Below are 144,179 nucleotides of genomic sequence, written 5' to 3'. Positions count from 1 at the left end.
GTCTGGAAGAATTCCAACTGGTCCACAACTCCAACTTTTTGTCGAATCAAGTTACATAGGCAATGCTCAACTCTGTGGACCTCCCCTTATTGAGTGTCCAGTTGTTGATTCGACTGAAGGTGGTAAAGCTACTAGTAGCAATGAAGAAGGAGGAGATGACATGGGTTGGTTCTATGCAGGCATTGGCCCCGGATTTGCAATAGGGTGCTCAGGAATCTTATTGATTTTGATATTCAAAAAGTCATGGAGAATTGTTCTTTTTCGATTTGCAGATGGTCTCTCATCCTAAAAGTAGCAGGTAAATGAAGAATAAGTTGTAGACTCTGGCTGTATTTATTATTCTTAGTATATTGAAAGAAGGTATGTTTATTTTACAAAGATGACAAATGAAAATAAATTGTAAATCCAACATCTTCTCTAAATTCTTTTCTTCTTATAAATTCGAGTGGAAGTCCGAATGGGACTCTTACATGGGAACCCTTCACGGACTTGGTGGAGAGGAATCCCACCTTCCTTGTGAAAAATCAAAGAAATAATAAAAGAAAGAGACAAAGAGAGGAGTTTCAGAGGGATCTGTGCAGGACGCGGGCGAACAGAAGGCTGCTCTCAACAAATTTCATGGGTAAGTCTCACGTAAAACCCTTCCCAATGTAACAGGAATGTAGGTAATTCAGCCCAAAATCTCTGTGGAATTTTTAGGCTCCGAACTTGGGCACCTTGGCGGCGGAGACCTTAGCAAGGAAGTGCTCCGCCACAATCAGTCGGTGATGAAGACTCGCTTGGGGACTTTGAAGGAAGCCAGATTCTTCTTGCAGTACCTCAGCACCTCGGCTTCGTCAAACATTTTAATTACCACGGCTCCACAGCTCCATGCTGTCTGTTAGCACATCATTCTTCACGACAGAATCAGCCCATTTCGGTATTATATTTAAAGAATGCATTATAATTTTTCTGGTGAAGAACAAGTGAAAGAGGTGATTTTTTTATTTCTTTTTTTCCTGTGACTAGGAAATTCATACTTTTCTCTGCTTTCAGTCTTTTACTCTTTTCAATTTCTTAAAATTTTCCGATTTCTCACCTCTTCGCCGTGTTTATTGTCGGGACCACAGAACGTGACAGCTTGAGTCACATCTGGGTGCGACAAAAGAACGGCGCCCACTTCAATGGGGTATATCTTCTCGCCTGGTGATATTCTAGAACAACCCATATGAGAAACCCTTCACAGTTTACAGCTCAGCTTAGCCGGGAAGAAAAAAGAGGGTTCTGTTAGTAAAGAACATACATACCTCCGCGGTTGATGAGCTCCTTGATGCACCCCACCAAATGAAGATAGCCCTCATTGTCCCCGTGGGAGAGTGTTGGAAGATGGGCCCAAGCCCACATAACCAAGAACGGCCCACACGTCCATGAGAGGTGGAAGATGGGCTCAAGTCCATAGACCAAGGAAAAGGCCCACAAGTGGTGGTATGATGGTAAATAAAGAGTCATCTCATAAATATGACATTGATGTAATTAGTTTAAGTTTTAGGGCATAATTGTAATATTATAGTTTTATTAATCTTTAAATTGAACTTCAGGGGGAAGCTTAGGAAACAAGTCATTAACCTCTTTCTTCCTCCTACTTTCTCCCAATATGCCATCTCCCTTTTTCTCCATGAGTTAAATCCATGGAGTTCTGAAAATTAACAACCGTAAATACCTACTGACTTCCCACTACTTTCCTTTATGGTGGAAGGGAAACCAACTTCCAAGTCCGATTTTTATACAAGGTTACAATCTCTTCTTCCTTAGTTGATTTATAACCTAGATGTGTGATGGCCTCTTAATATGATTGTGGAAAAGACATAGAAGAAATGGCTGAACAACTATGCGACAATTGATTAGAGGACGTCAAATTAGATATGGGAGGAGCAGTAGAGGGTTTTTGAGTGCAGGTTTGAGGTTCTTTACGGATGCCTATGGGTCTAGTAACGAAATATAATTGGGGGAGGTTCATGAAAAAGGAGTACTAACGTCATAGCGATCTATACAAGCCTAAGAGGGTGAGCAGCTAGTGGTGCAAGAGTCTCAAGTGCTACATGTTGTGGCAACAATAGTATATCTTCTAAAGGATTTTCTAGTGGGACCATAGGTTTGGGCGTACTTGTAGAGGGAAACAAAACTAGGAAGATCTCTATTTATACGATAAAAGGGTTGGTCTTAAATAAAAGTTACATTAGCTGACACAAAAGGGTTTTTGTAGAGGACTATAACATACATAACCTTTTTGAGTTCAAGAGTGTTACAAGGTGGGACCAAACCCACCATGATCACATGAGGTGGCATGATGAGCCACCACGTGATGTGGCATGATGAGTCATCACATGAGGTGGAATCCTTATCACATTAGTTGGAAGATTTGGCAATCTTCCTTGATTTATGTAGATTTGGATAATCATAATTGATGTAATTGGGATATTAGGGATCCTAACTTATCTATGAAGTTTTCCTAAATATGTAACGGAAATAGTATAAATAGGGGTCTTGGTTGAAAGGTTCAATCAAGCTCTCCACTTCTCAACTCATGGAAGAATCTCTCTTCAGCCTAAAATCTTTTTCCCTCTTTTCTCTTCTCTCCTCTCTCTCTCTCTCTCTCTCTCTCTCTCTCTCTCTCTCTCTCTCTCTCTCTCTCTCTCTCGTTCTCTTTTTTTCTTCTCCCCCTCTCATCTTGCTCGAGGTTTCAATCATGGGATTTTAAATTCAACATCATATCAGAGCATCAAATTTAGAATCCCTATGTCAAAAGAATGCTCTAAGAAGTTATGATCAAAGCTACTCATAGAAGGCTCTTTGTGAAGCAAGATTGAAGCTTGCGAGATAAGTTTTTCATTCTTGTTATTATTACTTTATGCTCTTGGCTTTTGGGTCTGTAGAAGATGGTTCAGAGATGATTTTATTTTTTTCTTCATCTTATGAAATTATTGAGATTTATGTATCTCGGATTAGAAGAAGTTTACCAAGGTAGTTTTATCGGTTTGGAAATTCTAGGCTAAAAATCTGTTCATGTTGAGATTTTATGCATTTAAGTTATAATATTTTGGGAACAAGATTTTCCTGATGGTTAAAAATGTTCTTGAGCCTATTATGAGTGGTTTTTTATCCATCAGATTTCATAAATCTAATTACTTAGCTTCTATGCTAAGCTTCTCCATTAACCGAATTATTTGAAGAACTCTACTCAGTTTTGTGCTTTTTTGTAGAATTTTTTAAGAGCCATGAGTTGGCTGATTGTTCTTGGAAAATCAAGAATAAAATATTGTGTTTTCGTGTACAAATTTGTAATGAGTTGTCTGTAAACTTGTTAGCGTGATTGTAGGAAACAAATTGTTTTCGTGCTTGTTTTTCTAATTTTAGGATCTAAATTAGATCTAAAATTAGAATGTAAAGTATGTTAAATAGTTCCGTTGGGAGAAGAATAGATCATCAAAAAAATATTATTTTAAACCTCTATTTGACATGGTATCAGAGCGGTTAAACAACATGAAGGAGAAGAGAAATCGTTGAAAAAAACATAGCAGAACTCTGTTTTTCTCTTGTGGCTCGACGGTCTCCGCACAGCTGTCCCGTAGCCGAAGCACGTCACCGATGACCGCACCACCAGTCTTGTTGTTGCTGACAACCGTACCAAGAAACTGAAGATGCTCTGCCATCGCCATAGATTTTTTCGTTCATCGCCGCCACCCGAACTCTGGTGGCACTCGGACTCGCAAAAGCCAACAAACCGCTGCCTAAGCCACAGAGCACAGCTATCGCCGAAGTAAGCTGACGCACTGTCGCCGTCGGTGAAGAAGAAGAGGTGATTTTTTTAAACTTAGGACCTATTGTTCCTTTATTTATTTTTTGACCGAACTGACTGAGACCGGCGGGTCAACCCAATGGATCCAGACCAGACCGGATAGAACAAGACTAGACCGAACCGAACCAGACCAGACCAAACCGAACTGAACCAAATTTCCAGACCGAACAAAGTTTTGATTGGGACTATTCTAGGTAATCCAGTGATAGAAATTGATGGCTACCACTACAAGCGCATCAACCGAACTTATCCCAGCACCATCACCGCAGATTATCGTCCACCAAGACAATTCTACCTTTCCAACTAGAATCATCCTCGATGAGATCAATTACTCATTATGGTCCCAGCTCATGAAGATGCGAATTGGTGCTCTCAACAAAGTTGGATATCTCACCGACGAAACGAGAAAACCAGAATATGGAGATCCCAATCTTGAAATCAAAGAGTGAAAAGTTGGCTTATTGACTCGATGAGTCCGTTTCTAATGCAGTGATTTATTTGCCTCTCCACTGCTAAGGAGATCTGGGAAGGGACATTAAAAACATTTTATAATGGACCAAATGAAACCTGTCTATTTGAGTTGAACCAGATATCTTTTTCTACCAAACAAAAAGGTAGACACTTATCAACGTATTATAATGAACTGGTTGCTATATTCCAGGAGATTGATCATAGAACTATATCTTAGGAAGGAATAGTTGAAGGGCTAATCCAGTTGCACTCTACGATGGCCAGGCTTCGAGTTCATATTTTTCTCAATGGGCTTGACTGTAAGTTTGACTAGGTTCGGGGAGAAATCTTGAGAAAATACCCCAAACTTGATTTGGAGTGTACATATGCATATGTTAGAAGAGAATATCAACAGAGACAGACAATGGGGAGCCATCGTCCAATCTCTGAGACCTCGGCTATTCTGGTCAACCAAACTCGACGAGGATCATCAAAAAAATTGAAACACTCAATCCTCTGGAAAAGCTAACAACTGGGTATGCACTGCGGGAGAAAAGTTATTCACAACATCATTGTTACGAGATTATTGGCTATCCGGAGTGGTGGGATTTCTCAAAGAAACTACATAAAAAGATTGCTAGGAAAGCTATGGTGACATCCATGGAAGAAAATCAAAAGCTACCTACGACAAATATTGCCCATCTAGGTATTATCAGTAAATCATTAATATTCTCTATAAATTCTAAGAATAGAACTTGGATTATTGATACAGGTGCATCCGATCACATGATAAGGGATTCCAGTCAATTACAATTTGTCCTACCTTCTCCCCAATCTGTTATTTCCACCGCCAATGGTAGTACTTCTCCTATTACTGGGGAAGGATATGTTATATTGTCTAATAATCTTACATTAGATATTGTCCTTGTGGCTCCATCTCTTTAATACAATCTTTTATTTTTTAGCTAAATTACTTCCACTCTTGCTTGTATTGTAACTTTTTGGCCCTCATTTTGTGTCTTTCAGGACATTCTAACCCGGAAGATTTTTGGTTATGGTGTTAGACAGGGCAAACTCAAACTCTACTATTTGGAGTTGACAGAGAATGGGGGATCGAAAATCAGTCAGGCAAATCAAGCTAGCAGTGAAGACAATGCTCAAGCAACTATATGGTTATGGCACCGAAGATTAGGTCATCTTTCCTTTGGTTATCTTAAGAAATTGCAACCATAACTTTTTTCAGGTTTGAATGATTTAGATTTTCATTGTGACACTTGTGAATTGGCTAAGAGCCACCGTATCTCTTATTTATCGAGTTTGAATAAAAGTTTCAAACCTTTTGAAGTTATTCATTCTGATGTTTGGCATCCGGCATTCCCTCTATTTCTAAAGCTCGTTAATTTGTGACATTTATTGATGAATGCACTAGAATGACTTGGGTATCCTTGCTTATAAAAAAGAGTGATGTGTGTCTAACATTTAAGATATTTCACAAAAGGATACATACTCAGTACCAAACGCAGATTCGTGTTTTACAATCTGACTATGGTACTGAGTTTGTTGATGCTTCTCTCGAAAATTTTATGACCCATCATGGAATTCGTCATCGGACCTCTTGCACTTATAATCCCCAAAAAAATGGATCCGCAGAGAGGAAGAATAGACAACTTTTGGAAGTAGTGCATGCCTCCCTCTTTGGCATGAACATGCCTCAATTTTATTGGGGCAAAGCTATCAAATCTACTACCTACCTCATCAATCGAACACCTTCTCGAGTAATAGATTTTTAAACTCCTCAACACAAGTCGCAATCCTTGATTTCAATTCCCATCTTTCAAACCTTGAACCCTGGATTTTTGGGTGTACCACATATGTTCATATCCCAAAAATCTTGCAAAATAAACTTGATCCATGTGCCAAATGATGTGTATTTGTTGGTTACTCTGAATTTCAAAAAGGATATCGGTGTTATGATCCACACACCTGAAAACTCCATGTGACTCTAGATGCCTCATTCCATGAATCGGTGCCTTATTATTCAGGGGGAGTCTCTTGGCCTTATTATTCAGGGGGAGTCTCTTGGAATCCTCTTCAAGGGGAGAGTTCAAGTGAAGAGAATGTTCAACAAGAGAATAGCGGAGGTGCTAAGTTTATTGAGTTAGAAGCAGTGAATGAATTTTTTAAGCAACCAGGTCGTCATGATGTACAACAAGACAGTGATCACAACCATGAAGCCGAGAGTGATTCATTAATTTATCTTGAAGAACCATCAACTAAAGAATCAACCCAGAATGTTCCTTCTCAGGTAAATACGAATCATGTGTTTGATGAGTCTAATGAAACATGTGTTCCTATAGAAAATATAACCCCTAGATATCCACAAAGATTGAATACGAGAGTTCCAAAAAATCAATATGAACTTGATCCTCAAGCCAAGACCAAATACTCAATCAACAACTATGTGTCCTCCCATAGGTTAACTAAATCGTATGCATTTTTTCTATTCCTAGTAATGTGTAGGGTGCATTAGCTGATCCAAAATGGAAAAAAGGCGATGAACGAAGAGATGGAGGCTCTACAAAAGTATGCCACTTGGGAACTTGTTCCACAACCTAAAGGAGTAAGGACAATTGGATGTTGATGGGTGTTCACAGTGAAACTCAAACCGGATGGAAGTATTGAAAGATACAAAGCTCGACTAATTGCAAAGGGATATATGCAAAGGTATGGGATAGACTATCAGGAAACTTTTTCACCAGTAGCTAAGATCAATACAATTCGCATTCTTATATCTATAGCAGCAAATCGAGAGTGGCCTCTGCAACAATTTGATGTTAAAAGTGTCTTTGTTAATGGAGACTTAGAAGAAGAAGTCTACATGGAGCTACCATTCGGAGTTAAAAGTGGTTCTTTGTGTCAAGATGAAGTCTGTAAATCGAAGAAGTCATTATACGGGCTAAAACAGTCACCTAGAGCATGGTTTGGGAGATTCTCGGATACAATGAAGGAGTTTGGCTATAAGCAAAGTAACTCAGATCATACATTGTATATAAAACACAAAGAAGGAAAAGTAACAGCTTTAATTGTGTATGTTGATGATGTGGTTGTGACAGGAGATGACCCATATGAAATGCAAGTTTTACAGGAGTATTTAGCTACTAAATTTGAAATGAAGGATCTCTGATAACTTAAATATTTTTTGGGAATTGAGGTTGTAAGACCGAAACATGGAGTCTTCCTTTCACAACGAAAATATGTGTTGGATCTTCTAGCTGAAACTAGAATGCTTGATTGTAAACCAGGAGAGACGCCCACGGAAATGAATCATAAGCTCGAAATTCTCCCAAATCAACCCCCAACAGACAAAGGGTGTTATCAGCGATTAGTTGGAAGATTAATCTACCTATCACACACAAGGCCCGATGTAGCATATGCAGTGAGAGTTGTAAGTCAGTTCATGCATGCACCAAGTCAAGAACATGGAAGCGGTCCATCGGATCTTGAGATACTTAAAGAGTGCTCCAGGAAAAAGTTTGTTATTCTCAAAAAAGGGTATCTCTAATATTGAAGGATATACATTTTCTGATTGGGCAGGTAATCGAACAACCAGAAGATCCACGTCTCGTTACTTTACTTTTGTGGAAGGGAATCTTGTCACTTGAAAAAGCAAAAAACAGAATGTAGTATCAAGATCAAATGTTGAAGCTGAATTTAGAGGCATAGCTCATGGTGTATGCGAGTTGTTATAGATAAGGAATATACTAAGGGACTTAGGGTTTTGAATACACTAAACCTATAAATCTCCACTGCGATAACAAAGCAGCCAACGCAATTGCACAAAATCCTGTTCAACATGATCGCACCAAACATGTTGAAGTTGATCGTCATTTCATCAAGGAGAACCTCGATGCAAAGATTATACAATTTCCTTTTATTCAATCTAAGAGTCAACTAGCTGATATGATCACGAAGGAAGTATCAGGGAAGGCATTTCATGGTATAATTGACAAGTTGGGCATGACCGATATCTATGCACCAACTTGAGGGGGAGTGTGTGCAAAGCTCTAATGAGTTGTCTGTAAATTTGTTAGAGTGATTGTAGGAAATGAATTGTTTTCGTGGTTTTTTTCCTGATTTTAGGATCAAAATTAGATCTAAAATTAGAATATAATGTATGTTAAATAGCCTATGCTGGGAGAAGAATAGATCATCATAAAAATATTATTTGAAACCTCTGTTTAACATTTTTATATAAAAGGAATCAAGCACAAAAATAAGAAATGAAGTGGTCCTTTGAAAGTCTAGTTGATGCCAATCCATTTGAAGAAATATTTCTGTTTTTGAAGATCTCACAATATCTTCTTGATTAGGCCTGATTTTATTTGATTTTCAATCAATCATATCTTGCCTAAGTCATGAGGAACTAAATCTAGACTGGTTTATCCAAAACTGGAGTCAAATATATTTTTGGAATGATCTTTGAAAGATCTAATTCGGAATTGCTACCTTACCTTACTTGATCTCATGCTTATTGATTGATTTTTTCTATTCTCTACAAGGAAGACTTGAGAATTAATTATAAAAAAAATTGGCCAGCAAGTTGACTGGCATAAGAGGGTTCCCTCCTTTCCTAAAGACTTGATAAGCTCGGGTTCTCCTCCCATCTACCCGAGCTAACCTTGGCTTCACTTGAATCTCCAAGTCTCTCACTTAGGCTACTTCAAATTTGAGTACATTATTACCTTTGAATTGCCTCTTATGGTTGAAGAATACATGGGTAAAAAAAAAATGTTTTTCTCAAGATTACTACCATACCCTTGTGAGGGATATCAAATTTCTTGAGCTGGCTCACATCGGTTTGATGGTTCCTTATAACAAAGGACCTACTTGGTCACCTCACCAAACTTGGGCCACCCATTGATGATGAAGATGTTGCTTATGCTAAGTAGTTAAAAAATGACACTCTGGTAATTAGTTGGCTTATCAACAACATCAAAGAACCTATCTCAATGTTATTCATCTCGATACAGCCAACCAAATTTGGGAGACATGTGCTAAGTTGTACTCTAGCTCCGACAAGTTACACATGTCATATGATATTCTCCAATGAATGTTCAACACTAAACAAGGAGAAAATATCCATGATAATTTGGCTCGATTTAGAGGCCTTTTTCAAGAATGGAAGCTCACTCAGCCTACCTCCATCGATGTCTCTATCCAAGACAAGTAGAAGGAAGCCTTAGCCATTGCCATTTGCCTAGAAAACACTAAGCCATATCTCAAAATTGTTAAAAGTAAACTCCTTAGCGCCTCTACTATTCCCACCTTTAATTATGTATGTGCCACATTACTCCCCATTTCAAACTCTTCTTCTCCTTTTCCTACTGAAGTGTCATCCGCTATGTACTCCGGGAATAGGGGACTATCAACCGACCGCGACCGAGGCCGTGGAAGAAATTATAGAGGACGAGGAAGAGGTGGAAGGAATGGTCAGGGAATGCACCCATTGTGGGAAATATGGTCACACTATAGATCAGTGTTTTAAAATCCATGGCATACCAGATTGGGTTAAGGCTAATCAAGCCTCAATAAGTGATACAAAGGAGGACCAATCTACCCCACCAACAGAAAAGAAAACCCTTACCATTGATGAGTATAACTTATTGCACAAAATAAAAACTCTAATGGCCTTTGATCCAAGTTCCTCCTCAACCGTTGTTGCGACAAGGGGTGGCTTCGAACCGAGCCGGTTTGCGAGCGGCTCGAGCTCAGCTAGGTTCGATTCGGTTCGAGATCTGGGATCGGCTCGTTTAAATTAATGAGTCGAGCTTGACCGAATCAAGGTTCAACTCGAAAGCTCGCGAGTGGGTTCGTTAACGAGCTGAGTCTGGACCGGGAGAAGGGAAGCAGGGGAGCGGGAGCAAGAGTGACAGCGAGAGAAAGGGGGGAAAATTCTTCCTCCCCTCACCACCGTTGAGCCCCTCCCATCCGTTGTTATCGCCGCCTCTATCGTCGACAGCTGCTAGTCGGCCGCCTCTATCGCTGTCGGTTGGATTTCTTCCTCCCCTCGTATGCCTTCACCTCTGTTTCCATCTTCGTGGTTTCCTTCAGCGCCGCTTCCGTCACCACTGCTTCCGTTGTCGCAACCTTTGTCGCAGCCGTCATCCCCGACGACTGGTCCTCGCTGGCGCCGCTAACCCCCTTCCCTCCGCGTCGTCTCGGTGGAAAACAAAAACCAGAGATACCTAAGTTAAGGGGAGAAATAATCCCCATCCCCCCCCCCCCCCCCCCCCCCTGCACGAGGACAATTTTGCACGTGCGAGATCATTAAGTGAAAAAACAAAAAGTTTTTTCTTATACTCTCCTTCCTCATGGCTCTTGAAGAAATTGAAAACACATTTTAGAAGAAATACGTTTCTATGGACTATTAGTGTCTCATGTTTTTTGTAAAAAAAAATTTAAATGTAAAATTTTTATTCAAAAATCATATAATTTTCTAAGTAAGATTTTCCCGCCAAGAAGGGCTAGAAAACCATATAGAATTTTTTTGAATAAGTATTAGACAGTTGATGTTGTAATACTTTTAGCATGAGGCAATTTTCATAGCAATTTTGTGTTTGACATTTTATTTGATTAAAAATTTATAGATAAGTATAGTAATATATTAGATAAATTATTAATTTTTATTTATTTCTCTAGAAGAGGCAATAAGAGGTCCATTTAAATTTCCTAAGAAAATTTTAAAATATTTCTTGTAATTTTCTAATAAGTTCTAATAATAATAGGATTTTATTTAACGTTTTTTTTAGAAATATGTATTATAGGAAAAACATTTTTAGTTTTTCCTAGAATATAAATTTTCAACCAGGGGCACTAAGGAGGCCATAGTAAATTTATGGCCAGATTCAAAAATTAAAAAATAAGTTAGACAACATTTGAAGTAAAAAAGATTAATATTAGTGCGTTCTAATCCTTTATTGAAATTCAATGTTGAACATTTCCTATCATTCTTTTTTTAAAATGTATACACAATTTTATATATAATTTATTTGACATATATTTTACATAGAGTATTAAATGTAGGATAAGCTCAAACTCAGTTAAAATTATTAGGCTCTAGTTCGATTACAATTTTAGGCTCGAGGCTAGGGTCGGCTCCAGCTTGAATTCAAAATATTTAAATCAAGCTCGGCTTGAACAAGGTTCGGACTCAGCTGGATTCGATGCCACCCTTATGCCCAATTTTAAGTAGAGGTCATTCCCAATTTTATGTAAAATGTATGCATAACTTTATATACAATTTATTTGGCATGTATTTTTTGCTAAGTTTTAAATGTATGCTGGAGCACGAACTCGAGACATGTATTTTTTGAAAAATTTTAAATGAATGTTGAAGCTCGAGCTTGGCTCGAACTCGGTTAAAATTATTAGGTTCGAGCTCGATAACAATTTTAGGCTCGAGCTCGAGTTTGAAATATTTAAATCAAGTTCGGCTCGAACATAGGCAGGTTCGGGCTCAGCTCAGCTCAATGCCACCACTAGCTACCACCACCGCTTCAGGTATGATCTCTGCCAATTCCTCCTCTTCATCCTAGATAATTGACTCAGAGGCCTCCGAGCATCTCACATGTAACAAAAATCTACTCACTTAGTTTCTCCTTGTCTCACGAATAAATTTGTTACCATAGTTGATGGCTCCCAAACTAAAGTTCTCGGGAAAGGATCCACCTCTGTTGTACCATCACTTCCACTCACAGATATTCTTTTTCTTCCTACTTTCCCTTGAATATTTTATTTTTAAGTCAGCTAACACAACATTTCAATTGCTCAATTACCTTCTCACCAACTTCTTGTGTAGTTCAGGATCTTGTAACGAAGCAGGGAATTGGTGGAGGCCATGAACAATGGGGGGCTCTACTACCCGGACGTGCCTAAAATAAATGTCGCCTCAACCAAGGAAACCGAGACAAGTCTATGGTACAATCGGTTAGGACATCCATCTGCACAATCTCTTCATCTTCTTTTTCCTACCTTTAAGAATATGTCAAATTTAAATCCATGTATACCTCCGACAGAGTCACTCCTAGTCCTCCCTTGAAACCCCTTGATAAGGGTTCAAAATCACTTCTTGTGGATCCCCAAAACACTGGAACCAATTGTATATTTCTCTTTGGTAACCCTATAACTCGTAGCCCTAGACTGTGTCTAACATCCACGTCACCATAAAAATTTACATCAAAATTTTCCTACATAAAAAGAACACAAAAATGTAATCAACGTATCAAATTTGCAACCAAGACATACTATAACACAAAAAATAAACTAAATTACCTCAATCACATATGGGTTGATAACGCTTACTATCACACTACTTACAAGCTCATAAATTTTTTTCTTCCCATCAACCATAGATTGTATCATCTAAATAAAGGTGTCTACCCTTCATACTAGTCACCAAATCTAAAAACCTATCATACATCAAACTCATCAACCATAGATTGTATCATCTAAATAAAGGTGTCTACCCTTCATACTAGTCACCAAATCTAAAAACCTATCATACATCAAACCCTTGTCCATGTTAGTTTGACATCTATCATAACTATCAACATCTACTTTTAAATATAGGACAAATTCGAGATATAACATCAACTTTCACCTATGTCCAACTTCTTGTTCGCTGAAATCTATGGCTCCACCTCACCCATTCAGGACTTGACATTTTTAACAATGCATGGTTACAATTTTATAAAATTTTTGAAATTTTAACATCATCTCCTTTCACCCCTCATGCTAGTCGATATAGTTTGTTAACTTGTATGCACCAAAATATCGTTGTCCAAGCATAGTGCATACCAGATCAACAAATAATATAAACTAACAAAGAAGACTTTCACAAATATGTAATCGAAACCCATAGACAGTTGTCTTAAATCATAACATCAACAATGTTAAATAACTATGTGTCCCTAATTGTCCTATGAGACAATTCAAGAGCTTGTCCTAATATAATTCATAGTTTGTACTTGATAATTCCATGTGGGCCCAAAAAAATGTATGACAACAAAATATACTTCACAAACTAGTGAACAGGTAGTCACATTTAATTCAATTAAATATAATTTAAAATGATAAATTTATAGTACACATTAAATCGTTTATATTGTTATTACATCACTATGACTCTCACCAATCTCAATTTAGAAAGACTAGGGTTGATGTTGACTTCTCCTCTGACTTGTAACCCTATAATGCCTTTGTCTACTTACCACTTTACTAAGGCTTATAGTATGCTCGACTAGTAATTTTTTTTAATGTTCAATTGGTGTAAATTACTATAATATTTATATTTTATTAAATATTATTTTGTGCTCTGATAATAATAATAACTATAGTACACCATACTGATATTATATTCAAATATTTTTATAATTCTCAATTAATTTTCGTAAGTGTTCATTTCCTTTTTTTTTGTACTCATGCTATCATTTGTTTGTGTTTTTAAGTGGGAATTATTTTAATTGGTATATTATACTTGTATTATGATATTGGTTTTCCATTATACATGTTGTTTTTATGTTTATGTCAAGTATTATGAATTATTATCAATGTAAATATCGAGCAAGCATTATTTCCTATTGCTCCCACACATCAACTACATCAACATAGAAAGCAACTAAATAGTTCATGTGATGACCTCATCATATCCACAGTGGCTCCAAATGGAAAAACTCTTAAAACTCTAATTATAAATGATTCAACATTCAATATTAAAATATTAAAGAAAGAATAAAAATCCATGTGACCGTCCCATCACACCCCCAATGGCTTCGATGGTAAAAATTATCTCGCCACGGGGACCCTAAACTTTAACACTTTAAAAATAATGTAACTAAAAATACACAAAAATTGATTAAATCAATGTGAAGTGTTGATTTCTAGGGCCAAAATATAAACACAAAAGATCTTAAAAGAAAGAGAGAAGAGAGAAACTCTAGTTCTTGGGAGAGAAGAGAGAAGAAACCAAGGAAGAGAAAGAAGAGGAAAAGAGAGAGAGGTGTAAGGACAAATTTGAGCCAAGTGGAGGAGGCTTGAATACTTACACCATGCCTTGAGGTTGTATTTATAGTTGTAAAAATGTGTTTATAATAAAACCAATGCCCTTAGGGCTACATGATTCAAAAGGAAAAAGACACAAGAGGACATACACCAGCTTGCATAACTATAATTCCATGTCATCTCCAAGGAAATTTTCCTTATTTACTAGCAATGTCACCCCTACATATGTGGGTATCTTTTAACGCTCTCCCTCAAGTTGGTGTTTGTAACTTCACTTTGAAAAATAATCTTGGTCAAGAAACTTGTGTACATGGAAAATAAATTTTGATTGTCTTGCTTTGATTCATCTTATTCTTGTTCACATCTTGCTTGTAGCCTTCATCTTATTCTCTCCTTTACTTTGATACTTTAGTCACATAAAATTTGATTACCACAACTTGTGGAAATTTTCATTGTAGATTATACTTCTTATTCTCAAGTGATAGCGACACCCATATTTCAAAATATTTCAATTCGGAAGGAGGAGCAACCACTACAACACTCAACTTTCAATCTAAATTTTTACACGTAAAGAAAATAAGAAAAGGACGTACATCAAATCAATAGAGTAATGAATGTACCAGGCTTGATTCAGTTTGTAGAATCCATCATGGTAGATTTCGTCTTGTATCTCATCCTTCATAATTTTCTTTCTATTCTCCCCCTCAAACTGGGAGGTAATGGTAATAATCCCAACTTAAAACAAAAAATAATAGTTGTAGTAATTATCTTCACCATTACGGTGTTTGAAGGATAAGTACTCAATCGAACAAATACTCTCAAAAAGAAAAACATGGGTCATAAAGTAGGAGTTGAAATCAACCACAAAGTATTTTATATAAAATAGTGATAATAATCACTAAAGAGGATGGATAATGGCTATCACTCAAAAGACGGCAATAAAAAACCAAAGGGTACAATAAAAATTTTCAATCGACCTAAAAACACTCATGTATAAAAAAAAGACCAACCAAAGCAACACACCAAGGGGTTGGCCTAAGATGGTAAAAGATAGTTAAAAAAGGATTATAGGAGAAAGGCAATGAGTAAAAGGGTCATGGGGATTAGAGGAAGATAAAATGACCACCACCATAATAAGAAGGAGACTGTAGTGGTAGTATTGAAAGAACTTGACAAATTTGACCAAGTATGACCCATGAGTGAGATTAAAAAAACTAATTCCTCTATGGACATGATGATTGGGGAAACTTAAAAAAAGTCTCCAATAAGAAAGTTTTGAGATGGAACATAATCAATTAAACTTTCAAAACATAGACTTCTCATATACGACAATTATTTTTTAACACGATTAGACAAACATGGAAAAAAATATTCAAGAGATAAATTCGGGAATAAGGGAGGTTTAGGATGCTAATATTTAGATTTTAGAATGAGGAAACATGATTTTTTAATTCAAAAATTTTAGACTTTGTCAAAAAGAAAACTAAACTCATATGAGGACATACTTCCCTCAATGAAACTAATGTAATATGAGATTAAAGAAAGAAACTAAGGAAGGAAATATACTCAAGTTGGTAAAATCATGAGTAGATTTTGAAAACAAATAGGATATTAAGTGATATTAGCAACTCAAAAAGTAAAGTAAAGAATGGCTTAAATTCGGATTTTCGCATGCAACAGGATAGTTGTCTGACCTTTGATTCTTTCCATGTAGATATCTTTCTCTAGAAAGATCAGATTGAGAAAAGGTTTATTGGGATAGAAAGTAGACTCATATAGATTTATTTTGAGATACAATTCTCAATATAAATTCTCAGTTATGTTAGTACAAACCATTCAAAAAATTGAGGCTTTTTGCTATTACTCTATACTTTTTGTTATGAATTAGATGCCCTAATTTCAAACTTACGAGAGCAATAATAATAATCATTGAAGAAAGAAAAAATAATCACAAAAATACAACAAGATTTATATAGGTTTGCCTCAAAGTGAGACTACATCCTGTCTTATGCCACTACAGTAATCCACTATGAAGATGAAGTAGTTCATAAAGAGAAATCGTACACACTTACAGGTATTTTTCCCTAACCTACTCAAGGTCCTTCTTTGTGATAATGATAAAACCCTAATAGCGGCCCTCCAAATATAAAGAAAAAAATAGGGTAATTGCAATACAAGAGTAAAATTCGTGTACCGACTCTGCATAAGGCATTGATTAGGCTCCACAACTTAACATTTTTCTACTACTTAACCTTTTCTCCTTCAAATTCTGATTTCTCTTTCTAAAAATATAATTAAAATAATTATTTTTTATTTGGAACTAGACTCAAATACTTCATTGACTTTATTAACTTACTATAATCAGGGTACATGAGCCTCTATTTATAATAGAGGAAATTAGTAGAGTCCAATTACAATAAAACTATTTTTTTCCCAATTACACCCAAACTCTAACACTTACAGATAAGCCCTTGCATAATTAAATAACTCAATAAAGATAAAAGACAAACATAACTCAAACTATAACTCTTCTAGGACGAGACCATAAGATAAAGATGTCTTTGTTAGTCCTTCTTGATCTTCCAACTTATGTGATAAGGATGACAGCTCGTGGTAATCATGGTGGATCCTACTTCTTATGTGTTTGGGCCCATCTTGTGGGCATTCCTTGGCAGTGTGGCCCATCTTATAATACTCTTAGACATGTGGGCCTTCATTGGTCGTGTAGGATTGGGCCTATCTTCCAACACTCCCCTTCAAGTTGGGGGTGAGAGAACAACATGAACTCCCAGCTTGCTATAAAAGAAGTATATAATATTTTTGTATAAAATGGCACATCTTCCAACACTCCCCTTCACGCCGTTGCGTCCTTCCATGAGGCCCTGCTGACATAATATAAGTGAGAGTAAAAATAATTCCTAGCCGGTAAGACATTGCTCTATGCTCCAGTCCTAATGCAGGATGTAGGGCACACTTCGCCTTTTGTAGGTAATGTGTCTATCGGCATTGCTCTGAAGTTTCTACCATCATGTCCCTCCATAGGACAACGACTCTCAAATGGTAGGAGTAATAAAAGCCATTACAAGGGGGTAGTGGGTTTATTCATAATGGTGTCCCAATCCAGACACCGACTCTCATGGTATCCCAACCGTGATATTTTTTAGAGTTAAATTTATCATGGTGTCCCAATCCGGGCACCAACTCTCATGGTGTCCGAACCGTGATATTTTTTAGAGTCAAATAAATTATGGTATCAGAAAAGGTACTGAGGCCACCTTTTCTTCAATAATAATGTCTCATCCAAAGAGACATAATAGCAGCAACTGTAATGTAACATGACAATCTTCCAACATATAACACGAACCAAAATATTAAACCTTGTAGAAGGACCCATGAAATAATCATAATTCGATATAAATATTTTTTTCTTAGATGCATAAGCTTCATCTTTTATGTTACCCCTTTCTTGAATATTTTGGTCACATAAACTTATCCACAACATATGGAATAAAATACCACTTTCTTGTACTTCTTCTACTTCTCCCCCTCAAGCTGGGAGGTAATGGCAGTGATACCAGCTTGAACCAAAAATCATATATGCAACAATAAGCCCAAATAACATAGATGTAGTAATAAGCCCTTAAACAAGGGAGAAGTGAGATATTTTTTTGATATAGAAACTCAAATAGTGACGCAAACCAAATGGCATAAATTCGGATTTTTCAATACAACAAAATACCAGCATGACCTTTGATTCTTCCAAAGCTAAAATATAGATCAGATTGACTTAAAATTTTATCCTTATGAAACTAGACTTAAATTAATTTAATCCAAGTATAAATTCTCTTCATAAAATATAATTATCAGAAGATAAATAATTTGATAGATTTTTGTCTTTGTCATCTAGTTGAACTAAGCAATGTTTCTCCTTTTTTTTCCAGCATGATCATTGACTCTTCCCAGATCAATATCTCCTTATAAAAAACTCAGATCGAGAATTGGTTGAATATTTAATAAAATAGACTTAAAAATATTTCTTTTCATATATAATTCTCCATATAAAGTCTCGTTCTTGATAGCATAAAATACCTCGGAAGTTGAAGCTTTGTGATGTTGCTCGAACCTTTTTTTCAATCTGACCTTCAATACTTCAAATATCGATTTATCTTTGTAGATAAATCAGATTGAAAATTGGTAGAATATTTAAGAGAATAGACTTACATATATTTCTTTTGATATATATATGTTCATATAAAGTCTCGTTCTTGATAACATAAAATTCCTCGGAAGTTGAAGCTTTTTGCTGCTCCTTGAACCTCTTCGCAATCTGACCTTCACTCATTCAAATATCGATTTCTCTTTGTAGATAACTTTGATTGGAAAAAATAATTTTTCGTTGGAAATTAGACAAAAATATCTTTCCATAAATATATAATTTAAGATATTAAAATCTCATTATAGAGGTTAAAAATGTAAATCAAACTACGGGTGTAGGGACTGAAAAAATATAACTACGAATCTTGACTTAGGGTTTAGGGTTTAGAGAAAAGAATATCATTATCTCTATAGGTTGCCAAGTCAACTCACAAAACCTGCTCTGATACCATATTGAAATTATGGTAAAGATAAATACTTCATTGACTTCATTAACTTATTATAATCAGAGTACATGAACCTCTATTTATAATAGAGGAAGGTAGTTGAGTCCAATTACAATAAAACTACCTTCGTCCCAATTACACCCAAACTCTAATACTTAAAGATAAGTCCTAGCATAATTAAATAACTCAATATAGATAAAAGACAAACATATCTCAAACTAGAATCTTCTAGGATGTGACCATAAGATAAATAAGCCTTTGTGAGTCATTCTTGATCTTCCAACTTATGTGATAAGGATGTCAGCTCATGGTAATCATAGTGGGTCCTACTTCTTATGTGCTTGGGCCCATCTTGTGGGCTTTCCTTGGTCATGTGAGCTTGGGCCTATCTTCCAACAAAGAGAGTTAGAAATCCAACAAAAAACATGCATTAGGAAAGAAGACTAAAGGAAAAAACAAGAAACTCCTCTTGTTTCTTCTTCTTCTTCTTCCTTCATTTCTTCTCCATCTTCTTATATTTTTATGTGTCAAATCTTTGCCCTCTCTGATGCCATGTTGATTTCTAGGGCTAAGATATAAACATAAGAGATTTCAAGAGGAGGGGAGAGAGAAACTCTAGCTCTCGGGAGAGGGGAGAGAAGAAATCAAAAGAAAGAAAGAAGAGAAAAAGAGAAAGAGGTATAAGGATGAATTTGAGCCAACAGGAGGCTTGAATAAGAAAATGAAGAAGAAAAGAAGGTGATGATTGGTCTTGGAGCAACGTCGGCAGGAGCGAAGCACAGATGCACCAAATACGCATATTTACGACAGTACTAACGATGAACTAACGTCAGTGACGATGTATGTTGCGTCTTCGAGTAAGGATCAGGTTAGCCACAGTCATTTTATGTTCTTGCACCGTTTAAAGATGTTCTACTGGTCATTTATATGGGTATGAATACAATAAAATGAAGTTTGAATTGGGGGAATAGGTTATGCATTTCAAAATAATTGTTTATTGTTTGAAACAAGTGCAAAAAATATTAATAAATGCGCAAAATGTAATACTTTGAGATGAAAGGATAAAGGAAACAAAAGAGAACAATAGGAAAATGTTCTTGTCAAAGTTTTTCATCATATTCCATTAATGCTGAAGTTGCAAAGATTTTCGTGTCAAGTAAAATTATGAACTTTGTGAAATAGCATTACAGTACTCCCTCGTTCCAAAAGAAGGGAGGTTAAGTCATCCTAAAGACTCTGCAGCTCAAAGATAATTTTGATTACAGACACCTATAATTTAGTAGTGATTCTCGTAATGTTAGGCTCATAATTGCAAGTGATAGATTTAACACATTTAATATATCAATGGGTAATAGTTGGAGTACATAGGCTATCATACGATGGTGTCTCTTCTTATTGATGGGTCTGAATTACTTGGTAATATTATTAATGTTTACCTTTATTGAATGAAAAATCTTATGGGAATAAGTATAGAGATATATGACATGGATATAAATGAGATTTTTCAAATGCATGCTATTGTTTTGTGGGATATAAATGATTTATCGGCATATCGTATGTTATTAGATTGGAGTAGAAAGAAATACAAGACATATGTCTTACATGTCATGTTCACCATGGTTTTATATATTTACTTGTAGCTAAGGATGTCTGTTCATAAGGCACTATATTTTCTTACTATCTATGTGGGAGGACTCATTTAATCTATTACAACCATAAAATAGTTAGATTGATTTTGTCATAGAGACTAATTTGAAGCAAGGGGATGAAGACGAGCAAAGTATTAAGGAAGAAAAAAAAACTTCTACTATTCAAATCTCCAAGGTCATTGAAGAAGTTGTTCCATTAACAACAACTTGGAAACAAAATTGAACGTCTTTATGTGATAAATTTTGCTTTAGTTTATCTCTTTTCTCCTCGGCAAATACCCATTTGACTTTTCCTATCTTCTGATAGAAGAGCAACAAAAAGTATTTTGCGAGTCTGGTCTTTTCCAGTTAAAGAGGAAAATTATCTTTGTATTTCGTAGAACTGTTATTTATCTCTTGATACGATATGCTGTTGATGATACGTTGCGTTTGCAGTTCGTTATGTTCTTGGCGGCAATTTGAACCAGAGCTGTAGCAGCGCCGCTCAACCCAACATACACCTTGGATGAGTTTGAGTTCTACCTCTCTGACTCGGAGTCCAAACTCCTCATCACCTCCCACACCGGCCATCCCGCCGCTGAAGCCGCCGCCAGCACCATTCCCACACCTCGACTCGCCTGTCACACTCTCCCTACCACAGTGCGAATCGGAAACCTAGGCGATCGCCGAACTCATCAACGATCCCTCCGACGTGTCGCTCTTCCTTCAAACCTCCTGCACCACCAGCCGGCCGAAATGAGTCCCGCTTACCCAGTTAGACCTCGGGGCTTCGGTTCAAAATATCAAATCCGTGTACAAACTCATCGAGTGCGATTGACGGTGATTGTTCTCGTCCACAGCTTGCTCGCCGGTCATGCTTCCGGCCTCCGGCCTGTTTTCCGCGTCCACGTTCTAGTCAGACATGCGAGCCTCTGGCACTACCTTTTACATGGCGGTTCCCACCATCCACTAGATCCTCCTGGACCGTCACACGGCCAACCCGGAACTGGTCTACCCGAAGCTGCGGTTCATCCGTAGCTGCCACTTCTCCGGCGCCAGCTATCCGAGTGTGACCGGAGGATGTGAAGGATAACCCATGAGGCCATGTAAATTCTGTTGTACATTGTAATATAAAGGGAATTTTACCAAAATACCAGTTTGAAAAAACTTATTTATGAAAACAACGACGATCTCAACTTATTTGCAAAACTACCCAATTTTGACCGATCCACTGTACATGTGGACAGTCAAAGGTGACATGTAAGCTTTGACCGCTTAAGTGTCGATACCTCATCAGTGCGATATGGTAGTTGAACACATGGGCTGCCACGTCATTATTTTTATACTTCATCTGACACGTCATTATCAATTACCCTTTTGCCATGTCATCTCTCGCCACGTCTGCTCACTCCACGTAAGCCCTCCGTTATATTTTTTTCGTTCTAATGTTTCTTTCTCCTTTCTCCTCGCCTCTCCTCTCGCCCTCGCTACTGCTGCCACCTCTCCCCTGCTGCCTCCGCTCGGCCACGACCACTCCCCTGCTGCCGTCGCTCAGCCTCGGCCACTCCCCTGCTGCCGCCGCTCAGCCACGACCATTCCCCTGCTGCCGCTGCTCGGCCTCGCCCTCGACGCCCCCCTCTCAACCTCTCACTCTTCGTCTCAGCCTCATCTCTCGTTCTTCTTCTCCGTTCCCCTTTGTTCATCCTCTCGCCACCCCTTCTCTCAAAACAAAAGCCCTACTCACCTTCCAAACCAGAATTTGAATTTCAGAAACCGATTTAGGAACGTGATTTTTTAGGGTTTTTGTTAATTGAATCTAATTATTTTATTTAATTATAATGTTAATTTGAATTTAGGTGTTTAATTACTATATTATTTTTTTGTGATTTACTGTTTAATTTATGATTTTATGTTAATAAAATTTCTGCCAAATTAAAATTATTGTAAAGTTTTGTAAGATTTTTAATTAAATAATATATTTTTTAATAATTTATTATTTTGTAAATAAGGTGATAAAAAGTATACAAATAAATTATATTTTTAAACACTAAAACAACTTTTTTGTATTTTTTTAATTTATAAATACTTTAAATGGATAATATATGGGTAAGACTTAAGAGTAAATTTTTTTCTATTTATAAATATTTTAAATGGATAATATATGGATAAGACTTAAAAGTAAAAAAAAATCTATTTATAAATATTTTAAATCCATAGTAAATGGGTAAGAGTTAGATTATTTCTATTTATAAATATTTTAAATTTCCAAATATTATTATTTTGTAAATAAGGTGATAAAAAGTATACAAATAAATTGTATTTTTAAAATCTAAAATAACTTACTTGTATATTTTAAAAATATATATATATTTTAAATCGATAATATATGGGTTAAGACTTAAGAGTAACATTTTTTAAATTTATAAATATTTTTAATCCATAATAAATGGGTAAGAGTTAGATGTTTTCTATTTATAAATATTTAAAATTTATAAATATTATTATTTTGTAAATAAGGTGATTAAAAGTATACCAATAAATTGTATTTTAAACTCCAAAATAATTTTTTTGTATTTTTTTAATTTATAAATATTTTAAATCTAATTAATTTACTTATTTTATTTTATTTTTAAATATGAAGAAATGAAAAGTGTAAAGATAATTTTTTTTAATTAATAAATATTTTAATTGATATTAAATGGTGTTAAATAACTAAGATTTATTTTTTAATTGTTTATTAAAAAATTTAAATAATTTATTATTTTAGATATAAGGTAATAAAAAGTGTATTTGATTTTTTTAAAATTTATTCAAAATTTTATCATGTAATGACGTGGCAGAAGACGTGTCAACTATACTGACATGGCAGACGATGTGTTAATCTACAGTGTCGCACTGATGATGTGGTGACGCATAAGCAGTCAAAGCTTATGTGTCGCATTTGACTGTCCACATATACAATGGACCGGTCAAAGTTCGGTAGTTTTGCAAATAAGTTGAGGTCGTTGTTGTGTACATAAATAATTTTTTTCAAAATGGTATTTTGGTACAAAGCCCTAATATAAATACATGTAATCCTCACCATTCAAGTTGTGGTGATTTAGAAATTAAATTAAATCTTTTCATGGTGTCAGAACTTCAGGAACCCCACTTCTATTCCGTCGCTCATCAACGCTGACAACCCCGTCCACGCTCCTCCTGCCGCCACAACTCAGTGCAGCGGCCCTTGGCCCTAGCACCAACATTGTCACCACTCTCGCTATCGGCCTCAGTTCGGAGAACCATCCCGACATGAAGGTCACCAGATTACCTCCTTTCTCTGTCGTCTGCATCACCATCGCATCCTGCAGCGCTCCCTCACTGACATCATCAACCTCGCCTCACTCCGCTCCGACCGGCTAGCGCACCTCCTCAACTTCAGGAGGAGAGACCATGGGAATTTGTGTCCTGCGTGAGTCCAACCATTCAGTTCCTTCGGAGCGAGGCTTGCTTTGTGGTTCCACTTTGTGCCCAACTTAGTTCACAAAAAAATTTTAAAAAAAGTTTGTCTCCTTTCCAAGTCTCATGTCACTCCCTCATCTCTCTATCTAATCCACGCCATTGATCTCAAAACTTCGAAACACAAAGTAGTCGGTTTCTCGAGTCAAACCTCAATGGCCATTGAATCATTTTCTCATCTTGTCTCCTTTCATACCCTAATCCAGATGATTACCATTAAACTCTTCTCCACTCATCTGGAACAACCAACTTCTCCCCCTTCTGGAAAGTCAAAATCTCTTCGGCTATTTGGATGGATCCATCACGCCACCACCTTAGTTTGCCGCCACAGATTCTACCACCCCTATTGCCAAATATTTGGCATGGAGAGCAATAGATCAACGCCTTATCAGCCTCCTCCTTTCATTCCTTACCAAGGAGGCAATGGCCAACCCGTTGGCCTCTCCATTACCCGCGAGGTCTGGCTCACGCTGGAGTGGAGAGTTTTGAGGTCTTTCAGAAATCTCTCGAGAGCTCTGTTTCTCCCACTATTGCTTTCACTGCCGCATCCTATAGATCGGACCGGTCGACCCGTCGCAACTCTAGTAAAACCATGACCGAGCTAATGGTTCTAGCCACCATAATATCAACCGGGGCCAAACTCATTCTAGACAAAGGTGTCGCCCTCCTCGCTGCCAAATATGTTGTCTTGACAATCACAATGTTGATTGATGCAACCAACATTATGCCCATAGTGAGTCCAGTGAGTCTCATGCCCATCTTATTGAGGCCTTCACTGGATCGTGCTCTCTCACTGGATTTGTGCCCTCTAATTGGTTCTTGGACACTGGGGGTTCCACTCATATGTCTAATAACGCATTCATCCTGGATCAATCCACTTTGTACATGGGTAAGGACTCTGTAATTGTGGGGAATAGTGTTGCCTTATCTATCTCACATACTGGTATTCTCTCTCCTACCCCAAATATTCAGTTGTTAGATATTTTACTTGTTCCTCATCTCACCAAAAATCTTCTCTCCATCAGTAAATTAACGTCTAATTTTTCTTTATCCATTAGTTTTACTAATCATCTTTTCACTGTTTAGAATCGTCTCACAGGAATGGTGGTGGCAACCGATAAAGGAGATGGGGGCTTATATGTGCTGGAGCATGGCAACCTTGCCCTTATTTCTATCATTGAGAATAAATCTTTACATGCTTCCTATGATTTATAGCAGCTTGGACATGTAAATCAGTCTGTTATTTCATCTTTACAAAAACAAGGACATCTTAATCTTATATCTTTATTGCCCTCTCCATCATTACATAGTACATGTCAACTTGTGAAAAATCATCGTATGCCATATCCACATCATGAACATAGGTCGTCTCATGTGTTAGATCATATTCATTGTGACATATGGGGCCCTTCACCTGTCCAATCTGCTCGTATTAAATTTTTCCAAAGTGACAGCGAGAGCGAATTTACTTGTACGTGCTTCCTAACTCATCTTCATACGTTTGGCATTCATCATCAACTTTCTTGTCCATATACCCTTGCCCAAAATGGGTGTATTGAACGCAAACATCGTCATGTGACTGAGACTGGTCTGACAATTCTTTTTCACTCCCACTTCTCTACTCATTTCCGGGTTGAAGCCTTAAGAATTATAGCTTACATCATCAACCGTTTGTCCACATCACTTCTTGAGGTAAATCACTGTTTGAACTTTTATATGGTTCTTCTCCAAACTATGAAGACTTTCATCCCTTTGGTTATCGTGTTTATCCTTGCTTATGTGATTATATGTCTAATAAATTTTCTCCTCGCAGTATTCCCTATATTTTTTTGGTTACAATCCCTCTTATAGGGTTTCGCTTTCTTGATCCCATCACTTATTGGGTCTACATCACCTGTCATGATCAATTTGATGAACAAAATTTTCCTTTCATTAAAACATCCCAAGATCAACCCCCTTCCTCTCTCCATTTTTTCAACTTTCTGAACAAGTCTTCTCCATACAGAACTCCCTCTTTCCTCTACACACTATTCTCTGCCCATTACTCAATCCGAATTTACCCCATGTGCTATTTGTACTGATCCAGTTGATGAGTCCATGCAGGCCACTAATTCTTTTGCAGGTCCCTCCTCACCGCACTCCAGTCAAGAACCTACTGATACACAAATCACTCGTACTCCTGCTTCTGCACTACCATTGGATTCTCACGCTATGCTTACACGAGCCAAAGTTGGTATTTTTAGAACTTGTTATCCGGCCGACATCATTATCATGGGATCCTTTGGTCTTCTCTATGCTCTCCTTGTCACTACTACGCCTAAAGGATTCAAATATGTCGCTAAGAATCTTTCTTGGCTTGCTGCCATGGATAAAGAAGTTCAAGCTCTACGGAATAATTGGACCTGGATTTTAGTTCCTCGCCCTGCCAACACCAACATTGTGGCTCCAAATGGGTGTTTCGGACCAAATATCTACCTAATGGATCCATTGAGCATCTCAAAGCATGCCTAGTTGCCAAGGGTTACACTCAAGTACTTGATCTTGACTACACTAACACCTTTAGTCATGTTGTAAAGGCTACCATTGTCCAAGTTGTGCTCTCTCTTGTTGTGACCAACAAATGGCCTCTTCACCAACTTGACGTCAAGAATGCATTCGTCAACGATACTCTTACTGAAAATGTTTAAATGTAACAACTTCTTAGGTACATTGACCCTCGTTTTCCTCATCACGTTTTTCAATTGCAGAAAGTTTTCTATGGTCTCAAGCAAACTCTTCGTGTCTGGTTCCAACACTTCAACTCATTTATCACTCAACTTGGTTTATCCTTTAATCGTGCTCTATCTGCTCCTTAATGTTGATGACATCATTGTTACTGGTAACAACTCAGCTCTTATAACCAACTACACTCGTAAGCTCAATTATGAGTTTGCGACAAAGGATTTGGGCCCTCTCAATTACTTTCTTGGCTTTAATGTTTCGCCAACTACCGATGGACTATTTATCAGTCAGCTCAAATATGCACAGGATATCCTTACTCGAGCTCAGTTACTTGATAGCAAACCTATTCATACGCCTATGATCATTTCCCAGCATCTGTCCACTGATGGTTCTTTATTTTCAAATCCCACTCTTTATAGGTTCCTCGTTGGCGCCCTTCAATACTTGACCATCACGCACCTTGACATTGTCCACGCGGTCAACTATATTAGCCAATTCCTGCATGCTCCTAGTGACGATCATTTTCTTGTTGTTAAGCGTATTCTTTATTATGTCAAAGGCATCATTTACTTTGGCCTTACCTTTCGCCCATCTGCTACTCCTAGTGCTCTAGTTGCTTACTCTGATGCTGACTGGGTAGGTTGTCCTGACGCTCGTCGCTCTACCTTTGGTTATTTCGTTTATATTGGAGACAATTTGATTTCTTGGGGTGCTAAAAAGTAACCTACGATATCATGTTCCAGCTGTGAATCTAAGTATCGTGCTCTTGCGCACACTACAACTAAACTTCTTTGGTTTATGCATCTCCTTTGCGATCTACATATTCCTATTCCGCAATGACCTCTTCTCTTATGTGACAACAAAAGTGTAATCTTCCTGAATTCCAATCCAGTTTCTCACAAGCGAGCCAAGCATATTGAATTAGATTATTATTTCCATCAAGAACTAGTTATTGTTGATAAACTTCAAACATAGTATGTGCCATCTCACATGTGGGTAGCCGACATTTTCACCAAAAGTATTCCACGCCCTCTTTTCGAATTTTTTCGGTCCAAACTTCACGTCTATTCCAATCCGACACTTGTAGCAACCGTTGAAGACCATTTTCCAGCAAGGCTTACGACCAGTTCCCATTACTGAAAATGGAAGCCAAAGACTAGATCGCGATGATGGGAGCGGCTCACCTGATGGCGTCAAACCCCCTATCAAAGGAAGGACAGAACCAGGCGGCCTCAGTAGGCCGGCCGATCGAATAGGAGATGATGATTCTGGAAGAGAAAGGGACCCACCTTCCAAGTGGCATCAGTGGGGAGGTCTATATTCGCGGGTCCAAAGTGACCATGGGTTATAACTAAGCTGGGGATGAGAGAACATCATAAATGTCCATTGTTGCAAATGGTGTATAGGATCTTTTGTATTAAATGGCAGTCTATCATATCTTTCAACACTCCTCCTCAAGCTGGTGGTCTCTTTGTTCTTTTCCAAGATACCCAACTGGCATAATATAAGAGAGTAAAATCACTCCTAGCCATAAGACAAAACTTCATACTCTAGTCAAATGGTCATTGTAGAAAATACTCTCCGCTCAATTTCAAAGGCAAAAAAATAGCCCCATTGTGGGGGACAAAATCTACCCATTTTCTTAGTATAACTAAAAAAACTACCTCTTGGGTGAATAATAGACTTGACTCATGTTAGATGTTGGACACACTCCTATCCTTTATAGGTCGTGGGTCCATAGGCATTGCTCATAAGTGCAATAATGAGTTCCTCCATCACGGTGTCTTAACATTGGGCACTGACTCTCAAATGGTATGAGAAAAACTGTCAGGGGATAAAGGGTAATCACCAAAAGATAATATTTTAGGGCCACCATGTGCTTTCTTTTTCATTAGAATAACCAATGCTGACAACAGTTAGCAACTGAGAAGTACTTCAATAATAGTGTCTCAGTCAAAGAGACACAATAGTAACAGATGAAATGGGCCTAGGCCCAAATAACACGTACCAAATAATGAAAATCCTTAAAAAGGACGCATAAAATAATATGTTGTGACTCCTTCAGAAGGTTGTGCACCAAATAATACGATGGAACTAACTAATAAGTAACCAATAATCCAAGGTAATAATCCAGCACGAGACAAGGAACCGAGTCAGACTGAGGCAAGCAACTAGTGGAGCCAAGTCATGTATCAGATTAATCTAGCAGAGTTGCGGCAGAAATCGGTATAGAACTCAGTACCCAGACCCATATAACACAGGCAACAAGCAAGTGGGCTGAGTCAAGTTGACCTGGACCGAGTTGATTGGTCCGAGTTGACCTGAGTTGACTCGATATAACAGAAACAACGCTTGGGTTGCTGGGTTGACTCAGCAAAGTCCGACCCGAGTCAGGATAACAGGCGCTGTATACCCATTTTCAGAGACCAAGAAGAAACATTCTGTTTCCGCTTTTCAAGCTATATACCCATTTTCTCATTTTTATGGCAACAATTTATGGATTGTAAATTGTCTTTATATTAGTTTTTAATGCAATGTGTAGTGTGGCTATTTTCGTCCCGTATTACAGTTTGCCATGAAAGTCGAGTTTACCAGGTTCAGTTATTTTATACTACAAACAAATCGTTTTGGAGAACTATTTGGAAAGGAATGCGACTAGGGACTTCCATTAATTTGATTATTTATATACTCTATGCAAGTTATTGAAAGATAGTCGTGGTGTTTATTAGAGAGAAAAACAGGAATTCGAGTGAATGTAAGAACAAATGGTTACATTGTTCTATTCAGTAATTTCTATTGGTCGAGAGGTGCAGCAATGTTTTTATCTTGGTGAAGAAGGCAGATAAAAGTCTGGAGGTGCAGCAATGTTTTTTTCTTGGTGAAGAAAGCAGATAAAGGTTGGGAGGTGCAGCAATGTTTTTATCTTGGTAAAGAAAGCAGATAAAAGCTTGGGAAGAAATCCGGAGGAGAAAAATGGCGTCATGGACAAAGGAGAAGAATAAGGAAGAGGGAAGAAGTGGGATAAATGAGGGGAAGAAGATGCAAGGAAAATAGGAAGAACATAAACAGACATGGCGGCAAATATGGAAGAGAGTAAGAAAGAGAAACTAAGAGAGAATAGAAAGAAAGAAAACAAGAAATGAGAGAAAAGAACAAGAGAGGTCAGTAGATGAAAGTAGAGATGTGGGGAAGAAGAGAGCGCAAACACATGCAAGGGTAAGAAGAGTGAAATAGCACTGGCAGAAGAAGAGACGTGGAACAGATAATGAGCAAAGGGTACGCCAACAGTAGCGGATCATTGAAAGACGAGGAGAGAAAAAATGATACAAGAGGATGACAGGAGAAGAGACTACAAGTAATGCAAGAAAAGAGGAAGATAGAAAGAACACTAATCATCGATCAGCAGTAGAGAAGGAAACAAAAGCATACAGAAACTGTTGCAAGTTTTCCATGGAAACACGGATCCTGTTTAAATGGTTCTTGCAGATAAGCTTCATGTGAAAACTCGCCTAACATATCCTGAGAAACAAGTAAGAAAGCCATAGAGAAGCTTAAATTAAATGGTTCTCCCTGTTTTTCTTTCCATATCCTTATCCTGACAGATAGCTACTGAATCAAGAAACAATTACCCAAACCAAGAGTTCATGGGATGAGAACGAAGAATTGCATTGGACATTGGACATCAAGAATGTTTTCAGAGGGGCAGAAAATCCTTATTCACAAACCATACTCCTTCCATCATTGCCATCAAACAAAGCATTCTTTAATTCGTTTGAGCAAAATAAATCTTCAAATACCAGAGGATTAGGGAGCCACACACCACTATTGCTTAAGGCTGGATCTACAAGAGACATAATCTTCTCTCAGATGCCAGAAAAAGCCCGAGATTGAGACTCCCAATGTTCCTTCACCTGCTTCATCCTCTCTACTCTTTCCCTCTGGGCTCTTTGTACCCAGTATTCTTTGCAGCTGTTAAACCAGACGGATGTTTTTAGAATAAGCTACACTTGAAGAATCCGACAACATTAAAGCACATATAAAACCTCCAACGAAGTGTACCTTCGGCTTAGCAAAAGATTCAACTCCTCTAAATGGATGGCTCCTTCATAAACTCCTTCCTGAAACATAAGGCACTGGCACTTCAATGACATCTACTTCTTTGATGGGTGGAAACCTGAAAGAGTAGCTGGTAGATACTTACTTCTCTGCATAAAGGGCATTTAGCTTTGCGGTCTGCAGCCTTCAGGTCATCGACTATGGTTACTGATGCAGCAGAACATGCACACATATAACAGAAGATGTGCCCACATGTCAGAGAAACAGGATCAAATACCGTATCCTGCAATTTGAATGAAAATATGAGATCATCCTCTCAACCAGTCATATTTCCTTAGCAAATAAATAACGAAAGGCGATAAGGTATATGATTAGTCAACTAACCAAGCAGATTGAACAAGTAAGATCGATATCAAGTGTGATAGAATCAAACAGGGAACATGACAGGGTTGGCTTGCTTTCGTCAAACTTGAGTGAACAGTCCTCAGAAAGACCCTTGCCAGTTGTTGTTTCATCCTTTCTTTCCCTCAAGTTGATGTGAAAGGCCACTAACTCACAGAGCCAAGGGGATTTAAGTATCTCTATATGCATTCTCTGTGCCTGCGATCTAAATGCCTGTCCTTGTTTAGAGTAGTGTATCTGTATGTTCATAAGTAGAAGATTACAACCACCAAAGAAATATACCAAGAAAATGGCCAGTCTAGCATAGTGAAAACTACCTTGTCATACTTCTTTAGAATTTTTCTAACGGCAGTAGCATTAATCGTTGCATAGGTTACCAAATCTTTCCCTTCCTCGATCAAAGCAAGATGACTGCCAAGCAGCTTGCTGTGGAACCAGATAAAATATTTTCTAAGGCCTGATGCTAGATGTACCTCGAGCAATTTCTGGGCCCTCTTGTTGAAGCAACCAACAACTTCAGACATCTCCTTTAGGAGGGAGGGAAAAAAAGTGCCATCACATACTGCATGTCAACAAGCAATTCAGCCAACTTAGAAGACGATCTAAAGCAGGCAAATAAAAGATTTGTTCAAAAAGATTTTAATAGGCAACTCAGAAGATGATAGCAAGCAGGCAAAAGCAAGATTACTTCTTAGCTTTCTCCTCCAAACTGAGAATAACTGATATGGTAAATACTTCTAAATGGGGATTAACAATCAGATCCTCCGCTATATACTTTCTGGTCAGACACCAACCACGTCGCCCATCAATGGAGCTTTCATCTGGTATGGCCAATGTTTAAGCATGAAAAGGAATAGATAGCTCTTATGCTACCATTTCAACTAAACAGAGGATTCATTTTAACAAATGGCGATGGTGTGTGGGTCATTCAGCTAATTCAGGTCGAAGAAGGGTTTGTAAATTAAAAGTTCACTAGCTCCATGAAAAAATTAAAAGAAGAAGAAGAAGAAGAAGAAAACTCAGAGCACCAAAGAGGCAAGTAAGTGAAATTTTGGCACGATATTTAACTACAGACTAAAGCAAAAAACTGAACTGAAGAGAAATCCTCCCTCGTCTAGATTTCTTCATTTGGGCAGCTGACAAAATCATGCTTGCAACGAAATTAGAAAAAACTCGCCAAACAGAGTATGGAAGAGAAAACAAATGACAATTTATTAAGAAATGAAACAAATTTTCACGAAAATAGGAACTATACCAAAAAAAAATCAAATTAAAACGTTATCGTATTGCGTTCTCTTATGCCATGTTAATCTGTACAAACCCATGATCAGATGATTTCACTATTTACTTATCATGGTCCATTTCCACACAAGTTCGTAGGTATTGATAACTCTTCAGCCTCCGAAGAAGCGTTCACTCTACGATAAAATAGGCAGGCGAAGAAACCGCCAACGCAAAGCTAGTTTGCGACGACACAACGGAGTACGGGAAACCAGCAGCTCAAAACTAAACTTTACAGAACATGAAAAATATTGGAGTCACCTGGGCAATGATCGGGGCATCGGGATAAAGACGCAAGGGCTCCATCTCTCTGCTTCTGGGATTGAACATCCCTCCTACACCTCTTGAGAATCTTCTTCAGCTTCTTGAATCCAACCCCAGGAAGCTGCTTGTCCTGGTTCTGCATGTACTCCTGATATGTCTTGCAGAACTTCATCTTCTCCCCCTTCTCCGACCGAAACTTCAAACCAATATCACATCCCAATAAAAGATTACGTAGAAAGGATAAGGAGATGAATGCCGCTCCGAGACAACTCGAAGTAGAAAGCAGGGAAAGAATGAATGGTTTCGTTCTTTGGCTATCTGGAGCAGATTCTTCTGCGTAAATGGAAGAAGGTGCAATCAATCCCTGGTCTCTTTCTAGTCATGGTCCCCAAGGAACACATCAATTCCTCGCCCTGCGGATTGGATTATGAAAACTCGAAACAACGGGTCCCCATTTTCGTGGCTAAAACCTTGCGTCTTCTTTTCAGATTCTCCCCTTATTAATCTTATTTTTCTGAAATAACTTTTTCGAATTTCGACATGTGCAGTGTGTAAGGCGTATTGTACACGGTAAATGGCGTGTTCAAGCTCAATAAACTATTTCCTCCACCAAAGAAAAGAAAGGGGAAGAAATCCCGTCCACCGTTCCGAAATGAGTGGCGGCGCAGCCACTGCGACCGGCACATCTAATCATTATATAGAAAAAATGATGACAGACGTCTGAGAGGGAGGAAGCGATGAACGGGTACACTTGAAGGAGGGAGAAGTTTCAAATGGAAATGTTAATTGGATTGGTGGATGGAATGATGGGGAGAATCTGATGTTGATTTTGCCATAATTATTAAGCTGAATTGGGGCTTTCGAGTGGTGGAGGAAGCATTCAGCGTTGTATGTAGTGCGATTCCTCTTGCGATTGTTCCATTGGAGGATGAAGGTGAGAACGGGTCTTCGTCCCCTTGATTACGCTACAAATGACATTTATTTTTATTTTTCTTTTTTGCTTTGAATTTAGTGCAAGAACATTGTTGTCCATTTTCGCTTGTCTGCTTGCAGCTCTCGAAGCTTGGGGAATATGAACAATCAACCCAGAATATTTGTTAAACGACACTGTCATTTTCAGACTAGGACTTTGGGTGTGCTGCGTGTGCCTGGTAATACAAGGATTTGAGATATTAAACTTCAAATACTTATATAACTATATCTGATATTTTATCTCACACCTCCAAATTACTTCGATGACATGAGCAACACTAGGTGATGCATAGAACATGATTTAAGTATTTGAAGCATCTAATTGACTTCCTTAGATCATTTATCTCTATAATCTATTTAAATCATCATTCCCTCATTCACTATCACAATGATCGTAATGTCTTGTCTATTTCAAAGGATCATTGATAGAACATCTAGGCTCTCTACTAAACCAGATGCCTCATCATAAACTCCTTATTTCCATCAAAGGAGGAGAGGTTGTAACTGTTACCTATGATAACCGACAATCAAATTATTTACTAAAGTAAGACTTAGTCTAACCAAGTTAGATTGACTTTTCTCAAATTGTTTGAGTGAAACCCGTTAATGCACTTGGTCGAAAATTTATAATCCCAGGAAAAATTAGAAATATGTTTTTCCTAATATATACATTTCCAAGAAATCTTAAGAAAAATTGACTTAGTGATATACAAAATTTAATTTTTCAATTATTCCATTAAAAAAATATTCTAAGACAATGTTCTAGAAAAACTCAGTCTTTTAGCAAGGCACTAATAAGATATCACTTCAAGAATATTTCAAAAACCTACGAATGACAACAATAACAACACAACAATTCTAACTTTTTTGGCATGGCCAGGCATCCGGGCATAGATATTATAGTATATCATAATGATGTTAACAACTAGTTAAATGTAAAAGCTGATATCCTTTGTTCAGGTTTTATGGACATAGGTAAAATTCTCAATTAAGAAGAGTGTTTAAGATCGAGAAACCAAGGGAAGGGAGACTTTCCTCTACCAAAGGGCCAAAAGATTTGACAAAATCCAATTAAAGATATTTTGGCTTGGACACATTTGAGCATAAAGATTAGAATCCTAAGACAGAATTCTTATTTTGCATGGCTAGTTGTAGCCCGTAATCCATGAGAACTTACAAAATAGTTGAAGCTCTTGATTCACTAATTACCTTATTATCAATAATCTATTTAATAAATGGATTACAGGGATAATGAGGCGAACAATCTACATAAAAGATTAACGTGGCCCAGCTAAAAGAAAATTCCCACAAGCAAATAGTCTTCATTTCTAAAAAAACGTAAACGGAAAAACACAACTCACAAGTCTCTGGAACGTCGCAACCAAGAATTATACTGATAACTAAAACTACAACACCAAACGCATTCAGTCGGCCAATATTTTACTTTCTTAGCACTTGACCTCCTTCAAGCCATGGGCGAAGTACAAAAAGGTAGGGTCAGTGGCACCATCCTTGTAGTAAGCAAACACCAGGCTGCCATCATCATGCATGCTCTCTCCCACGAAACTGCAACACATACATAATCTGTTGTTAGGGGCTTTGGAACAAAACTGCTTAAAAGGAGCAGAAACATATATTTTTGACCCAAGATGTTAACATGAACGAAATATATCCATGACTAAAGATTCTGATGTCATGATGTGTGGTTGTAGAGATTAAGGTAATAGAAACATTCGAAACAGCAAGAGAAAACCACATACAATTGCAGATCTTTGATCTTTGAAAGAAGATATTTGGTTGCTCCCTCAATGTGCTTTTTGAATAGCTCTTGTTGCTCCCCTTCCAACTTGGGTGTCAGCAACTTAATATATCTCTTCATAAATGTCAAAAACTGCTTCTTATCAAAAGAAGGTTGCTCCTGTAATAAAAAGGCATCCCATACAGTTTAGGTATAACCAAGTTATATGATGAAGGACACTCAATATTAGTCATTTTTAATATTAATTTGAGAAGAAAATATGGTCAAACAAAACACCTGCAGCCGGAATGTATCAACAATATCGACAACTTTTTGAACCTTATCATCAACTCCTTCGTCTTCTTCAGCACCTTCTGCGGAAGGGTTAGCACCAATGTCCACATCTATGGCCCCTTGGGCAACCCACTGCAAAACAAAATTTATTAAATCAGAAGGCACCTAAAAACAATAAAAGAAAGAAGAAAAGAGCATCATAATTCACAATTCCTAAGAGTAATCAGGACTCAGATTACACAAAATCCATGACAGAATTAATTATTTAAAATTTAGAAAATACAGTGTACTAACCTTCCCCTCAACTTCCCATAGTATTCCATTCTCGATTTCCTTGTATGGGAATGAATCCGACAGAAGCTCATCACCTGAAATTCATGGACAAAATTCAAGTTACCAATATACTCAAAAAGAAAAGAACAGATGAGAGAAAAGCTGCTGGAAAACAGTACCTCGATACAGGAAAGAAAAAACGCCCGACAAAGTCCAAAAAAACATAAGAGATACATTAACAGCAATGCATGGTTTTGATCGTATGGTAGATGAGAAAAGGTTGAAATCAGAAGTAATTTATAAATAATGAATATACGTCCCAGATTCAAGTATTATGTTTGCTCGCACTTTATCCATTAAAACCCGGTAATAGTGAAGAACAAACGCGTTAATCCTAACTTTCATATAATAACGAGGGACGTGTTCGAGATAAGCTACAGATCGCCGGTACACAACTTAAACAGTTTAACTCAAGAAGATTAGATAAGATATATCCAATACTTGTTCTCCCGCATGCAAAGAATCAGAAAAAAGCATGGAGAAAAAACCAAGGAAAAGCAGTGCACGAATGAAAAACATCCCAAAGGATGAAATCCTCGAAAATTGAACGCGGGATTAAAAAATAATGACAAAACAAACGTCACGAACACAACACATCGAGAAACTATATCAGGTCGTAACAAATAAGAAACGAGTCAGAAGTCAATAAAAGAAAAAAATAAGCGCATCTATCACGCAATTATAGAGTTCGCTTTCAGATCCCAACTTCAAACAACACCTACAGATCTGATACCATAACCATAATAACCGGAAAACAACAGAGAACGTCGCCGTCAAAACCCTAGCACAGGCGACAGAAGGAGAAATTTAAAAGGACCAATAAAGATCAATCCAAAAAACTTCAAAAGGTACATACAAACAGATCTAAACTCAAGCCACAGAAATCAAAAGAAGAGCAGATATCCAAAGACGGCTAATAGAAATAGAAAAGTAGGGGTACCTGTAAGGAGATCCTGGTAGACCAACATGTTCGTCAAGCTCTCCGAGGCTCGGCGAAGTTGAAGCCGGAAGCAACACAAAAGGGCGAGGAAACGGTGGGAGAGTAAGAGGGGTGGGGAAAGGGATACGGGAAGATTATTTATAGGCGAGGGACGAGGGTTTGCTCAGGCCACGTTACTAAAGGAAACACCGAGTCCGCCAAAAGTCGGCCACTCGCCCTGGTTTTTAACTTTGTCGAGTTCACGACTCTTGTTGGCCCACTCAACTTAACATCTACTCACATGTGGAATAAGAAACCTTGGAAAATTAGAACTAGAGTTCTTCTCTCGTAAGAAAGCTTCAACAACCCACCCCAATGCTTAATTAATTGGTCTTAAACTAAGATTTACAAACTAATGTTTTTAGGTGCATTTTTTGAAAGTACCCTTTAGCATATTTGCACTCCATAATTCCCTCTTTAATTGGTTGATGGTTACTCTTATTTACCTCAAACATAAAAAATGATCGATCAGTCATCATACCTTTCAGGTCCTATAGCATCTGGTGTTGGTACTTGCAAATGGAATAAACGCTATGGATGGGGAAGTTTAGTCTTTGTATTCTGTTTGTTAAACTGGTTATTATACATTAGTATGGTATGTTGCAAAGTCTTAAACTTCTCTACAATAGCGTAAAATTGGATGGTACTAAACTCAACACCAAATTCACTTTATTTATTTTTTTAGTTTTACATTTATGATGAGCTCAAACTCGGCTTGAGCTTGACCTGGAACTCGTTTAGAATTTTCAAACTTGATTTTGAGTTCAATTTAAGGCTCGAACCTGAGCTCGAGCATGAAGTTTTTAAGGTCAAGCCAAGCTCAAACGTACACAGGTTCGAGCTTGGCTTGACTCGATGCTACCCCTAATAAAAAAATTATTCATTTATTGTGAGGATAATATAGTAACTTTTGTGCATTGTTTAGTGAGGTATTTTTTGTTCAAGGTACAAAAAATGACTTGTTTTTTATCTCCTTCCCTTAATCCAAACATTCTTCTCTCACGTCATTCACCTTCCTCTTTCCTCTCTCTCTTCTCTCCTTCTTCTTCCACGTTAACCTAAGTCCTTCTCATGGGATCCTAACTTCTACATGGTATCAGAGCTTGGAGTTTAGGATCCCCATTCAAATAGTTATGTCATCCATTCAAGAAGTTGTTTATAGAATAAGGAGTTTTGCCATGAAGAAATAGGTAAAGTTTTTTTTTTCATATTCCTTCTTTATGGTTTCTATTTTTTTCTATTCTTGAATTCTTGAGTTACATCGTCAGGATAATCTTCATAAAACTTTGTGAAGATCTATCTTTTATGACTAAAAGGATGTTATAGTTTTGATCATCTTGTAGTAAAATTACGTGATTGATCAAAAGTTGTTGTTTTTTTTTCTGTTTTTTACGATTTGGATTCAGTTACCTTTATGTAACTTGGATCAAACATCATTGATATGGGATTCCAGTATATGTTGCTATCAATTCTATAATTTAACGTTACTCATGGGATTGGGTTATGTTGTTGGATGACCGTCATTTGGTTAGAATTCCAACATTTACTTATTCCTATTATTTCTTTCTACTTTTGAACTTCAACAATTGAATTTTTTTGTTGAAATATTCACATGAGTTGGAAATTATTTTGCCAAGAAAGGCCTTGTCTAAATTTTCTCTCGATTTTGTGGTTGAGTTTGGATTAAGGACGAGAGTTGCATCTATTCTCTTCTCTCTATTTGTTAGATAAATATAAGAAAAATCGAGTAGTGGCTAATTCTTATTATCACTTGACAAAAAACACAAATTTTTCCCATGATTTAGTCCTTATTCTCGTAAAAATATTCTCTACTTATGTTTTGTTGGTGGCTAATTTGGTCTACGAATGCTTCAAATTATGTTGTGTAATTGTTATTTGAAGAAGCCCTTTGAAAATTGACCTCAATAGTTGATTTGCGTCAACACAGAAATGGACATATGAGTAATAAGAGTGACATACTCTGAATTACTACAATTCCACTCAGAGGTCTTTCCAATTACCTCAGTTAGTCACAATCGGTATGGAGGGCTCTCAATACTCGTGACCTTTTCACTCATGTTATCAAAATCCCTCCTCCGATTGATGAAGGAGATGAAGCCTACCACAAGTGGTCCACTTGGAAACATCCAAGGATATTTATGACACATGTGCTATACTCTATTCAAGTACCGCCTCCTTACAAAGAGTATATGATGTTTTCCAAAGTATGTTGGCTACCAAACAAGGAAATAATATTCATAAGTTTTTGGCCCGGTTTCATGGCCTTCTCCAAGAATGAAAATTTTTCAACCATACTCTACCGACATTGTTGTTAAAGAAAAATAAAGAGAAACCCTGACAACATCTATTTGCCTTACCAATAATAAGCCTTATCTAGAGGTGGCTAAGACTCAACTTCTTAGTTCATCTGTTCTTCCTTCATTTGATGACATCAATGCTACATTGTTACGAATTCCTTATCCATCTCCTCCTTCTCTAATTGATGCTTCATCATCTATGTTCTCTGGTAATCAGGGTACATCATCTCAATCCCAAGGAAGCGGCAGAAATACAAGAGGAGACCACAATAGGGGTGGTCGAACGGGTCTGACTCATTCCCGCACTGAGCCTTGATTGTGCACTTACTATGGCGGTCAGAACCACCTTGTGGATTTATGCTGGAAACTCCATGGCAAGCCTAATTGGCCGACAACAAATCCAACTTCAGTTAATATTGAGAAAAGAGGAGGAAATGGTTGATTCTCCTTTCGGGAATGTGACTATTACTGCAAAAGACTATGTTGCAATTCAGAAGTTGAAATCCTTATTGGAGTCCTCTACTCCACCAAAACCTATTGTTGCCACTACCATTGCCTCAGGTATGTTTTCTTCCTCTTGGATCATTGACTTTGGGGATTCTGAACACTTGTCAGGTAACAAACACATGCTTCATTCATTGTCTCCATGTCTTCCTCATAAATTTGTCATTATTGCTAATGGTTCCCAAACCAATGTGTTTGGCAAGGGTTCCCCCTCTCTTACCACATCTATTCTTCTTCAAGATGTCTTGTTTGTTCCTTAGTTTCTATTAAAGTTTCTCTCTGTTAGTCAATTAACCAAAAAATTCAATTGCTTTGTCACCTTCTCACCATTTTCGTGTACATTTTAGGATCTAACTATGAAACAAGTGATTGGTGTCGGCCATGAAAAAAGGGAATTATAATATTTTACTCTTCCACCAGTAGCCGCTATTTCATCTACTACATCCGAGGCTCAACTTTGGCACAACCGGCTTGGTCATCCATCTATCTCGTCACTTCGTTCTTTAGTTTCATATCTTAAATCTTTGTCTACTTTCAATTGTGAGGCATGTCAATTAAGTAAGCATATTAGGAGTACATATTTTCCTCGTCTTACAACTACCAGTGTTGCTCCATTTGCATTAATACACTCTGATGTATGGGGACCTTTAAAGGTCTCTAACATTTTTCAAGTTCAATATGTAGTTATTTTTGTTGACGATTTTACCGGAATGACTTGGTTATTTTTATTTAAAGAATGATAAGAAATTATTTCTATTTTAAAAAACTTTCATGCAATGGTAATGACACAATTCTGGAAGAAAATTCAAATCCTTAGATCCGATAATACTAAGGAATATTTATCTAATAATTTTAAATCATTTTGTGAGGGTAATGAGCTTGTTTATCAAACATCATGTGACTATACCCCTCAAAAAAATGATGTTGCTGAAAGAAAGAATCGCTACCTTCTTGAAGTTGCTCGGGGTCTCCTCTACCCCATGAAGATACCCTACTTTTATTAGCCTCATGCTATTCTTACAACATGTTTTTTCATCAATAGGTTACCTTCATCAGTGCTTAGCAATCAAACTTTGTATTCTGTTTTGTTTCATGGTGAAAATCCTTTTTCTCTTCCTCTTAAAGTGTTTGGTTTCACATGTTTTGTTCATGATACTTCACCACCAAAGTGTAAACTTGATCCTTGATCTCTGAGGTATATTTTTTTTGGGTATTCTTGAACTCAAAAAGGATATATTTGTTATAATCCTACCCTTTGGAGGTTGATGGTATCTCGGGATGTGACTTTCTTTGAAGACACTTCCTTCTACTCCTCACATGAGGCTCCTCCAGGATTTACATTTCCTCCTACCACTCCATGCCCGCTCGTGTTGTTTACTAGAGATATTACTTAACCCTCTGAAGCGTCGGCTATCCCCTCACCTGTAGAGATGTCGGATCCACCCAAGGTAAGTTTTTCTCCTCCTATGTTTGGGCCTGAATTTGATACTCGACCTATTGCGTTAAGAAAGGGATGTCGTTCTTGTACTATGTCTCATCCAATTGCCAATTTTATGTCTTCTCATTGCTTATGTTCTAATTGTGTTAAGTTTCTTGCTTCTCTTTCGTCTGTTTCCATTCCACAAACCTATCGGGAGGCCCAGAAGCATCCAGGATGGAAGACAGCTATGGATGAAGAAATGCATGCATTATATGAAAATCAAAATTGGACAATGGCACCACTCCCAAAAGGGAAAAAATTGGTTGGTTGTAAATGGGTATTTATAGTGAAACACAACCTAGATGTGGTGGTTGCTCGTCTTAAAGAATGACTCATTGCAAAAGGTTACACTTAGTGCTATGGGATAGATTATGAAGAGATTTTCTCTCTGGTTGCAAAATTGAACTTGGTACATACCATCCTATCTATTGTTGCTAACTCATCACGGCCCGTATATCAACTTGATGTAAACAATGCATTTTTAAATAGTGATATACGCAAAGAAATTTATATGGTCCAACCACCAAGATTTGTGGTTGAGGGGGAGTCTGTATGCCGGTTAAAGAAATCTTTATATGGGCTTAAATGGTCCCCCAGGCCTAGTTTGATAAATTCAGTCAAACACTTCTACAATTTGGTTTTCATCGATACTCGGTTGATCACTCAGTATATGTTAAATATACTATCAAAGGGAATAGATTATTGGCTTGTAAGTTGATGATATTATCTTGATCGGGAATGATGCCCATAGTATACAAGAAGTGAAAAATATGATATGTCAAGAGTTCAAGACTAAAGATCTGGGTAAGCTCAAATATTTTCTGCGTATAGAAGTCCTTCAGTCAAAACATGGGATAGTATTGTCTCAAAGAAAATACACCTTGGATCTTCTTGAAGGAACATGAATGAAGGGTTGTAGACCAATTGATACACATATGGATGCAAATGAAAAATTGTGTGCTAAAACTGGAGAAGATGTTGACACTAGAAAATATCAAAGACTAGTGGGAAAATTGATCTATCTCACGGTAACCAGGCCAAATATATCATATGCTGTGAGCGTGGTAAGTCAATTCATTCACAAACCACAAATTAATCACTGGCAAGCTTTTGAGAGAATACTACGATACCTAAAAGGTGCTCCAGGAAAATGATTGCTATATAAAAAATATGGGCACTTTAATATAGAAGGCTTCTCAGATGCAGATTGGATTGGATCACCCGATGATAGAAAATCTACGTCTTGGTATTGTACCCTTGTTGGGGGAACTTGGTTACATGAAAAAGCAAAAAATAAAACGTGGTTGCAAGATCTAGTGTTCAAGCAGAATACCGAGCCATGGCCCACATTGTAAGTGAACTTTTATGGATAAAGACTCTTCTTACTGAATTGAGATTTTATAAAGAAGGCTCTATGGGCTTACATTGTGAAAATCAAGCAGCTATTCACATTACGTTAAATCTAGTCTTCCATGAAAGAACTAAACATATTGAGGTAGATTGTCATTTTATACAGGAAAAGTTTCAAGTAGGAATAATCTCTCTTAAATATGTTTCATCTTAAGAGCAAGTAGCTGATATCCTCACCAAACTGACCACATCCAAAATTCTATCTTATATATGTGGCAAGCTGGGTATTTATGATGTATTTTATCCTCCAACTCGAGGGGGAGTGTTGGAAAATGGGTTCAAGCCCACAAGCTGAAGGTTAGAAGCTCACACGTCAAAGGAGTGGCAAAGTGGTAATTTATGATAAGTTCTATAAGGATGACAAAAAGATGTAAATACGTTGTCTGATTATGTCTTTTAATCTATTGAGTTGTCGCCCTGAGAGCATTGTAACACTATAAATAAGAGCTTTGGCTAAGAGGTGACATTCAAGCCTTCTACTCTCTTTCAAAAATCATCCAACCACCCTCTCTTCTCCCTTGACGCATTCTCTCTTTCCTTTAATCCAAACTCTCCTGTCTCACGTCCTTCTCCTTCCTCTCTCCTCTCTCTCTTCTCTCCTTCTTCTTCCATGTTAACCTAGAGTCCTTCTCATGGGATCCTAACTTCTATAGGAGAGTAAGAAGAAGAAGAAAAAAAGGTGTATGGACGAATTTGAGCCAAGAGTAAAGAAATACTTATACTTGGTTTGGTTTGGTTTGGGGCAGTTTGACTAAAGTTAAGTTGTTGTTGGGCCAAGATAGGTTTATTGTTGGATTCATGGAGTTCGAGTTGTTCAAAGCTTCAGTTGATTTGTAGGCTTGCACTTTTGGTCCACTTTCCCCTTTTCATCGAAAAGACATAAGTACTCTTATAGATAAAAAGAGAACTCCTTTGGATGGCTAATATAGATACTTCCTTTAAGTTTAATTAAAATTACCAAAATATCCCTATACATAAAATACAAAAAATGCCCCTTTCAACTTTTACATTACTTACTATAACAATTTCATGAATTTGGTCAAAATTACCAACATACCATTGGAGATGTTAATTTACGAAAATGCTCCCCCATGTGCAAATTTTTGTGTCAACAATGCAAGGTCCAAGGTAGATTAGGGATCCACTAGCGGGTTCTAAGAGGCAATCTAGTCATGTGGAGGAGTAAAAAATAAAATATTATATCAAAGTCAAATGCAAAAGCAAAATATAGAGCTATAACTCACATTGTATGCGAACTTTTTTGGTTGCATTCCCTTCTTGTTGAGTTTCATGTTGAATTATTTTTGCCCACGACTATAATGTGCAATAATCAAGCTTCCAAGCACATTGAAGTGAATTGTAACTTCAATACTATTATGAGTAGAAAAATTGGTATTCCATTCATTCTCAAGAGGAACAACTTGTTGGTTTTTATACCCTTCATGCCAAGACTACCATTGGGTACACTTTTTTTTTTTTTTTTTTTGTGTGTGGGTAAGGTGATATATTTTGGTACTATCACTAATAAGAATTAAATGAGGCATCTCTACATCCTTATGATCACCTAGTATTGTTTGGATAAGTCATAGCTTGGACCATTATCAGTGGTTTTTTATGCCTCTAGTTTATAGGCACTAAGGAGAAGGTGGGTGGACCTCACACATTCATTCATTAACTCTCAATTCTTAGACAGTTGCAGGGTGCAATGACTTAAAAGTCGTCTATTCACTAAATTCTCATTAGCTTATGTGCTTCGATTTTTGTAGAGAACATAGTTGGTAGGTCGTCCCTATCGTTGGGACCGATGGCTCTTCGAGCTGTACATTCAGACGGACCCATGTCCATTCCATTCCATTAAGACTCACGTACATAGGCAACCGCCGATTTATGTTGTTATGGTTAAATTCTATCTTATCATTTTCATATAATATATAAATGGCATAATGTTATTTGACACATAAAATGTGTCAAATGTTTGACCACCGATCACTACTTACACGGTGGGGGCCACTTTAGGACTTCCTACCCATGTGCAACACGTATTGACCAATAATGGCGTTGGACGGCCAAACTTTAAATCTCATTAAGTCTTAATTAATTAATTTCATGAGAATAAAAATTAGAAAAAAAATAAAATTTATTTATTGGGGGCTTAGTACTCACGAGCACGTGAAAAAAAAGAAAAAAAAATCTCGAATTCTCCTAAATTTCTGCTTTCTAACCCGTATATTCCCTATAAACAGTCACCTAATCATCACCGTCCGATCATTCTTATCTGTCTGCTACGGATTCCTCCCACAATAAAACCCCCCGCGACCGCGTAGTAAAATCCGTAGTTTGACGGGTCCAAACGGAGAAGAGAGAGCTCCCAATCGCTTCCCGTAGAGATTTTCCGCCTTTTTCCCCTCGATTTTCTCCCTGCGATTTCTACCGGAGCTTGGGCTTTTTCATCCCCGATTTCTCGGCTGTTGTCTGCGCTCGCTCTTCGCCGTTTCCGTGGATATTCTCTGTTACTCTGTTTGAGGGCTGTGTTTGTTGCTGAGGGGGTTTGGTATGAAGGCATGCCTTTAGCGAAAACGGATCTGTGTGATGATCGAGTCGAGGGTGAGGTTCCGGTGGTTGCATCCACGGTTTCCTGCTCGATCTGCCTTGACTCTGTGACGGTTAATGGGGATCGGTCCACGGCAAAACTGCAGTGTGGGCATGAATTCCATCTAGGTATGTCGGCACATGAGCCTCTTGTTTAATGTGTGGGTTATTTGCTCTCTTGCATCCTTATGGAATGTCGAATTTAAGTCGCGTGGCTTATTGGTTTATCTGCCTGATGAACATACTTCCAGTGGTGACCCTAAAGATGTAAAATTTATGTTAAAAGATGGAACTACTGGAACTGTGTAGATGTTGGTGTGTTCCGTGTGATATTTCATATATAACTAGGTAGTCGGATACGGTTGCTTTGGAGCTGTAAAGATTGTATAGAAATTAAGATTATATTCGAGTTGAGTATACGATTTATTTGTTGAGCAATTATGTTGGTTAAGTCAACCATAAAATTTATTTCCGTGAGTACACCATCGGTATAGCTTTTAGGTTATGAATGTAATGTATGAGGTACAAGTGTATGTTTTTTTTCAAAAAAAGGTGCAAGTGTATGTAAAAAGTGGAGTCGACTTGCACATGTTCGTATTTGATTATGTGTGCTGGATTTGTTTATGATTTTCCACTTCATAGTCAATTGATGTTTTGCATGTAATCATGTTCCAATTTTTTTGTTATTTTTTTTGCTTGTTCTACATAATGTTCTGGTTTTGTTGTGAAGCAGTCCAGTCATTTAGTCAGGGCTTTAGAGCTGTTTAAGTAGTAGTTTCTCTACGGTTTTGGGGCATGGTGGTGACTTTTAGATGGCGCTTTTGTTTGGAAAATGTAAAATTATGTGAAGATAGATATTTAGTTATTCCATGTTTTGGACTGCTCTAGTGACTGATACTTTGTTTAGATGTCAAGTCCATTCATCAAATTATAAGGAGACATTATTGCAAGTTTCATGGTTCTTACTGTGTTCATTTCTTAAATTTGTGAAACATGTAAAGGCTGGTGTTCCTTTGTTGCATAAGATCTTCTTATTATCTCTAGAAATGATAATAAATAGAGATGAATGAGAATTAGTTTCTATGCCTCTGTACCTGCCTGTCTATGCTTTTTACTGTTTTCTACAACATGTGCATTCTGGATTAGTGGTTTTCAGGCTTTTAGGTATTAGCTCTGGAAAGCTGAAGTTAAAAAACCCGAGGATACATTATCGGTGAAGAAAAGGATATACCAATGAAAGAAGCATGAATAACATGGAAGAGACATAAAGTAGTCACCATGGTAGGCCACAAGATGTTAGCGTCCTGTGGATGTTTACTATTAAACTGATCTGATGCCTGAATGCTGGAATGTTCAATTTAAGTTGTTAATTAAGAGTTAAACATATTAACATTGAATAATGCTATACATGATTACCGAGGAAAAAAAACATATAAACCTTTTTATGTTCAACCTGACTAGGCTTATATTAGTAAGCCTTCATTGAAATCTTACCTATATTAAGATGTTGGACTTTGAACATTACTTTCTTGTAGGTTTTAAGGGTGCCTTCCTCTGTGTATCTTCGAGTCTTCTCCATGTTTAATGATCATGCATACACTGTGTCGTCAGAATTGAGACAATGTTTTACACTGTCATTAAAATTGCACGATGTTGTAGAGTCTCATAAGAATTGACATGATGTTGTACACTCTCATCAGAATTGACATGATTTTGTACACTGTCTCATCAGAATTGACATGATGTTGTACACTGTATCATCACAATTGACACAATTGTTTTACGCTGAGTCATCAGAATTGACATATTGAAAGAAATTAAAGATCAGAATACTTTTGTGCTCTTCTCGTTACTTGATGCCGTTTTTCAAAGCATAACTTTAATGTGTACATTTATGAAACTTGACAGAAGAAAGTTCTTATAGTGTGTAAGTTATGTTGAGTGCTTTCTTGTCAATACTCTATTTTTTTTTAATTTTTTTTGAAGATTCTCTCTATTTTCTCACTAACTTGTTTTCTTCTTTCCCTTCAGATTGCATTGGCTCAGCCTTCAATGCTAAGGGATTGATGCAATGCCCTAATTGCCGCAAAATCGAGAAAGGTCAGTGGCTTTATGCTAATGGATATCGATCACTTCCGGAGTTTAGCATGGATGACTGGACTCATGATGAAGATCTCTATGATCTGAGTTACTCTGAAATGGTACTCAACAAAAATGAACTCAATCATCTGTCATTCTTCTATATATTGGTTAGCAGAGAGTTATGACATACATATACCTGGGCTCCTAGTATTAGCTGACTTTCTAATTATAAGTCGTAAGCAATCGGCATGTTTCTAATTTGTGGAAGTTGTGAACAAAATGTAAAACCATTCTTACTGAGGGCCCTATTTTTAAATTTCATCCATGTGTCAGCTTATTACTTGGAAGGCTGAATGTCACAACATATTAGGTAGGATTTTCAAAGTTCATTGCTGGGTACTGTGTTATTACGAATAGGAGACTCTGATTGTCTATTTTTTTTTTATATTGCCCATGGAATTTTGGTATATTTATGCATTTATGTCAGTTTTGTGTTCTTTAAAGTAGTCGTGGTCTTATGATGCTGATAACAAATTGTGTTAAATCCAGCCTTTGGGATCTGTAAATCTACTCATCCAAGTGCCAACAAGTGAAGTGCTCTGATGGTTTGCTACATTGGTTCAGCTCTTTGGAATGTTGCTCTTTGTACCATTTCATCTCTTGGATGTTGGCATGCTCAATGAGCATGTCTGTATTTTGCTTTTGCATGGTGCTGTTAAAGACTGACTAGGGACCCATAATGTCTATTGCATAATCCTCATAATGGTTTTCCAGAGGCATATGCTTTCTTCTCATAGGATTCATAGGTGCTGAAATGATTCTCCTGAGCAAATTTTTTGTACTCTGAACAGCAAAACCGAAACACAGTTTTCTTCATAATGAAGACTTTCCAAAAATATCTTGTAGCAGACATGATGATATTGAGACTCAAGAGTTCCTTGTTAAGATCTGGTATGATGTAGCTGTTCTAATAGGATTTATCATGCTTCCATACGAGAAATTTTCGTTGGAGGCTTCTTGTTTTGTGAGTGTTTGTTATCCTTGTATTGCTTTTTTTTTTTTTTTCATCCTTACTACTATGGGGACCTTGAATTTGGTTTTGTGCCCAATTTAGGAATTGCTGAATCTGGAAAAAGTATGTAGTATTAAAAAAAAAAACTATAAAAAATTGGCCAGCTTGGGCCAGAACTTTTTAATACATTCGTGGAACACATGTGGCAGCATGTATTTTGATTTGTGGAAAGGAAGAGGGTAATTCATGAATTTCTTTGTACATGTGACTGCCTCGTGGTTTTCTTGTGTTTTTAGTTCTCTTAATTGGACCATTTTTCTACCATACAGCCCTTATTTTCTGGCATCTGCAGCTTTTGTAGTTTGCCTTGTCAAGGGCAAAGTTGCTTTCGTTGTTTCTAGATTTTTTCCTAAGGGCACTAAAGCAAGGGGAAAAAGGAACTGTTTCTAAAAGATCATAATTGTGCAGTAAGTAGATTTTGATGATTAAACTGTATGAATAATTATCAGCCTTCTAGATGGGGATGTTTCTGGTGATGGTCACTTGAAGTCCTCTATGGAGTTCCAAAACAGTTAGTCTAAGTTGATCTTTGATGGGTCTTCGAAAAGGAATCATGGGCCTGCTGGTATTGGAGGGGTAGTGTATGATCATTGGACTGTTGCCCTTATCTTTTCAGGACCAGCAGTGATATATGAGGTGGAAAACAGAGAAATGGTTACTGGTCTATAGCTCTTCTCTAAAAAATTCATCAATCTGTTGATAGTTGAGGGGAGCTGGTGATTGTGATTAGATGCTTTTTGTAGCTGCCCCATCCTTGAGTCTCAGGCGCTTTTACGATGAACTTGTAGTGGTGCCAATTCCATTTCTGACTCCATAGAAAAGGTTAAGGCTTCCTGTGATGATTTTGTAGGCCGGTTTTCTTTTCCCCTTGAGGCTTGAGGCTTGAGGCATGATGCATACCTCTCCCTCTGTAATATATCATGATTATTTTTTAAATGGAAATGGTTACTTAGTTCAAAAAGAAAAACAAATATGGAAGGACCCTTTGGGTATGACTTCTCATGCTTGACTTGTTCTTATTTTCAACTTTTTTTTTTCACTTCTGCACATGCTTGTAATCATACACCAAAAATTGGTATGTTAGGGGCTTAATAATTGATGTTGATTTTCACTTAATATTACTAGTGTTATTGATGGCTCACTCTTTCTTCATCTCAACGGTTCTATTAAATTCTTTTGATACCAAGTGGTTAATTCAGTGTCAAGGATGTGACTTCTTTCATATATTTCTTCTCTCCAACAAAATTTCATTTCCTTTTGCAACTGAAAAATATCTCTACAGTTTCAAGTCGATAATTGGCGTTTAGTGAACACATTTGCTGTAGTTAATAATTTTTGCATTCAGTTTTAATACATACGCGTATATGTCAACAATAAAGTATGACTGTCTAGAAATGAAAATTTGGCTTTCTTATAGAGGCTCACTAGATTGACAATTGACATTAATTACTCATATTTTACATTTCTCCGAAATAGTTGTCAATGCCATTTGATCATCATCAAAGCGTTGTTCTAACTATGTTCGGTTCTTGACTACAAAATCCTCCATTATGCTTTATCATTTTTTTGTTGAATTTTTGAAAAAGATAAATAATTCATTGACTTGATTATAACTGAATACAATGAGCTTCTATTTTTAATAGAGGAAATAAGTAAAATCCAATTACAATAAACTATCCTTGTCCCAGTAAATTATTCTTGTCCCAGTAACACCAAAAGTCTAATACTTAAAGATAAATCTTAGAATAATTAAACAATTGAAAGTAACTAGAAGACTGAAATAACTAAAACACCTTTTAATTGAAATACTTGTGCGACATCCTCCTGTGAGACTCTTGTAGGACTCCAATAATTCGGTTATGTGAAACTTCTTGCTATGAGAGTCATGTAAGATTCTCACATATCTACTCTTCAACACTCCCCCTCAAGTTGGAGTTTATAACTTCAGCTTGCAGTGAAAGAGATTCTTGGTCTTCAATCTTCTTTTGTTGAAAACAATTCTTCATAGATGCAAATTTTCATTTTTTGTTCTCTCCCTTTCTTGAATATATTGTTCACATAAAAATTACCAAAATATGTGGAATATAATGCAATTTCTTGTACTTTTTCTACTTCTCCCCCTCAAGTTGAGGATAAAAAGGATATAGAAACTCAGCTTGAGTAAAACACAATATAGGAGAAGAAGGTCACTTCTTACGTACGAAAAAACTCCACACACCAGTCAAAATGGTTAGTCTAAAACACACTCTACTCAATTTCAAAGACAGAAAATAACCAAATTTTAGGGTACAACAAAGAGACTACTCTCTTTTTAAGGTAATTCAAACACAAATCAACTCTTGGGTGAAGAATAAGAGATTTGACTCAAGTTGGATGTTGGGTGCACTTCTATACTTTTAGGTAGTGGGTTTAGGCATTGCTCTGAAGTGATGAAAACAAAAGATGATAAATTGAAGAAGTATCAGAGATAAACAACTTTAATTGAAAGGAGGTGACCATGTAACACACATACTTCCAAACGAATCTAGGATGTGACTTTTTTTTTTTTTTTTGGAGAAAAAAGTAGAGGAGACTGTGATGGTAGAATTGTCAAAGTAACTTAACAAACCAGTTTGACCAAGTATGACCTCAAAATTTTTTTTTTGGGGGTGAACATAATTTTTAGAGGTGATGATGTGGAAGATGCTCAACTAAGTAGCAAAAAAACCAAAAAATCGAAAACAACATCAAAGCAAGATATCGCATACCTTGAACTAGTACATCATGGAGTGATTAAATCAGACCAAACTCTTTGATCAGAAGAAAAAATGCCTAAAAAACTAGGCTCTAGGAGAAAAGTAGACTCAATTCATGTCAATGCATGAGAGGTAGTAGGAGAAATAATAGGAGAAGGAGAGATTTTCAACAGAACTTATCTTTGGTACTTCTGGTATCGATATCTCCTAAAATATAGCTCAGAATCGCCAATAGTTTATTGCTTAAGAAACTAAACTCGGAGAACTTTAATTTGATACCAAATTGACATAAAAAGCTTCTTTATTGAATCTTTTATGACTGTTTGATTTTTTTCGTTCTGTAGCATGACCCTTACCGATTCCAATTAGAATATCTTATTACTCATAGACGAGGTTGACATGAAAATCGCTCCTGAAACTCGACATTTATATCTTTCATTCAAGTATAATATTTCTTCACGAAATATATTTCTTTTGCAAGAAAGAGTGTGATAGATTTTGGACTCTGCAATCTGGCCGGATTGAGTATTCTTTCTTTTTTGGCCAGTATGACCATTGACTCTTCTGATATTGATTTATCCTTTTAGAAAACTTAGATTGAGAATTGGTTTGATAGGTTATAAGATGGACTTGCAGATTTTTTTTTTTTACATATAATTTTTCATATAGAGTCTCGTTCTTGATGGCATAAAACGCCTTGAAAATTGAAGCTTTGTACTGTTACTCAGACGTGTTTTCCTGTACAACCTTTATTGCTTCAAATATCAATTTCTCTTTGGGAGTCATGTAAGACTCTCCAATAGCTGCTCTTCAACAATTTTTGTTTTGTTTCTAGTTTTTTGGGTTAATTATGTTTCTAAGGAGTATGCTACTTTTACTTCAATTTCTACATGTTTATCTTCCAAACTTCAACAATTTGGTTCATTTCTTATTCTTTATTACTTTTTTTTTTCATTCCATGCCTGCTTCCTTATTTTTTTTAATTTTTTTTTCGAAATTTGATTCTGTAGTTTTGTTTTCCTTGTTCTTAGCTTTCTTCACCTTTTATGTGTTCCCTCAAGGTCTCTCTTATTTCCTCTTCAATTTTTTGTGGTTTCATTTTTGTTACTATTACCCACGAGACAATTATTGTAGAACCTCCTCTTTCTGTAGTAGTTTTTTACCTCTTTTGCATCATTGACATACAAGACAATTACATTACACTTAACTGCTTATTGTAGGTAAAGTTGTCATTGTAGTTACTTTGAGTTGACTGTTTTAACCAATTTGGGTTGATTGTTGGGACTGAAGGATATTTCTAATTGCTGATTGACATATACTATTTTTTTTACAGGTATGCATGCAAATAGTAAAGTTTTCACGTTGCCTTGAACCATTGAGGTTTGTGTTTTAATTTTTCTAATTCTTTTGCAGCAATTTGGAGTTCATTTGTGTCCATTTAGTGGGCTTACTCGACTTCCTTCATCATTTGAGTAAGTTTTCTTCACCTTGCATTTGCGTTGTTCTTTTCATTTTATTTAATTTTTTATTTATTCAAGCATAGGGAAGAAAAGAAATTCAAGAGGTGGTAATGACAAAATGATGGTTGTAGTTACCTTGTTCTGAATTTGTAATTCAAATCTATGTTTCATTTTTGGCATTACTTTGGCGTTAGTAGTGCTTCACCAATCTTTCCATTATGACTGAAAACATTGTCCATGGTATCCCACCTTTGTTTTTGCTGGCTGATTTATAGGGTTAAATTTGTTTATGAGAATTATCAAGATTCTCTTGTCAGCCAATATGTGATTTCAGATCTAATTCTCATTAGCTGAAACTTCTTCATTTTGATTATTATTCTCAACCATGGTGTAATCTTGATCGGGTTAGGGTGTTTCAAAATGTAAGCCTTAGGATGTGTCATTCCTGTGTTAAGAGTTAATACAATGATTTTACTGTAGCATAGGAAAGTAGAGTGACAACATTTTCGCATGCTTCCAGAATTCTGATTTCCTAATTTGCTGTGTTCTTTCCTCTTCTCTTTGGCAGCTTTTACTGCTGCCATCAGGTTTCCATCAACCAATGGCCTGGACATGTGATGGCCCACAGCCTTTGGCTCTTCCCCCCCTTTCCCAGTACAACACTTTATCTTTTCTATTTTCTTTTTTCTTGTTCTTTCTTCCACTCCTTCTGGTAGCAACCAGATCCAGCTACAGGCCCTGGGCATTGTCCCTGACCTCCTTGTCTGTTCTTTTTCCTGTTTCTCTCTTATACTTTTTTCTTTTTTCTCTCACTGGTGGCAGCAGATCCAGCTGAGGGCCACCCTTACACAGCAATTACCTATAAACAACTGTTCTAGTTGCTGTTGGTAATTCTGATTCACCTGTAAAATACACATTTTTGGTATGGTCTTTCTAGTCAATGAGTTGATCGTATGTAGTCCTATATTTATGGCCCATCCATGTATTAGGATCCACATAATTCGTTAATGAATGTTATGATATGTGGCAGTGTTGTCTTAATTGCCACATCAGGGGTTTCTTTATGTAGGGTATTGGTTTCAAGTGTCACAACTGTTTAAATCTGAAAACATAAAAGGTCTCATTTTTTAATGATTCCCCTGCGTGGATGATTAGAAATACTGAAATTGTTTTGGCATCAGTGCTCCTTAGTGACTGGCGTAATTCATGTCAAATCCTTTTCTAGCTTAAACATAAGCCAGCTCTATATTTTATATATGTTAAACAGTAGTTATCTACTACTTCAGTAAGTGCAAATTGCAACTGAGAATTAATCCATAGATATGACTGGGAGTGAGTTTTCTAGAGAACCCTAAAAGAAAGTGAAATTCCATCCAAAAAAGGGTGGTACCTCTCTTACTCTTGAGAATGTTTAAGTGAGGTAAGGGGCATGATGCCTTCCTCCATCTCAAATGTAGGTTTGCAATAAAAAGCTGTATCCCACTGTTCCTTAAACCCTAAACCCTTTACCTATGCTAGCACAAAAAACCACATTTTCTGAAGGAGGGAGATCACCTTGGAATGGGCTTTCACTTTTTCTTTCTGTTTTTCTTGTTCAAAGGCTCTGGTAATACATACACACATATGATCCCATGGATGGTCACTTTCTCATGATAGATGCATTCAAGTGACTCCATATTTAGAACTTTAGCCTGCACAAATCAGATATGTTCTTTATTTTTATCCTTTCAGTGTCTGGTTGTAATATTTCATGCAAATAACTTATATTTTTGAGTTCTTGCAGGGAAGGAGAGTCACCATCAACTGCATGTAAGTATTATAGGTGCCCAACCAACTTTTGTTTTTAAGAAAAGAAGTCAGTAAAGAGAATCTAATTGTTGCTCTTACGGTTATTATGTGCAGATCATGATCTTTTTGGACCCCATCCCCTTTTTGGCGATCATGCAGCCGCATCATCAGCCTCCCATTCATGTCCATATGTTGCTTACTTCCAGCCACTTCAACCTTCATCATCCTCCAATACAGCTGAAAGTGCTACTGATGGTCCTACTTTTCACCATCAGTGGGGTTCTCTCACTGGGTCTGGCGACGTACCAACATCACATACTTTTCCAGCTGTTGACATCCATTACCACGGCTGGGAGCACCATTCCCCGCCTAACAGCCGTATCAATGGGGCTGATCAGACGTCAGTTTCTTCCACAACAATGAGGCCAACAAGACCTGAATCTGATGGATTACCGAGGACAGGATCCTTTATACACCCATTTCTTCTTGGTCATGGGTAAGTTGTCTTGATGTTCTTTTTCTGGTAATATTAAATAATCAAATTTCCAGTCTGCCCTCTCTGATCACTATTCTGTTATATCTTTTTTTTTTCCAGGTCTGCTTCTAGGGCTGGTAGTTCAGTTATCTCGTCAATCTTGCCAACTTATCTTGGCAATGCAAGGGGACACCCTCGTGTCCAGAATGTCCGTGCCTACCCTCAGCAACCAGGCAGCTCTGGCGTCCGACCCTCTGTTTTCTCCGGTGCCAGAAGAAATAATGGTCCAAGAGGGGTACCTACCGTGGGTGTGCCAACTTCATCAGACCACTCTGGCTACTATGTGCTTCCACCATCAGGATCGTCAGGTCGTAATATCCCAGAGACTGAGAATCCTGCAGGGAGCCGCTTTTATGCATGGGAAAGAGACCGTTTTGCTCCCTACCCATTGGTTCCAGTGGACAGAGAGTCGAGTTGGTGGGGGCCGTTTCATCAAGGTGCAAGTGGTTCCGACTCCGGTAGCAGGAGCGGGTTTTGGCATAGGCATGCATCAGAGAGGTCGTCTTCCCAGGAACGGATGGAAAATGCTTCCTATCATCCTATTCATCTTAGTCAAATGCATCCATATTTATAAATGGGGATTGGGAGATTGAAACGGATGGAACAAATGAGAATGATATATTTATGCACCAAGTCTGTAAATCCAGATGATTTTAGCGTCGGGTGGCCTGCGAAGACTGAAAAAAACTATTCATTGGTCACTCTGCCTCGTGTGACGGATCTGCCATCTCCATTTTCGGCCTTGTTGGAATAAGATTTTCTGTTGACACGGCCGAGAGAAAAAAAATTAAGAGAAGCTGCCGATAATGGTTGTGTTATTGCTCTTTGCCCTCGTTTCCAGCAGCTTTTTTGCGTCGTGACTGAAACCATTATTTAGCGTTTTTGTAGACTCTCACTAACTTCTCCTTAATTAGTGGAACGAGTGGGATTCAATATACGCAGACGAGGACAGTTGCTGGCCAAGTAAAATAGCTGAATTTTTTTTACTCAAACCAGGGATCCGGAATTGGGTAAGTGAAAGAAACAGGGATCGAAACCCTAAGAGTTAGGAGGGAACTAGAGAAGATGGTGTTAAGGATGTTAGTAAGCTTTATATCTTCCAATAAAATTACGAGATAATCTATCCTGTACAAGACAATGTGTCTAGCTACCACGACTTTTAGAATTATGACCCACAGATTCTGAGCTACTCAGCATCCATTATAGAAATTGTTGGTTCGTTGGGCTGCCAAAGCATCAGCAGTGGAGTTTGTAAGAGGAGAAGCCCAGACTCCATATACAGTTAAGCCTATCCACCCATGTTGTTAGGCCTGAAAAAGGCCTGAAAAGTGGGACATTAACATTAGCTCCGTTACAAGAAAGGTAAGGCTTACTAGATACTTTAAAAGAGCGGCAACCGATGCATGGGCCAACAAGGTGTGGTTATGCTCCACAGTTGAATTTCCAGCTTTCCAGCTTTGCTGTGACAGCCAAATGGTTTTGGGCATCGTACAGGTGCAAAGAGTCCGTAATCGTAATCACCAAGAGCAAAAACATTAGGCTCGTTTATGATAGTCTAGTAGAAGACCCTATTACCAAATTCTCTAAAGCAAATTGCTGCAAATGCTGTAAAATCTTCCCCGAGGTTGCAACAGTCGGAAAGATTTCTTAGTTTGGTTGGTAGTGTTAACGTGAGTTGTTAAAACGGAAGAAGGAAAGCTTAGTATGAGTTCCTCTTAGCTGACATCTATCCGATTCCTTCTGTCATGGAGCTTCCATGAAATCAGTCTGTAATCTTCCAAAAGTACTCCCTGTATTGTACTATATACACTGTGTAAATGTAAGAGAGAATTCATTCAAAATAAAAACGATTATATGAGTTATCATTAGGGGTAGCCCGAACCTGCCTATGTTCGAGTCGAGTTTGATTTAAATATTTCGAGCTGAGTTTCGAGCCGAACCTCGTCTCTAGCCTAAAATTGTTATCGAGCTCGAGCCCAGAAATTTTAGCCGAGCTCGAGCTTCAACATACATTTAAAACTTTTCAAAAAAAAAAAAATATATATATATATATAAAATAAATTGTATATAAAATTATACATATATTTTACATAAAATTGGGTATGACATCTACTTAAAATTGAGCATAATCTATGTATATAATACTTATATAAAATTCGTCATGACTTCTACTTAAAGTTGGGCATAATCTATATACATAATACCTGCATAAACACTCCATAAAATTGTTTATACATTCCATAATCACTTCATGAAATTGTTTATACATTCCATAAAATAGTCTAAACACTCCATACAATGCACAAAATTATGAATAAACTCCATACAATAATCAAACATAACCAAATTAAATGAAATATCACTATCAATTTACAATCACCCAAATAAAAACTATAAATCCTTTAAATAAAATCCTATTACTATTAGAGACTTACTAGAAAATTACAATAAATATTTTAAATTTTTCTTAGGAAAGTTAAATGGACCTCTTATTAACTTTTCTAAAGAAATAAATAATAAATAATAATTAATCTAATATATTATTATACTTATCGATAAATTTTTAATCAAATAAAATGTCAAACACAAAATTGCTATGAAAATTGTCTTATGCTAAAAGGATTATATCATCAACTGTCAAATATTTATTCAAAAATTTTCTATACGATTTTCAAGCCCATCTTGGCAAGAAAATCTTACTTAGAAAATTATATAATTTTTTAACAAGAATTTATAATTAGAAACATATTTTCAAAAAACATGAGGCACTAATTGTCCCTATATTTATACTAAAAATGTATTTTCAAAATTTATTGAAAAAACCACTAATAGTCTCTAGAAACGTATTTCTACTAAAATATTTTTTCAATTTCTTCAAGAGCCATGAGGAAGGGACAAAGAGTTTTTTTTTCCTTGTTTATGATCTCGCACGTAGGGGTGGCTTCGAATAAATTATATATCAAATTATACATACATTTTAAAAAAATAATGATAAGGGAGGTTCAGGATTGAATTTCAGTAATGGATTAAAATGCACCAATATTAATCTTTTTTACTCCAATTGTTGTCTAGCTTATTTTGTAATTTTTGAATCTAGCCATAAATTTAGTATGGCCTCCTTAGTGCCCCTAGATGAAAATTTATATTCTAGGAAAAACTAGAAATATTTTCCTATGATACATATTCCCAAAAAAACCTTTAAATAAAATCCTATTACTATTAGTGACTTATTATAAAATTACCAGAAATATTTTAAAATTTTCTTAGGAAAGTTAAATGGACCTTTTATTGCCTCTTCTAGGGAAATAAATAAAAATTAATAATCAATCAAATATATTATTATACTTATCGATAAATTTTTAATGAAATAAAATATCAAACACAAAATTGCAATGAAAATTGTTTCGTGCTAAAAGTATTACAACATCAACTGTTAAATACTTATTCAAAAATTTTCTATACAGTTTTCTACCCCATCTTGGTAGGAAAATCTTACTTAAAAAATTATATGATTTTTAATAAGAATTTTCAATTAGAAAAATGTTTAAAACAAAACATGAGACACCAATAGTTCATAGAAACTTATTTCTATAAAATGTGTTTTTAATTTTTTTCAAGAGCTATGAGGAAGGAGAGTTTAACGAATTTTTTTTTTTCTTTATGATCTCGCATGTGCGAAATCATCTTCGCGCGAGGGAGGGGGGAGATTATTTCTCCCCTAATTTCTCCCCTGAACTTACTGGTTCAGGTTTTCCGTCAAGACAACACGGAGGAAAGGGGGTTACGACGCCGGGGAGGACCTGTCGTCAGGGATGATGGCTGCGACGGCGGCGGTGACGAAAGCGGCGACGGTGAGGAGAGGAAGAAATCGAACGGACGGCCACAAAGGCAGCCGACGAGCAGCTGTCGACGGCGGTAGAGGCGGCCGACAAGCAGCTGTCGACAGCGACAACAGACGATGGGAGAGGCTCGGCGGTGACGAGGGGAGGAAAAAAGCCCCCCCCCCCCCCCCCCCTCCCTCGCTCTTGCTCACGCTCCTACTCCCGACCCGATATCGATTCGACTCACCTCGAGCTAGCTCGCGAGCCGACGAACCGAACCTGGCTTCGGTCGAACTCGGCTCGTTAAGGTAAACGAGCCTATTTTAGAGTTTGAGCTCGATAGATAACGAATCGAACCGAACTGGCACCGAGCCGCTCGGGAGCCGGCTCGTTTCGAAGCCACCCCTAAAGACAATCAAACAACAATAGAACCAAATATCATAAATCTCAAAAAAGTAATCGAAATTCCAATATTTAGTATCATTCTTGTAAGAAATTTTCCCACCATGTTCTGGTATTGGTCCATCTAGAAGAATATAATCCACGAACGCAGCTAATATGAAGAAATAAAAGTTGAATTAAAATAAGATCTTTATTCATTTACAAATTGAAAGCCAACTACTAAGGATTTATAAGCTATTTGGTCAGCAGCAGAATTCGATCATACAGAAATTTATAGGAGCTCCATGGCCATGTAACTTGGGTAACTGAAAAGGAGAAAGCAGCAGAGCTGAAGCTGTATGTTTTTTCTCAAGCGTATTTTTTCAAGTTGTAACACAAGCAAACCAGCCCTTGTAGCCCATGGGAAGTAGTAGTGGAAAAACAGAGTCCGCTGCTTCACACTGAACCTTGCAGTACCATAGTTGAGCTAAAGTTCATCCACCCCTTCATGACTTCTTATCATCTAGAAATAAAAAAGAGGGAAAGATGTATCGAATAAGCAATGACATGAAGAGAACAAAAATTACTATATCCTGCCTTCAGGACTTCTCTTCATCTTGTCAAGCACTCGCTGAAAAGCTCACCTTCCAGTAGTCTCCCCAAGGGCAGCCCTGCTCATCATGGGTCCATTAATGCACCAAATTTCAAACCTAAAGCAACAGCTTCTTGCTGCCATCCCTTCAATTGGATCATCTTTTGGTTGAGAAGGCCTCTAACAAGAGAATATGACAGTTCTTTTGCTGCCATCCCTTCAGTTGCAGCTTAAGTGCGTCCTACTATAAGTCACCAATAATGATTTGTGGGACATTTTTTGTCGGTCCTTTCATCTTTCATTGAATTGTGTAATCAATACTGGGAAACAACAAAAATAACAATAATAATAATAAACATCAACACTGTAGAAGCAAATAACTTCAAATTTTAGTCCTTAAAACCTGTGGTTGAATGTTATGCACACATTAATATTATTATTTTAGTTATTTTTCTTTAATTTACTTTATTTATTTCAGTTTTAGGTCATAAGGGTATTTTTGAAATATTTTATTTATAGGGGTATTTTTATAATATTTTATCTTAAACCTTGTAAGGGCGAACCCTATTTAAGGGGTAAGAGTAATGAGAAAGTCAAACATTGACTTTAGGTTAAACAGGGTTTTGAGTTCTCCTCAATGAGTTCATGGGTGTGCATTCTCCTTAACGAACCTAGGTTTTCAAGCTTCCCTTTGGCTTGATCTTCATATTCCTCTTTTTCCTCCCTACAAATCCATGTATCAGATTCGGAATCATAACAACTGGTATCAGAACGGGAACATAATGAGCCATTTTATATACCTAAAAAAATGGATTGTCATGCACAGAGAATTAGTAGAAGTACGTGCATGGTGTATTTGCAATGAATCGGAAAGAATACATAAATGACGTACAACTTCCATTAAAAAAATTTATACAAGGAAACACTCATTACTGTAGAAAAGGTCGTACGACCTGAAATCTCCAACCAGACATGCACACAGGCCACTTACCAAGAAAAATTAAAAATATTAAAAATTTTGTCTTGTTTACCAGCTAATTCCCTCCGGAAGATTTGGGTGCTACTTCAAATCCGAACGGGCAGAAAGGCCTGCTTCAGAAAATTTTAATATTTTCGCGCAAAGAAATTCAAAGCCGAACAGTGGGACCAAGATTCGGGGAAATCGAAAGGTTTTCTGCCAAAACGTCGTGGGTATGGACGATTTGGGTGTGACCCAAATCCGACTCCGGAAACCATGAAAATCTCCGAGAAAAACCTTGGAAAGCCGAAATCGGACGGGTACTATGTCACAACCTCGTTAGTAATGGCTGATTTGGGGGTGGCCTCAAATCCGAAGTCGGAGTCTGCTGTAGAGGAACCAAGAGGCCTGTTCATTGTCCCACCTCAAAGTTCTTCGAACCAGCCCTATTCTCAATTTCGGCAATGATGTCCAGCAGTTCACCATCAGAAAAAAGTGAGACTACGATTTGCTGCTATTCGCCACCGGAAACTGAGGAGGAGGCTCCATCGGCATCGTCGAAAACAACTCCAGTCGGATTTGACTACCGGCCACCACCTCTCACTCTCAATCTCTCCCTCGACAGTCCAGCGGGGAACCAACATCAACGTCTTTTGGGGTAAGCTTCTGACATGCCCTCAATTGATATGTATAAATGATTTTTCCATGGGGGTGAAGGGGCTCCAAGGGGCTGAACAGCAGCAACCTTGCTCGAATTTTTGGACTAGGGGTTTTCTGTTTTGGGAGGCAGAGAAACAGCACCGTTTTGACAAAATTCCGACTGGTGTGTATAAATTCCGAGATGGAATTTTTTTGGGGATTCCGGGAAGGGACAAAAAAAATTGAATGGATGCTGTTTTATTTTTCTATTGCCGTGAACAGTAGTGTGTCTTAGAAAAATTTTTTGGGGGACTCTGTTTTTCTGTTGCAGAGCACAGTCATTGTGCGAATGTTCGTTGTCAAATTGACAATGTGGGGATGAAACCAAAAAATCAAAGAGCCAGTAAAATCAATGGCGCCCTTGTATCTTCTTCCCTACAAATGCCTGGAACACAGTGCATATACATGAAGACTTTTGGATGTTTCCATAATCAGAGTGACAGTGAATATATGGCTGGTCAGTTTTCAGCATTCGAATATGTGATGCGTGATAATCTAGAGGAGGCAGATCCTTGGTTCACTAATACGTGTACTATGAATTCTCCTAGTCCATCAACCAAGGAAAATTTAAATTCAAAATGCAAAAAGGATGGTAGATCCATTGTAGTGGTAGGATGTGTGTCTCAAGGAAGTAGATACTTGAAGGAGCTTGGAGGGATTAGTATAATTGTAGTACGTACACTGTTCTGGAATGCTCTTCGTGCTTGCTAGATATATGTAGAAATGCTAAGAGGTATTAAGACAAGAGTTGGGTGCAAGGTTGAAATCATGCAAATTGATAGGGGAGGTGCAGCGGCAATTTTGCATTCTATATCAATGGGAAGGCTTCCACTTGCCGAGGCAATGAATGCCAATTTATCTGTTGCTGCTACAGCAATTCGTCAGAGAGTCATACCAGAAGAATTATAGCGATGTTGCTGCTGCCAATTTTACCTATTGTTCCAGCGCAATCCAATGCATTGCTGGATTGTATGGCGTTGTTTTGACACTGCAGAAAACAGTGCTACCAACAGTGTTACTGCTGAAACCAGTTCTGATTATTCAGAAAGTAGTAACAGTAGTGAGGTATGACACACAATTATCTGTCGCTGTGAGCACAACCGATACTCATCTGCAAGATGGAACTAATTCTGACACACTAGGACAGCAACACAAATATTACTGCATGTCCCATTAGTGGAGCTCTTGAGCCCAAGATGATGCTACTCTCTCATATTGTTGCTGCTATTGCAGTGAAAATAAGGGCACCCCAGCAGCAACTACAAACTGAAAAATATTATGCAGCTCAATATTGTGTACAGAAACAAGACCTTGCATGGGACATGGCATTGGATAAGAAATTGATAGCTTCATGTATACCTGCCTTGAAAAGTGTCCTGCAAGTATACATAGATATGCCTATTCGCATTGTGAATCGTGTTGTTGGCACAATGCTAAATCATGAAGTGACGGCGAGATACCACAGGAATGAGCTACCTAAAGATACCATCCATGTGAAGCTGACAGGAAGTGTTGGACAAAGTCTTGGTGCATTCCTTTGTCTAGGGTTCACTCTAGAGCTAGAAGGGGACAGCTATGACTATGTAGGCAAGGGATTATCTGAGGGGAAGATTGTAGTGTATCCTCCCAGAAAGAGTCAGTTTGATCCAAAGGATAATATAGTCATTGATCATATTGCTCTCTATGGAGCACCTGGAGGGGAGGCGTATTTTAATGGAACTGTTGCTAAGAGGTTTTGTGTGTGTAACTCAGGGGCTAAAGTTGTGGTTGAAGGGGTTGGATGGTTGTGAGTACATGCCAGGTGGTACTGTAGTAGTACTTGGGAAAACTAGAAGAAACCTTGCTGCAGGGATGAGTGGGGGTGTTGCATATGTTCTTAATATGGCTGAGCAGTTTCACCAAGTGTGCAACCTTGAATTGGTGGATCTTGACAAAGTAGTAGACCACGATTATATCGTGATAGCATCCTCAGTGCTTACGGCCATGAGACTTTCGTTGAGTATGTTGGGCAATTTGCTGAACATAGACTGGGTCCAACGACTGAGGTTATCGGGGACATGCTTCATTTTGCCAATGAGGCAACCATTGGGGTAGATCCCACAAAGACTGTTAATGTCGAAGCAGAAGTTACCAGTGGCGTAGGTGATAGTTCAACTTGTTGTTCAGTTGCTTACCCGTATTGGGGTATGCAACAACAAGTGAAGCGGGCAGAAAAAAAATTGCTTCTCTGGTTGGATGCTCCAGTTTTGTAGTCCGGAGGACTGACACAGATACCGTAGTTGATACTTGAAAACGGATAGAGACGTTGGCACGGGTGAGTAGACACTACCTTCGAGCTTGAGGACAAACTCTTTCTTCCAAGGGGTGTAATATTATGCATGCAATAACATTATTATTTTAGTTGTTTTTCTTTTATTTGCTTTATTTATTTCAGTTTTAGACCACAGGGGCATTTTTGGAATATTTTATTTATAGGGGTATTTTTGTAATATTTTATCTTAAACCTTGTAAGGGTGAATCCTATTTAAAGGGTAAGATTAATGAGAAAGTCAAGCATTGATTTTAGGTTAAACAGGGTTTTGAGTTCTCCTCAATGAGCTCAGGGATGTGCGATCTCCTTAACGAACTTAGGGTTTTTAACCTTCCATTTGGCTTGATCTTCTTCTTCCCTACGAATCCATGTGTCAGATCCGAGACCATAAGGATAGATACCTGTGATGTATCTTGTTCCCATTTATGAACAAGATAAACTGTAGCAAGAAAAAAGAGTGGGAGAGAGAGGGGGAGAGAAATATCTAGACGCCACTAACGAGACACACTCGAAGAGGCTTGTTGGCAGCACAAAAGCATTCAGCAATGGAGAAGAGGAAGCGAAGGCTGGATTCTAGGGCTTGAGAAGGGGAAGCCAAAATTTTTTGGTCAAACAAGAACATTTTCTCATAGCTTCTTTTTCCTGTACTTTTTAGTTGGCACAAACACACCCTTAATAATATGTACACCCATATGTCAACTCTTCGAGATAACTTAATGATTTTTTTTCAGAAAATAGAAATGAAAAAAGAATGCATAAACAACATTTAACAAACTTCACATTTTATCCAAACCAAAAAACTATATTCAAATGATTTTACCTATCTACATCATATTGACCTACAACTAGGATCACAAGTTTTCAACAGAGTAAGGCTCTACTTGCATGTATTCTCTATCCTGACATCCTTTCTGCAAATATTAAGAATGTGTGATCATGGCTTGTAAGGACACGAGAAATGGGAGCAAACAATTACATTTCGTAAATAGGGATTATTACAGGCAGTAGTCATAAATTAGAATGTGGCTTACAAAGCAGTGATACAACAATTTTCCTCCTGCTATGACCATGCCATTCACCACTCAACAATTACAGAAGGCAGTGGTTTGTTGCATTTGTTTTGAGCTTTACTGATTCCCGGGTGATGTTGCATTCATTCCCATGCAGTAGCTTCTTCATGGTATGTTGATGTCAGGTCTTCATTATTGATTCAAATGCACAAAAAATGTATTTCTCCAGGCTCTCACTAGGTGGAGACTGAATGGTTGAATCGCCATCAGCATTTAAAACATACATTTGGACTTGGATTATATTGTACTAGGTAGAACACTTCTGCTGGCCCCCATCTTCTAATTTTTGTATTTGGTTACCCATAAGACACTTGGAAGAGAATGAACAGAACCGGCATTTCCATTCTTCACCGTTTGAAACATAATTGGCTTCTCGCTCTCCCATCCAGATCTTTACAGATCTTTAGGCACCACTCCATTTGGCTTTTCACCCAGGTAGGATCATATGGGAACGAGTCTGCTTGGTATTCGTATCTGCACCAAATGCAAAAAGTAAAGAAAATCTTCTTTTTCTTTTATTTTCTTTTTGTCATATGCGTGTAGACGAAGAGGGGAGTCCTCTACTTAGTGTGAAGTCCATGGCCTTATGCACATGGAATAAAGTTACAAGAAACATCAAAATATCATACAAACAAGTGGGAAGTATCACCTCAAGAGAAGCTGCTCATTAGCGAATGGTAGCAAATGAAATGTGGCACTAAAATATTTCACCAATTCCCCAAATGTCTGCACATGTCAAAGGAGAGGAAGCAAAGACAAAACTATGTGCAGAGAAAAAATCTCTCATTTACTAGTAAATTTGCACGTCTGGGTGTCTGCAAGAGAGGGATAAAGACATCATGGGAGTAAAAACCTCAAAGGGAGAAGTGTTTTCATGTAGAGTTAGCAGAACACCATGATAATTAAATTTCTTTTCTCAAACCAAAAGAATCAACAACTGACAAAGTAATTAAACATCACGTGAACTATGAGAGAGAGAGAGAGAGAGAGAGAGAGAGAGAGATTTACCTTAGAATTCAAACCGGATTCTGCAAGACAATTTCTCACGTCACAGGACAAAGTACATTGAGGATCCAATCCAAAATAATACAAAAAATGGGTTGATGGAAAGTCATTTGTAACTAAGTTGTCCCACAGATACTTGTAACACATCAACTGAAACCTGCCATTACAAAACAAGTTGTCAATGTATCCCAACATGAGTTTATCATGGACTGTAAAAAAATTCAAACATGATTTATCAAGAAGCTTTTCAGGATAACTCGAGTAAAGGGTCCCAGATGACAACTTACTTAAAGTGCCAGCAAATGCAGCTAAACTATTCTCTTTAAGTATTCATAGGTTAAAAATACCCATCATTTCAAATGATTCCTTTCCTGATTGGCCAATTAAATCCCTTAGAGACTACTGGGTCAGCTGTCTACAGAAAAAAAAGGTCCACTTTGCATATAATGTTTCTTTTGGGTGGTGCAAGCAGCAATATTGTGAATGTGCAGATCTAAGCTGCACATGATCTTGAATTGGAACCTGCATCCTAGAGACTAATCAAGTTACTTAATTATCCACACAAATGCACTCAGGTAAGAGATAATGCAAGCACCCTAGCTGACTGCTAAGCTAGTAGTAGTGTCTCTTGGCAACACATGTTGTCAGGAGTACTGCTCCAATTGATTAGAATCCTTATTGCACTATCTATTTGTGTTCCTTTATGTAGTTAGGATTGGTGAAATTGTATTTCTTATTGCTTGATTAGCGTCTCGTACTTACTCCTCTTCCTTAATGTCGTTCTCATTGTGTAAAATAAAAATAAAAATAAAAATATTTAGTAAAAAAAGAGATGAGGACATGATTTCTGTCAAAAATCAACCAATCCAGCTGCAATAAGTCTATTCATGCAAGTGGCACCAAAGAGAAATAAAAACGAGGACTTATAGACAAGAAACAGGTAAATAAATTAGAGAAGTTGCTGCAAAATTGGAGAATTTGACAGTATATTTCCAACCCCAATTATCAAATAGTACGGAGTGGATACCATCAAAAACAACTTTTATGTAATGAAAACCATTATATAATAGAAAGAAATTGGAAAAATGCACAAAATGTGAAATTCTTCACTTTACTTTCAAAATAAGGGTAAATTTGAAGTAACAGAAGGCCTTAGGGCAGTATTCCCAGAATTGTGTCAAGTTTAAGAATACCCCCGTTTATTATGTTTAAAGCTAGGGACACATTTCTCCTTCCTTTCTCATGTTCAGTCTCTCTCTCCCTCCTTTTCCTTCTTTCCCTTTCTTTTACAATTCTTCTCTCATCCCTACTACTTTTCAAATTTTATAGCACTTCAATACTCACAGCACCAACCTAAACACTGCTAGCCTTCCTTCTCCCTCCTTCATAAGCCCTAAGTTATCAAATTATCTTCTCATCAGATTTTTTTCTCTACTTTTTCTGCATGCATATAGTACCTCATGGTTTCAGACCATCTCAACCATAAGACAATCATAAATAATTTATCTACTAACACGTTTCATTATAGCTGAATAAGAAGACCAAGTAGCAACAGATCTTCAACTCTGTCGTGATAGACCAATGCAAGATGCAACTAAAAAGAAGATTATACCTTTCATTTCTCTTTTGATCTTCGGAGGGTAGTGTAGGTCGAGAGCATGTCTTCGTGTCCACCAGCAAAGGGTGTTAAACAGATTCTGTCACAGACATTCGGATTTCATCAATCACTCCAACCATCCATACACCTTGTACTAGGCCTACTCTGAAATGTGACAAATTAGCCAAAATGAAACAAACATAATCAAATAAGAAAAAATAAAACAGATTTTAAACGATTCAACAATGATTCCTGATATATACTGGCTTCTTGGAGTTGTCTCAAGTGTACATTATGGCCCACACAGCAAACTATGATCAGCAGCAAAATTTTGTAATGGTACACACCAAATTCTCAGTTACTCTTGAAGGCCTAATATTAACTCTTGGAAGTTTAGACATAACAGTTACCAGTCTGTTGATGCATTTCATAAAAGGTTATCATGTACAGACATATGGTTTAAGTTAATCAATGGCCAAGTTAGTCGATCTTTTGTCTGTTTTACATGTTACCAATACAAACTAGCAGTTGGTTGGGTAGTAAAATTCATGTTGTTTCAATTAGTTCATAAGCGGATTCAGGAATATCATATATTACAGAACAATAATTTTGCGTTTATTAATTATACAAATTTGGACATCAGAATAAAATAGTGATGCGACATAATTCGCCTCATATAAGAGTAGTAATTACAGTCTCTCAGATATCCTTAAATGACTGGTGTAACTTTCATCAAAAGCTGGGACCAATACCTAGAGGAAATCAAATGATAGGCTTCAAAATGTTTGCCACATGTAGCTGCCTTTGACACAGTTGGAAAAAGCATAGCAGATAAAAAAGAAAAAGACAGTGACGATGATGACAATCAGTGACCTACTCACAGTGGAATTTCATGGGTTAATCCGTCAAATAATAGTTGATTTGCTCCGGCTATAAAATTCATGAGCTTTACTGCCCTTGAGTCTTCGGCTGATTGAATGGAAACTTCAACTCTCTTTACAATCTGTCGTTGCAAAAGAAACAAATGTTTACTGCTTTGAGGATTATTATCATGCCTAACAGGGAACATACAATGCCGGTCATAAGGTTTATCATAAACAAGCAATTCAAGTAGACCAGGTTCAGATTTCTGGTTTTGAACATTCACTATTTTTGTGAGATTAAGCTACTCCTCAATTCCAGATAAATCGATGCCCAGATTAGAAGACGAACAAGAATCTTCCAACCTGACCTACACAACACATCAATACCTAAAAAATATGGAATAAGAAACAAATACAGCATTTTAAGAAGACAACAGCACTTAGCTGCTAACTCAAGATTGGTAGTAAAAATTGTCTCAATGACTCAACATTGTTAACATAACACCAAACTTGCATGTTCATGTAATACAGGAACAGCGGAAAACTATTACTAATATAATGATTTTCTTAAAAGAGGCGATGACTAATACAATGATTCTAGCAATGCACTATTAGTTTCTTACAGAAAGGAATGAGAAATAATGCCAAGGAAAATCCCACAACAAGATCTTTTAAGTAGATTTTGCAAGGATTTTTGAAGGAGATCACTAACTTTTTAGTTTGTTGAGAAAAAGTAAACTTAGAAGCTAGCACATTTGCATTTTATATGTTTCACATCCTAAGATATGAAAAAAAATGTTCCAAAACCCTCCTTTGTCACTGAGCACTCATTTAGTGGCCTCAGCTAGGTGACCTTAACCCTTTCGAATCATATCTAGTATTCAGAGTTTGTCTCAATATGGTACCACTTTCACGGCCAGCACCGGAACACTGCGTTACCCTAGATATCCAATCAACACCTCAACACATTTTGTAGAGAACCAGCAAGCTCTGGGTTTGAGTAGCATTTCATCCCCAACCACAACTCAATCAAATACGGTCCACAAGATTTCTTTTAGCTATATCTTTTCATAATTCAAAGGCCTTCAAACATAACTCTAGATGGCCACACCATAAGTATCACAAGAACAAAGCAGGACCATAATGCTCACCTCCTCTTCAAGTTCTGCATGCCGTGTACTACCTGCTTTCATGGCATGAGTCCTTTAAGTCTTCTATAGAGAAGCGTGAATTCCATTTGCTTTTCACACCATTCCTAGAGGTAACAAGAGGATTATGAATATAATACATAAAATACCAAAAGGTAAAATTGAATTTCCATGATCCCAAATTTCCAAATCTGAAAATATATTGATGCATGCAAAAGCAAGCGAAATATTCTACAAATATGACAAGTGATATACCATTTTAGTTTGCACATCAGCTGACGGATGAGAAAGTACTATCTAATAAAAAAATATTCTCTGGGAACAGACGAGCCAAAATAAAAGATTTATTAACTGGAAATGATTCAGAATGTGCTACAAACCAAAATTGGCATTACAATAAGGTTAAAATAAACCCTTATAGATCAAGACTAGGAGCTCAAGCGAGCTGCTTTAAATTTAAGAAAAAAATAAAAAACCAGGAAAATAGTGATGGTCAATGCAACGGTACGCCTTCTTGAAGCTGAACAATGATTTCAAGTAATCACTTGGTTTCAATTTCAATCAAAGACAATGGTTTTGGCATGTAGAAGCCGTCGGATCAATATGATCAGTCTCTGGATCAACCCAAATAAAATACGTTATTCTACATAATTTAAGGTCCTCAGATTGATGAAATATCCGGTTCTTCCATTAAAAGCAAGTGAGTGAAAAGGCAGATGGATGAGGTATGAAGCCAAATTCTTATGCGCCAGCGTCCAATATTACAACCAATAAATGGATCTAAACATAAGTTTAAATGGCTACTACAGATCACGAAATTGATTCTGTTTTTGGTAATCAAGAATAACCTCCCAGTTCCCATTCTTTTCAACATACAGGCTCTTACGCAGAAGAGCATATCTACTAAATCATCAATTAAAACCAAAATCCACGCTCAGCAGTAACCAAAAACACGAAAACAACAAGAAACGATACCGCGGTCGTGATGTCAGTAACCATTAGGCCTCTCTTTTTTCGAAATCGCTTCAATAGAGACTCCGAAGAGATTTCACCCTTTCCCGAGCAGGGAGAGACAAATCCTCAATGTCGCGAGCTGTCTGAGTACTCGAACAGCCTGATAGCATCCGCCCAGACGGGAAACGTCGTATGGGACTCGACGAATAAGACAAGGTGGCAGCAGCGGAGGAGCGAACAGCAGCAGCGGCGAGGGCAGCCTCAATCAGAGCCATTTCAGCTTCGCTCACGATTTCAATCGGTATTTCGGAAGAAGAGAAATTTGATTGAGGATGGATTTTTGAATCGTTGCACATCTCCGGATTTCAGATTTAATGTGCACCGTTTTGAAGTAGGCGTTTTTCCCGGCAAAATTTCATGTTCTCGTCGTTGGGGCGTCGTGGGCACGCAAGACACGTTCCCACGTTGATCACTTCAACTTGTTTCAGCTGATCCACTGTACTCTCCCTCGGAACCTTCTCAGCTTCCCAACAATCATCATCTTCCACCTGGGTAGTAATAAACTAAAAGTTAAAACCGAAATTCACAGGCAGCAAATGGGTAGGCCAGAAAAGAAAAGAAAAACACGAAAACCTCAGTTAATTTGCATACAAAACTAATTCAATGAAAAGAAGAGCTGAACGCACCTCAGACAATCACCTACAGAAATGATAATTAGCTTAGCAACTTAGAAAAGAAACACACAGAAACAGAAAAAGACAATATCTCAATGCATGAATTGAATTTGAACGCGGGGGCTACTAGCTCTTGTTGTTAAACGAGCAAGTGTTCGGTTATAATGAAGATCCGGTCCGGAATTTCCCTAGTCAGAGCTAAATTACAAGTTTCCAAGGCGGCAATCCTTTGGGTGTGGGCGTGGGCGTGCCATTGTACTTGAATAATGATAGAAGGGTCAGAATGGATGAAGGTACAGTCGGCAAAACCATCACAAGCAACAATAGCCAGACATTTCAGTGCAATGTAAATTATTAATAAAATATTTTAATAGATATAACTTTTACTTAAAATTTTTTTATTAATAAACTAAAAGATAGATTTTAACTTGTGATAAATTATGAAATAATTAGAAAATTAAATTAATATTAGTTAACTAATTAAATATATTAATTATAATAATTAAACAAATGCTTACTTTTACAATATTAAAATTTTAATCAAATTACAATTTTGTAATATCTAAATATCAAATAGTTATATAAAAATAATATTTTATTATATAAAGTTATTCTATTAACTCTTGTACTTAAATTTTTTATTAATAAACTAAGATAGATTTTAAATTGCAAAAAATAATTAATTAAATTAATTATTTTATTAATTAAAGATATAACATAAAGTAATATAACACATAGTTAGTCTAATTACTAATAATTAATTTAATAATATCAAAATAATATTAATTTATTGATTAAATATATAAAAAGTAAAATAATTATACCAATGCTTACTTTTATAGTATCAAAATAGTTATTATTTTTATAGTGTTTAAATTCCATCTCTTAAACTATTCATTATCCAACGTACTACGTAAATAACATAATAATAAAAATAAAAATAACACAAATATAACTCAATTAAATATTTAATATAAAAACCTACAGTTGTACATGCAAAATACAACCAAAAACATTTAATTTTATTAAAATATAATAATTAATAATTTTGCCACATCTAAATTGCTAATACATCTAAAAAATACAATGTTCTTGCCAATTGTACTATAGATTCCATTTGAGTACTTTTTTGCATGTCCACGTCCTCCTCAAAATCAACACTACAATCACAATATACAGTAAAAAATAACTCAACCTTTCAACCAAATCATTTAAACTCTTGCATTTTTCTTGGCATTGTTAGTTCATCCAAGGTCCAAATTTGGGACACTTTGGGACTAGCTTTCTCTCCAAATAAGGTGTAAGTTTTCCTATTTTATTTTGTATTTTGATTTTCTTCAATGAGGTTTTAAGATTTTTTTGAGGTCTGGTAGGAAAATTGTTGCAAAACATTTAAAATGTAAATAAAAAAATTATTTTCTAAAAAAGGTATCAAATGTGCATGGCCCTATTATTACTATTTAGTATAAATCGATCTTATGAATGAGTTTCTCTTATACTTTCTTATAATCACCCTAATATAGAAAATTATACTCGACTACACTTTCTACAGAAGTATACAAACAAAAAACAATTCAGTCTCACTTCTTCATTTTCCTTGAGCGATCTATTTTACAAAGTGCATTAACCAATTGCTCATTTTGACTCTTTCTTTTAGGGTATGTTTGGAACCCCATGGAAAATAAAAAATAAAAAAAATAAAAAAAATAAAGAAAATAAGAATTTAACCATTATTATTTCCCAAAATAGTTAGTGAATATGAGAATTTGATCATTATCTCATTTTCACTAATTATTTTTGAAAATAATAATAGTCAAATTTTCATTTTCTTTTCTAGGGTTTCCAAATAGACCCTTAGTTCAAGTCAATGGTATACAAATAATTGGATTTTTCACTTAAATCTACATTCAATCAACATGGGGAGCAAGATAAACCCGATGGTTCTTTCTATTCAACTAATGGACCATTGAATCAATATCAAATGGTTTTTTTTTGGGTTCCATATGTGGTGCATGATCATCCTTAGTTGGTGGAACAATTTGCATGGTTAATTTTGCTAATAAACAAGAGACCTCAACCCACTAACTAATTACTCGAAGGTCGCACTCCATAGGCAATATGGAACGATGGGGGAGATGGTGGAGAGCCTACAAGAGCCTACGTTTCTTCATCTTCGTTAGGTGCACGGTGCACCCTAGTGCCATATTCCCGAGTATCGACCGCTATGTTTGGCTAAAGTCTACGGAACCATGGGACGTAGCCAGTTGCTCTTCAGGAAGGAGGGAACTGAGATACCGTAGCTCGCGGACTACATATCGGCACTTAATATATTCTTTCGTTTTTGAGTTTTTTTATCATTAGACGAAAGGCTTTAGATTCGTTGGGAGAGAGAAAAGTGAGAGAGGGTTTTTGGCGGAGTGAAAGAAAAGGGGAGAAAGGCGCCTACCGTATGACAGGACTCGCCAGTATTTTGAAAGCCGAAGGGGAAACAGAACCAAAATAAACCGTTTCTTAACTGGATTTTCTAAATTTCGAATAGCCGTTGCCTTGGCGCCATGGTCGCCAAGCTCGAGAGCCCTCCTTCTCTTGACAATTTGCAGAAGACCAAGACATTGATCGGTGCCCTCAATCTCGTCTCCAGAAATCTTCCCCTTCCTCCCGAGATATTTGAATCCGTCTCTTCCATCTACCATCCTGAGTCTGAGATTGGTGTCGATGATGCGTTTAATGATGGGAATGCTCTTCCCGATGATCCGGTGTGTTTCTTATCCGTACTCTCTTTGGTCTTACTTTACTTTCTTCTGGATTCGTACCTCTGAGGTTGCTTTCTCTAAGAAACTGATATTTTTGTTTTTCTATTTGTTCAACAATACGATTCACGTGCACTAGTCTCAGTTTGAGATGTTTGGTGGGTACGTGGAATTAATGGACTTGCTTTATTCCCTCGCAATCTATGCACTTTATTAGATCCGGCATTTTTCAGGCGAAATAGTTGATAGATATGATGCTGCTTATTGAGGAGGGGTTTGGCTTGGTATATTCTGTTTGGCCATGCTCTTGCTCCTTGTACCCTTCCTTCCGAGCTTGCTTTTTATATTTGACTGCATAATATGTCTTGCCATCGTGAAGAATTTGTTATTGATTTGGTTTTTCATAAATTCTGCCTGACCGTCCTCTCTGCCTTCTAGCGTTAATAGGCTGCTGCACTTATCCTAATTCCAGGTTGTTTTTCTTCCTACACCCAAGGTCCTTATCAACTAGTAATCTCTTTAACTTCTGTTTTTTCAATACTTTATCTTCCTTTTAACTGGTAATCTTCCACTTAACTTCAGCTGGTACAGTGGCTACATCTGCCAGTTATTAAAACCAGAATTCTTCTCTAATATACCTTGGGAACCAGAGTTGTTGTTTAAACCAATAAAGTTCTTTTTTATAACTTATTGAAACCAGAGTAGTTGTTTCAACATGGCGGAGGGGCTCTCTTCTCATGACTTTGGGAAACAGGACTTCCTCAAGGTCACAACTATTCCCTTGAAGGACAATTATCTCTCTGATCATCTTACAAAACCACCACATTTGATTGATGGATAAGATAACAGCTAAAAGAAGTGGCTGAAGGAGGATACGGTGATTATCAATTGGCTCATCAACAGTATGGAAGGATCAGTGGCTAACATTGTTGTCACTTATAAACCACTAAAGTCAAAAGGGGTAATTGTGTTAAACTTCATGCAAGTACCAATAGTCTTTAGAGACTTTATGATGTTTTTCAGGCCATGTATACCACCAAGTAAGAAGACAATCTCAATGAGCACTTTACTCTGTCTAGAAGATTCTTATAAGAGTGGAAGCTGACCAAACCATACTCTACTGACATAGCAATTCAAGAGAAGTAGAGAGAAGACTCGGTAGGAGCAATCTGCCTTGCCCACCTACAACCATATCTTGATTGGCTAAGTCTCAAATTTTCAGTTCTGCTCTCAAAGCCATGTTTTGATGACATTTGTGCCACCATGCTTCATATTCCAGCCAAGCTTATTGAGCCTAGTTCCGGCCCCCAAGATACATCAGCTATGATATCTCTAGGTAGAGGACAACACAACACTGGCTGCGGTCGAGGTAGGACAAGGTAGAGGACAACGTACTTTTGGTAGAGGCTGTAATGTGAGTGATCTTCCAACACTTGTAGCTGCACTTACTATTTGTATAGTAGATTGATGCTATAACCTACATGGAAAACCAACTAATGCTCATCAATTTGTGACTACTCCTGAGTCAAAAAAATTAAGCCTACAACAATTCCAGCCTATAAGAATTTCACTGAAGAAGACTATGAGATGCCCCAAAGACTTAAAAGTATGTTTGCCACACCTCTAAGTGCCTATTCAACAATCATGCCACAATAAGTACTACCTCTCTGCTTTCCTGTTCTAGTTCATCACCTTGGATTATTAACCCAGGAGCCTTTGACTACTTGACTGGGAAAAAGGTAATCTTTCCTCTTTATCCCCTTGTCCTACTCTAAAAATTTGTTTCCATTGCTAATGGCTCAAAAACACATGTTTAAGGTATAGGTTCTTCCTCTCCTCTTCATCTTTACCTTTAAATGGTGTTCTTTTTGTCCCTCAATTTCCTTTAAGTATTATATCCATTAGTCAAATAACTAAAACAATTGATTGCACAGTATCCTTTTTCATATCTACTGTATTTTCTAAGATAGGAATACCAAATGGGTGATTGGTGGAGGCTATGAAAGAGGTGGACTTTATTACTTAAACAAGAAGGTGATTTAGGTAGTCGCCCCCTCAATTCAACAAGAAATCTAGTGGCACAACATGCTAGGTCATTCATCATAACCTGTTATACACATTCTAGTTCACTCTCTCAAGACCGTCTCTAGTTTACCTTGTGATTCTTGTGAATTAAGAAAGCACCATAGAAGTACCTTTTCTCCTAGGTTTTAAAGAATAAGTTCTCATCCTTTTTCTTTTGTTCCTTCCGATGTATAGGGGCCAGTTCAAGTCCCTAACATCACTTATTCTTGGTAGTTTTTTATTTTTGTAGATGACTGTATGAGAGTTACTTGGCTCTATTTAATGGGAGATTGTTTTGAAGTGTTCCATATCTTTGTTCCATATCTTTGAAAGTTTACACTCTAGTTGAAGCAAAATTTCACAAAAAAAATCAGACATTTCGTTTGGAGAATGCTAGAGAATACCTCTTTTCTCAATTTCAATCTCTTTGGAGAAAAAAAAAGCAACTATGCATCAAACTTTTTGTGCTTTTACACCCCAACAAAATGACCTTGCAATGAATAGAAAAAATACCAAACAAAAAAATAGACCTCTTGGAAGTCACTCAGATCTTATTAGGGTCAATGAATGTTCCTTAGTTTTATTAGCCCTACGCAGTTTTTAAAACATGTTATCTCGTTACCAGTATGCCTTTCAGTGCTCTTAAGAACAAATCACCCTTTCTCAACCCTTTTCCCTTCTTGTTAACCTTCTTGCTAGGGTATTTGACTATGTTTGCTCTGTTCATAATTTTTCTCCCACCAAATCCAAAATTGATCCTAAAATTCTAAAATGTATATGTCTTGGATATTCAAAAAATAAAAAAGGTTATGTTTGCTACCTGCCATCACTATGCAAGACATTTATTTTAGTAGATGTAACCTTCTTCCAAGATTAGCTATTCTACTCAAGTGCTCCACCCAACTTCAACTTTGCTCCAGGTATGCCTAGACCTATTGCACCATTGGGTCAATCATTTTTTTTTTTTTTGATAAAGATGTAATCCATTAAAAACAAAAAATTACAAAGAGATAGGGAGCATATCCGTAACAACAAGATGTTGAAGAGATGCTCCCTGTTTGGCAAGCACATCTGCTGCCGAATTTGCAGATCTCGGAGTGTGAGACCAAATACAAGAAAATAGGGAGGCAATCTCTAAAATCTCCTGGAAAATTTCCCAATGCCTCCATGGCGGAAAAGAAGTGCCACGGCCCCATCCAATGACTACCTTGGAATCCCCTTCAATGTGAATTGGGCCACTACATTTATCTTTGAAGATCCGGAGCCCGTTGAGAAGACCATGAAGCTCTACAGACGTTGAGTCGGAGATGCCTAATGGACCCGCATAAGAAAACCACTGGTTGCCAAATGAGTCTGAAATCACACCTCCGAAATCTGCTATCCCCGGATTACCGAGAGAAGAACCATCAAAATTCAACTTTAAGTATCCAACCTCTGGGGGCGCCCACCCTTTCATAACTTGAGTCTTGGTCCCCAAATGCATCTTTGCTAGATTGCTCCAGTTTTCACGAATAGAAGTGCCCTTGAAAGAACTGAAAGGTTTTTTTGTCAAGAGCCAGGTGGATATTTGGCCCATCACTTTGTCCGCTACATTTTTCTTAGATTCAAATTTAGCCTCGAACCTCCTCCTATTCCGTTCTTTCCAAATCCCCCATGGCACAAAACTGGCACATGCCGATAGCATCATTTTACCGAGCCCAGGAAGGGGATAACCATAGATTGACTTGCTAAAACTGAACAGATCTGCAGAGATACATATTTACAAGTCGAAATTGCAAAAGATAGAGGTCCAAACCTTCCAAGAAAATGGGCATAATAACAGGGTATGGTTGGCGGATTCTTCTTCAATGTTACAAAGAGGACATAGCAAGTCTATTGAGGGGTGACCCCTTCTTCGAAGCACATCTGCTGTAAGGATCTTATTTTGGTAGGCACTCCACATGAAGAATTTTACTTTTGGAGGGCAACAAAGCCGCCACACAAAATAAATATCAAGCTCCCTCTGCGTTGGGTCCCAACCATTAATGTGTCTGTATGCAGATGCAACTGAGAATTTACCGCTTTTGTCAGGCCACCATATGAGCTTGTCTGCATTAGAAGGCCTCATCCTGACATGATTCAAAGAATCCAGTAAGCGGCTTGCTTCCATTGCTTCTACATCAGAAAGACCCCTTCTGGGATGGAGACTCAAAACACCTCCCTCGAAAGCATCTGCCACTGTTATCTCCTTTTGAGTGGAGATAAGAAATATACTGCTAAAAGAGTTTCTCAAAGGTTCCTGTCCTGTCCACCAATCGTCCCAAAATTTAAGAGACCTGCCGTTACCCACAAAAAATCTACAAGCTGAGGAGAAATCTGGAAGAAGTAAATGAAGAGATCTCCAAATTGATGATAGCCTTCTCCGATTTCCCCTGACATCCACCATAAAGAATTCCAACCCAACTTGGTACGAACCATATCCTTCCAAAGGTTTGATGAATTTGTGTTAAACTTCCATATCCACTTAAGAAGCAAGACTTTGTTCAGTTCTTTTGATTTTCGAATCCCAAGTCCACCTAATTTCTTAGGCAAACAAACTTCATCCCATCTAACCAGGTGATATTTAAAGGAATCACTCGAACCTCTCCAAAGGAATCTTCTTTTCAATTTATCCATGGTTTTGCATACCGATGACGGGCAGGGCATAAAGGATAGCGCATAGTTTGGTATGCCAGCAATACATGACTTGAGGAGTATCAATCTACCTGCTTTGCTGAGGAGCCGCCCCTTCCAAGTTGCTAAACGAGCTTCAATTTTTTCCAACACCGGGTTCCATAAGTTCTTAGAAAGTCGCCCATGAAAGAGAGGGAGACCAAGATATTTGGCAGGTAGTGCAGTAGTAGAGCAACCAAATGAACTTGCCATCTCTGCAAGGTTCTCCTGGTCCACATTAAATCCTATGAGAGATGTTTTCCCCCAATTAACTTTCTGCCCAGTTGCTATTTCAAAAAGACCCAATACTGCCTTTATCCTCCTAACACTGTGCATATCTCCGAGTCCAAAAATAATAGTATCATCTGCGTACTGAAGGATCGGAATATTAAAAGCCCGGTGCGGACTTGTTGGAGGTAGCCATCCAAGGTCGACCACTGAATAGAACATAACGGACAGGAATTCTGCTACTATGTTGAATAGGAGTGGGGAAAGAGGGTCCCCTTGTCGAATACCCCTGGTTCCTTTAAAGTATCCACATACCGAGCCATTGAGTAGAAGGGAATATGATGCTGAACCCACACAATTCTGAATCCAAAATCGCCATCTTTCACTAAATCCCATTTTTTCCATTATTTCATCAAGTAGGATCCAATTTACTCTATCAAAAGCTTTTTCGAGATCAAGCTTTAGGGCGATTCTTGGGTCCTGATTACACCTGAAATGATCCATAAGCTCGTGTGCAACCATTGTGGAATCCAGAATCTCTCTCCCCTTTAGGAAAGCACCTTGACCTCTGTGAATGACGATGGGCAACACTGCCTTTAAACGATGTGCTAATATTCTTGCAATGATTTTATATGCACTCGTAACCAGACTGATGGGGCGAAAATCCTCAAGTTTTTCAGCACATGCTTTTTTCGGCACCAAAGTGATAAATGACGCGCCAATGCTGTGGTATGTGATGCCGTTTCTGAAGAAGCCGTGTATCATAGCACTTATATCTTCTCTCAGCCGAGCCCAAAACTTTTTCAGAAAGTCTCCATTAAAACCATCTGGGCCAGGTGCCCTGTCACTTTCCATGCCCAGGACCGCCCGCTCAATTTTAGCCGAAGAAAAAGGAGATTCAATTAGTGCTGCCGCTGCTGGGGAAATGCGAGAAAAACAAATGTGTGTAAGCTTCGGCTTGCTGGTACACTCCTCCGAGTATAGTTCTGTAAAAAACTTAACCAACTCGTTAGTTATTGAGATCCGACACGACGTTACCTCATTATTAATGCATAATGAGGTAATTCGATTGGACCTCCTTTTTGCTGAAGCGACGGCATGAAAAAATTTGGTATTTGCATCTCCTTTTAGCCATTTGAATCTAGCTCTTTGCTTCCATCGAACTTTCTCTTGGTGCAGAATCGTGCTGAGCTTAAAATTGAGAGAGACTCGAAGCGAAAATTCATCAGAAGTTAAGTACCTTTGTTCCTCCACCACGTCCAGAGCCGCAATCTGAGATATGAGGGAAGCCTTCTCGGCAATCAAAGAGGTATGACGACTAGTGGCCCACTCCTTAATTTTTCCTTTAATGAAGCGCAATTTTAGGGGGAATGCCCACTCCCTTTTGCCAAGACTTGGACCCTCATCCCACCAACCATCAATAAGAGACTCAAAATTTTCCTCCATTAACCAAGAATTTTCAAACCGGAAAGGCGAAGGCCCCCATTTTTCAAACACTGATGTCAACAAGATAGGCCAGTGATCTGAGCCTACCTTGTTCAGAACTCTTCCAATAACATTTCTAAACATCTGCAGCCAGTTGTTACATGCCAAGAATCTATCCAATTTAGATAATACGGGTTGCTGTTGACTGTTTGTCCATGTGTAATTCTTACCGGATAAGGGAATCTCATCCAAACCATTCCCCCCAATGAAGTCTGAGAAGCCTCGCATAGAGGTTGTAATCCGAGTAGCCGGGGGGCTCTTCTCATGACAGTATCTGATGGCATTGAAATCCCCAGCAAGGAGCCATGGGTAATTCCAATTCTCCAGAGGCGTACTAAGCTCCTCCCAGAGTAGGCTACGGTCCCTGTAACTAGTTGGACCGTAAACTCCACCCACACACCAAATTCTGTTAGTGGAGAGATATCTGAACTGAATACCCAAAGAAAAACGACCTTCCATGATATTATGAGAGTCAAACTTTGTCGTGTCCCATGCAACAAAGATACCTCCGGAATGGCCAATTGCATTCACCGATGCCCACTTGATTGAGGGGCACGCCCAAAGTTCCTTGGCAATATCGTCTGTCATCTCTTGATACTTTGTTTCTTGGAATATGACAATAGAAGGCTTACATTGAGATAGGTAACTTGATATCGTACCACGCTTCTGGGTAGAGCCAATCCCTCTGACATTCCAAGACAGCAAGATCATTTGCTACCCTGGCCTTGAACTCCCAACGCCGTAATGTCCCCATTCAGCTGTTCATGATACATCACGCCCATTAAGCGTGCCAATTCCATCATATTTTTCCATGTCTCTTCGTCATATTTTTTTTTTCTCCGTGCGAAGTTCCTTTACAATACTCTCAGCTCTGTCCGTGGGAGAAGGAGCCGATTCTACATTCTTTTTTACCACGGGGCTAGTAGCTTCTCTCTGAGATAAATTAGTTTCCAAATTTCCTTTACTTTCCTGGAAAGTATTTCGTAGAGGGGGAGAGCTTGGAGCCATGATAGGTAGTTTTCCTTGGCCTGGGTATTCTGCCTGATAATTCTGAGTGTTTGATAATTCTGCAGAAATCACCAATCTATCTTTTCTCTGCATGTCAGATCCTTGAAAAAGACTTAGACTAGCCCCTTGAGAATGTTCATTCCGTTCCCCGAGAGAGACAGAAGTCGGGGGGAAGGCGGATTCCTGCCTTTCTCCTAATTTTGAAATTGAATCATCAGAACCCGATTCGATTACTGGTTCCTCGGGCTGACGCATATGAGAGGCTCTTGGCTCGAGGTTCAAAATTATTTTCTCTTTTTGTTTTGTCCTTTCTGTAATATCGGGAGGAGTGGTAAACTTGGGTTTGGATGAAAAGAATGACGCTGAGATAGGGGAGAGGGTATTTTTGGAATTTGAGTAAGTTGAAGGACCAGTATTATCCGAGAGACGTGCAAAGTCAGACTCGATTTCGGAGCCAAGCTCATTTTCCGGGATACGCTGACCTTTTATTTTTTGATTTTGAAGAGACACGATTTTCGAGAAAGGATTTGTACTTCGTACACCCTTTTCCTTGTTTTGATTTAAATTTTGAAATAAAGTGGGGAGGGAATGGGTGCATTGCTCATCGGATACCGTGTGTGGTTTGTTGAGTGCTGGGAGGGGCAACACGGAAGAGAGCCCAGACATGCTACCCTCGGTAGTTCTCTGGGATTTCGAAATACCTTTATACGCCTCGACTGCAGCGTCTCCTTTTTTAGAATTTGAATCAGAGATCAAAATTATTTTAGCTGACAGACGTACCTCTTTTTCCGGGATCGACACGCTTCTCGAAAAAATCCCCTCTCGTCCCGCAGTCCCGCTGGCAGGAGTCTCCGGCGTAGTGCTTCTCTTTCACGTCCGGCGACCTTCCAGTGGCCGCAGTACACCAATCTCCCCGAAAGACATTTCTAGCCATACAAAATCTTCCCCGAAGCTCAGTTTTTGGTATCTTGTCTCTCTCCAGTGACATTTGGGGTTGACGAAAGCCATTGCAACGTCCAGTTTGGAGCCATCCGCCGTGGATTCCGACCATTGTATTATCTTTCCGAAAGAAGTAAAAATTTTACTGAGTACCTCCTCCGTCCATAGTTCGATAGGTAGGCCACGGATTGAAATCCATTGGCCGAGAACCTGTCCTATCGGAGTTGTTTCCCATTCCGCCGCGAATAGTTCCTCTTCTTGTAGCCATTTCTTATTCCCCAGAATTTCTTCCGTTTCCACTCTTGATTTCATAGTAACCAGCCACTTCCCGGGTGCCATCCACGCAATTTTGGTGCCATCCACGCAATTTTTGGTTGAAGAGAGAAAATTTTGCCGAACCAGAGAGCAAGTCTGAGACTATTCCATCTCGCCGAGGGGGATTCCACGATGAGGCTTGTGCTTAGTTTCTGTTTTCCTTTTTCGAAAAGATCTGGGGGTAGATTTATGACCGGGAGCTTATCAGGAGTTTGGGGGATTTGGGGGATTTTTTGTTGGGGGTTTTCGGGTGCTACAGAGAAAGAGGATTTAGGAAGTTTGTTTTTCGAAATGGACATTTGAAGGGGGGAGAAATGTTGAAGATCATTTCGGGGAGGTAGATTAATCGTGTCCTTCCTCGTCTCAGGAGTCTTAAACATTTTCTCGCCGAGTCTAGTATCGACCTTCGCAGCTCTTTCCAACAGTGACAGTCGCCGAGAGATTCCGGTAAGTACACGCGCGCCATAACTTTGAGTCCTCTCCTCTGAAGATTTTTTAGCTCTCTGATACCTTTCTTCTGGAATACAGAGACGGTAAACAAAATTTCATCGATACGGATTTCACGAAATCTCGGAGCATTCCCGAAGTCTCCATCTTCGAAAATGCGGGCAAAATCCGAGATTGCTGTAGGCGGGATAGAGATATAAGATCTTCGTTGCCCATTCCTTATCATTATACGAACTGCCTGGCCCGAAATCTGCTTCATCGAGATTTCCGTGTCGCCGTGAACCCACGATGCTTCGCCTCTTCTACTGCTCCTTTTTCGAGTTGCAGATCTTCCCTTCACCGTGCACCAAGGTCCATCTTCCTCCGTCGCCGGCGGTTTTCCCCTATCCTCTTGTCGCTGTTGATCCTCGATGTCGGACGTTTCCATATCGATCCTCCTCTTGACTGATATTTCTAACATTATTGTGACTGGGTCAATCATTACCACTGCCATATGAGGAATTGCTACCTGAACCAGCCGAACCTGGCTCTCCACTGGCCAACTAGTCACCCCTGTAGTCTTTTGACTCTAAGGTTAGTGCTCCCTCTTCTCCCATTATCTTTGGTCCCTAATATGATGATAGGCCTATATTCATTCGCAAGCGCACTCGTCCTTGTGCTAAATCCACCTCCACCTCACGCTCAATTTCAAATTATATCGAGATTGTTTTTGAGTTGTTGTTCTTTTATGACAACCTTGTCGTAGGTTGTTATACCAATGACCTATCAAAAGGCTCTAGGTCATCCAAGGTGGAGAGTAGCCATGGAGGATGAGATGGTAGTGATATATAATAATAAAACTTGGGAGTTATCTTCTTTACTAACTAACAAACAACAAATGAGCTATAAATTAGTTTCAGTGTGAAACACAACTCTGTTGGCTGCATTCGACTTAAAACCTGGTTAGTTTCTAAAGGATACACTCAGTCATATGACGTTGATTTTGAAGAAACATTCTATTCAGTGGCTAAGCTTAACTCGGTAAGATTTTTCTTTCTATTATTGCCAATTTTAAGTGGATCATTCATCAATTAGATGTAAAGAATGTCTTCCTTAATGGTAACCTTCATGAAAAAGTCTACATGTCATAACCACTTTGATTTGTGGTTGAGGGGAACAAGGCATGTTGGTTAGATAACATTTATGGGCTCAAGTAATCTCCAACGTCATGGTTTGATAAGTTTAATAAAGTTGTATTTGGTTTCGGCTTCAGGAGATGTGGGGTGGATCACAATTTTTTTAACCAAAGAATGGTCCTCGTGGCAGTTCATGTTGATGTATTTTATATTAATAGGCAGTGATAAAAGTGGCATCCAACAAGTTAAGGAACGATTGAGCAAGGTTTTTCAAACCAAGGACCTCGGACTACTTAAGTACTTCCTTGGTATAGATGTGCTATAATCCAGCCATGGGATTGTATTATCTCGAAGGAAATATGTTCTAGATTTATTGAAAGAACCAGGCAGGCTAGGTTGTCAACCTTTTGACACTTACATATCTGAATGTAAAGCTATGCTGGAATTGGCAATGCTATGGATGTGAAAAAATTTCAACAACTGGTTCTTAGTTGATTTATCTTACCATGAGTAGGCTAGATATTTTCTTTTTATGTGAGTGTAGTTAGCCAATTTATGCATCGACCTCAGCTCTCACATTGGCAAGCTTTAGAAAGGATCCTTTGTTACCTCAAGAAAAACCCTAGCCAAGGACTACTATATAAATGTAATGGACATGTTAATGTAGAAGGATTTGCAGACGCCGATGGGGCTGGTTCTTTAATGCCGATGGGGTTGGTTCTTTAATGACAAAAAAATCCACTTCAGGTTTTTGCACAATGGTTGGAAGTAACTTTGTCACTTGGACGAGTAAAAAACAAATTGTTGTAGCAAGATCAAGTGTTGAGGTGGAATATTGAGCAATGACATATGCAGTGAGTGAGATGCTATGCTTAAAATCCTTGCTAACTGTATTTGGTTTTTCTATTACAACTCCTATGCAGCACAAAAACAACCAGGCAATGCACATATCATCCAATTTATTTTTTCATGAAAGAACAAAATATATTGAGATTGATTGTCACTTTGTCCAAGAGAAGCTGCAAGGTGGTCTCATTAGCATGCACTATATACCTTCCAAGAACCAACTGGCAGACATATTCACTAAAGGAGTCGCAACCAACAATCTTCATAACGTGTGTTCCAAGTTGGGAGTTTTTATGTTTATGCACCAGCTTGAGGGGAGTGTTAGAGACTAAAAAGCATAGTACTCAAGTTAAAAATTCTCTCCTCCACTAAATATACTCATGTAGCTCTTGTAATCACTTTTAGCTATAAATAAAGAGTAGGAGAGTTGTCCTCACTTTGTAGGAGAACTCCTCTCCTCTAAGGTTGCTTCTACTTCTCGCAAGTTTGTCCCCTCTTCTGTCCCTTCTCTCTTAATTCCATCTCTTCTCTTCATCTTCTTTCTTACTTCTTCTTCTTCTTTACTTGGTTCTCTAGGAAACTTATGGATTAAAGGTCCTAGAATTTGTCATTTAAATTAGATTTTTAACTGTGATTTCACTTGTGATTTAGTATTTTGGAGGTCCCATCTCAGTTACTTTCATTTGCCATTCTTGGACCCGTTGGGTAGGAATTTGGAAAATATTGAGGAATTTGGAAAATATTGAGGAATTTGACTTTATTCTAGAATACTAGCTGCTCATATCAGTTAGTTATACAAGTCAAACGTGCAAAGAAGTAATAAAAGATAAACACTTAGACAAAAAGAATGTGTGTGTAAATTTCTATCGTACTAATTAATTTGCTATATTAAAAGCTTTATTCTGCTTATTTCTGATGAGAAGGATATTGACACATGGGAAACTAGAGCTTGAGTCTCAGCAGATGTTGTATTTTCATGGATAAGAGAATAGATTTTTTCTTCAAAGAACTCTTATAATGTAGTGGCTATTGACTATTATCTTTTAGTGCCATTAATTGATTCATGTTTCTGTGATATTCAGACCTGTAGCTTCAGGAATGAGGAAATACTGCTAACCATTTCTTGATATTTAGTATGAGCTTCATTTTGGTGGAACTAATTTTATGGTACTTCTTTGTTGCATAGGATGTACTTCGATTGATATTTTTGCCTATGGCTCATGAATGTTTAACAATATATGTCCACCCTTTGTGTAGGGAGGTCATGTAGCTGAGGGAGAAGGAAATTTGATAACCGACCTTGATGATGCTCTTGCAAAGCAACGGCGTACTTTCATTTCCAGTTTAGAATTGGAAAAATCAAATGAGACTCGCTTACAGACCTATTGCCACCATCGTTTAACCGAGCTTGAAAGTTAGTTGTAACCCTTGAGAAACTGTTGTTCCTTTTCTTTTTGTTTTCTCAATCTTTTTCTTTCTCCATTTTTAGTTTCAGCTTATGCTGTAGCCTTTCAATCAGATCAGTTGATATTTTTGTTTTCTAATAACTTCCTCTTGAATTGGGATTTGCACAAAGAAAGTATCTGTGAGTTTTAAAGACATCAATAGTCTTTTTGGTGAAGTGGTTTTTTGTGTTTTGTTTTTTTCTTTTAGTTAGTAGTGGGAATTTGGAAAGTACAAGGCCACATAATGAATTAAATCCCAGGTTGTTATATCGATATCATCAACTTCAATTCACAAATACTTTCTCTAATATAGTGAAATCCCATACTCTTGTGGGGTATATGAATTTCTCTTATTTTAGGCTTGACTGGGAAGAAATCCATTCCTACTTCTTGCACATGCTAACGCTTTTTTGATTGATTCCTAGATGAAGTCAGTTCTGTAGGGCACTTCCTTGTGCACTCTGGAGCTCTTAAGTTCAGCATGTACATGTCTGACTTGCTTTTATGATTTAAATGTCTCTCAGAGTGTTGAATCTCTCATTACTATTATGTTGGTAGTCTTCTTTAGTTTCTTCCTGCTCCTGGGTGTACTTATATATATATATCATGGTTTCAGGTTTGCCTTCAAGCACAGGTGAAGACTTGCAGACAAAGTGTTTACTTGAGCTCTACGGGCTGAAGGTTATCTTTAACATAATGCTCCCAAGACCTTGCATACCATATGTTTTCTTCATCATAAACCCTCATTTTTCAGTCATGCATGTAAAGTGGTTCTTAAATTGGGCAATCACTAGATCTAACTATCTATTTGAAAGCTTAGTAAAATTGGAGGGAATTATAGTAGCAGTGGTGGAGCATAAGGTTTTATTACAGTAAGTAAGTTATCCATCATCCAACCAGGTAGGTCCAATTCCACCCCGTGACTGGTGGGTGATGGCCACACGTTTTTGTGGGAGATTTATTCTTCCTAAAAAATGAGGGCCAAAAGAAAAGCACAAGTACACATATTTCAAGGGAAAAGAATTTATGAAAGAGGATTTGTTGATTATGGTCTCACGGACCTTTCATAAAGCTGTCAAGATCTGGCCTCAATTGGCTTTTTTTTTTTATCTCCTTTTCTACCAACATCTGAATTAGAAAAGGTATAAGCATTTTATACCCAGTCACTGGGGCTACTTAAGAGTTTCTGATCTTTGGCATGCCACCTAGTGAATTTGCATCTCCAAATCATAGCACTTTATTAAAAAAGTATAGCTTCTTAAAAAATGAGCCTTGTTTTTCCAATTTGTGCAGCTAAAATGATTACATCAAGGAGTCTGAAAGCTTTTATAAGAGAGTTAATCTAACAAACTATTTCTTCTTAACATAGTCTACAAGTTTTATGCACTCTATTTTTCCTATACCATTCATGAGTCAAACTGTTTGCAGATGTGTTGACACAATTTGACAGTCTTAAATAAGACAAGGTCAAATGCGGTTTTGAAAATAATTCTTGTCAAGTGTTACAGCACTGGAAGAACTGTCCATAACTATTTCTTGAAAGAACACAATTTTTTTTTTAAAAAAAAAGAGAAAACAGGATCTCTTCTCTTTAGTGCAATTATCTTATCATTTAAAAAGAAGTCTTTTTGGAATTCTTTTTTCTTGGCTGAGAGAGATGCTTCCCAGGAACACTTTGTTGTGGATGCAACTTATCCAATTGACTAGGTATCCATTTTCTTTCTGTTTTATCTTCCATTTGTCAATTGTGATTCTATTGCTGTTTTAGTTCTTTTCTGTTACCTTCTTTCTCCTTGAGAGTGTTATGTATTCTGTTCTTCTTAACGGAATCATTTTCTCATAGGGGTCACAAGAAAAAAAGAACATTATTTTCTTCAAATCATTAGACATGGCTCTGGAGTGTAAAATCTGATCACCTATTCATAAAACAAAATTGCTGCATGACTTCACTTGGAGTACCAGTACACATTCACATCTGTAGGGGTTCCATTTGCCAATTCAACCATTTGACACAAGAGAAGATTGGTTTATATTTCAAGCTAAAACTTATTATCATTTTTCTTTTAATAAATTTGTTTACTTCTGATTCAATTCTTATTCGTGGTAATTTTAATGTGATGGGAGATCACGAACAAACAAAACATTCCTATTTAGAAGAGCATCATATGCTTTAAATTTATATGGAATTCTGTGTCCATAACAGTTTCTAGAAGTTTCTCTGTGTTATTTTTTTAGAAAAGAAGAAATCCAATGGAAGGGGTTTTCAGACATTTTGTTGTGCTATCAGCTTGCAGAATTACAAAAGAAGGTGAGATCTGATGTGAGTTCAGAATATTGGCTTCATGAGTATTGTGCTCACCCAGACAGACTGCTGTATGACTGGGGGTTAATGAGGTTGAGACGTCCCTTTCTGCTTTATGACATTGGAGATTCTTTTGCTCTGGAAGCTGATGATCGCCAACGCAAGAAGAGGGATGCAGAGGTTTCTTAATTTTCTTTTTCTTCATGCATACATATCTATACATCTCTCTCTCTCTCTCTCTCTCCTTTTCTCTCTCCATCTTTTTATATAAATATATGACTGTGGGTAGTAAAGGAAAATGCATATATCTTAGGACATGTAGGGGTTTCTTGTCTGAGGTCTTGGGCTCAAGTCTCACCTAGGGAAAGGGGGATGTAGTATGTGTTTAATTAAACATTCAAAACAAATGAGTGGATTAAAACTTGGTTGGCACTGTCTGGATTGTTCATTAGTGAGGACGGACCACACCAAGTTGGGTAATATTCCTTTTTAGACTTATTGATTGGATAGATAGTGTAAATATAAATATTCAGAAAGTATTCATATGTATCATCATCATCATTAACCTGATCAAGCAAATTAGGCATTGGGCTCCCAAAAATCCCTAATAAATTACTTGTAATTAACACAGAAATTGCCCAATTGAAAAAAAGGGAATTCAATAGTCATAATTTTAAGATTTTATATTCATCAATTTGGCAAATCTGCTGCGGGTAGTTGCCATTCATGGATAAGTTTTAAGAGAAGTAGTTGGTTTATAAGGTTGAGCAATAGCCCTCCTAAGTGTCTAGCCATTTTGGAATAAAATTGGGCTCAATTTTAACCAGATATCAGAGCAAGAAGTTTGCTTGTTGGGCCCAATTTGCGCCTCGTTGAGTTGTATCCATCTTTACTGTCCACGTCCCAGGCTTGTTATCCATATGTGTAAGTATAGACATGAGGAGTGTTAGTGGGAATAGTTCCCCACAGATAAGTGTTAAGAAAAATAGTTGGTTTATAAGGTTGAATAATAGGCTTCCCAAGCGGCTAGTGATTTTAGTATGGAACCTGGCTCAATATTATCAGTAATCTAATCTAATTATAGCTGACCATGATAGACCCAAACAGTAGCAAATGGATTCGGTATCCATTGGTTTTCTTTCACTAGTGAATGGTTTGGATCTTCTTAAATTGATGTCAGATTTATAAAAGAGGTTTATCATCTGTATGAGAGAATATCAAGATTGGAGGATGAAGAGAAACTTATGTTCCATTCACTATCTACTGCACTGCAGAGGCTATCAAGGTTAGAAGAGGAAGAGAAAAAACGTACAGAAATTCGGAAGAAGAAGTTCTTTGCTGAGCTTCTTGATGCAGCACGTGAATTTCAGTTGCAGGCACAAGCTGCTCTCAAACGCAGAAAACAACGGAATGATGGAGTTCAGGTATGTTTCCTTTTGATCATCATAAGTGTTTATATTTTTCCATGGATCCAAAACTTGAACATTCTTTTGTGTCGCATAGTTTATCCATGATGACTCAGAATACTTAAGCAAATGAAATTTGCAGAAGATACATTTTGAGTGTGTGTCTTTTTACCTTTGATCAGACCAAAAAAATTATTCAACAGACGTTTGTTTTAGTGTAGACTATTTCAATGTGTCTGTGCAGCTGTATTTGAATTACTTACCCCATGAATTTTCAAAGGATGCGCATTGAGTGTAAGTGTGCGTGTAATTTGCACCTCTAGAATTATGTGTCCCATCCATCTGTGATGCTTGGGATTATTACCCAAATGAACTTTCACATGATGCATGTGCACCTATATGTATATGATGAAAGTTCCTCAAGAGATTTCCTGCACACTGCAGGCATTCCACGCAAGGCAAAAGCAAAGAGCCACCCGGGCAGAAAAACTGAGGATGCAAGCTCTAAAAGCAGATGATCAAGAAGCATACATGAAGATGGTAGAAGAAAGCAAGAACGAACGCCTAACTATGCTTCTTTCAAAAACCAATGAGCTGCTTGTTCGTCTTGGAGCTGCTGTTCAAAGGCAGAAGGATGCAGCACACACTGACAACATCGAGACTCTAAAAGTTTCAGAAGCCGATGACCAATCTGCTTCTAAGAGTGAAGATGTTCCAGATTTGTTGCCAGAAGAAGATATGGATGCCTTAGAAACAAGCTCAAATTGTCACGTTAAAGCAAATGATCTACTTGAAGGACAGCGACAGTATAACTCTGTTATACACTCAATTCAAGAAAAGGTAAACACTTCAATGAATTCGGTTGTGCGACTTTTCCAATGAGAAAATATGAGTTTCATTGGCCTGCACAATTTCTGCTTTTAAATTTTTTTGTCAAGTCTGGCAAGAGTCATTTACTACTTCAGCTCGTAAATGGTGGCAAATATGACTTCTGTAGAGAGCCATGACATTTCAACCCATATAGCTGCTTAATGGAGTCAGTTTTTTGCAGTCTGGATATGTTGATGTAGTTTTGTCATTCTATATATATATTTTATTTTATTTTGACATGGAACTTTCTGGACTCAGGTCACGGAGCAACCATCCATGCTCCTGGGTGGGGAATTAAGATCTTACCAGCTGGAGGGTCTTCAGTGGATGCTTTCTTTGTTCAATAACAATCTCAATGGTATTTTAGCTGATGAGATGGGCTTAGGGAAGACAATCCAAACCATATCATTAATTGCATATTTGATGGAGAACAAGAATGTGGATGGGCCGCATCTGATTGTTGCCCCAAAAGCAGTTCTACCTAATTGGGTTAATGAATTCTCAACTTGGGCTCCTGGGTAAGAATAAACATGCTGTCCAAATCTTTTTCTTAAAATTGTTTTAGAGAAATTAAATTTTTATCTTGTTCTTCAGTTGAAAGTGTTCTTCTTTTGTTCCAGCATCATGACTGTTTTGTATGATGGACGTCTTGATGAGAGGAAAGCAATGAGAGAAGAGTATTCTGGAGAAGGAAAGTTTAATGTTCTCATCACACACTATGATCTTATTATGCGAGATAAAGCATTTCTAAAAAAAATTTATTGGCATTACATGATTGTTGATGAAGGGCATCGGTTGAAAAATCATGAGTGTGCCCTTGCAAAGACTCTGTCAGGGTATGTTGGACTACATTATGTATCTTGTTGTCTTCCTATCTTTCCTTGTTTATTTTTAATTGGCTAAATTATTCTATTTATTTCTTTTACGAATCTCACCTCTAAAAAAATTATCAATCCCTGAATGACATATTTGTTACATGCAGTTATCGAATCCGACGTAGACTACTCTTGACTGGAACTCCTATACAGAATAGCCTTCAGGAGTTGTGGGCCCTGCTTAATTTTCTCTTACCAAGCATTTTTAATTCAGAAGAAAATTTTGAGGAGTGGTTCAATGCACCTTTTGCAGATCGATGTGATGTTGTCCTTACTGATGAAGAAGAATTGCTCGTTATTCGGCGTTTACACCATGTGAGTCTTGTCTTTCTTATTTCGACTTCTGGGTTTGAGTGAATACCCAAATATAAGAGAAAAAAGATGAAAGGAATGCTTGCAGATTGACCAGCATGTTGAATTGTTGGCATACTTAATTAGTTATTTTGGACTTTCAGGTTATAAGACCGTTTTTGCTTAGGAGGAAAAAGGATGAGGTAGAGAAGTACCTTCCTGGAAAAACACAGGTTGTTCTTAAGTGCGATCTATCAGCCTGGCAGAAAGTATACTACCATCAGGTAACAACTGAAGGAAGAGTTGGGCTGGATTCAGGTATATCCTGTTTACTTGTGATCTATCGATTTATTGAGAAAATTTCCTCTCTTTGAGTGGTGGGGCTGATTGGGGTTCATTTCTAGTGAAAAATTGCTGTCAGAGTTCCAAACTTGCATATAATTGCTTACTCTCCCTTGAGAGAGAGAGAGAGAGAGAGAGAGAGGCTGGTTGAGTCTTTTTATTTACTCAGTACCTTGTTATCTTATTTCTTAGGTTTATTACTACTTAACTATTAATTACTTAAGAGTGGAGATTCCTTTATTACTTCATTTCAAAAAAAAAAAAAAGTGGAGATTCCTTTATTCAGGAGTTTCTGTAATTTTTTTATTTCTCGAGTGTTCAGATAAATTATGAGAAAGGGAAGATACCAGCTTGCTGTGAGGAAAGAGGAAGAGAAGAGGAAGAGAGGAGAAGAAGTCTTGTAAGATTAGGGCTTTCTAGAAATAGAAACTTGATTCACGTGAAGAAAAAGGAGAGAATTTGATAGTCTCCCTCTTGTTCAGCACCATTATTTATAGAGCCTCTTAGGGTACAAAAAATTAGATATTGACAATTCTAACCTCACCAAAGGAGGTGCACAAAATAGAAATAGAAACAAAATACTAGAGAACGTATAGCTAACTAACTATAATACTTAACTTTCTCACTCTTCGCCTCTAGTTGGAGCATAATTGTTACATATCACCAACTTGTTACAAAGATAATCAAATTGCTTAAAAGAAAGTGTTTTGGTGAACAAAACACCCAATTGTTATGCAGACCACACATGTAGAGTGGACATCAATCCTCACATGACAACATCTCTACTGAAGTGACAATCAACTTGAATGTGTTTGATTCTATTGTGAAGACTGAATCGTTTGCAATTTATATGGCTGCTTGATTGGCACATGCATAGGCATAGGATCAACAAGTGAAAACCCAAAATCCAGAGGCATAGACTTCACTCATCGTCTCACAAACAGTGTGGGCCATAACTCAATACTCTTCTTAAGCCTAAATCAAACAACCATAGTTTCAGCATCATTTAAAAAAAAAAAAAACAACAACCATAGTTTACTTTTTGCTCTTCTAAGATACCAGATATCTACCCGCAAAGGTACAAAACCCACTAGTGGATCTTTTGTCAAGCTTAGTTCCTGTATAGTCAACATAAGAGAATCCAAAAACATCAACATGACCATGCTTCTTGTACAACAACCCTTTGTCAGGAGCACTCTTCAAGTATTTCAAGATCCGATACACGGCCATTTAAGTGAATCTTCCTTGGGTTCTCAATGAATTGACAAAAAAAAAAAAAAAAAACAATATTTGGTCTAGTAATCATGGCATAAATAAGTTTTCCAACCAACCTCATGTAATGAGTTTTGTCCCCCGAGACTAGACTAGTCTCATCATGTATATTGTAATTTACCTCAATTGGAGTTTCCATAGGTTTAGGACCAAGTAATCCTGTTTCATTCAACAAATCGATAATATACTTGCATGCAAATAAAGAAATGGTTGCTTTGCTCCTCGCCACCTTAATGCCTAAAAAATATTTGTGTTCCCATGTCTTTTGTTTAAAAATGCCCCTTGATGTACTCAACATCTGTAATGCCTTGAACATCATCTCCAGAGATTACAATATCATACACATGGACAATTAACATATTCATGCCAAAAGATCTACATAGAATGAACACAAAATGATCATAATTCAATCTAGCAAAGCTTTCTTTCAGCCCATATAATGCTTTCTTCAATCTACACACAGTGTTCCTCTCCTTGAACAACAAACCGTGGTAGTTGCTCCATATAAACTTTGTCATGTAAATCACAATATAAGAATGCATTCTTGACATCTAACTGATAGACAAGCCAATCCAAATTAACTACTATCGATAATAAAATCCGAATAGAACTAAATCAAGCTATTGAAGAAAAAGTCTCAAAATAGTCCATGCCCCATATGTTTGGGTAATACCTTTTGGCCACAAATCTAGGTTTATACCTATCCAAAGACACATTAGGATGATGTTTGGTAGTAAACACCCATTTGCAACCCATAATATAAGCACTAGAGGATGGATCACAAAGAACCCAAGACCCCCTAGAAGTAAGAACCTCTTGTTCTTGCATGGCAGCTTTCCTCTTGAGAACAGCCAAAGCCTTAACATGGATCTATGGAATAGGAATAGAAGACAAGAACAACAAAAGTCTTATAGGAAGGAGAAAGAAAGTCAAAAGAAACAAATTTAGATACTGGAAGTTGAGTGTAGGAACGTACCTTTTTGTAAACTGCAATAGGAAGATCAAGTTTAGAAAACTTTGGAGAACCCAAAGATGGACCTCTGTTCTAGTCAAATGGAGGAGGCCTAGAACTGGAAGGCTGTATTATAGGTGGCACTGCTGGAGTGGTTGGCACATCTAAAGGATCTTCATCAGAAATATCTGAACGAATATGCAGAGGTGTATGTTGAGCTAGATCACCTTGCTCCATTGGCCTGGTAGAAAAAAAGGGAATTGACTTGAAGAAGGTGACATCAACAAAATATGAGAGTACCCTAAGAAGATACACCTAGTAGATTGAGTTAACTTGTCTTGGCAAGGACTAGTATTGTGAACAAAACAAAGACAACCAAACACTTGAGGGAGAAGAGAAAATAATTCCTGAGATGGATGTAGAAATTTTAGTAGAATTTGATTCTTCAATGTGGAAGAAGACATGTATAACAAGAGGTTTGAATAGCTTCTCCCAAAACCATTTACGAAGATTTGTATGAAATAATATTGCTCAAGTAGTGTAAAGAAGATGACGATTTTTATATTCAGCTACACCACTTTGTTGAGGAGTATAACTATAAGAGTGTTGATGTAAAATACCATGGGCTTTAAAAAAAACACCACTCATATACTCAAACGTTATCTGCTCTCAAATATTGAATTGAAACACCAAATTGACAACGAATTTGATTATAAATTTTTTGGAAAATAGATAACACTTTTGACCTTTGCTTCAAAAGAAAAACCCAAGTATGTGTTGGCCCAAGTGCCTTCTCAAGAGGGGGGGGGGGGGGGGGGGTGGGGGTTGGAGATTCAGAATTACAATTATAAAAATCTTAAAGCATGGAATATAAAATCATACAAGCATACAAATAAAAGCATATAACTTTCACACACTACAATAGTTGACTGCAATTTTTTTTGTTATCAATGTTCCCCTATTGGTATTCAATGCCCAATAACCCATGCTTGGGAAATTCCAGTAATCAAACTCTATTAGGTGGAATTTACATAAAAGAGATTTTCACTATCTTTAAGCCACTTGTAGCTCAAATACACAATTTACAAGATAATCTCCCCAAGAGATTGGCTAGATTCTAGCTCTAACTAGGCCATTTTTATCTAGATTCAAACAGGTTCTAGATGAACCTATCTCAAAACAAAATACAAAAGAAAGGTAAAAACTTACACCCTTTTATCAATTGGAGAGAAACCTTCTCCTTTGAGAGATCCAAGCCTCCATCCTTTGTAGCACAATGTACAATGTTGGAGCTCATCTTATGTATATGCAATTGAGAGGATATGAGAAAAAGAAAGGATTTCTCCAGAGTTTGGTTCACTCTTTTTCAAAAGTGAACTTTAGCAAGATTTGCAAAGAATTGAGAATAAATTTTTGTGGATATACCAATAAATGCTCATTATTTTCTCAATAGGATGTTTGGTGGGATATTTATAAGTTCTTCAAGCCAAACTAGTCATTTTTTGCCCGTTTGCAAAAAAATGAGTTTACATTGATCGATCAGTGTAAAGTGGAATCGATCAATCTTGTCTAATGGTTATTTTTCTGTCAGAATGTGACTTATTGATCAATGGTATGAATGATCAATATCTACCAGCTGGGTCTAACATTTTAAGTTGATCAATCAATTTACATGGTATGATCGATTAATCAAAGTTCCCTCTGGTAGTGCATTGCAAGTATGATCGATCATGCTTATGTCCATGACACCCAGATTCAGTAGGCACCCTTCATGGTCTCCATTTATGAGAATAAACTAATTGAGAAACCCTAGAACTGCTGAAAATTTTTTTCTTAGAAAAGAACTCCTATGGTGTTTACCTAACTGACATGACTCACATAAAAAAGGATTAGAAACCTTGATGGATGGAACATTTTTAACTTTTTTAGGGAGGGGTGACCCAACTGAACATGCCAATTCAATGGAGTGATTGTCGTTTGCAATGCATGTGAGGAGGCACCTTGTGCAGCTAGGAAATACAACTCTGCTCTTTCAAGCCGGCCACCAATCATGTTCACCGTTTTGAGGGTTATAGAGAATTTTAATTTTCAGTAATTTGGCTAATACATAGCAGATTGACCCTAAATTTAGGAACATATAAAATAGATTAAAGAGGTAAATAGGAAAAAGATTGAACTTTGCCTTCCACAACAATCGTAGATTAAGATGCGTCAGCTAGGATAACAGTCCAAAAAGAAGAACATGGATGTAAGGAGAATTACCTGACACATGACCAAAGGCGTCTGAGCCAATAACCCAAGAAGAGAAAGGATTGGAATAAAAGGCTGAAGTACCTGAGTGAGCAAAGGTGATGTTACCTGAACCAAGGGAGGCTGTGGCTGGCTGCCTCCAGTGGCTGAAGCAGAGGTTGTCATACACTGCTGCATTATATGTTGCAATGCATCTCTTTTCACCAACATATATTCAGTCAGAGGGACACTAGCACAAATAACCGAGCTAGAATCATGTTCAGTGGCCAATTCTTGTTAGGAAGGTGATTAAGTCTTGCCACAATGAATGCAAGGCTTTCAACCTGGCCCCCTACCTCTCCCTCCCGTTGACCTTTAAAGTAGGAGGTTCTTTACACAAATTCAGTAGTGGAGAAAGTGTTAAGGGCATAGGGCTCACCTTTCAAAGTTGAGGAGTGAATAATAGGTTCACCTTTCGCCACTTGAGAAACATTATCTTTAAAACGTCCTTTGTCTTTTCTTTCAAGGATTTGAGCATGAATACCTTCAAATTCAGGTCCAAGTCAATGAAGAAATTCGGTTACTCTGATATCTTCTCTTTGTCTCTCAGGTTGGGTCTCACCATCACAAGTGGATGATAATTTATAATCTCCTGATAAACCCCTTCCAGTTTGCCAATATATTCCATCACCCTGCTGAATAGTGTAATACCAGACATATTCCGTTCTTGGGACATCCTCTTTCTAAGACTAATCCAAATATCATAAACAGTCTGTAATGGATAATCTGATTGATTGTAGCCTGCTCCATGCTATTAATCAACCAAGACATAACTTGATGATTCTCAGCTTCCCTTGCTGCCAAGGGATTTGTTGGAGGTGGATCAGTCAAATATTTCTTCTTCTTTCTGGCCCTGAAATGGATCTCAACAGCACGGACCATATTTAAAAAAATCTTTTCATTCAACTTCATTGTAGTTATTTGAGCAAAATGCCCATCTTATCTTGGGATTTGTCATTGTCTAGAATAGGGGAGACAACTTCACTACTCCTAGACATGGTTGACAAAAATTAACATTAGAAAACAAGGTAAAATCACAAGAAACAAGCGTAGGCAAGGTAGTCTAACATGCAACACAACCACTGGATCAAAGAAGGAGAGTGTCCAATGAAAGACAAAGACACTGGATTCCTAAACAATGCTCTCTAAAGATATGACTTTAGAGACAAGACAACAAGGTAACAAACTTCTCCCAATCCAGATCATATAAAAAACCTTGCTGAACTTAACTTGCAGCACATATAGAATTCATGAGACAGCCTTCTACTACCTCTAAGAACAGCCGTACTGATACATTCTTTCACATGAAAAAGATGACTCTCTCGTTGGAAGAATAAGGAGGATACCTGAAGCTTACCCAGGCATCTCAAAAATCAATTAATCTCTAACTTAACAGCTGAACAAATCTTTGAGTTCGACTATCAGACTTAGAACACGAGAGGAAGAAAGAGGGAAGTCTGAAGTAAACAAACAGACAAGAAAAAAATTCTGGATGAACAGATTCAAAGACAGATTCGAATCAGTTCTCTTACTCCACCTTGACATGAGAATTTTCCTTTTTGCTTCAAGAATTGTGCTGCCACTCTGATACAATGTGAAACAGAAGGTAGAAGATTGATTACCAGCTTGACATGTGAGAAGAAGAAGAGAAGAGGAAGAGAGAAGGAGAAGAAGTGTCATAAGTTTAAGGTTTTTAGACGTAGAAACTTGGTTCACGTAAAGAGAAAGGAGAAAACCTGTTAGCCTTCCTCAGCACTTTATTTATATAGCCTCTTATGGTACAAAAAAAATTACATGATGATAATTTTACCTTCACTAAAGGGGGGTGCATAAAATAAAAATAGAAAGAAAAAACCAGAGAACATATAGCTTACTGACCATGATACTACAACTTTCTTGCAAATTTCATTAAAGAGAAAACAAAACAAAACTGACAAAAACAAAAAATCCTGAAGGAAGCAAATAGAGCAGCAGATTAAGAAACAAAATTATGGGGGTCTTTTGGAGAGATTTTTTGCCTTTAGCATGAGAATCTGGAATAGCATTTGCTGAGCGCAATACATGCTGTCAGTTTACTTTCTAGTCACAAGTCAGATCGTTGATATGCTGAAAATGATTATCAAACCACCATGGGAGATTAGCCTCCATACTGGCGCAAACAATGACATTCCCCTATGACTATAAGAGAAGATCTGAACTTGCTGCAAATGATAATACCTTGGAGGAGAGCCTCAACTTGAGCCTTGATTGAATCAACGAAATGGCCTGGAATAAGTAACTAGAGTCTTATCATGAAAGTCCCAAATTACCCCACCAAAGCCACTCATCACGGATTACGTTTGGAACTTCCGTAGAAGTTCGGATTCTAACTGCCACTAGGAGGAGGATTCCAAATCTGATTTTTCAGAAAATTTTATAGGGGTAAGGCCAGCAACGGATTTCCAATTCTTTTGCAAAATGCTCCACTATAATCACTTAAATTGTACTTAATTGAGTCCAGACCAAGGTTTGGTGCATAGCTTTCTCTATCACAGATCCAATTGAGCTTTCTTTTGATGAGGAAATTCTGTCATTTTGCTCAAGCCACAAAACCCAAGGCACCACAGGAGCCAAAATTTTCCATAGAATGGAACCAGGAACCAATAGGAAAAGATGATTGCTTGAGAATCCAATGAACAAGTTTCCCCTGAATGCATAAAGATAAACCAAATCTGCATATAAAAGACATCCAAACATCATTGGCGAATGGACATTGGAGAAGGCAATGATCAATGTTTTCATCTGAATTGTTGCGCATATGGCAGGTTAGGGATTGGGGCTGGCAACCTCTCCGGATTATCTGATTGCATGTGAGGATTCTCCTATTCAGTGCACACTATAGAAAAACTTGTCTCTTTGGGGAGCCAACCAGTTTCCAGACCCCAGTCAGGAGGAGAAAGCATCATTTTCTGCTGTTTGAAATGATTTCGTATGCTGAAGCAACAGAGTAGTTTCTGGAGGATTCTGGGCATCAGAACATTTTTATCTTCCTCATTGCTAGTAAAGTGGACATCCAGTGCTTAGCAAGTTTGAAGAAGTAGAAGCAAGGGAGCTATCTAGGGACTGCTGAAATTGAATGCACCAACCAGTATTGTTATTCATTGCTGCCACAGAAACAAGTTGGTCTGGAGGTAGGCAATATAGAGATGGAAAAGCATCTCGGAGGGTCCTGTTTCCTGGCCAAATATCATCCCAAAATTTAACACAAGAACCAAATCTGATTCCAAACATGATATTCCTATGAAGGGTGCTTATTTCCATGCATCCGTTGGAGTAATGTTTGGAGGCAACCAATCATCATCAGGAATTCTGTCTTTTGCACAAAGTATCCTTCTCCTCCAGGCATATTACTTAATCTCCACAACCTCCTAGCATATTACTTAGCTATCGTTACAATGTTCCTTTTCACAGACCTATTTCACTGTAATTTCCTCCCAAGAGCCTCAATCTTTGCTGCAGCACCCGCAGGACAGTGGAGGAGAAATAAGTAGAAATATGGAATTCCAGCAAGTCTACCCTTTATTAAAGTAATATGTTCATCATGAGAGCAATTTGCCTTTCCAATTTTCAAGTGTTTTGTTGAGACCCCCAAATCTTTAGTAATCCTACCCGTAAACAAATGATGGACAAGGTACTAAATTGGAAGGGACCAATCTGAACATTACTTTGGAGGTCCGCTTTCTGTTGAACGAGATTCATTTCTAGTGGGTAGATGCACTGATTGAGGTTCATTTCTAATGCAAATATTATTGCCAGGTTGTCAAATTTGTGGAGGTCACTCAATTCATGACCTGAAATAGTAAAATTCTAGCCTACTTTTTGAAATGGGGAAGGGATGTCATTCTCACTTCAATAAATAAAAATCATATTTGCACCTTTTTTCTCATTTATTATCTAATGAAATAAAAAACAACTGAAAAGGATAATATCTACATTCATAACCACCAGAACATTGAAAAAAAGATAACAAACTTCCAACAACGTATCATTGTCCAAATAGCATTGTGCAGAAAAGTTGCATCTATGCTCAGATGTGCAATTTATGATGCATTTTGTAAAATATTAGCCTAATTCTTTTATAATTTATGGTCAGTAATTGGAGCTTTCATATTGTCAGGATTTTGAAACTCCAAAAAGTTGTTTTTATATGCATCCCTGCTGTGTGAAACCATTTTATGAAAATTTTGTTCATTTGAGTGTAAAAGAACGAATTGACTACCTCAAAATATTCTCAACTTGATACTTCATAGCAAAGGATTCTTAATTTTCTAAAAACTATCTATGCAGGCACCGGGAAGTCTAAGAGTCTCCAAAACTTGTCGATGCAACTCAGGAAGTGCTGCAATCACCCATACCTCTTCGTGGGGGGTGACTATAATATGTATACTGAAGACATCATAAGAGCTTCTGGAAAATTTGAGCTCCTTGATCGCTTACTGCCAAAACTCCAAAGAGCTGGTCACAGAGTTTTGCTCTTCTCCCAGATGACACGACTGATAGACATTCTGGAGATCTATCTTAAATTGAAGAATTACATATTTCTTAGACTTGATGGGTCCACTAAGACAGAGGAACGAGGGACTTTACTCAAAAAGTTCAATGAACCTGATTCTCCTTACTTCATGTTTCTGTTGAGCACTCGTGCTGGTGGCCTTGGATTGAATCTCCAAACTGCAGATACTGTGATAATGTTTGATAGTGATTGGAACCCACAAATGGATCAACAGGCAGAGGACCGAGCCCACCGTATTGGACAAAAGAAGGAAGTTCGTGTTTTTGTGTTGGTTAGTGTTGGATCAATTGAGGAGGAGATTCTAGAACGTGCCAAGCAGAAAATGGGTATTGATGCAAAGGTTATCCAGGCTGGACTCTTCAACACAACTTCCACAGGTTTGTCCTCCCTCATGCACCTAGGTATCTGATCCAGATACAAAGATTTGTTGAGTCACCTAAGGATTGTACTCCTTTACAGAGATGCACTAGACAAACCAATGACTTAGCTTTGACTGTAGTCCATTTTTTCAGGTGATTCACAGTTATCTTGAGAGGCTGCTCTCCCATGGGCCTTACTGGCTGGTCTGACTGAATCCAAACTTTGTTCAATTGGTTATGTCATGGGAGGGCCTGCTCTGTCACTGCACCTCTCTTCTATGTATTCTCTAGGGTGCCATAATCAGCACTTGAACACTTGTTTTCATTTTAATCACTTCCCCCTGTCAGTAGATACTTAGCATAGAAATCAAGTTTAGAAGTTATGTTCTTTGTCATGAAACTCACGAAAACAATACTTTTTTCTTTCTTTCAGCTCAAGACCGTAGAGAGATGCTGCAAGCAATCATGCGCAGAGGAACAGACTCATTGGGTGCAGATGTACCAAGTGAAAGAGAAATCAACCGTCTAGCAGCTCGAAGCGAAGAAGAATTTTGGATATTCGAAAAGATGGATGAAGAGAGACGACAGAGAGAGAACTATCGGTCAAGGCTGATGGAAGAGCATGAGGTGCCTGATTGGGCATATGCTGTCCATTCCCAGGACAAATGCAAAGGCAAAAATGAATTAGATTTTGCAAATGGTCAAATCACTGGCAAAAGAAAAAGGAAAGAAGTGGTTTATACTGATCTTTTAAGTGATATTCAATGGATAAAAGCTGTTGAAGGTGGAGAAGACTTGACTAAGATTACAATGAAGGGTAAGAGGAGAGAGCAAAATATTACTGAGGCCAATGAAATGACAATTGATAGTATTGCTGAGCAGAGAACTCCAGAACTCCAGATGGAGAATGATGAACTGAGTGAGGGAGGTAGTGACGACCTCATGAGACCCAAAAGATTCAAGTACAAGCATTTAGAACCCCTCAAAGATGAAGCTGAAGGTGGCGGAGAAAATAGTTGGCAGGGTGGAATATTTACATGGAAAACTCACAAGAGGAAGAGGTCTTCTCATAGCATAGCTCAGAGTTCGTCATCTGATGGCAGGAGATCATCATTTCAACAGCAACATAGTGGATAAGTATGAATGGATATCCGGCTGATACAACTAAAGGACATTGAGGGATATTGTGGCTGGCTATACAGAGTGTCCCCTTGGTTACGGTACACTTACAGATGGTCTGTAGATTTAGTTTTGTAGTTGGGGACTTACTAGTGTATTCAGCTTCCTTGTAGTGGTCCATCTCTTAATATCGAAGCTTAATTGTGGCTAAATTCGCCCCATGAGCAGGTTTATCCGTGTGCTACCTAATGATTTGTCATTGCAGAGCATGAGGATGGGTGAAGGAAAATCTACTGGTTCTTGCATCAATTATTGTACTGGTTGAAGTTTTATGCAAAAATAGTTGCTGCATCCTGTTAGTTATCACTTTAGTTGTCAGCATCAGGGGCCTGGATATATGTATTTTGTTTGGAGATGTAAAACAGGAAGCAGTACAATCCAAAGTTATGAATATTTAGCAATATTAATCGTATGTTGGTTCAAAGAAAGATCAACATCTACTTCACAAAATAATGAGCAGGAGGATACCCAATCTGGAATCTTTATCATAAGTTAGAAAAAGCTAATTGCACCGAGTTCAAACAGGAAGCAAGTGAACCAAATGAAAACGCATCAAAGGAAGAGGCGACCACTATTCCCTGTGGGAGAGGAGAGGCTGCTGTAATTCCATTCTTACAAAACACTGGCGGGATAATTTGCATCGTAGATTTTGGCTTTAGCTACACGATTGCATCATTTAAATTAACCCGAATTCAGTCAAATTATAGGATAAAAACCAGAAAAGTGAGAAGGGCCATTCCATTTTCGGCGTACACCTGGTGCTTGAGCTTGCCTTGTCAGATGATGGTTCTGTAAGCAATTAAAATCTCAAAGAACAAGCAAACCATAAAAACAAACCACTAAACCATCATTAACCGGGCCGTACGCATACACACCATGGGAGTCACATTCATCATCACCATGAAAGCAAAATCGAAGCATTGATCTCTGCTGCAAGCTACAACATCTGGTGGCGTGACATTTTAAAAAATCACTCCATGCAGTTTAAAATAAGTTAATCAACAGTGTTTCAGTCACCAAATAATAGTTTTAGTGCCAGCAAGAAGCAGACTTGAGTGGCCAAAACATTTGAGTCCTACTCATCAACTTTAAGACCTCCAAGCTTTGCCTCTAGTTCCTTTTCTTCTGCACCCTCGTCATCTTCCTCAGATTTCCTTTCTTCTCCACCCTCGTTATCTTCCTCAGATTTCCCATCTTCTTCTCCTTCAGGGTCATTCTCATCCAGCGGTGCAAGAACATCCAAGCACTTCTTACCTGCTTTTAGTATCTCCTTCACTTCTTCAATTCCTTCATCAGAAATTAAATTGCCATTTACATTCAAAAGCACAAAGTCAGGCTTAGAAACTACTGCTCGAGCCAATGTTCTTGCTCCTGCTCTCCTAAGATAATTTGTGCTCATATCAACTTCTTTCAGCTGTTCATGACCCTCCTTTAAGCCGTCAGCAATCTTCGTAGCCCCCTCATCCTTTAGTTCATTCTCAGATAAGTTCAACTTGCTCAGGCACTGTTTTTCTGCTATACATCCTGCTAATGCAGGAGCAGCTTCAACCGTGATATCATTTCCAGCCATTTCTATGACTTCAAGAGAGGGAGCAGAATTTTTAAGAGCATTTGCTAGAGCAATGGCCCCCTCGTCCGCTAAATTCAAGTAATTCAAGTAAACTTCTGTCAGAACCTTGAAACACGAAATAGTTTTGCTTAAAGCTTTTCCGGCATCCACACCAAACATGTTATCTTGCAGATCAAGCTTCTTCAAATTACTGCAAACCTCCAATGCCTCAGCTAATGCAACCCCACCATCAGAGTCCACCCTAGAGGAAGAGCACCTGAAATCCTCCAATAAAGCAGAGCGTTTCACTACTTCTGAAATAGCAATAGCCCCTACGTCTCCAGTCATATTATTATGAAAATGAAGAACCTTAAGATTCTCAGTAGATGGAATCAGCTCACAGACAGCCCTGGCAGCTTCTTCAGAGATACCATCATTCATCAAGTAAAGCTCCTCTAAGCTACTTTGAGATTTCAAAAGTTCCTCAAATGCCCTGACTCCCTTCTCTCCTAAGGCATTATTTGAGAGATCTAAATATCTTAAAACAGATCCCTGAAGAGCTTCTGCAAAGATACTCATGACCTCAAGTGCTTCAGGCTCAGGCCTACCTGCTATAAAATCTGACAAATCGATTTCAGTTAGCTGATCCTTTAGGGACGCTAAGATGGGCTCTGCTACACGTGCTGCACCAATCCCAAAGCTTCTGTTGCTAAAGCATATTTTAGTATAAGAGTTTCCTGGCACTGCTAGCGGCTTTAGAAGGTCTCGGGCCTCATCTGCTTCAATTAAAGCTCTTTTCCCACCAGAGATATCAAAAATGGTTGAAAGAGGACTCCCATTTGATAACAGATCCTCCCTGTTCTCCTGTTGAGGACCCCTTTTTAGGACTTCCAGCATGAGCTTGCTGGACTCCTTTGCATATAACTGCACTGCAGAGCTTCCATCACTGTCAGGTTCTTTCTCAAAATGTTCACTAGCAGCAGAAAAAGCTGTCTCTTCTATCTGTTTAGCATTTTCTTCAGCTTCTTCTGTGCTTAAAAGGCCATATTTTCGAGAGAAAATGGATGGAGAAGAAAGATTTTTAGTCATTCTCTCCACAAGCATCAGGCGAGTGCTCTGGCTTGGGGGCCACAGTTTTATGGAGAAGGGGCTGTGAGACGTCTCTGTTGTTGCATCCATTATGATGAAAGCTGGAAAAACAAAAGAGAGAGAGAGAGAGAGAGAGAGAGAGAGAGAGAAAAGAAGAAGAAGAAGAAGAGTAGGTTCACTTCACAGTTAACTGATGTCATCAGTAGCATATGCAAAGATAAATAAAATAATTAGAAATAGTCTTAATGGATAGCTGACATCAAAAAAGCATTTAGAGAAATCCAACGAACACGGAAGCTGATTTCATCAGTATAAGCAAATATAAATAAAATCATTACAAATTAGCACTACAACAATGCAGATAGTTGATGTGAACTCAAAAGCGCATAGTAGAAAAAGCTAACAAACTAAAATATTATTCCAATCCTATGAGAAAAAAGTGCACATCAGTAGCATATGCAAAAATAAATAAAATAACTAGAAATAGCCCATATGGATAGCTGATATCAACTTTTAAAAAACATTTAGAGAAATCCAACAGACATAGAAGCTGATTTCCATCAGTATACGCAAATATAAATAAAATCATCACAAAATTAGCACTACAGTAATGCAGATAGTGGATCTGAACTAAAAGAGCACGGTAGAAAAAACCAACAAACTAAAATGTTATTCCTATCCTATGAGGAAAAGTGCACCTTTTTTTAGAAGGATGAAGCTTTATTCTGAAACAAGGAATACAAACTTAGGAAGGGAGCTTCTTTACAATGAGAGATTGGAGGGCCACCCTTTGTTTTATCTAAGAGATCAGCCTCATTGTTTACTAATCTATATACATGGGTCCAAGTGGAATTACATTTGGAAAGCAGGTCCATAATTTCATGGAAGTGCTGCCAATGCCTCCACAGAGGATTAGCCTCCTTTTCACACCATCCAATTACAACATTCGAGTCACCTTCAATCCACAACAAGCCGCCAATTGAGGACTTCTATAGAAGGATGCCTACCTGAGACTGAGGAGCTCCATTGTACTAAAGTTAGATATGCCAATTGGTCCTGAGTAGGAAGCCACGAGAATACTTTCATGAGTCCCAGATAATACAGCCAATTTGGGCCTGGCCAGGATTTCCAAGAGTGTATCAGTCGAAATTAAGTTTTACCACATTGGGGGTAGGGGTTGCCATTCTACCAAGTGTCTGGGCTTAGGTGCCCAGAGCTGCATAACTACGGTCCAATTCCTTTTGAAGATGCCACCAGTAAGGTTCTGGATTTTTGTTTGGTGCTGATCCAGGCGAGGATTGATGCTGAGATTCCATTCATCACCCACTCATGACTATGTGGCTTCTATTCCCTTTCCAAACAATTCCCCCAAGGGATGTGCGTAAGGCAGGCAGATAAGAGAATTGAGCCCAGCTTTGGTAACCTCATGCAGTTCCAAGCTTGAGGATTTTAGTGAAGTTTCATGGCATGCCAAAACTAAGGCCCAATTTATGAAAGATACTGCACTAGATTTTCCATGTGAAGGGGTATTGTAGGAGTAAGTGATTGGTATCTTCTTCTGCAGATCCACACAGCGTACAAAGGCTGCTGGCAATAGTGGTACTGCATCTCCTTAGACTATCAAAGGTGAATATTCTGCCCTTTGCAGCACTCCATGTAAAGAATCTGATTTTTTGGGGTGTCGAAGGCCTCTATGAATCGCGGCTTCATGAGTTACTCAATCTCCTAGCCAGTTAACCACTTATAAGTAGAGCTGATAATGAACTCCTTACTTTAGATGGTGTCCAAATGATGGGACCAGCTTCAACCCATCTTAAAAGAGTATCATCAAGAAGATTAATAGAGAGCTAGTCTCTGGAGCTTCCTCATTGAGTCCCCTACAGATGTGAAGATTCCAGCCAGCTGGTTGATCGGGAGGTTCTGGCTTCAGCAATCATCAGGTCTTTTCCCAGTGTAAGATTGAAGACTCTCAGGTGGGATGTCTTCATATCTCTATCGTCAATCCACCAGTCTGTCCAGAGTAACAATGTCTCCCTTCCCCAAGTAGAATTTCACTCCCATGTTGAATTTATTGAGCAGAAGAAACAGGCGCACTAGATGAGTGAGAGGTTTCTTTTCTTCCCTCCATCAAGCCACTAGGATGCCTCAATTTACTTTCAACCAGATTCCTCCAAGCAATGTCGCTTCAGGTGTTAATCCTCCATAGCCGTTTCAGCAATAATGCTTGACTTGTCTCTTTGGTGGATTGGATGCCCAAACTGCCAAAGACTTTGGTTTGCAAACATCTACCCACACCATCAGGTGGTGTTAGAGCTGCTCTCAGCACCCCTACATAGGAATCTGCTTTTAATCAATTCAAATTTGTGGTGAATGTTATCAGGACAAGAGAGAAAGTAAAGATGGTAAAATGGCAAGCCAGCCAGACAGAAATTAAGGAGGGTCACTCCTTGGGCTCTGGTGAGGAGCTTCCCCTTCTAGGTAGATAGTCGAGCTTCTATTTGTTCACTCAATGGGACCCACAATGTTTTGCCAGGTCTTGTGGAGGTAAAAGGCAGACCAAAATAGATGGCGAGGCGGGCATGTGTATACACTCAATTCAGATGGTTAGCTCATTGACAGTGTCATCCCCCATGTTGAATCCGTAAAGATAGAATTTCTCCCAATTAATCTTCTACCTAGATGTGGTTTCAAAAAGACCCAGCAATGCCTTGAGACAAGTGCCTGATCCAACCTGCCATCATAGAATATGATCACGTCATCAGCAAATTGAATTATGGGAATATCCAATTCAGCATCTTTTGCAATTGGATAGAACCATCCTTCTCTTCATGTGGAGTATATCACAGCATTTAAGTACCTGCCAATGATGTTGAATAGGACTAAGGACAAGGGATCACCCTAAGGGATTCCCCTAGTCCCTTTGAAATAGCCAAATGCTGTCCTGTTGAGAAAGAGAGTAAGAGGCAGAGGAGATGCAACTCATGATCCATTTTCACCATGTAGTGCCAAAACCCATTCTTACAAGAATGTCGTCCAGCAAATTCCAATGAACTCTATCAAAGGTCTTTTCCAGGTCAACTTTCAGTTGCAAAGCTTGGAGAAACCCTTCATTTCAGACAGTCAATCTGTCATGCACCCTCATTGCAGCATCCAAATTACTTTTTCTAGCAAGAAAAGAACACTATCCATCATAAATCACCATCGCAATTGCCACTATAAGTAATTTGGCAAGCAGTTTGGCGATAATGTTGTAAGTGCTAGAGACCAGGCTTATTGGCCTGAAATCCATGGTTCACTCCACTTGATTTTTCTTCAAAACAAGAGCAATGAAGGATGCCCTATCACATGATTGTTGAGCCCATTTTAGTGGAATTTTTAGACTAAGCTACAGATGTCCTCCTTAATGAAGCTCCAACTGTGGTTGTAGTATTCTCCATTGTATCCATCTGGTCCTAGTGCTTTAGCACTAGGGAGTTTAGTGATAACTTGCTCAATTTGTTTATTAGAGAAAGGCAGCTTCATATGCCAGGATCAGGGATAAGCGATTATCTCAAGTTACTGATTTGCAGCTTCATCTCCATCTTTATGGTGAATAGCACTGTGAAATAACTCACCAACAGTCAGTAATATACAATCTATCCGCAGCTACTTCAGCATTTATTGTGAATGAGCTGACACGGTTAGGTTGCCTACAGACCGAGGCTAAGGTATGAAAGAACTTAGTGTTCTCATCACCCTCAATCAACCATTTGAATCTGACCTGCTATTTCCAATGGATTTGATCTTGATGTAAGAGAAGTTGCAAATCAGAACACAAACTGAGTCTTTGATCAAATTCAATAGGGGTAAGAGTGTAGTTTCCTAAGCGGAAGAAAAAACTGGTTATATCAATAGATGCAGAAAGACATCCATTGGACTTGAACCCTAATTCTCAAATTAATAAACAACCAATTTGATCATGAATCAATGCCCTTCCACTAGAAGTAATACCTAAGTATGAAATCCTGCATAGCCATCCATATAAGTTGTAGCAGGGTTACTGACATATCTAATTCTGGTGGTGCAATAACCATTAGCACAAGAAAAATAAAAGTCCTAAAAATACAAGGCTCCACCCACTTGTTTCTTGGGATGAAATGGCAAATGGCTAGTAACAATGCCCCCTCTTAAAAATTTTGTGTAATTAAACACCTTTCACCCCCAACCCAACCCTCACCCTCCAAAAAACATGGATAATTACACTTCCTAGTTTTGAAACTCTCTTTTTCCAACAAGAAAAATAAATCCTTATAAAAAAAGGTTAATGTCTCATATATATTTTGGGCTTATAAACCCACCAGTTTAAAGTGAGACCTACCTAACTACATTCAAGCTTTAAATCGTGGCCCACTTTTCAATATGAGCATAGTAGGACTCATCTAATAGGCCCCACATTTTGAGGTTTACTATTACAAGATGACATTCAAAATAGGATCACACTTCAAGATGGGAGCCAATTAGGTGGGTCTTACATAAAAATCTATACAAATATTGAAAAATAAAGCCAATATGTTAAGAATACATCTAGGTGAGTCCAACACAAGTAATTTGATCCTGCATTAAGCTAGTGGAACTATACACCCTTAAGATAAAAGAGTAATATTGCATTCAATAAAGCCATTCTTGTCTTGTTCTAATAGAAAACAAAATAAAAGAGAGGGAAGGGCAACTGTAATGAAATTTCAAAACCATGATGGCATGTGCTATTATCAATTCTCTAGAAGATTAATCTAATTTGGAAATTTACAAGGAGAACATCATTACCCAAAAAGATAATTGACAATTTACAAGGAGAATGTACTCTTAGCCAAAAGATAAAAATTTAGCAAAGCATGCAAGTATCATGTGTCAGTTGAAACTGCATAAGCCAATTCACAACATGAAACTTCTTCAGAAAGCTCCATCTTTTTCAAAAAGAAAAAAAGAAAAAAAAAAAGCTTTAAACTCAACATTTTATTTTACACAATGGAAAATCAAAATAGGAAACCAAACAACAGAATCAAATAAGCCTTCAACCAATAGTGTAACTATTCCTAAGGCTGGTTTAATGTTGCAAAGATACTCAGCTGTTTAATCATCATCTTCCGGTTCAAGTGCTTTGAGACAAACTAATCATGAACAACCCCTGCATTCAAAGTGCCCCAATAGCTGGAAGCTTTACCAAAATCAAGCTTCAAAATATTTTAAAAAAAATCACAACAAGAACGCCTCAAGAACACATATTTGAAAATCTAGACAAAGGCATTTTTTAAAACCAGAACTTTCCTCAAGACAATAACCCATTCCTCTTTTCAAGAATTTTTTTTCCATTTAAATAAAAAATCCAACAAGCCACTCAAAAATAGAGCATCCTTCTCAACTTAGATTAATTAAAGTCCTCTCAGTTCCACAAACCTAGAGTCCAGAATGAAGTAATGTCAAAACTTATGAACCAAGACACTAGCTTTTTCATTTTGAATCTTGAAACCATGCTTCCTGGTGAGAACCCAAAGACCTCCTACAGAAAACCACCCATGTCACCATTGAGACAAAGGCCCAATTCACAGCACTAGTAAAATTTAATAATATCCTCCATGTGAGAAACAAAAGATGGTACATGACTGCATCATCCACCCTAACAGACTCAATGATCACAGACATTCTAAAGATCGACAATCAGAAGGGTTTATCAATGGAGGTTGAAATCCCATCAAGAAATAAAAAAGGCCTAACATGAGATGTATGGAGGTAGTTAAGAAAGCTCAAAATAGGCAAGCTCAGTGATGAAACTAGAAAATGATAGTGTGAAACAGAGAAGAAGAACTGACATAGTTAACCTTAGTATAGTTGGGATAAGACTTTAAAGAAAAAATAATACAATAGATAAGGCCCTAAAGTTGAAACTATTATTAGAAAAAAAAAGTAAAGAAACTAAAATCAAGGATGAGGTTTTTATAGTAAACAAAAAGTGGTTCCAATTAGATGTCTAAAAGTAATATAAAAAAATAAATAAAGCAGGGACAGAAATCCAACAGAGGACAAAGATGAATGAATAATCTCCCCGTTCACATATGCTACGGTGCCTTTCCTGTTAAGTGCAGCTCTTTATTACCAAGAAAACAACCAATTGACTTCCGTAAGTTACTTGGGTCTCTCTATTACTAGCTCCATAGCCTCTATCATAATCTTAGCTATGATGGGTAAGATTTTCAGCATATAATATCCAATCCATACTTTTTTCAAAGTATATGATATTCATACATACACATATACATGAAAATATATTTACTGAAACATTACAGCCCTAAACCAAAATGTGTGACATCATTGTGACACAAGCCTCGTTAAACAATTCAAGAATCCAAAGAGATTGTGGGAGGGAACAAATGTCACGTTCAACTTTTTCTCAACATGAATGATCCAATAGTGTTAGGCAAAAAGTTTTAGAAAGCCTGGTTCCAAGTCCAACAACCACATAAATCTTTATTCCCAAAATGACAAAGCAGAGTCAGGGAAAGGGAGAGAATTCATGTTAGCACAAAGTTTTTGATGAGAAGGTTGCATTACAAGAACATCTGACTGCATATATCTCAGAATGTTACTTTGGAAGCAACATAGAAAAGAAAGAGAAGTAGTTTATAACACATGAGGACCATACATCAATCACAAAAACAGGAAGTTAAGTCCTTGCTACAATAGGGAAGCCTGAGGTAGTTGAGCACCAATACTAGAAGGTGTGATTTGACAGCTACATTCTGCTTCGTGCATTAATTGAGGAGGCAGCAAGTTCATAAAAAAATGTGATGAATAAAGCCCTTCATTCTTCAACTCCAAAATCTAGATGGTGCACCTTTGGACATGTAGGGATACACACGCCAACAGGGCAAGTAAAGGTAGATTTCATACTTAAAATAATTAGTAAAAAAATGTATATCTATACTTTTGGTTAGGTAAAGAGATCGAAGAATGCCCATTCTGCATCCAATATTTCAGGGTCTATTCCAAAAAAAATGATAGAAGAATCTCATACATTGTAAATCAAATTCCCAATTGCTCAAACTTAACTAAAAAACTTCGATTTGATCTACAGTATTGCTTTTTTTTTTTCCCTGGCCAATGCAACTAGTATAACAGTTTAACGGAAGATAAAACAATACTATCAAAACAATACACAGTATTCCGCCCATAAATTTCAATAGGAAAAGGGTTACAGAAAAATCATGAAGAATATAAATGACTTTATAGCACTAAACGCTGCCAGCATCTAGACCACACAATCTAAAATTGCTACGAAACGTAATAGAGAGATTTGACGGAGAAAAAAAATTGGAATAGATACCTGACTCTTGAGAAAGAGAGGAAGGGCAAGACAGCAAAGGGCGGGAAGGTAGCAGGGAGCGCGGGAGGGCAAAATTGGGCTCTGGATTGGGATTTGGGAAATAGAAGAGTTTACCGGCGAAAAGGAGGGAACCAGTAAACCCTTGTCTTTTTCGGAGTGTAATCCGGACGGTGCACTCAGGTCTTACTGAACGGCTGGAGTAACGCAGTGAGGAGGATTCAAAAATCAAAATGCTTCGCCCAACAAGGATTCCATTACAACTGTACAAAACCGATCCACAAAGTTCTCTTTGCGTCTTTCGCTGACGACTTTTCACCCTCTTGGCAGCGTTTGAAATTTTCACAAATAAAAATACTTTAAATTAAAGAAAAAATAACAAAGTTTGATAAATAAATAGAACAAGCTTACTATGGGATTACCTGAACTTGTCCACATGAATATGTTGAGATGTTATTTTTGTTTCTTCAGGATATAATTTTTTTTCATATTTTCATATTTTAATAAGATAACAGTTATCCTAGGGGTGGTATCAAGTTGAACCAAATTCAAACCAGTATATGTTCGGGTTTGGCTTGATCTGAATACTTCAAACTCAAGTTCAACCTCGAGCCTAAAATTGGAATCGAACTCGAGCCGACTTCGAGCTCCAACCTACATTTAAACTACAAAAATAAATAAAGAGAATATTGTGAGAATTTAGGAGGAGTCTGAAACTTTGCAATGAAGCATACTAATGTATAATAACCAACTTAATAAACATAAAAGAAAGAGCAAACACCTCCATCAATATTGTTTATTCCATTGGCAAACAACAATATTAGATTTTGAAGGACACAAAAGAGTTAAACGATCAATCGTCTTTGAGGTTTGAGGTAAATAAGAGCTACTATCAACCAAGTAAAGAGGTAATTGATGAGAGCAATTAGAGTTAAGGGTATTTTTATATATAAAAAAAAATTTATACTAACGAATCGACTAACTAGCTAACAAAACGAGTTTGGAAAATCTTGAGTTGTGCTCAAGTAAAGACTAAAGTGAGTCGAGCTCGAACAGTTTGCGAGCCAGTTTGGCATGGTGCCACCCTTAAGTAATCCTAATAATTACTATTATTTATATAATATAAAATAATTACTCGATAGGCCGAGTATCATATTGCAGTCCAAATGGACTAGGAGTAGGTGGAGATGGACTTACCTCGATGGGGTCTATAAACTCTACAAGTATGGTATCGGGCAATGCTTTAGGGGGTTGAAGAGTTTTTTTCCAACAAGGGACACAACTAGTCGAGGAGAGGCTTGTATAAATGAGAGACCTTGAGAAGCATTATCGGAGTAGTATAAAGTGTCTTCACAGAAGGTCACATCCCTAGACAAAGTAGTATTTGGAGAATAGGATTATAGCAAACATAACATTTCTGTGTGTGAGAGTATCCTAAGAAGATACACTTGATAAATTTTGAATCAAATTTACTTCGATGAGGTGAGGTAACATGAACAAAACATGTAAGCATGAAGAGTCTCAGAGGAAGCGAAAATAGTTCATCATTAGGAAATAATAACAAGTATGGGGATTTATGACCAAGGACAAATGAGGGTAGCCTATTAATGAGAAAGCATGCAATAAGTATGGCATGTGGCTAGTAGAAGTATGGTACTTTCATGAAGTATAATAAGCCGCGGACTACCTCTAGAAGATGACGGTTTTTTCGTTCCGCTACACCTTTTTTTGAGGGGTGTAGACACAAGATGTTTGATGGATAATGTCATTTTTTTTTTACAAAAAGAGTAAAGGTCACTAGAGATATATTCTTTGGCATTATCACAGCGAAGTACTTTTAATTTCTTACCAAATTGAGTGGCCACTATAGAATGAAAGGATTTTAAAATGGATAAAATTTCAGATATCTTTTTAAAGAGGAATATCCATGTGACACGAGTAAAATCATCAATAAAAGTGATAAAGTCTCTTTTTAAAGAGGAATATCCATGTTTGAGACACTCAAGGGTCCCCATACATCTGTGTAGATCAAATAAAAAGGAGCAACACCTTTAAGATCATTCTGAGGAGAATGTGTGGTTCTTTGGTGTTTGGTCACCCGACACACTTCATAGGTCAAACTTGACAAATTTTTGAATGCTAGAAAGAGAAGGTGGAGAGATGGTGTTGAGGGATGTCCCAACCGATTGTGCCATAGTCTCACCTTGGTGAAATGATTGAGACACTCAAGGGTCCTCATATAATTGTGTGGATCAAATAAAAAGGAGCAACACCTTTAAAATCATTCTGAGGAGAATATGTGGTCCTTTGGTGTTTGGTCACCTGACACACTTCACAGTTCAAACTTGACAAATTTTTGAAGGTTAGAAAGAGAAGGTGAAGAGGTGGTGTTGAGGGATGTCCCAACCGATTGTGCCATAGTTTCACCTCGGTCAAATTTTTGAGACACTCAATGGTCCCTATACATCTGTGTGGATCAAATAAAAAGGAGTAATACCTTTAAGATCATTCCGAGGAGAATATGTGGTCATTTGGTGTTTGGTCACCTAACAGAGTTCACAACTCAAACTTGACAAATTTTAATGTTGGAAAGAGAAGGTGAATAAATGGTGTTGAGGGATGTCCCAACCGATTGTGCCATAGTCTCACCTAAGTGTGCTTGGTTGAGACTGCATTTATTTGAAGCACGTCCAAGTAGTAGAGCACCCTTTGTTCACAGCCTCCACCAATTTCCCGCTTACTTGTTAGATATTGAAACACACAAGAAGTGGGTCAGAAGGTGATGGAGCAATTAAAATGTTTAGTAAGTTGACTAACAGACAAGAGGTTCAAGGGAAAGCCAGAAACAAAGAGGATAGTTGTAAGCGGAAGTGATGATGTAACAGTGGTAGATAATTTCCCGATAACTTTAATTTGGGATCCATAAGCTATGGTAAGAAATTTATCTAAAATACAAGGAGAGAAAGACTATAGTGTAGACCTTTGTTATATGTGAGATGCTCAGAGGCCTCTAAGTTAATAATCCAGGATGAAGAGGAGGTAGTACCAGAGAGCATACCTAAAGCGGTGGTGGCGGTATCAGTAGTGAAGGAACTTGGAGGAGAGATAGGTCATACTCATCATCAGTGAGGGTCTTTTTGTCTGACGGTGGTGCATACTTGTCCTCCTTTGTGCCATCGGCTGAGGCTTGATTAGTTGTGGCCCATTCTGGCCTACCATGGAGTTTCTAAAACTGTTCAATGGTGTGGTCAAATCTTCCACAATGAGTGCATTCCTTGTTGTTTGTTCTGGAGGAACCAATCCTTACACTTCTTCCTCAACCTCCTCTATAATTTCTACCATAACCTCGGTTGGTAGAGGATGTGCCCTTATTACCGGAGTACATGGTTGATGATACTTCAGTAGGAGAAGGGGGAGAAGAATTTTGAATGTGAAGTAAGGTGGCACATACATCATCAAATGTGGGAATAGCGGAGGAGCTAAGAAGTTGAGTTTTAACAACCTCAAGATAGGACTTAATATTCCATAAACAGATAGTGGTTGCTAAAACTTCCTTCTGCTTATCTTAAATAGAGACATCGATAGAGTTAGGTTGGGCTAGCTTCCATTCTTAAATAAGGCCTCTGAATCTTCCCAAGTACTCATGTATGTTGTCTCATTGTTTAGTAATATACATACTTTAGAAGACATCATACAACTTTTATAGACTATCTGTGTTAGAACACAATTTGACATATGTGTCCCAAACCTGTTTGGTTATATCCAGGGTGGACAACATTGTTGGCTACTTGCTCTTCCATGTTGTTGATGAGTCATTTAACCACCAAGGTGTCATATTTCAACCACTTATTGTAAGTACTACCTTCTTCATCAATAGGTGGTTCAAACTTGGTTAGGTGACCTAGTAGGTCTCGGGTAATAAGAAACCTTTAAACCGATTTGGGCCAACTTGATTAATTGGATAACCCTCTCAAGGGTATAGTAGTGATACTGAGGATATCACTCTTACTACAAATGTGTTCTTCAGCCATTGTAGAAAAACTTTTTAGTATCTCTTCAAAAAACAATGAGAGAATAGGAGAGCTTACTTGTAAAGGATGAAGGAAAGATGTCCAAAGGTAATGTCCAAACCTTGGATTATTGAACAAGCCTGAGTTGATGTTGGGCTTAGGTCAATGTTCCATCCACTAAGTAAGAAGGAGAGGCTGACGATGACTTCATCCTTAAAAAACGTGATAGTTAATTTATTCACCAAATCATGATCTTTAGAAGATCTTCCATAAAATCTCCCACTTTCCAAAATTATTTCAACCTTTTGTTGCCCTAATTTTTTTAGGCAAGGATACCAAATCAAATTCTTTGTAATCTTTAAAAAAAAAACAAATATCTCAAGCAGCTAGAATAGAAGATCATGTGACTGAAAAACAATCTTCTAAATGAGGTAGTTTCCTCCTTAAATTGGCACCAACTTAGCAACCAAAGAAGACACCTCTCCTTGCTTTTTTTCTTGAATTATTTTGGCAACGCAGTCTTCCACTGATCTCAACGTAGAAGGGAGGAAAAAGAAAATATTCATGCATTAAAAAAACTACCAAACCAGTACCTTAGGCTCGGCAAACCAAAGACTGCCTTCTTGAGCTTGCTTGGAGGAGAAACTTGCTTTAAAAAGTGTGGTGCCACCTTGGTCTTTCCAAGATAACATCTAGAACTCCTGTTTTCTTTGCTTATTTTTTTGTAAACTGATCTCCGAACCTTAGATTCACGTGGGGATCTATGCAAGAAGAAGAAAAACTCCAAGAAAACTTGTGGCTACGAATCAAAACAATCAAGAGGCTCGGTTCTTCAAAAAACAACTTTCCAAAGAAACATTGAGGGAGGAAGAAGTATCCAACATAATCATCTTCTTAAAACCAAAAAAAATATCAAGATTGGACATAATAAGCACGAGATAGTAGCCTTCCAAACTTTGCATGCACTAGTAGTAACTCTCTATGCAAAACAATCTCGATATAAACCGATTTCAGCCAAAAACTTGCAACTGACTGAAAAATCCAGCTTTCACAAGCTTCTTGCAAACTGAGAGATATGAATCCAAATATTATCATAGGATGAAGAGAATAATCTCTGAATCATAATCTAGAGATAAAAAACCGAGATCAAGAAGCCATCAATAGATAATAATAACAAGAACAAGGAATTTATCTCAACAAGCTTCAATTTTGCTTCACAAGGAGTCTTGCATGAGTAGCCTTGATCATGGATTCTTTAGAGCATCATCTTGATATGGGGATCCTAAATTCAATGCTTTGTTACCATGTTGAATTTAGGACCTCATGATTAAAACCTCGAGCAAAGTAAGAGAGGGAGAGAAGAAGAGAAGAAGAGAAGGAGAGAAGAAGAGAAGAGAACCTGGATAAAGAAGGGAGAAGGAGAGAAGAAGAGAAGAGAACCTGGGTAAAGAAGGGAGAAAGAGAAAAAAGGGAGAGAGTCTTTAGGCTAAGAGAACTTGAATGAATTAAGAGAAGGGGAGAAAAACTTGATGCTCTACCCCAAACCAAAGGCCTCTATTTATGGTTTTTGAGAGGATGTTACAATGTCAATAATGCCCTTAGGGCCACAAGCTTCACATGAGAAATGACATAATAGACATGTTCTCCTTGACTAATTAAACACTTGGGCCATCTTTATGAGATGACACTTTATTTACTATCATGCCACCCCTCTTGGACGTGTGGGCTTTCTCCGTACTCATGTGGGTTTGAGCCCATATTGTAACATATACAATATTTTTTCACCACCAGCTTGAAGGAGAATGTTGAAAGACATAGACAAACTTAGGTGTTATTATTGTAAATATCTTATATTTTTTGCCTCTTCTTCACTCTCTCTAGGGTAAAGGGTATACTTATAATTTATGTATTAATTGACATCTATAAATAAAGGCTAAGGGGGAGGGTTTGGAGATCTTCTACAACCCCAATTCTCCTCTCATTCTCTCTCAACATGATCTCTTTCTTCTCTTCTCTTCTCTTCTCTTCTCCTCTTCGTCGTCCTTTTCCTGTTTTCTTCTTCTTCCTACTCTTCTTTACTAGAAAGTACAACATATGGATTCCTAAAACCAACATTCCTATAAATTCTTTGAAGATGTCTAGTGATAAAACTCACTTCATTTGAGCTTTCTTAACTAGAGTTACTTTCAGTAGCACTCATCTTGGCCTTAAGAGCAATGTTTTTCTTCTTAGGTTACTCTTCCTCAACATCTTTTGGTTTCCTCTCATATGTGAGAAGGATTCCTAGTAGCTCTTTTGAGCTTATAGTTCTAAAGTTAACATTCTCATGAATAGTTGTCTTCCTCATGTCTCATGACCTTGGAAATGCTTTGAGAAGCTTGTCGTTACGCCTATAAAAGGAAATCTTTTCTCCTAAAATTTTTAAATCATTAATTATATGAGTGAACCTTGAGTTCATTTTGGCTATTGACTCACCCGGTTTCATTTTAAATTCATCTTATTGGGCTATCAATAGGCTAATCCTAGACTCTTTTACTCTAGTGGTTCCTTCATGTATGACCTCTAGTTTTTCTCAAATTTTCTTAGCGGTCTTACATGTGGAGATCCTATTGAACTCGTTTGGTCCAAAGGCACACAACAAGAGGTTTATGGCCTTGGAGTTTGTTTTGAGCAGCTCTTTGTCTTCCTTAGTCAACTCATTGAATTCATTTGCAACTAGAAGGCTATTTTTGTGCTTTTGAGGCTCAAAAGGGTCATTCTTAGTTACATTTTATATGTCTCATTCCATGGATTGAAGGAAGAACACCATTTTTACCTTCCAATATCCGTAGTTGGTTCCATTGAGCAAAGGTAGAAGGTTGGCATGTTGCCTTTTGGGAATGAGCAATTTGTCTTGAAATGCCATTTAATCTTTTTCAAAATCAAGGGAATTTTGAATTAAATTAAGTATTTGGCTTGGTAGTGGGGGGGGGGGGGGGGGGGGGGGGGGGGGGGGGTGGGGGTGTGAATTAAGATTATTAAATTAAAAATAAGTTGTGTGAGTGAATAAAGAATCATGCATAAGAGCAAGTCAAGATAAAATCTCACAAGCACACACGATAAGGACAAAAAGAATTTTTGTTGTTGATGTCTCCCTAGTGGTTGTCATCGCCCAAGAACCCTTGCTTGGGAAAATTTTACTATTTAAAAAACTCTAATAGTTGGAATTACAAAAGATATTTTGGCTCTCTTTGGCCACATGTAGTTCAATACACGATTTGTATAAAGCCAATCTCCCCAAGAGATTGCTACTAGATTCTAGGTCCAATTAGGCTTCTATCTAGATTATATAGGTTCTAGATAAACCTTTCACAAATAAAAATAAAATAAAGGTAAATTACACCCTTACTTGGAGAGATGTTTCTCCTTGAGAGATACAAACTTCCTCTTCCTTTGTACCACGATGTGAGATGATGGAGTTTTTGACTGTATGTTTTCAAGGGTTGATGAAAGAGAAATGAAAATTTTCACAGGTGTGAGGCTCTCTATTCCACTCTAAAGCACTTTCAAAGGAATTTCACAAAATAGAGAATAATAGATTGAGTATTTGTCAATAAAGGCTCATTCACTTTACACGGTTTGGTGGGTGTATTTATAGCTTCCCTAACTCAAACTAGACATTATTTTCCCATTTTCAAAAGTCAATACTTTGATTAATCGATTACTAAAAAATGATTGATCGATCAATGAATCATAACGACTACTTTTTTTGTTAGACAGTGACTTATTGATTGATGGACGGATTGATTAATGTGTCACCATTGGTCCAAAAAAGTTGACTTGATCAATCATTACCAATGGATGATCGATCAATGCATTTTCGTATGATCAACCATGTATTATGTCCCTTACTGGTAAGGTTCTGTTTGGTCAATCAATCAGGTGGGATGATCGATCATTCCATGTGAAATTTGTTTGCCTTGGCAGAAAAGATCAATTAATCCAAGTGAGATGATCAATCATACATTATAGCATGAAATGACCATGTTTTGAATAATCGATGAATTAAATATGGTTGATCGATCATGCTTTATATTTATAGCCTACACAGTTCAGAATAGTTGATCATTACCAGTAGTTGATCAATCATTCCAATCCCAATTCAACAATGCAGAGGAATATTTTTCTATAACTGCTCTAGTATATTCTAAATGATGTTTATGATGATCCTAAACACGTCTAAATGCAAATTATGTCCTAAAGGTCCAATTTCACATATGTAGTTAAAGAAAGGGCATTTAGAATACTCTCTTACGTAAGTGATTGAGTTTGGACATTGGACTATTACACTTGAACTCTAGTTTTCTCATTATCTTCTTCCTTGTGGTTTCTTCTTCAAGAGACGCTCTCCAATGGTGTTTGAGGTCTTGAGTTTGGCTTGAAGCTTTAGACCTTGAGATGCATTTACTCTTGAAGGTGAAATATCTAAAATACTTAGATTTTCAAGTTGTACATAAAAAAAACATGGGAGTCAACATCTTTAGGCTCCATCTCATATGCTAGGAGACTCCTTAGAAGCTATTCCGAACTCATGGACCTAAAGTTAGCATTCTCACGAATGGTATTCTTCCTCATATCTCATAACTTTTGAAGTGTCTTGAGAAGCTTGTCATTTTACCTATAAAGGGAAATCTCTTCTCCTTGAATGTTCAATTCATTGATTATATGAGTGATGTTAAGCACCTAGCCAATACTACCCAAAAGATCGGTTTGTTTGGTAGGGGAAAGCCAAGTACTTAACCCCAAGATCATAACAATACTCCCATCGTTATGAGCCGACATCCACGGCGGCCCACTCTAGCAACACTAGCCCAACCCACTTTTTGAGCCTACCAGTAATTTTAATCGGGCCTCTAGGTCGCTCCCTTTATGTTGCCCCCTTTGGGATTCAAACTCGCAACAACGGCATAGCTTTGATACCAAAGCACCTAGCCAATACATACTAAAAGATCGATTTGTTTGGTAGCGAAAAGTCAAGTACTTTAACCCCAAGATCATAACAAGTGAATTTAGAGTTCATCTCAGCTATTGATTCACCCAATTGTATTTTAAATTCATCGTATTAAGCTATCAATAAGCTAATTCTAGAGCCCTTGACTCTAGTGGTCCCTTCATGTGTGACCTCAAATTTGTCCCAAATTTCTTTAGTGGTCTTATATGTGGACATCCAATTGAACCCGTTTGGTCTTAAGGTATTCAACAACAAGTTGATGATAGCCTTGAAGTTTGTTCTGAGTTCTTCCTTATCTGCCCTAGTCAACTCATTGAACTCCTTTATGACAAGGTGATCATTCTCTTTGTGCTCCAAAGGGGCATTATTTGCCACATGCGATATGTCACAATTCATGAATTGGAAGAAGAATTTCATTTTTACCTTCCAATAGCTATTATTTACACCATTGAATAGAGGGCAGTGGTTGGCTTATTGTCCCTCGTGAAGGAGTAATTTCCTTTAGATGCCATTTGAATCAATATTCAAAATTTCAAATGTGCTTAGGCTTACTCTGATACCAATTGTTGGCGCATGGTTTCTCAAGAGGGAGTTAATTGAGTTTTTAAAAATTTAAAAAGTACATACAAATTAAAATATATTTAAATAAAAATAAGACAAAATAAATTCACATACCACAATAAACACCAATTTTTTTGTTATCAATATTCCCCTATTGGTATTCACCACCCAATAATTTGTGTTTGGGAAATTCCACTAATATGAGATTTATTATCTTTGAATTATACAAAAGAGATTTTGACTCTCTTTTAAGCCACATGTATGTTCAAATACACGAATATAGCAATCTCCATTGAGATTGAGCTAGATTCTAGCTCTAGCAAGCTCTTCAATCTGGATTTAAAGTTTTAGATGAACCTTTCAAATAAAATCAGAAAAATACAAGAAAAGAAAAATACTTACACTTTTGATCTTTGGAGAGACAACCTTCCCTTTTTGAATTTGACCAAGCCTACAACTTTGATACACAATGTGAATGAATTTGGAGCTTAACTAATTGAATGCAACAAGTAAGATCCGAGAAAAATGAATGGATTTGCAAGGAAAGTCTTTTCTTTCTTAAAAATTGACTTAGGAAAAGAATTTCAAGATTGAGAATATTGAATGTTGTAGGTATGCCAATAAATGTTCATTAACTTCTCAAAATAACTTTTGTTGTATAAATTCTTCAAGCCAAACTAGTTGTTTTTTTCTCATTTGAAAAAAAGGCAAGTTTACATTGATCAATCAATGCAAAGTATTGATTGATCAATCGAGTGTAACAAGTCTATTTTTGTTATAAATTGACTTATTGATCGATGGAATGATCAATTATATTCTTCCCTTAGGTCTAGCAAATTAAGTTGATCGATCAATGTATAGGGAATAATCGATCAATCAAAATTCCTACTAGCAGTGTTTTGCAAGTATAACTGATCAATTTTGTTACTATGATTGATCATGTTTTATGTCCATAGTTAGCAAATTTCTATATGATTGATCAATGTCAAGTGGTTGATCAATCAATCTTTGTAATTTTGATTGTATGGACATCATTGATCGATCATTCTATAGGGAATGATTGATCATGATTTATAGTACAATTTTGTCATGTTCAGATTGATCGATCAATCGACCCTAATTGATCAATCACGCTTTATATTTTTGACATGTGCACTTTTTGTCAATCGATCATTGACAGATATTGATCAATTAATTATCTTTTCAAAATATAATTAAAAATGATCGTAAGTGATCCTAACTTGTTTAAAATATGTGTATGCATCAGTAAAACATGTAGATTATGCAATTTATCCTAAGCTACTCTAAAAAAATTAACATGCATGGCTGTTAATTGTACATGCCAAACATGATGGTGATAGAGAAGAAAGGACAATGATGGTGATAGAGAAGAAAGGACAATGGTGTGCATGTTTGTAAATTAACAAAATAAACGAAACACAAACTAATCTTTGAGGAAGGATCTTAAAATCTGGATTTCTGCAAACATACTTCCAATACTTTGAGCAAGAGGTTCGCAAAACTATATAGAGTCGATCGGCAACAACAGTTAGGGCTCTAATACGGCAACATAGACCAATGAAAGCGGTTAAAAACACAAACAATTAATCAAGCAATTAACATGGTTCGAATCAAGCAATTAACATGGTTCGAATACGTAACCAAATTCTACGACAAGAGGTTTCTTCATCCAGAAATATACAGACTATAATGATGCCTTCTTCACAAAGAGAACTACAATTTTGATTAAAACAAACGCCTTTTCCTTTTACATGTTTACAAGTGGGATGCACCACATCGACGGTAAAGAAATTACTTTCTTCCTTCGCTTTCAATTCTGTACCAAACACCCTCTTTATCTTAGAGGGCGAACTGACAACAAAAACCTCCAGCTAACTCCTAGTTATCATCTAATAGTTCAAAAGAGAGAAGCTAACATTGTAACGTTAAGATCAAGGTTAAAAAAAAAAAAAAAAAAAAAAAATTGGCCCCAAAGGAGATTGTAACACCACAGTAACTATGCCCCTTCACCACTCACCAATACCTTGGTAAACAGCACAGAACCAATTACATAGTCAATGGACTCTACTAAAGCTAGGTTGATATTACACCAGAAGCATGTTAGCTTGAGAAATGGGGCACCCAAATTGATATTCGAATAATCATTCCTCGCTTTTTTTGCACTTTGTTTTGAGAAATGTCAGCATTGCAAACAATGACAGGATCCCAATTCCCGACTGCACAATATTGACCTCAGAATTTTGTTAGTTTCACCGACCAATGTCAGAAATGTCATGCATCTAAAGCCGAGTGCTGCGTTGATTAGACTTGCACACTTTTGAAAAGTAGCAGCACAGCTCTGGGATGATACGATGAATGAGATGTGAAAACCTGCAAATCAGATCACCAAAAACTCAGTTTGTCAAGGTCATAAAGATGAATACATGTGCTGGACTCATTTGCTGCCAGATAACATAATTTTTCTCTGCTTCTAATTTAAAATTCATTTCTACTTCGGTTCTTCACCACTTAGCAAAGTTTCCTAAAAGGCCCATAAAGACCAATTGCTTGAAACGTTTTATAAAGCACCTTGCAGAGATCATTTCCAAATCCCATCTCACATAAAAAGTCACCAGTTAACCAACCCAGATAACACAAGAAACTAAGCATAAGAAGCTGTGCACCACCCGTTTTCAAACCTGAAGCAAATACTAGCTATAACATAGTTACTTCACAGGCCACCATGGCAGGATAGGTAATCACCACTAGCCCCCAGCCCTCAAAACAACAAAAAAAGTTACTATATTAAGTTACAATCCAGGCATACCACGTAAGTAGCATTCATTTATTTATTCAATGTTGAAATTTCAGAGAGAGAGAGAGAGAGAGAGACCCAGGCTTATCTCTCATCTTATCAAACTGCTCCAAGATGAACAAAATACACGTGTGTTTCAATGACATGGCATGGAAGGCCTCAGACAACTCATACATGGTTGAAACATTTTCCAGTGATATATCCTGAAATAGATTAATTTTGAGTTAAATAAGACCCACCTTATAAAAGGATAAGAAACTGCATAGAAGGTACGATTAGTTATCATCACCTGTGCAATGGCATACTCGCAAAGGCGCTTAAGACCCTCCAAAAGATACTGATCTGCAGCTCTTAGGAGATCTTGTGCAATATCCAGAGTTACATCAACCGAACCCGTATAGATGAATCTGTTTGCAGTGGAAATGGAGTATTCTAAAACCTTAATAAATCAATTCTCAATCTAAAAAGAAAAAAATAATAATAACCATACCTCATCATCAATTCAAACACCTCCCATCTAATATTTGGAATCTCAATGTCACGTGCATCTTTTTCCTGAAACACACTTCCAATTTGGTTCTCTGAATGCAAATAAGAAACAAAAACAACTCTACTAGTATATAGGTCATATCTTTTAAATAAAATAACATATTGGTCATTACAAAAAACTTTGCATAATAATCATATAACAAAGCATATTAAAGAATGTTCGCATAGCAGTTAATTGTTTTCTGAACCAAAATCTGGATGCAACCCAATAAAGCCGCAAAAACTACGAAATTATGATACTTCTTATGCTAATCATCTGATGCACTTGATAATTACACATTAACAATTGACGATCACCTTTCACACAGTGAGAACCCTACATATAGAGATAGATAGAGAACATACAAAGATTGAAAACTAAAAATTGCTCACCCTGTAACCACCATCAAACATTGCACGAAATGCATCCGAAGAAGCAAGTAAAGCAATTCTGTGAGCATAAAAAAGTCTACCTAAAACACATAATGATAAACTAAATTAGAACTAAAACCAATGAAACAATGTATACAGATCAATATTATTAAAAATGAACCAATTATAGACAAGAAGAGGAGACTAGAACAGTAGAACATCTGGTTTTGACCACCAGTTGACCCAAGGTGACATAAAAATGACATCATTTTTGGCAAAAATTAACAGAGAGAGAGAGAGAGAGAGAGAGAGATGATCTGCAGGAAGGGAGCAGACCCCACCACTTCCAACCTTCCATCATTCACACAAGTAGGCCAAGGACTTCTCCTGGCCGGAGCCAAAAGAGGGAGGCAACTGCCTCCACATGACAATGGCCCAGCAGACCAGGCTGGGTCAACTAGGTGACCAGTTCAACCAGGTTTTGACCCTCCTCCAGGCTACGGGTCTTACACATGTATATCCCAAAAAAGGGACCAGGTCCAGTTGACCCCAGTTCAACCAACCATTCCAGTCCGGTTTTATAACATTGACAAAACCAACTATAGGACAACCACAAAGAAATTAAGAAAACAAAAAAATAAAATGAAAAGGCATAGAGGTGGAAGACAAACGACCTTCAACAAGAAAAGTAACATCAGAAAGTGTTGCATTGTTTACATACTGCTCACCAAGATAAACCTGGAAAACAGACACCAATAAAAATAAAAATAAAAAAATGAAAAGATATTAAGAAAACTACAAATTGTTAAAAAAAAGCTAATTAAATGGTATTGAAGATTTGAATAACAAGATTAGCTCCATTGGATCAAGAGTCATAGATATTAAGGCAGCATATTATGCAATTTCCATTCGAAGTTTATATTTTAATAAATGAGCAGAAGCCCAAAGAAAATCATATTCAAAAACAAAAACGGAAATAATCAAAATCACTGCTAGAAACAAAAGGCTTGCACTTTTTAATGGATAAGAGCAGAGGGAATAGGCACAGACCAAGATACATAAACTAGAAAACTGTATAGGATTAAGAGTAATTTTTATTTCAAAAAAAATAAAATTACTTCATTGCCTATATTCACTAACATCTCATAAGAGAATTTTACAATGGCTTATCTTGTTTCCGGTAACTTCAAACACAAATGTTCTAAATCAAGTCAACCAGTTGTCTGACAAAAATTAAAACTTGTAACCCTCAATTGTGTAAATTTTGATTGATTAGTCATAGAGATCTGAACCTGAGGTGTTGGTGACAGAGGTGCAGCATCCATTGGTGAGAGTGCCATGGCCTTGTTAGCCATCTTGTATAGAGCCACAGAACCATCTTGCTGCTGCTTTGGATTGGTTGACCCAAGAAGACCCAAAAGCAACTCCAGACCTGCTCAAAGACAAATGGTTCACACAAATGCATATGCAGGAGAGAAATGGTATAAGACAAACTCAGACCATTATTATCAATGAATATTAGCCTTTGATCATCAGGAGAACAAAGGTGAGCAAGAGCTGCAGCAAACCGCCGTTGAACGGCCTTTTCCCCTACACGCATCAAGTACAATAAGTGCTTCAATACCTGTCAAATAAATGACAACTTGTCAAAATTTAAAAATCACAGGTAACATGTAATTGCTAGAATAACATATCTTCTTGAAGATTCAGAGATGGAGAGAGAGAGAGAGAGAGAAGAATGAAGCATATACACAAAAATTTGTCGTCCTCTGGAAAGTCAAACCCTACCCTTCCATGAATCTTCTCCTCTAATCTTTTCAATGTTTTTGCTACACAATCTTTCGTTGCCTGTTATTGCAATTGTCACACCATTCTCAGCAATGTCATGGAACTAAAACTAATTACGAAGGCTAGGTAATAATTTGACAGCAACTTATACCATATGACACAACAAATAATAAAGATAATTATCCTCAATTTGACTTGAGACAAAGGCCCAACAACCCATATCAATATCATAAGTTAAAAATATTAGAACCAAGAACATACTTGAACAATGAATTCTCCATCCTGAAGCTTCTGAACCCCCCCAACCCTAATAAAGTCAGAAACATTGTCCTGCAGAGAACAAAAACAATCATTCTCTTTCTAGGGCCAAATAAGAACAACATATCAACATTATGTGCAAATTGCACCTCATTGTCAGCTAGACCATAAAGAGCAAATGCAGCATTGTGTTGTAGAGATCCGTTCTTGGAGTCAAGAAGCTTCAGCAAAGGCACTAGACCACCATTGTGAGCAATACCAGCTTGATTGTGTGTATCCTAATAAAGAAATACAGAATAGATACTAAATAGAGTGAAGAATTTGGCTATTAAAAGTTAATCCAAACAATGCACTATTTCATGAGGCAAACATTGAAGCATGATGGAAAAAGGTATGTAAGCACATCTGCCTATATATATGTCAGAGAAAAAAAGAGAGACTATCTACTTAAAAATAAAATTAAAAATAATAATGCAATGTTAATAAGAAAAAAAGGAAAAGGAAACAAAACCATTTGAAGAAATCCATCTATTGGAATAGTTAGCAGAGAAAATTTTCCAATGACAGTATTTAGCCCAATGCCTGTCGTCGGGAAGCTAAGATTGCAGCACATTTTTCACATTTGGACCATACAAATCCATCAAGAAAGAATAATGTGAACAACCTGTGCCAACCTCCCCAGTGCAAAAGCTGACATCTCTTTAAGTTGAATATCTGGAGACTGCAGCATATCAATCAAAGGTCTGACTGCACCTCTCTGTACAATATGAACCTACTAGCAACTCAAATATCAGAGATAGTATAGTAAACATATATGATGTTTGAAAGAATAAGCCGTAAAAAGATTCCTTTCAAAAAATTTAAAAAAAAAAAAAGTGGAGACAGATAGTGAAACAAAGAGGTCCTGAAACAACCTTGCAATCTGAATCTGTTGCAGCAAATTGACCAAGTAATAATGCTGCTTCCCTTTGGCTCTCTGAACAACAAGAACTGTATCACCATGAAATAAATGTTATAGTCTGCAACTTGATATGCAAGTTCAAGGCAAAGAAACCCCAACTAATGTCGAAATCATAATAAATACATAATTATAAACACATCCAACCAAAGAACAAACATAGATAAGATTAGGAGCCACATATTCAACTATACCTAAGTAAGCCAATAACAGGTTGCAAAGCCCCAGAAAGGAGAACTTCTTTCTTTATGTTAGGAGATGAATGGACTAGGTTACCTATAACACCCACCTGTTGCAACACAAGGAATTATTTCATGTTACTGAAGTAAATATACTGAGCTCATCCAGAAACAGTACGCATTGGATACTTACTGCCTCATAGTGTATTGCAGCATCCTCTGATCGAAGCATTAAGATCAGGGTTGGAAGAGCATTGCATTCTACAATCTGAAAGGTGTATGATATATACAACATAAACTCCTATGTCTAGCAAGAGTTTCACGGAAACAAAATAATTAAGTACTGAAAAGAAAAATCTAACCTGATTCTTGTTTTCATCATTTTTAAATGCCAGGGTTCGTAGCGCTCCAGCAACTGCTCTTTGTACCTTCATATCGGTGGAATCAAGTAACTCAACAAGAGGTGGAATCCCCCCTTCAACCCTGAAAAGACAGGTCAGGGCATCACAAAATGAGATATCATTACAAACATAACAATTATCCATTTGACAAGCAGTCTGCCCACCAAACCTGACAGAGGTTTTGATGATACTATTCTCGTGAGCAAGATTAGTGATAGCATCAGCAGCTCTACGAATAACACCATTGACAGCACGGGAGTTGGAACCATCCGTACACCTCTTCAACAGACTTACAAGATGAGGTAGCGCTCCACTGTCTACTATCAGCTGTTGGTGCTCTGGCTGTCACACCAAGAAGCACATGCATAACTAACAAGTCTAGAGAGTAATCAAACAGAACAGTTCCTGGGATTAAGTCCTGATAGGTAACAATAAGAAACAGCTGTTATACTCAAAGAACATAGCATAGGAAGACTTAGAACAGCTTTTCATACTCCAGAATAGCTGCAAAGATTTGGAAACGACGGCATTTGCCATGAATTCGTAACATAAAACAGACAGACGAAAAACTACTAGCAAACCCAGTGTCTACGGATTGAAAAAGGCAGATAATATCCATATTGCTAATCTACAAACTACCACCAGGTATTCGACCATATTAAAGAAACGAGACCAATAAAGACATAAAAAATTGGAAATGGTACATCAAAAGTTTTATAAAACAAATGTAACATAGAGACGTACAACCAGGAAGACATTCAACAAAAATGCCAAAAGAAATTGAATAACAAATAATCAAATTACACTGCTGTAAATATAACATCTACACCTCACAAAACAAGCACCGACACTACATTTACAGAATTGCGTATAGAAAATGCCCCGCCAGCAGTATTGAATAAAAGCAATACAAGCTTCAAGAATAAATAAAATAGATCCAGAATTGAGATCCTTGATTACCTTGACCGCAAGAAGTCCTAACGCGAAAGCGCTCCCTTTCTCCACCTCGTGCTCAAAAGGCCTCTGCCCTCCGTCGCTCTCACTTAAGACTGGAGGAGCTTGTAGATGCTTAACCAGCGCGGGAACCGCTCCAGCTTCTACTATGACATTCACAAGCTCCTCTTCGAGAAATAACAACAGGTAATAACGTCAAAAGACCGAAGAGTAGTAAATAAATAAATAAACGACTCTGAATTTTTTCGCATAATTACCGTTCTTAGCGAGTTCAGAGAGGACATGAGTGGCGCACTTGGCGGCAGATCGATCAGCTTCTTTCCAGGAAAAGGTATAGCCGAGTATTTTAACTTGCGCGTGAATCTGAGAAACTAGGGTTTGGTGAGGATCGGTTGACAGCACAGAGACTGAAGCTTTCTGTTGTTCTTCTTCGTCGTCGTCGTCGTCTTCAGTTTTCACTTCAAATTTTCTTTTCTGCCCCTTTCTCTCCGGAAGCGACCGCTCGTGCTGCTGCTCCATGGACGTGAGGGGAGAGGACAGTTAGAGGGTAGAGAATGGAGGATTTTGAGGGTGACAGGGGAAAGAGAAGAAGGGTATTTTGGTCAGATTAGGAAAAGATGAGTTCTCATCTGAATTCCGAACTCACCCCGCCCTTTTATATTTTAATTTTTAAGCTCAATGACGCGGACAGATGTTATTGGTCCTTCAAAGAGTAGCACCTGAGACGTGCGTTTTCCTTCTCTGCCCGTCGGTATTGTCGATTAAGGTTCGTTTTTCACGAGCGTCTCATATTAAAAAGCTCTCAGACCTAAACAGGCTTTTCCGCGCCCTTTCTGCAGAAGACGCCGTTTATAAATGGGAGACTTTGTTTCCGTACGTCTTACAATCTGTACCACGAAGATCCGTGGGCGTGTTCAAAGGTAGAACCATGTTCCATATAATTCTCATCTAGCCAATGTTCAAAGGCTTGACATTGTTCATGGCAATGAAGAATAACAAAGAAATATTTTTTAAATAGTATTATGTTTATTAATTAAATTAATTAAATCAATAATAAGTAAATCATATCTCTTAATAAATAAAATTATATTTATAATTTATTTTAAAAATTAATGCTTAAATTTGTATTAAATAAATAATTTAAAATTACATATAAAAAATTATTATATGTATTAAAATAAAATATTATATCAATTAATAACTTTTAATCAGTTTCTATAAGTTTTGATTGGGTGGGCATAGGACATATCTGCACGTACGCCCATATCACAAGCTATTTGTTGAAATGGGATGTGCGCTGCTCGTCGCTCTCACCTCAGTTACACGATGTAGTCGTGAGATCAGTTGAATGTGAGAGCCCAATACTTTGCTACTTTGACTTTTGAAGCTCATAAGCACGGAGAAATAATCATTTTATAGACAAAGGGCGGAAGGTTGGAAAGGAATTGAGAAAATGGCTCTGATGGGCTTCTTACGCTAAAGAGATTCCTTTCCAGCGTTCTGCTCAACTGAACCCACTTGAGGTTGATGGTTGATGGTCCCTTCTCTGTGAAATCTCTCGTTACCTGCAATTTGAATTCTTCAAACTAATTTTCAAATTCTTTATACTGCAACTAAACTATGCAATGACCTACTCTACTTCCTCTCTCTCATAATTCTTTGCCTTCTCTCACCAACGATTCCTTTCTTTTCCCCGACGACACATTCATAATTCAACTCCCTTCCTCCTTACCTTACTCTTCCCGACGTTCTTCTGCTTCTGCCATGGCAAACTTCTCTCTGCTCCTCCTCCTCTTGTCGCTCTTCACCGTCGTTCATTCCCAACCTCGGGGCCCCAAAGGCATCATTTGATCTCAATTTGTTATTGGTTCTTTTTGTTTTTCATTTATTGTTGGTTAGTCTGTCATCCCCGTTTATGTTTTAATCTCTTCCTCTTCTTTTTTCAGGCCTTTTCATCGACTGTGGCGCTACGGAACCATCTGTGATCAATGGCCTGCGTTACCTCCCCGACGCCTCCTTCGTCTCTACTGGAACCCCCAAAATCCTTTCTAATCAGAGCCTCTTTCCCACTCTCTCCACCCTCCGCTCCTTCCCGCTGGATCGTCACAGCAAATTCTGCTACGTCGTGCCTGTTTACCGTTCTGGGAAGTATCTAGTTCGCACGACCTACTTCTACGGCGCAGTCAATGGTCTGGATACTCTACCCCCTGTCTTCGACCTGATTGTTGACGGGACCTTCTGGGCTGTCGTGAATACGACTGAAGATTATGTCAGAGGGCTATCTAGGTATTACGAGGCTGTATTCCTCGCTAAAGGACGCACGATGAGCATCTGTGTCGCCAAAAACAAGCTTACGGATTCAGATATGTTCATTTCTACGCTTGAGTTAGTACTTTTGGAGGACTCTGTTTATAACTCGACAAATTTTGAAAAGTATGGTCTAGGTGTTGTCGCCAGGAACAGTTTTGGAAACCAAGGCCCATCTTTGAGGTAATTTTTTCTGCGGTTTGCTTTCTGCTTAGACTTTTTCTTTGTTTAATTTTGAAAGTTGAGAGGATACAGGGCCTTTTTTCTGTACCTTGGCATCGAAGGAACAAAACATTCGATTGCATCATACACAGATAGTGAAGGCCAAAACAACATTAACTGAAAGAAACACAACGACTTTCTTTTTATGTTCTGAAGTTTGTTTTTTTCTGAGATACTATCGCAAGATTATTGTCTCAGCTGTATCGAGTTCTCAATAATTCGTTTTCGCCTCTGAACTATTTGAATTTATCGGGGTCACCTGCACTGAAATTCTCTCTTGTAGCTTACCGACAAGAAATTTTAATTTTCAGTTGACCTTGCGGTGAAAATATTCCGGCTTTCTTGAGCTATGAATATGAAAATATTCCTTAGCCCCATAGGACTTGCCTATGAAAACACTCGAAACTCAACTGATGTTTGGGATGCTATGGTTGTAAGCTTTGTAGCTGATCAAGAAAACTTTCTGCTGCTTTTTGGTCCTATCGAAGGAACCCGGATTGTATTGTACGTTATGAATATGAAATGCCGATTCCGAAGTACATATTCAAGTTTATTTATTTTGTAAATTCCGAATATTCCTTTTCTGAAAATGTGAAAGTCCAGGTTTCCTGACGACCCATTTGATAGATACTGGGAGCCATTTCATGCCAGTAATCTTACTCCAACAACCAACAGGGGAAATATCTCTTCTTCTGGCTTTTGGAACCTTCCACCATCAAAGGTGTTTGGTGCAGCTCTGACAACAGACCTACCAAAGCCCCTGGAATTACACTGGCCACCTATGTCTCTATTGAACTCTAGCTATTATATTGCTCTTTATTTTGCGAACCACCCTGATTCCTTATCAGACGATTCAAGAGTACTCAATGTCTACATCAATGGTATTCCATATTATAAAAACGTGAATGTAACCCAGTCAGGGGTGGTGGTCTTTGCAACCCAGTGGCCTCTCTCTGGTCCCACCAAGCTTGTGCTAACTCCAGCTGATGGCTCACACATGGCTCCATTGATCAATGCAGGGGAGGTTTTAAACATATTAGTTCTTGGAGGAAGAACTGTTACACGAGATGGTTGGTTTAGATTCTTGCACTAACATGTATTTCTTTGTTGTCTCTTTTGATCCATCTCTAACATGGTATATTAAATATCTGATTACAGTAATTGCTTTAGAGAAACTAAAGAAAAGTCTTCAAAATTTACCACTGGATTGGAATGGGGACCCTTGTCACCCTCAGGGTTACTCATGGACAGGAGTTATCTGCTCTGATGGACCCAACAGCCGCGTAGTGGCTTTGTGAGTTCAAGCATTCAAACTGCTAGCATTCATTTCAATAGTTTGCTGACCATGAGTTATGTACGGCTTCTATTTTGCTGACGTTTATCTTTAATGTTATACTGCAGGAATTTATCAAACATGCGTGTCTCGGGCTTGCTGTCCCCCAGCATAGCCAACTTAACTGCACTAACTGACATGTAAGTTTTGAAATTTTTCGTTTTGTAGTGAAAACATTGTTCTGTTTGCTTACTATTGCAAAATCTTTTGGTAAATGGCAGCATCCTTGGGCGTAATAACTTGACAGGGCCTATTCCAGATCTTAGCAAATTAGGAAGGCTGGAGAGATTGTGAGCTTCTGGAGCCTACCTTTCTCGTTCTGCTTCCCTTATTATCAGGTTTATTTTTTGATGGCCTTCTTCCTTATTTGGTTCTTTATCTGCAGGCATTTGCAGGACAATGGATTCACTGGAGAGATTCCCTCATCTATAGCTGTTATCGATACTCTACACGAACTGTAAGTCCGGAGTTGTTGATGAATACATCCACTTATACAATTGTTATTGCGAATGCAGGCTAGACTTTTCCTAGACCATTTTGATATCTACAATGTGAGTGGCTTCAGTAGCCAGTCTGTTCACTAGGCAGTTAGAACTATTGAGTTTAATTATGTCAGTCTAGTACTTTTAAAACGTTGTGTGCACAAACCTGATTACACTTGATGCTTAAACTCAAGAATTCACATGAAGAAACGCTGCCATGTGCCATGAAATTAAAAAGTTTCACCCACATGTTTAGCCAAAATATTAGTTATAAGCATGAAACATCATCATTCTCCCTAAAACTTTTTGAACTATTTTACACATTTGGATTAAGTTTAGGATGAAAATTGATGAGCCTGAGCTATATTATTTAGATTAGTTACAAAAGAAAGGTATCCAACTCACTCAAGCTTAGAGCCAAAAGGCTCAACCCAAGTTTTTATACTTGGTTATGGATCATCCTACTACTGAGGTGATGATGCTACTGGACAAGGACAGCCCCCATTGCTCCCTTCTGCTTTTTGATTTCCTGTTCAGTAGATGGGGGTGGAGGGCAGGCCCCAGGCCCTGCCATTCAGAAGGATTGACTTGGGTGGGCCGCTTCCCCCTCCTCATTTTTCTTTCTTCAGGGGTTTCCCTTTTGTCTTCCCTTGCAAAACATAAAAAAAGGTGGCAGGGGCATCCCCTTCTTGGGTGGAAGGGAGATGACAGGGGAAGAAGGCCTCTGTTACTTCCTGTCTTCTCTTTCCTAAAATGGATTGAAGGGGGAAGTTGCTTGGCTTTCTACTCTGCCCGCATCCGATAACTTCATCTCCCATTTTAAACGGGAGGGACGGGAAAACAGCAGTATGCTAGAATCTTTTACCAAATTATGTAGAACATCTTAACACTGGAAACCAAGTACTTAATGGAATAATTAGTTAATATCAAAAGGACCCAAGGTCCTATGCATGCAATTCTGGAAGTAACTGAAGTAGAACATGTTTTGGTGGTCAGATCTCTCATGCTAGGTTTGTAAAACACTAATTCTCTTCCCATTTGCCTAGTGTTTGGAGTGTTTCAGGATGACATTTCTTTTTTTCTAATAACTAGAAGAGTGAGTTTTTTGTTTTTTTTGGTTGCAGAAGCAATTGACAGTTTGCAAAGTTGTCTTCACTTGCTTGAGCTTTCTTAGATGTTAGTAGTTTGTGCTATGATGTACTTTTAACATTTTCTTTCTCCATTTCACAGTTTTGTTCAAAATAACAACCTGACTGGTCAAGTTCCAAGGAGCCTACTCACTAAACCTGGATTGTTCCTTCAGTAAGTGGCAACATCTTGACCCATGATGTTGCAAATTTTACTTTTCCTTTCTTGAACTACTTGAAGAAACTAACCAGGAGTTTCTCTACCAGGACCTCTCCAGGAAACAATTTTACGAGGCTTTCTAATACGTTGTCATGACTCATTCATCTGTAGTAGATATAAGAAAAAGAAAAAAAAAAAAGGAACGCTGGTCTGCTCCTTTTGTTTCAATATTGATGCTGAGGTCTTGTTTGGTGAAGAGTATCATGGAAGCTTTCAAGGTTTTGTCACTTGACTAAAGACCAGCAAAACAACATTCACTTCTCTGAGGCGATTAATTAATTCTTTCCTGTTGTATATTTGGGATTGGATACAAGAAATTGTATGTGTACATAAGTTTAGTTGGAGTGGACGTTTCTTGAGACAAAAATGTGTAATAATAATATTTGAGACAATAGCTGGTTTTGGCATGGGTTTTCGGAGTCAAAAGCAACTGTTTAGGTTAAGGAGTTACATTAAAGTTAAATAAGAAAACAACTTTTTTGATAAGATATAAAATGAAATTTTTCTAAAGAAAAAATCTTAGTTTTTGGAATTAGGATATGTAAATATGTTTAGACAATTATACCTTAATCATGTTGTTGAATTTCATATGACCAATTAGCAAATCTAGGTTCAACCAAACATAGTATTGTTCTACCTATATAATGTATATTTTCAAATTTTATGTGAGAATTATCAGATAAACTCTTCAATGAAGTTGTGGTTTTTTCTTTTTTACTTTTGTACTTTTTACCTCTAACATCTAAAGTAAACATAACTATGGTTCTCTGACTTGTGGGATTGACCTAGATTTCGACAAGAACAAGTTGAGTTTCAGGTGGACTCATCCCTCTTATTTCCTTGCACATCCCCCCTAATTATGATCCTGATTTCACTAGGTTTATGTAAGCTGAAAAGTTTTCAAGCTAAGGGAGTTCCTTGGGGCAATACTTGTTAATTGTCCATTGGAAAAATTACAAATCCCTCATTCTCTCTCTAAACTTTTTTTTATGACAACAAAAATGAAGAGAAAATTAGAGAGTTTGTATCTAGGGGAAAATATATTTAGAGGGAGTTAGTTTGTATGCAACAAAGCTAGTTCATTAGGGCCTTTCCATGTAGATGATGTATATTGAAATATGAGTAAAGATAACAATATTTATTAAAAAAATTCGATCATATTGGTCTTCATTGTTTTGATGATAGCAAAATGGGTAGCTTGAAAATGTGCTACTAATAGTGTTACTAATGTATTAAGGTGTAGGTCTTCTAGCACAAGTATATGTGCTTTATGGAAAAAGCTTAAGTGAAAATGTTGAGAATCGAGTTGCCAAGTCAAGATACAAAGATATAAGACATTGACGAACTCTTGTTGAGAAGAAAAACTTACAAGGCAAGGAGTAGAGGAGTTGAGGACTAGAACCCTTTAAGTTCATGTCTAGATCTCAAGAGCTCTAGCAATGTAAGAGTAGTCTTCTATCTTTTAAAACTTGAATTAGCATGAACAAAGAATTAGGTCGTTAATATTTTCAATACCATGCTCAAAATTTTATAGATATGTTTTCGGTTTTGGAATTATACTAATTTTTTTTCACTAAGTTTGTGTTAGACCAATGGTAAAATCATGTTGGTCTTCATTATTTTGATGATAACAAAATGGGTAGCTAGAAAGTATGCTACTAATGGTGAATCAATTTATTTTAAAAATATGACTTCCAACACAAATATTATGAGGTTTATGGCAAAATCTCAAGACAAAAAAATGATCAATCAAGTTGCCAAGTCAAGACCCGAAGCAAACACTCATTGCAGATAGTTGTTGTGAAGATGAACTTACACAAAGAAGAAGTGTTGAATTTTAGGTGAAGAAAAACAATTCACTGACTTATTGATTAACTGAGTACAATGAACATCTATTTATAATAGACAAAATAAGTAGAATCAGATTACAATTAAATAACCCGTGTCCCAATTACACCAAAGTATAACTCTTAAAGATAAGTTCTAAAATAATTAACAAATTGAACACAAGTAGAATACTAAAATAACTCGAACTCCTTTTAACGAAGATACTCTTTTGACTGTATGTTGACTCCCTTTTTTATTTTGATGATAACAAAACTTAATAGAGGTGACAATTGCAAATTAAGTATCCAGGTCCTTTTCTTCAAGAGTATGCATTTCAAGGTCTAAAGCATAAAAACGAAGAGTGTTGGAAGATGGGCGATGGGCTCAAGCCCACAAGCTCAAGGTTAGAAGCCCACACGTCAAAGGAGTGGCAAAGTGGTTATTTATGGTATGTTTCATAAGGATGGCATGGAGATATAAATACGTTGTCTTATTATGTATTTTAATCTATTGAGTTGTAACCCTAAAGGTTTTGTAACACTATAAATAAGAGTATTGGTTAAGAGGTAAGACATTCAAGCCTTCTCCTCTCTTTGAGAAATCGTCCAACCACCCTCTCTTCTCCCTTGAAGTATTCTTTTCTTCTCTTAATCCAAACTCTCCTCTTTCACGTCCTTCTCATTTCTCTCTCTTCTCTCACTTCTCTCTTTCTTCTTCCATGTTAACCTAATGTCCTTCTCATGGGGTCCAAACTTCTACATGGTATCAGAGCATGGAGTTTAGAATCCTTATTCAAGTAGTTATGTCCTCCATTCAAGAAGTCGTCTATAGAAGGAGTTCTACCATGAAGAGATAGGTAAAATCTAGTTTTTTTTTTCATATTATCTCTTTACGATTTCTATTTTTTTTCTCTTCTTGAATGCTTGAATCACGTCAAGTCAGATAATCTTCCATAAAAGATGTTATAGTCTTGATCAACTTATAACAATTACATGATTGATTGAAGGTGGTTTGTCCTTGTTTTTATGATTTGAATTCAGTTATCTTTATGTGGCGTGAATCAAACATTATTGATTTGGGATTCCAACATATCTTGATGTCAATTCTATAATCTAATAGTACTCATGGGATTGGGTTATGTTGTTGGATGACCATCATATAGTTAGAATTCCAGCATTTACTTATTCCTAGTGTTTCTTTCTATTTTTGAACTTCAACAATTGATTTTTTTTTTTTGTGTTGAACTATTCCCAAGAGTTAGACATTTTTTTTCCAAGAAATTTCTCTCGGTTTGCCAAGAAAGGCCGTGTCTACATTTGCTCTCATTTTTGTGGTTGAGTTTGGATTAAGGATATGAGTTACATCTATTCTCTTCTCTCTATTTTTTTTTATAAATATAAGAAAACTTGAGTAGTGACTGTTTTTTGTTATCGCTTGACAAAACCACTAATTTTTTCATGATTTGGTGTTTATTCTCGTGAATATATTCTCTACTTATTTTTGGGGGCTAATTTGGTCTACGGGTGCTTCAAATTATGTTGTGTAATTGTTATTTGAGCTCTTTGACATTTGACCTCAACAATGAATTTGAGTCAACATGGAGAATGGACATTTGAGTAATAAGAGTGACATACCCGAATTACTACAATTCCACTAAGAGATCTTTCCAATTACCTAAGCTGGTTACAATTGGTACGGAGGGTTCTCATTACTCATGACCTTCTTAGTCATGTTCTCAAAATCCCTTATTCGATTGATGAAGAAGATGAAGTCTATCGTAAATGGGTTAAAAATGATAACATGGTTATCAATTGGCTTATTAACAACATGGAAGAGCATGTTGCTAACAATGTGGTCCACTTGGAGACTTTCAAGGATATTTGGGACACATGGGTTAAGCTCTATTCAAGTACCCCCTCTTTGCAAAGAGTCCATGATATTTTCCAAAGTATGCTGGCTACCAAACAAGGAGATAATATTCATGAGTTTCTCCCCCGATTTTGTGGCCTTCTCCAAGAATGGAAACTTGCTCAACCATACTCTACTGACATTGTTGTTCAAGAAAAACAGCGTGAGGCCCTGGCAACAGCTATTTGCCTTACCAATATTAAGCCTTATCTAGAGGTGGCTAAGACTTAACTTTTTAGTTCCTCTGCTCTTCCTTCTTTTGATAACACAAGTGCCACATTGTTACAGATTCCTGATCCATTTTCTCCTTCTCTGATTGATGCTCCATCAACTATGTTCTCTGGTAATTGGGGTACATCATCCCAATTCTGAGGACGCGGCAGAAATACAAGAGGAGGCCGCAATAGAGGTGGTCAAACTGGTCCGCCCCATTCCGCACTGAGCCTCATGTGTGCACTTATTGTGGTGGTTCAAACCATCTTGTGGATTCATGCTGGAAACTCCATGGCAAGCCTGATTGGGCCACATCTAATCCAGCCTCAGTCACTGTTGAGAAAAAGGAGGATAGGACGGATTCTCATTCCGAGAATGTGACTATTTCTGTAGAAGACTATGTTGCAATTCAAAAGCTAAAATCCTAATTAGATAAATCCTCTACTCCACTAGAACCAATTGTTGCCACTACCATTGCCTCAGGTCTGCTTTCTCCCTCTTCAACCCCTTCCTCTTGGGTCATTGACTCTAGGGCTTCCGACCACTTTTCAGCTAACAAACACATGCTTCATTCATTGTCTCTATGTCTTCGTCATAAGTTTGTCGCTATTGCTAATGGTTCCCAAACCAAGGTGCTTGGCAAGGGTTCCGCCCCTCTTACCGCATCTATTCCTCTTCAAGATGTGTTGTCTGTTCCTCAATTTTCATTAAATTTGCTCTTCGTTAGTCAATTAACCAAACAATTGAATTGTTCTGTCACCTTCTCACCATCTTCATGTATATTTCAGGATCAAACTACGAAACAGGTGATTGGTGGTGGCCATGAAAAAGAGGGCTTCTACTATTTTACTCTTCCACCAGTAGCTGCTATTTCATTCACTACAACCAAGGCTCAACTTTGGCACCACTGGCTTGGTCATCCATCCACCTCGTCATTTCGTTCTTTAACTTCATCTCTTAAATTTTTGTCTAATTTTAATTGTGAGGCATGTCAATTAAGTAAGCATGTTAGGAGTACATATTCTCCTCGTCTTACAACTACCAGTACTGCTCCGTTTGCATTAATATGTTCTAATGTATGGGGACCTTTAAAGGTCTCTAACATTTCTCAAGTTCAATATTTTGTTACTTTTGTGGATGACTTTACTCGAGTGACTCGGTTGTTTTTATTTAAAGAACGTCCAAAAATTCTTTCTATTTTTAAAAACTTTTATGCAATGGTTTTGACACAATTTGGAAAAAAATTCAAATCCTTAGATCGGATAATCTAAGAAATATTTGTTTACCGAGTTTTAATCATTTTGTGATGGTAATAAGTTTCTTCATTAAACATCATGCGCCTATACCCCTCAACAAAATGGTATTATTGAAAGAAATAATCGTCACCTCCTTGAAGTTGCTTGGGGCCTCCTCTACTCGATGAAGGAACCCTAATTTTATTGGCCTCATGCTATTCTTATTGCATGATTTCTCATCAATAGGATACCTTCATCAGTGCTCAAAAATCAAAGTCCGTATTCTATTTTGTTTCATGGTGAAGATCCGTTTTCGCTTCCTCTTAAAGTATTTGGTTGCACATGCTTTGTTCATAACACTTCACCACATAAAAGTAAACTTGATCCGCGGTCTCTCAAGTGAATTTTTTTGGGGTATTCTCGTACTCAGAAAGGATATATTTGTTATAATCTTACACTTCAGAGGTTGATGGTATCTCGGGATATGACTTTCTTTGAAGACACTTCCTTCTACTCCTCACATGAGGCTCCTCCAGGATTTACATTTTCTCCTACCACTCCATGTTCACTTGTGCCAATTATTGATGATCTTACTCATCCCCCTGAAGCATCGGCCATCCCCTCACCTATAGAGTCTTCAGATCCACCTGAGGTAAGTCTTTCTCTTCCTCCTATGTTTGGGACTGAATTTGATGTTCGGCCTGTCTCATCCTATTACCAATTTTATATATTCTCATCGCTTATCTTCTGAGTGTGTTCAGTTTCTTGCTTCTCTTTCAGCTGTTTCCATACCACAATCCTATTAGAAGGCCTTGAAGCATCCAGGATGGAAGGCGGCTATAGATGAAAAAATGCATGCACTATATGAAAATCAAACTTGGACATTGGCATCGCTCCCAAAAGGCAAAAGACCGGTTAGTTGTAGATGGGTTTTTTCGGTGAAATACAACCCCGATGGGTCAGTTACTCGCCTTAAAACATAACTAGTTGCAAAAGGTTATACTTAGTGCTATGGGATAGATTATGAAGAGACTTTCTCTCCAGTTGCAAAACTGAACTTGGTACGTATCATCCTCTTTATTGTTGTTAACTCATCATGGCCAATATATCAACTCGATGTAAAAAATACATTTTTAAATAGTGATATACGTGAAGAAATTTATATGGTCCAACCACTAGGATATGCGGTTGAGGGGGAGTCCGTATGCCGGTTAAAGAAATCTTTATATGGGTTTAAATAGTCCCCTCGTGCTTGGTTTGATAAATTCAGTCAAATGCTTCTACGATTTGGCTTTCATAGGTGCTCGGTTGATAACTCAGTATATATTAAAAATACTATCAAAGGGAAGATATTATTGGCCGTGTATGTTGATGATATTATCTTGACTGGGAATGATCCTCATAATATACAAGAAGTGAAGAATATGATATGTCAAGAGTTCAAGACTAAAGATTTGGGGAAGCTCAAAAATTTTCTGGGTACAGAAGTCCTTCAGTCAAAACATGGGATAATATTATTTCAAAGAAAATATGTCGTGGATCTTTTTGAAGAAACATGAATGAAAGGTTGTAGACCAGCTAATACACCTATGGATGCTAATGGAAAATTGTGTGCTAGAACTAGAGAAGATGTTGACACTGGCAAATATCAAAGACTCGTGGTAAAATTGATCTCTCTCATTGTAACCAGACCAGATATATCATATGTTGTAAGCGTGGTAACTCAATTCATGCACAAACCAAAAATTACTCACTGACAAGCTTTGGAGAGAATACTATGATACTTAAAAGGTGCTCCAGGAAGAGGATTGCTATATAAAAAACATGGGCACTTCAATATAGAAGGTTTTTCAGATGCAGATTGGGCTGGATCACCCGATGATAGAAAATCTACGTCTGGGTATTGTACCCTTGTTGGGGGGAACTTGGTCACATGGAAAACCAAAAATCAAAATGTGGTTGCAAGATCTAGTGGTGAAGCAGAATAATGAGCTCTTGCCCCACACTGTATGTGAACTTTTATGGATAAAGATTCTTCTTATAGAATTGGGATTTTATACAGGAGGCTCCATGGGCCTACATTATAATAATCAAGCAACTATTCATATTATGTCAAATCAAGTCTTCCATGAAAGAACGAAACATATTGAAGTGGATTGTCATTTTATACAGGAAAAGTTTCAAGCAGGAACAATTTCTCTTAAATATGTTTCATCTCAAGAGCAAGTAGATGATATCCTCACCAAATCGGTTACATCCAAAATTTTATCTTATATAGGTGGCAAGCTGGGTATTTATGATGTATTTTCTCCTCCAGTTT

The 144,179-nt window shown here is 37.6% G+C and overlaps 7 protein-coding genes and 2 pseudogenes across 7 annotated transcripts; 4 read left to right on the top strand and 5 right to left on the bottom strand.

Moving 5' to 3' along the window:
- Positions 1-289, top strand: part of LOC137959346 (receptor-like protein EIX2) — a 3,017-nt pseudogene extending 2,728 nt beyond the window's left edge.
- A 30,117-nt stretch (positions 290-30,406) lies between these two features.
- LOC137960432 (probable E3 ubiquitin-protein ligase BAH1-like 1) lies at positions 30,407-33,094 on the bottom strand. The gene is made up of 6 exons (XM_068808063.1): positions 32,793-33,094; positions 31,568-31,812; positions 31,233-31,487; positions 30,994-31,131; positions 30,852-30,910; positions 30,407-30,761 (listed from the first exon to the last, which is right to left on the bottom strand). Exons 1-6 carry the CDS (start codon positions 32,965-32,967, stop codon positions 30,656-30,658), a joined length of 978 nt encoding a protein of 325 aa, XP_068664164.1. The 5' UTR covers positions 32,968-33,094; the 3' UTR covers positions 30,407-30,655.
- Positions 33,095-35,069: 1,975 nt separating this feature from the next.
- LOC137959996 (translationally-controlled tumor protein homolog) lies at positions 35,070-37,186 on the bottom strand. Its single transcript, XM_068807437.1, has 5 exons — positions 37,073-37,186; positions 36,094-36,167; positions 35,803-35,931; positions 35,528-35,685; positions 35,070-35,333 (listed from the first exon to the last, which is right to left on the bottom strand). Exons 1-5 carry the CDS (start codon positions 37,098-37,100, stop codon positions 35,216-35,218), a joined length of 507 nt encoding a protein of 168 aa, XP_068663538.1. The 5' UTR covers positions 37,101-37,186; the 3' UTR covers positions 35,070-35,215.
- Positions 37,187-45,170: 7,984 nt separating this feature from the next.
- Positions 45,171-55,891, top strand: LOC137958978 (E3 ubiquitin-protein ligase IPI1-like). Its single transcript, XM_068806218.1, has 6 exons — positions 45,171-45,541; positions 47,444-47,613; positions 52,715-52,773; positions 54,545-54,570; positions 54,664-55,045; positions 55,145-55,891. Exons 1-6 carry the CDS (start codon positions 45,385-45,387, stop codon positions 55,656-55,658), a joined length of 1,308 nt encoding a protein of 435 aa, XP_068662319.1. The 5' UTR covers positions 45,171-45,384; the 3' UTR covers positions 55,659-55,891.
- Positions 55,892-65,263: 9,372 nt separating this feature from the next.
- On the bottom strand, positions 65,264-71,253 carry LOC137959345 (exonuclease V, chloroplastic-like; annotated as a pseudogene).
- Positions 71,254-73,534: 2,281 nt separating this feature from the next.
- On the top strand, positions 73,535-103,607 carry LOC137959943 (probable ATP-dependent DNA helicase CHR12). Its single transcript, XM_068807369.1, has 12 exons — positions 73,535-73,913; positions 86,303-86,459; positions 87,107-87,171; positions 88,778-88,972; positions 90,067-90,216; positions 90,643-91,038; positions 91,327-91,586; positions 91,689-91,904; positions 92,051-92,258; positions 92,399-92,552; positions 101,416-102,018; positions 102,434-103,607. Exons 1-12 carry the CDS (start codon positions 73,713-73,715, stop codon positions 103,135-103,137), a joined length of 3,309 nt encoding a protein of 1,102 aa, XP_068663470.1. The 5' UTR covers positions 73,535-73,712; the 3' UTR covers positions 103,138-103,607.
- Positions 103,608-104,005: 398 nt separating this feature from the next.
- LOC137958745 (RAN GTPase-activating protein 2-like) lies at positions 104,006-113,490 on the bottom strand. The gene is made up of 2 exons (XM_068805847.1): positions 113,175-113,490; positions 104,006-105,918 (listed from the first exon to the last, which is right to left on the bottom strand). The coding sequence occupies exon 2, from the start codon at positions 105,905-105,907 to the stop codon at positions 104,255-104,257; it is 1,653 nt and encodes a 550-aa protein (XP_068661948.1). The 5' UTR covers positions 105,908-105,918; positions 113,175-113,490; the 3' UTR covers positions 104,006-104,254.
- Positions 113,491-124,450: 10,960 nt separating this feature from the next.
- LOC137959277 (ARM REPEAT PROTEIN INTERACTING WITH ABF2-like) lies at positions 124,451-131,580 on the bottom strand. The gene is made up of 19 exons (XM_068806667.1): positions 131,243-131,580; positions 130,992-131,152; positions 130,201-130,373; positions 129,993-130,113; positions 129,824-129,898; positions 129,646-129,740; positions 129,408-129,483; positions 129,158-129,265; positions 128,643-128,771; positions 128,497-128,565; positions 128,236-128,295; positions 127,948-128,071; positions 127,740-127,879; positions 127,122-127,185; positions 126,469-126,548; positions 126,038-126,102; positions 125,837-125,954; positions 125,626-125,750; positions 124,451-125,123 (listed from the first exon to the last, which is right to left on the bottom strand). The coding sequence occupies exons 1-19, from the start codon at positions 131,502-131,504 to the stop codon at positions 125,033-125,035; spliced, it is 2,136 nt and encodes a 711-aa protein (XP_068662768.1). The 5' UTR covers positions 131,505-131,580; the 3' UTR covers positions 124,451-125,032.
- A 96-nt stretch (positions 131,581-131,676) lies between these two features.
- Positions 131,677-137,020, top strand: LOC137959344 (putative leucine-rich repeat receptor-like serine/threonine-protein kinase At2g14440). The gene is made up of 9 exons (XM_068806748.1): positions 131,677-131,905; positions 132,932-133,475; positions 134,118-134,584; positions 134,673-134,808; positions 134,916-134,987; positions 135,069-135,137; positions 135,233-135,304; positions 136,560-136,631; positions 136,724-137,020. Exons 1-9 carry the CDS (start codon positions 131,677-131,679, stop codon positions 136,770-136,772), a joined length of 1,710 nt encoding a protein of 569 aa, XP_068662849.1. The 3' UTR covers positions 136,773-137,020.
- The last annotated feature ends 7,159 nt before the right edge of the window (positions 137,021-144,179 follow it).

The sequence above is a fragment of the Aristolochia californica genome, unplaced genomic scaffold (assembly GCF_029961685.1).
Source record: "Aristolochia californica isolate CCGP_79_NKW_82.1479 unplaced genomic scaffold, dmAriCali1.0.hap1 SCAF_3, whole genome shotgun sequence".
In the NCBI taxonomy this organism is placed as follows: domain Eukaryota; kingdom Viridiplantae; phylum Streptophyta; class Magnoliopsida; order Piperales; family Aristolochiaceae; genus Aristolochia; species Aristolochia californica.
The sequence above is the reverse complement of the archived record's forward strand: the minus strand, read 5'-3'. Positions and strand labels throughout refer to the sequence as shown.

What these genes read in the sequence shown, in the direction of transcription:
- LOC137960432 (XM_068808063.1), bottom strand. Translation starts at nt 32,967, where the DNA reads ATGAAGTTCTGCAAGACATATCAGGAGTACATGCAGAACCAGGACAAG. An exon ending in ATGCCCCGATCATTGCCCAG is followed by an intron (nt 31,813 to 32,792) that starts GTGACTCCAATA and finishes GTTGACATGCAG; the next exon opens with TATGTGATGGCACTTTTTTT. An exon ending in TTCTAAAGAAGTATGACAAG is followed by an intron (nt 31,488 to 31,567) that starts GTAGTTTTCACT and finishes ATGAACATACAG; the next exon opens with ATACACTACTCTAAACAAGG.
- LOC137959996 (XM_068807437.1), bottom strand. Translation starts at nt 37,100, where the DNA reads ATGTTGGTCTACCAGGATCTCCTTACAG. An exon ending in TTGATACATTCCGGCTGCAG is followed by an intron (nt 35,686 to 35,802) that starts GTGTTTTGTTTG and finishes TTTTTATTACAG; the next exon opens with GAGCAACCTTCTTTTGATAA. An exon ending in AAGATCAAAGATCTGCAATT is followed by an intron (nt 35,334 to 35,527) that starts GTATGTGGTTTT and finishes TATGTGTTGCAG; the next exon opens with TTTCGTGGGAGAGAGCATGC.
- LOC137958978 (XM_068806218.1), top strand. Translation starts at nt 45,385, where the DNA reads ATGCCTTTAGCGAAAACGGATCTGTGTGATGATCGAGTCGAGGGTGAG. An exon ending in TGGGCATGAATTCCATCTAG is followed by an intron (nt 45,542 to 47,443) that starts GTATGTCGGCAC and finishes CTTTCCCTTCAG; the next exon opens with ATTGCATTGGCTCAGCCTTC. An exon ending in CCATTTCTTCTTGGTCATGG is followed by an intron (nt 55,046 to 55,144) that starts GTAAGTTGTCTT and finishes TTTTTTTTCCAG; the next exon opens with GTCTGCTTCTAGGGCTGGTA.
- LOC137959943 (XM_068807369.1), top strand. Translation starts at nt 73,713, where the DNA reads ATGGTCGCCAAGCTCGAGAGCCCTCCTTCTCTTGACAATTTGCAGAAG. An exon ending in TACACTCAATTCAAGAAAAG is followed by an intron (nt 91,039 to 91,326) that starts GTAAACACTTCA and finishes TTCTGGACTCAG; the next exon opens with GTCACGGAGCAACCATCCAT. An exon ending in TTATTCGGCGTTTACACCAT is followed by an intron (nt 92,259 to 92,398) that starts GTGAGTCTTGTC and finishes TTGGACTTTCAG; the next exon opens with GTTATAAGACCGTTTTTGCT.
- LOC137958745 (XM_068805847.1), bottom strand. Translation starts at nt 105,907, where the DNA reads ATGGATGCAACAACAGAGACGTCTCACAGCCCCTTCTCCATAAAACTG.
- LOC137959277 (XM_068806667.1), bottom strand. Translation starts at nt 131,504, where the DNA reads ATGGAGCAGCAGCACGAGCGGTCGCTTCCGGAGAGAAAGGGGCAGAAA. An exon ending in CTGCAATACACTATGAGGCA is followed by an intron (nt 129,741 to 129,823) that starts GTAAGTATCCAA and finishes GTGTTGCAACAG; the next exon opens with GTGGGTGTTATAGGTAACCT. An exon ending in AATATTCATTGATAATAATG is followed by an intron (nt 127,880 to 127,947) that starts GTCTGAGTTTGT and finishes GTCTTTGAGCAG; the next exon opens with GTCTGGAGTTGCTTTTGGGT.
- LOC137959344 (XM_068806748.1), top strand. Translation starts at nt 131,677, where the DNA reads ATGTTATTGGTCCTTCAAAGAGTAGCACCTGAGACGTGCGTTTTCCTT. An exon ending in AACCAAGGCCCATCTTTGAG is followed by an intron (nt 133,476 to 134,117) that starts GTAATTTTTTCT and finishes GTGAAAGTCCAG; the next exon opens with GTTTCCTGACGACCCATTTG. An exon ending in AAACCTGGATTGTTCCTTCA is followed by an intron (nt 136,632 to 136,723) that starts GTAAGTGGCAAC and finishes TTTCTCTACCAG; the next exon opens with GACCTCTCCAGGAAACAATT.